The following is a 121,190-nucleotide window of genomic DNA, read 5'->3' as shown; positions in this document are numbered from 1 at the left end:
ATAGAGAAAAAAAAGAATCCTACAAAAAAAAGTTTTGTAGTTTACCTTCTTTAATAAATTGTTTCATTCATCCAAAACTTTTTTCGATCCGAACTAAGCTCCTAAACTCAAAGAGACACGATAAAGGTTAGTAAAGCACCATTAGGAGCCCAACACATGTAGGACTCTATTTGTCTCTAATATTTGTATTTCGAGAAATTTAGACAAAGTTTGTCTTTATATATATGAGATACTTTGGTTTTCATTGGATGCTTTAGAGGCCTAAGAAAATAGAGAAATATGTTCGCATCTATTGCAAGAGATTAGTGGTGAACAAATCCATAACCTATACCTCATGGACTCTTAGATTGATTGTCCATAGTTATCCATAATTCTTGGAGTTTTCTGCATGAGTTCTCTGCAATCATACCGACTCTTCTTTGTTTCATTACATCACTCTACCCCTCCGTTAAAGCTACCAAGTTTTTAATTGTGAATCTTTGAAGTCTCCTAACTTTTTTGTCCCAGTCAAATGATCCTATTGCACTCCTTTCTATCATATAACACCACCATACCAAGTTATCTTCTTTTTCAAAAAAAACTAAGTCACATGAAGAGTTGGCTACTAACATAATAAAAGAAACATCATATTTTGGTGGGACTATAAAATCACATTATAGTTTGTATCAATTTATATACTTGGAGTTGTGGCTTCCTAAGTTTGAAGGTGTATAGTAATACTTTTCAATAAGTTGTCGATAACATGAAGACTACGTGAACATTTCCCACATTACAATTATTGAAAGATTTTCTAGATTGACTGAAAAAACCAGGTCATATAAATAGTTGGAGACTAATATGATACAAAAAGTCTTATGTATTGATAGCACTATAAGACTGCATGGGAAAGTATCTTTTTGTGCATCAAAAGTATCTTTTTGTGATTTGTTTTCTAAAAATACAATAATATCCTAAAGCAAAACAAGGGAGAGCAATGAAAAGAAATTTGAAAGATTTCTTCTCAAATATATAGCACACATAAATGAGAATTATCTGCATTCGCAGATTGAGCAAGCCATGTAAAACAAATAGTGTGGTATTTTTCAGTACAAAGAAAAATCAGTGAACTTGAACAATCTCATGGTTACTTCAAGAGCCATAAGCAAAGTGTTTTATGCCAGATTCCTATGCCAAATCTTGATTGGTTGGCTCATAGAACCTCTTTCTTTTGCAAGGAGAATGTTATATGATTAAGATGCTTGTACCTGGTCGTTTAATTTAACATGTCTATAGGAATGTAAATCAGGTAATATTTTGAGCTTTGAATTGCCTGACAGAGAGAGTGGCCTGCTAGCTACAAAGGGGTTTCTTGATTTTCAGAGGTTAGTTTAAAATAAAAAATAAGGGATGGTTTCTTAATTATCAAATTCATTCATCAAAAATGTCTTGATATATTTATATATTTTTTAAAAAATAATAATAATACAATATATGCGATAACAGTTAAATAAAAAGGCACTCATTGTCAGAACCAAGTGAAAGATCCTCAACCCTGCAATATAATTTCTGATTGATTTTGATATTTTAGAAAATATTGTGATCACTAAGAATGAAGTGATCGATGACCTTCTAGTCCCTTTTGTAATACTTCATCTTGGTGAGATAGGTTTGGTTAAGCACCAATCTATGCCTAGTCCAATCTTTACGCAACAAATGAAGCCCACCTGTAAATCCAAATCCAACCTGACCACAAATTTTTTAATTTGGGTTTTTGTCTTGGTTAGTCGAGGCTATCCCTAGATATTTTACCCCATATGACTACTGAAATTTTTTTAATTTTGATTTTTTTATAAATTCTATTTCTATATTAATTATATTTTTTTATATGTTTTTCTTTTTTATATCTTTATATTTTCTATATTTTATAATAATATTAAATGAAATATATTAAATATATTAAATATAAATAGAATATAAAATTTCTAATCATAACTCTGTTCCATAACTCGATGATAGGTTAGGGTTGTCGGAGAAAAACGGACGATGCCTATTGTAGATCATGTTTGTAGGCTTTGATATACAAATTCTGATCGGGATTAGCACAAAGACTCGGTCTAATTTAAAACCTAGGTGACATTTTCTAGCACATGATAGGTCACATAGTGGCTCAACTCAACCAACAAGTACTAAAACAGGCCAAATATTAGTCAAGATCAGTAACCAAAGCCAATTGGGCTTGGATCCAATAAATTACTAAGTGCTAGAATATGCTTACAAATCTCGTGAGTTCTTGGTCCAACTCTGATCAGATTATCCGGCAATCATGTTGGCATACATACCAACATGATTGTTGCTAATATGCTCAAATACGGCCTGATTGGCACATGCATAGGTTTTTCTTTTTTTCTTTTTTGATGTGCTTGCGTGCGTATCTCTGTATGCACGAGTGCATGCATATGTGCATGAAAGAGAAGGGATGGACGATGACAGTAAGTTGATGAGTGTTTCTTGGCTCTACAAGACAGTAAGGTGGGAAAGGCACTTCAGATCATCAAAAGATGGATTTATTATTAATCGAAAGTAGCAACACTTCGACTTAAGGATATCGAGCATAACACTGGGCAATATGCTGAAATTTGCATGATACATTTTACATGTACAAACTTTAACCCCAATGATGCAAATTGTCGACAACTGGTGGTAATGCAAAAGATAATGTGGCCGAGTTTGTCATTTTCATAGTAATCGGAGCTTTTACCATCCTTCTAAGATGTGGGTAGCTCTTTCTCTTTACTTGTTACACCACCCGAAGAAGGGGGAGAGGAAATTAATGTTTGCACCTTACTGTATGCTGGCCACTGCTATCGAAGCATTTATTTTTAGGTCGGTTTGGTTCAGAGGCATTACTTCCATCCAGTTTGCTTCTGCTTTTGTAGTTGAGATGAAAGATGTTGCCGGAGCTATTGGTTTATGATCGAACTTGTCTAAGAGTAAGACATGAAATTTGGCGCCATTACCATTGGCCCTCTCTTTCTTAAAAGCTTTACACACTAAATTCCAAAATGACCCCATCCGGTTGATGACAGACCCTGTACATATATAAGTAAATACTCTGTACTCTAATATTACCTCATAATTGTGTCTTTGCATTTGATACACTCCAACTAATCTAAGGATAAAGTACCATCAATCTTAAAAATGGTAATAAAAGTCCGACTTGGATTCTTGCTACAAACTTGTTACAAGCTTGTCCTCTCCTATGATTTCCTTCTACTCAGCAGTAATACGCTTGTGCAATGACTTCTCTTAACAGGTAACATGAATCCAAGCTAATGAAAAAAGGGAATTGTATTTCTATCCGTCTATTATGATGTACAAGAGCATTCTTTGTATAGAATTAGGAAGCTGACGAAGTTTGGTAAGGCCGTCTAAATTTGGCGCAATCAATCAAGATAAAATTTGGTAAGACCGATTAAGTTTGACATAATCAATCAATTAATAGATTCTAACACAAGCAATGTTAGCCAAAATTTGGGTTAGCTGCAGTTGCATGCAAACCTCATTCCTTGGCTCGATTGTCCATTTATGGGCACCTCAACTTCACTGAAGCCTGCTGAACTCATTTGCGACCTGCTCCTGTTACGACTAAGGGAGGATCACGATATTTTGTGTTGTTTATTGATGACTACTCACGGTATACATGGCTTTATCTTTTACGTGATCGCTCCGAGTTGCTTGACACTTTTCGTAATTTTCAGCAGATGGTTAAAACCTAGTTTGGTCGACCCATAAAAGTTTTTCGTGGTGACAACGCCATGGAATATACCTCTACCTCATTCATGAAACTACTTAAACAAGATGGAACAATATTCCATCGTTCTTGCCCTTACACCTCTCAGCAGAATGGTCGTGCCGAACGAAAGCATCGACACATCTTGGACACTGTCAGATCCCTTCTTCTTTCTGCTGCCTTACCTGAGTCTTTCTGGGGAGAGGCTGCTCTTACAGCAGTCTATACCATCAATCGGGTACCTTCTTCCACAATCTCAAATAAATCACCATATGAGGTTCTTTATGAGAAGGTTCCTGTTTACTCTTTCCTAAAAGTTTTTGGTTGTGTTTGTTTTGTTTTGCTTCTTTCACATGAACGTACTAAACTTGAACCACACTCACGTCTTTGCTGTTTTCTTGGTTATGGTATTGAACATAAAGGTTATCGTTGTTATGATCCTATTGCCAAGCGACTTCGTATATCCCGACATATTCAATTTTGGGAACACAAAATATTTACTACCATCTCTCCGCTCTCCATAGGTCCTCCTCAATATTCTCATGTCTTCAATAACCCCACTGTTGATCTCTTCCCAGACCCCTTTCTAGTTGCAGGTGATGAGAGCTCATCAGGCAATCTCTCAACGACCGACTCCACTGGGTCTGGACCGTCCACTGATCCGATCATCACAACCGGATCATCCGAGCCTTTTCTCAATACTACTCTTCGCCGCTCTAGTAGGGTAAAATCCATCCCATCTCATCTTAATGATTATCACTGTTTTTATGCTCTTGCTACCCTCTATGAGCTTCGCAATTATCGCGAGGCCAGTTCTAATCCTCTTTGGCAGAAGGCCATGTCTGATGAACTCCAAGCTCTTCATGATACGCATACATGGGACCTGACTGACTTGCCTCCTGAAAAGACTGCAGTAGGATGTAAGTGGGTGTATAAGATCAAGACTCGAGCTGATGGTTCAGTGGAACGCTACAAGGCTCGTCTGGTGGCTCGAGGATTCACACAGGAGTATGGTATTGACTATGAGGAGACTTTTTCTCCAGTCGCACGTCTTACCACTTTTCGTTCCTTACTTGCAGTTTCAGCTGTCAAGCAATGGAAGATGCATCAGATGGATGCTAAGAATGCTTTCCTCAATGGTGATTTAGCCGAGGAAGTGTACATACAGCCTCCTCCAGGTCTCGCTCATCCACAGGGAAAGGTTTGCCGTCTTCGAAAGGCGCTCTATGGGCTCAAGCAATCTCCTCGAGCTTGGTTTTCCAAGTTCAGTTCAGTCCTCACTCAACAAGGTTTCACTCCTAGTGCATATGACTCTGTACTATTTCTTCGCCGATCTGAGGCTGGTATTGTTCTTCTCTTGCTATATGTGGATGATATGGTTATTACTGGAGATGACATGTCAGGGATACATACACTTCAGCAGTTTCTTGGGCAACAGTTTGAGATGAAGGATTTAGGATCCCTCAGCTACTTTCTTGGTCTCGAGGTGACATCCAGCTCAGATGGCTACTATCTTTCACAAGCTAAGTATGCTTCCGAGTTGATATCTCGTGCTGGGTTGACAGATAGTAAGACCGTAGATAGTCCTTTGGAAATGAATGCTAAGCTTCTTCCCACAGATGGTGAATTATTGACAGATGCAACTCTATATCGGCAGTTGGTTGGCAGTCTCATCTACCTGACTGTGACACGCCCTGATATTTCTTATGCAGTCACCTTGGTTAATCAGTTTATGCATGCTCCACGCTCTACACATTATGCAGCAGTCCTACGTATTCTTCGATACGTTAAGGGTACATTGTTTCACGGCCTTCATTTCTCAGCCTACTCCACTTTAGATATACAGGCCTATTCTGATGCTGATTGGGTCATCTCTTATTTCTTGGAAAGGTAAGAAGCAAACTGTTGTCTCTCGCTCCAGTACAGAGGCTGAGTATCGTGCACTGGCAGATACTACCTCTGAGTTCTTATGGCTTCGATGGCTGCTGCATGATATGGGTGTTCCTTTGACTAGCAGTTCTCCTCTTCATTGTGATAATGTAAGTGCCATGCAGATTGCTCGTAACGATGTGTTTCATGAGCGAACGAAGCATATTAAGATAGATTGTCACTTCATTCGGCATCATATCAAGCAAGGTACTCTTCAGTTGATATATGTTGCTTCTGCGGACCAGCTTGCTGATATCTTTACGAAGGCACATCCACCGGAGCGTCATCGTGATTTGGTTCACAAACTCAAGATGGCATCTTCACTCCCATCTTGAGTTTGAGGGAGGATGTTAGCTTAGCTTTAGCTTAGCTGTATATTAGCTTAGCTAGTGACATGATCTGATAATATAGCCGTTGTAATATAGCCGTTGTATCTGTGAGCTGTATACGATAGCCACTTTCTTATAAAAGGTGGGCTATGGTTGGTTTTTACTCAGTAAGAAAAGATCTTCATCTTCTCTTCTCCTCTATCTTAACACTTTCAATTATAGCAACGCAATTGACTTGCTCCTCCATTAAGTTCCTTAAATGAAAGGACTTGGTACGCGAACTAAATCCGACTCTCTTATCTTTTTTTTTTTTGACTTCACTGGGTCAGGGAATGTCAGTGGACTTGGTGGTGCTTCTCAAGCTAAAGCTCTTGGCAGCGAGTGGAGGTGGCGGCGGCCACTACGGTAACAACCCAGAACCTCATCTAAAATGGCTAGCCGGAAGGTATTATTTGGGTTTCTTGATCCTGTATAAGTACCCAAGATCTACCCAGCGAATAACCGATGTGAGACTAAACACACGCCCGCACGGGTCCTCACATACTCCCCCGTTCAAGCTCTGACGTCCTCGTCAGGCTAAGGGTTCAAATCCATTCAAATTTAATCACAAACACCACGATCGGTCCGTGGTCAACCTCAATGGATCTGTGCTGCAGTGTCCCTTAGTCCACATAAGTTATAGGTCGGATCCGCTCTGATACCATTTGTAACAACCCAAGACCTCACCCAAAATGGCTAGCCGGAAGGTATTATTTGGATTCCTTGATCCTGTATAAGTACCCAAGATCTACCCAGCGAATAACCGATGTGGGACTAAACACACGCCCGCACGGGTCCTCACAACTACCATCTCCATGTTGCTCTCTTGTGGTTCTTCTTGCTTAAGCTTCCACTTGTAGTGAGGATGAGGGGATCCTATACTGACATGGTCTTGGCCTTGAGGCTCTTCTTCTTTCCCTGCGGCTCCGGCGCGAAATGGTCACAGATGGCAGAGAGCGCCGAGGCTGTTCCAAGAGAGGGTTGCCGAGGAAGGGTGGTTAAACACACAAACCCACGAAGATAGCCTGCATACCTTCTCCATGCTTGCACTTTAAGCTAAACTTCAGCTGTTAAGACCTATAAGGATTGTGTTGGGTACTGCATCAGTGAAGCAGGTTCATTGTTCGCTTGGTTCATGGAATGGTGTAGTGCTGTCAATTGGAGAAGTGAGAAAAACGACTGTTACATTTTATTACTGAGAAAGAGGAAAACGATTGCAACAGTCCTGTTCTTTTTTTTTTCTTTCTTTCTTTCTTTCTTCTTTTAGTTCTCTGTTTATTTTTTCCCTCTATCCTCTCTTTCTCTCATATATTTCTGGCACTGAGCTCACTAAGCTCTGTTTCTAGAATAATTAATGTTAATTAAGTTTCCAGAAAATTTGTGTTAACTTCTTACTATGATTATTGTCGATCTCTCACAGAAGTTCATCCACCCTGTTTACATCTGTCAAAGGAAAGCAGTACATTGTGATTTTTATTTTGTTCTAATTTTTAGCTAATGGCGGTATATTCACACAAAAGGTCTTCTGCTTAGCCTCAGCTCTTCTCTGTCACATGATTAGTAGAAGAGTAAAATTACCATTACTCATCTCCAATTATGCAAGGACACGAGAAACAAAACTGAATAAGGGCACCATTATGAAATTTTATATTGGGCAGAGTGTATTTTTGAGCGGAAGGCAGAGTGTATTTATTCAGCGAAAATTATATAAAAAGCATTGTTCTAATTCATTCTTATCTTAGACACAGCCGACCTACCATACCAGGGTACGATAGGTAAAAGGTGAAAATATTTTCGGCACAGCTAATTTGTTTCCTCATAAAAATAAATATAACATGCTAATAATTTTCTCAAAATGATGTTTACTACATACAAGCAGGCCTCCACTATTATAATCTTGCATCTGCACGTTCTCTAATTACTAGGGGTGCAAATAGGTCAGATCAGGTCGGATCATGAGTGACCCCGACCCAATCCGATTTTTTGTTCAGATTCTAATTTTGGATCCAAATCCAATCCAATAGAAGATCAGATCGGACCGGGGGTCCATCGCTACAATATTTGACCTAAGGGGTCATTCGGGTTGTGTCGGAGTCTATGTATAACCCGAACCCAACTCAAAAATTCTGGTCCGGTTCGGGTCAACCCATCCATAACTTCAGAACTTGTTTGCACCCCGCAGGTTGCTACTCGCGGGCCCAAATAATTATACAGATTCGAGTTGGGTCAGGTTGTAGGATTGAAAACCCAAAATTATCCAAATTTCAAATTGGTTGGATCGGGTTTGAATTCAGTAAACCCAGATCCGATCCGAAAAATAGAACTAATCCAATTTTAGAATCCGATCTGGCCCCAAGTTCTTCTGAAATGGGTCGGTCGAGTCTAAGCAAGTCAGGTCACGAATCAACCCGACCTATTTGCAGCCTTATCGGTTACTTGAGAGAGAAAGAGAGAGAGAACCAATTTGGCTGTGGGATCTGTTGTCGAGTCCTCATACTCATTAGTTTGGAGCAGACCTGCTCATGGCCAGACCGGAGTGGCTCAATTCAGGCTTTGCCCAAAGATCACCACATTTTTTGCGGTCTAGGACAGGCTTGACCCAACCTTCTGGCCTACCTTTTAGGACAAGCTCAATTCTTACTCAAGCTTCGGGCTCCATGACCAACTTTAATTTTTTCAATGCCTACAATTTGTATAGCCCAAATGTTCTTCGGTAAAAAGACTCATCTTGCTATAACTAAAGCCATCTCATGATTGAGTTAAAATCTTCAGTCACAACCATTCGCAATGGCCATGTTTAAATCAGCTCCATGCCATCTACCACACTTACAAAAAAGTGATGTTAAGATGCAGCGTTACCTATGGAGTTAATTTGCTCTATCCAAGGATAGCATGGATCCAAGGCGTGGCGGGTGTGACCATTCCTTGCTCCGTGACATTTGGGTTATGGCGAGGGATGGATGGGCCTTTCGGGCCAAGCATATTTACCGTGAAGGTAATGCTGCTGCGGATTGGGTAGCTGCGTATGTAGCTTCTCACTCCGGAAGCACCTTATGGAGTGGCGATGGGGAGGTGCCTCTGGCACTCCGAGGTATTTTATTTTCTGACTTTATTGGGTGTATCCGGTCTCGTCAGGTCTGATCCACCCGCATTAGCAAAAAAAAAAAAAGAAAAAAAAAGAAAAAAAAGGATAGCATGGAAGGCATGTTAACGTGAATATGTAAACATATATATTTCTAAATTAGACATTCATGCATTGAAATTGTGGGTCTTCTATCATTCTTGATAATAAAATCAACATCTTGCAAGACTTTTTAAGTATAATTTCCATATCGAATATTTTTCTGACGGGATGGAGGTACAGTAAAGCTGCTATATGGAGGTGGGCTTGTCCTTTCCTTCCTCTTCTTCTTTTTTTTCAAAAAAAAATAGTAAAAAAAAGCACAAAATCATAGGTCATGGTACGGCTAGCTATCCATCCAATTAAAAACTCCCAAATTAATGTGTTAAAATACAAAAGGCTTATGCATAAAAAAGGGTAAAAAATCAAACTCGCAGAATAACTGAATGCGCACATGGGATCCCATCCTATTCCTACCGTGTCTTCTGTTTGCAGGAGAGAAGGTTTTAAACGCCCGATTCGGAAAACGCCTGAGAGGCTTGCGGCGTACGCCCGACGATCTCCGAATAAAAGAGGCGGATCCACCGACAACTGAATTAAAACAAGAGAGGAAAGAAATCCCGCTTCCGCCATGGCGACGGAGTTCCTCCCATGGTATTGGATCGTGGAAACCCTAGCCCAAGTCGAGGAGTTGGATACTTCCATTCTCGAAAGTAAGGAGCCATACAAAACTAGGGTTTTTCTTTCTCTTCTTTTACAAATTTAGGGATTCGTTCTTTTGATTTCTGAGATTAATTTCCAAATCCTTTCCAGCTATCATTTACAGGGTTCCGGATTTCGCTGAGAATGCTCCCGAAACCGTGCAGGAGAGAGTCGCATTGAGATACCTCGAGAAACTCGTGCCATCTTCATCCGCTTGGGATGTTCCTTCAACCTCAGCGTCTATTGATGCGGATGGACCGACCGTGGAAATTCTGAAAAAAGTATAAGATTTGTTTCCTCTTCTTTGTCTTCTGTTATTTGAGTGCTGTTTTGATAATTTTGGTTCTTGATTTTGTCTCCTTGATATTCATTTCGATCAATTTGATCTTCTTGGAGGATGCTTTTGCTTTGTTTCTTATTCAAGTTGTTATCTTGGCTGATTTGATGCTAAATAAAAGATAAGTCAGTGAAAATTGGTTAAAGAAGGAGAACATGCCTTTGGGTGGGGGAGGAAGTGTAGGGGCTGTTGTCTGATGATGATAATATGATGATAAAATCTTGCAGTTTGGTTTGGTGATGGGGGCGAGTGATATATGCATTCTTTCTTTAAAGAAAAAGAGAGATGCGGGTATTGAATTGGGGCCAGTACCCAACTGTGGGTCAAAACATCAAATCTCTTTTAGGTTTCTGCCTAGAGATATGTGCTAGATGTACAAGCACATGCAGAATTTATGCATGTTGGCACGAGGGGAAGCAGATTACCTGGCAGTTTCTGCTTAAAACAAATGCTTGCAATGGATGCCTAGTGGGATATAATGGCTCCCTTGAGGGGAATGAATTTCAACGCCTAGTTATAGCATGAGGGTTGAGGCTTCAAGATCAAGAAACGCTTGCGTATGTGTCTGAATTAGCAATTCACATGGAGCCTGTATAGTCCAAGGGAATGTGCTGTACACATTTCATATAGGTGGACCACATTGACATGCTCATGTGTTTATAAGACATTTTTATGATGTTGAACTTAATTATGTTTATTGGCATAGGGTTATTTTATAAGATGCCGAACTATCAAAAACCACAATGAGATGGTTCACATTTATAATATTGTTATTACCTCACAATAATTATATACTTTTACAGTTTTACTATTATTATGCAAACTCTTGGGGCATGGTGCCATGTAATTACCTTCTTATGCATTTTGTTTCCATTGACTAGGTGTTTAGGTTTTAAAAAGAAGAAATGAATCAATGAGTGAAAAATTGATTCTCTGGCCCACACATATTCTTTTTTCAACCCTATTTATTGAATACTTTGCCCACATGAACTAGAGAAGCCTTCTTTCCTTATTTTTTTAGTTTTCTCATGATGATCTTTTCATTATCTTGACTCTATATTATTTAATTTAGATCTAGTCATATACACACACACACACACATATACATGGATATGTGTGTATGTATTCCTTGATGTATCCTAGCTGCATCGTATCCCAATATTTCAAGATTTGTCCTATCAGCGTATCCATATTGTATTATAACTATATCCTATATCTGTGTCCATGCTTCATAGGATAACATGCAACGAATAGAGATTTCTGTAGGCTCATAGCATGGTGAAATGAGTTTCAATCAAGTTCTTTGTGCATTAATACCCTTACTTGCAAGTTCCTTTCATGTCCTTGTTGTATCTGCTAGGAAAATTTTTAAACACATACAAACATGCATGCATGGATCACTTGTTATATTTGTATGCATATAATCAGATAAGCATTTCAGAATCCCAATACATAAGTCTCAATATATTATCCCTTTTCTGAGATAATGGGTCTTGGTTATGCGGTAAAGTATTTTACTTTGCGCACGCGTGTTCCTATCATGAAAATGGACCTACCAATTGTTCACAGAGTCTGTAGGACAAGCCATTAATCATCTTTTGGATAAGCTATGATTTTAAAAAAAAACTTGTTAGTACATGCTATTGATTTTTACGTCAGTGTCCATTCAAATGATGACATGAGCATCTAAATTTACTCTTTTCTTCTAAGAACACAATACCTTTCATTATTGGTGCATGTATAAAAGGAATTGAAGACATATTAGATGCAAAAGTCAAGCCACGTATAGGTGATGTCTTAATCCTATGGTTAGTTTTCCTTTCTCTTCCAGATGAAGAATATTAAAGCATGCTCTTTCAGGAACAATTTCTTCTAGATCGATTAGATGAGATATACAACACAAGTGATATTTGATATGAAATCTTTCTTAGAACATTGATATTAACACTGGATCAACCATTCAATCTTGAGTCCACATTGTATCTTCAGCTCCTATATACTAAGAGGGCATAAATGCAATTTAGGTTGCAAGATAGTCTTGTAAATTTAGGTTGAGTTCTGTTTCAAATTACAAATTTTTGGAAGCACTGGGACTGGCTGGCAAGACGATACATTCTGGAAACTTGTGCAACCTTTGTTTATGTAGATTGTTCATGGAATTAGGCTTGCAGAAGATCTTCACTACTTAAAGACTATAATTCTTGACTTCCAGATTAGAACAACTAACCTAAGTTCTTGGTTCAAACTTTTGTTCTACAGTCAATTTCTATGCCATCGTGCACTTGTGACATGTCTCACCATGGGCCATTAAGAGGAGGGTTGAACTTATCCATCAACTAGTCAAAGTTGATGTATCCTTGACCCCCCGTCAGGGCCCACTGTATCCAGGATGCATACCAGGAAACTGGTCTGCTGTTGCAAATGAAATGACACTTTATGAACATATGAGTAATATTTGCTGTGAAGATAATGAAGAATAAGTTTGCATTAACAAACTATTTTCTGCAGAATATTGTGAATATGTGTTTTCATTGTTATGCGCCCTTTAGGATATCATAATCTCCAAACATGGTAATAAATTAGTAGCCCATGTATCCATGTATCCTTGACAATAACTGTACAGAAAAGGAATTGTCTTGGACAGAGAGAAATGACTTAAAACAAAAAGCTGGGAGGCACAGACACAGACATGAGATACAAATACAACCGGATATGGATAAGCCGATATGACAAACCTTGAAGAAGTAGGACATGATATGACTAGGATACTTCAAATGAAGATACATGCATCCACACATACATGTATGTGTATAGGATTAAGTTAAAGTTACACTTGGTGTAGCTCTTATGGAGTTACACTTTTTTGGATTGGATGATAGGGGTTCCACATTGATGATCCGAGTCTGTGGACATGATCTACTATACACTAAAAAATATGTGATTTTGAGTCCCTAGCCTATGCATCAAATGATCAAAAATTAGACAGTTTAAGTAACATGAAACGGTGCGTGTTTTTTTGATTACTTGATGCATAGGCTAGGAGTCGTCAAATCAAATATTTTTTGGTGTGCAAGCAGCTTAGAGGTAGTGGATTACATCTAATAGCTTGGATCATCAAGGTGGGATCCATCGTCCAATTCAAAAAAGGTTCAAACTTTAAACTCTCTAAGAGTTACATAAGATGTAATTTGATCGTGATCCATACAGACACACATATGTATGTATATTTGTGTATATATATACGTTCTATACATAGATACATACATAAACATGCACATATATACATATGCACATATATGTACTTGTAAAAAATAATCTAAAAAGTGTAGTAGGCTATTAAAATAATGCAGTTGAATACTTATATGATAACATCAACTTTTATAAGCTCATCATTTGGTCGTCATTTCAAATCCGTACACCCAAAGCTCTACTTCATATTTTAATATTAACATCATAAACTCCAAATTGACCATCCACTATCAAAAGGCTAACATGAAAAAAAGAGACAAAAGTCTTTCCTCTCATTTTTTGAGGTATCAGGTAAGTATCTTAAGTGTGCCCGAGAAGTATCCAATTGTTTTTTTTTTTTAAAATTTTGAAAAGTATGACACTTAACACAAGTATTGGATTTATATATGAGAAATATCCAACAAGTATTTGTATCCAATACAGAAATGGCATGTGATTTGAAGTTTCCATGCTTCCTAAAAAGAAAAAAAGTGATTTAGACAAATCTTGTTTGTCTATAGCCTCGGACCAATCAATCGAGTATTGATTAATACATATGATATAATCAATTGAGACTACTTGAAAACAATTCTTTTGTTCAGAAATAAAATGTTCCAATGTTCTTGGAAATTCTTTATTTGGCTTGTCAATGTTATAATCCACTCATTTGGCTCTATGTTTCAACTTAATGTGATCAAACCATGGTATGCCATATTGTACTGAACCGGGCGGTACAGGACAATACCGTACCATACTGGTTCGGTACTATATGATGGGAGCGTACCGGCACTCAGCATGTCAAACTGTCTTCCATACCGGGCATACCAATATAGTGATAGAGTGGCACTGGTACGAGGCCCGGTACCGAAATGACATACCTTGGTTCAGACATCTTGGCTAGCACCAAATTGGCATCTTTTTTTTGAATTTCTCATCTGCCTTTTCAGTGCCTACTGTAGTGTCATTATCAAATTTGTATAGCATACACCAGCTGACTTGTAAATCATGTATTTTGTTTTGTCAGGTGGCAGCTTTATGCAAACTTGAAAAGGATAAAGACAAGCTGCGTGATCCTGACCTTCTCCGGTTTATTCTCCAAAAGAAGGCTTCCCTACCAAAGTCTTCTCTTCAGTTAGTATGTCAAATCCCCAATTTTGTACTTGACAACTAAATAACATGATTTATATAATGCTTACCTTATATGAATTTATGTTGTCCGCAGCTGTCATCCACTCTGGGGGGTCATAGTCAAGTTCTTTCATCTTTGAAGGAACTTAGTGGCTTGTGCATACATAGTCGAGCAGATTGTCTGCGATGCAGCATTGGTGATGATAATCAAAGAGCAAAGAAGCTTAGGTTAAGCAGAAATGATGCTGAAATCCAGTCACCAAAACAGAGCTCGCCTGTTATTGCGCATGATGGTGTCACAGTGATCTTGCAAGAAAATCATGCTGGATATATGCAGCATGTGAATAAGCTGAATGTTTCAGATGGTGAGAGGATTAATTTTAGTGGTGGTGAAATGGAGCCACTAAAACAAACTTTAGCTGCTCCAGCTCCTGATAGTGGTAAATTCAACTTGCAACAGGATTCTTCTGGACTGGGGCAAGGTGGTGAAATCCAGCCACTAAAACAAACTTCAGGTGCACCAGCTTCTGATTGTAATAATGTAATCTTGCAAAAGGATTCTTCTGGACTTGGACAGTATTTGCCCAAGCAGAACATGCCAAATGCCGGTAGTAGTCATTTACATCAAGACATTGATAGTACTGGTGGTGATACCATTGAATTGTTGAAAGATAACTCGAGTCTCCAAAATGCAACTTCAGATAGAAGTACAAAGAATGTGAATCCAGCATCGGGCAAGACAGAGTTGTTTGCTGGTGTGCCAAGTGTGATATTAGAGGCATCAAGTGATAGTGATGGTGCTTGCGATGTTCCTTCTGACTTTAATCTTTGTGATGATGTCTTTAATAATGAGAAGCACCGCTTATTGAGTTCTCAAGGCCATGCAAATCAGGATTCTGCTACTGGGGATTGGACAAAACAGGGCTTATGTATAAAGTGCGATAATGGTGGTCAGTTGTTAAGTTGTAGTGCCAGTGGATGTTCAATAGGTGTCCATGAAAGCTGTTTGGGACCATTTGTTAAATTTGAGAAGACAGGTCTTTTCTACTGCCCCTTCTGTTCATATAGAAGAGCTACTTTGGCATATTGGAAAGCCAGGAAAAATCTTTCATGGGCCAAGAAAGGCCTCTCAGTTTTTCTCGGTGAGGATCCTATTCCTGGGCATCGAAAGGAACAATCATCTCCAAAAGTTTGTAGAGAAACAAGTCAAGCAGAAGTTGCTGGAAATGCGAGTCATCAATCTGATGCCCATCATGCTGACAAGCTGAATGTGAGTTTTTCAACAGCAAAAGAACAACAGCAGCAAATAGAAGTTGCCAAGGTTTGTGACAAAGGCAAGCTGCACAGTAAACAAATGGAGAATCCATCCAGTGTCGAGAGAGGTGATGTTTCTTATAATCCAGTGGAAAATAATCAAGATAAGATGTTCATGAGAGTTAACTTCCCTGATGCTGAGGACGCTGATACCTTCATCAATATGGAGAATGAATTAGGCAATAACAGTGAACATGTTTCGGTGGCAGAGCACCAGCAACCAATAAAACCTCAAGCAGGAATAGATAATGGTAATTTACCCTGTGAGGATAGGGGTACATCTCATGCTGTACATGCTCATGATGTTTCCAATGCTAAGCAAAACAGTAACATTGATTCAGCTGATGATCATTTACGCACACAGCAATTGAAAAATCAGGGACAGGTAGAAGCTTTTCTTGACCATGATACTGGCCATACAGGACCATCTCCACAAACCAGTGATAAGCACTGCAAGAGTAGAAGACAAGATGCTGCTGTAGGTGAGGCCTGTCATCACCAGGGGACAGTTGGAGACCAGAGCAGGAGCAAGGCTTCACCGGGCAAAAATGGAAAGTACAGATCTCGACCCAAGCGTTAGTAAGTATTCTGAATTTATGATACTTGAGGTGAAACTTTTTCTGTTTATCTCTAATTGCAGATTCTTGTTATTACAGCTAATTGCATTTTATCTCATCGATCACTGCTAGTGCAGATAATTTTTTATTGAATGCTGTATGTAGATAACCTACACCTGTTTTGCATAAATTACTGCATGTAGTGTGAGCATAATGTATGTTTTTCAAAAGAAATCCATCATTACAACAATGGAGCATAGGGAAAAAAAAAGAACAGTGTTTGAGCTACACTAATAGAGGGTTAATGAAGCAAAGATCCTAGCTTTTATTATATTAATGGGGCCTACATTGTAATGAGGCTGTCGTGTTTGTATTTATTTGGTTCTAGCATTTAGCATGATTGCTGCATGTTTGACCTAAGAGCAAAGAGTATTGGATGGATGGCTGATGTGTCCAGTTGTAAGATGGATGGCTGTTGTGCTGTGTAGCTCAAGATTTTTTCCCCCTATTATGTAATTGATAAGTTCTCCAACACTCCTGGTTGGTGTACTTTTCTTTTCATTCTTATAGGGAGAGCAAGAGAGAGATAAAACCAAGAGGTCTGTACTTGCTCCAGGGGTTCTAATATCTAATCTAGGGTTGTTAATATCTAATCTAGGGGATGTGGGAGAGGCAATGAGTTTGGTTTCTTATCTCTGTCCGTCTTTATTATCTTGGATGGGCTAGTCTTATAGACAATACTCCAATGGTTGGATAAGAATGGAGTGGCTAAGGACGTGGAGTCACTCAAGGGTGGAGAAATCCCCATGAGAGTTTGCTTTATTTATGTCGCTGTAGACATTAGAATGTGCTGTTCTTTTTGGCCTTTTAGGCAGTATGATCTGATTGGGCATGGATGCTTCTGTAAAATTATTTTTCTATTTGTAAACATCTGCAAATGTATGGAACTATAAAATTTGAAGTCCGCAAAGTTTTTATGAAGACACCCATGATTATACTCTCTCAAGCCCTGCTAAATGAGTTCTTGCAACTTCGATCAAGTCTCTCTTTGTTTCTCCCAGCAATCACGCAACCACTTAGTGACACTTCTGCACTTCATCCAGGCTTCTTTATTTATATAAATATGCTTCATCTGTTTGTCCCTCCTTCCATATAAACATATGAAAAACTTTTTCTTTTTTCTGTCCTCAGATCTGCTTTTTGGGTCCTTTAGAATCATGAATTCTTGTTATGGATATACTCTTAGTTTTCAGAACCTGGTTCTGTTATTAAGTTCATTTTTTGGAAGCTGGAAAGCAGAAAAGAGTTTTTTCTGTATATATTGGTTAGTGAATATTGAATTTGCTTTTATTCTGTTTTGCAGTTCAAACCCAATAATTCCATCTGGCAGGCGAAGGAAACTTGCTTGGACTGTCGAGGAGGAAGAAGCTCTGAAGGTATACATTCTTTGATCTTGCGTTACTTCTAGTGATGCTGAACATGGTCATGTCTGGGTTGTGACTTTAGTCCTGTTGAAGAATTGCTACTTGTGAAGGATGAGCATTTCAGGCTTGAAATTGCTTTGTTGGTACTCTGAAGCTATCCCCTTTTTTTTGGGTTCTAGGAAATGAATGTTTAGTCGTGACATAGTTGTTTGGTTTTTTTATAGTTTTATTATGGCATCTGCACACATGTTTTCTAACTCTTAAGCATTTGAAACAGCAATGCTTGACCAAAGTAGCTCGATAGCATTTGCCGCACTAAAGAACGATTTTACTAATGCAGGATGTAGTGCCGAAATTTGCTGCAAATGGTGATGGTACTCTTCCATGGACAAAAATTTTGGAATTTGGTCGCCATGTATTTCACAGAACACGTCAGCCTGGTGACCTGAAAGACAAATGGAGGAACATTCAGATCAAAGAGGGTTTAAGAACTAGAAAAACATGATATAACCTAATCAGTGTTGTTGCTTTGTTGGATTCTGTTTTGTTTTTGTATAGGTACGGATCTCTGAAGTGTTTAAGAGTCTGTCAAAGACATGGAGGAACATTAAGATCAAAGAGGGTTGAAGAACTTGAGAAACATGATATAATTTAAGATCGTAGTTTGTTGAAGGTTTTTTTTTTCCTTTAGTGTAACTACTTGTGATGTCATTTTTGTATGTACACACATCTTTTTTGAAGCGCTAAATCGTCCATTTATTGCTTCATGTATTCACGTCTCTAGAAGTGGCTGCAAGGTCCTAACTTTGTTCTAATGATCAATATGGCAGCCTCCCTTTAGTGAACTTAGATATAGATAGCTTACAAGGAGAAATCTCTCAAGGTGGTCGTGTGCTGTCTCAGTTTTTGCCTGGAAAGCTACATTTCTTTCGTATGTCTCATTCCTGATGCCCGAGCCCCGGAAAAAGTTGCAAAAATAAAAAAATATATAAATATATATTTTTTTTCTTTTAATAACATTAGCGGGCTCCAAAGATGCACTGCTATATTCCATAACTGTATCTTAATCCAGTGAAGGGTACGCCACCACCCATTGTTTTACTCCTACGAATATTTCAAGCAGACCATCACGGGCGATCTCCACGAGTCGGCAGTGACTGCGCAAGGGCAAAGAAAGACGGCAACCGGAGCGAAAGACGGAATCCAACACGAAAATAAATAAATTTAATACAATCCTCTCTCTTGACTCTCGAGTCTGTCGTCACTGTGCCGGCTTCCGCCGCTCGCGCGCGCGCGCACGTGCTACATACATGATCATTGTTGCTAGCAGAAGAAAGAGTGGTTATGGAATTAATTACTCCACCAGCTCTCAGAATCCGATCCTCCCTCTATCCACGAAGTGCTCCTCCCCGTCTCCCTCCTTTAAATCTCCTGAAGCCTTCTCTCTCCGTCGACTCTCGCCTCTTCCGATCCCCTCGCAGCCTTCGTCTCTTCAGGTGTCCTCTCTCCCCCGATCCCTGCTGCCATTCCGATCCGATGGGTTCTTTTTCTTGCCCAAAGTAGCAATTACAGAAAGAATTTGAGAGGAGAGCGAATTCTTGATTCGAGCAGTTTTTTGCGTGCAGGAGGTGGAGTTTGGGTCGTGGAGGCGGCGGTTTCGGGATGGACGGAGGGAGGGCCACCGCGGATGCCACATCCGGGCGGATGGTATTCGAGCCCATACTTGAAGAGGGGGTTTTCCGGTTCGATTGCTCGGGGAATGACAGAGATGTGGCGTTTCCGAGCATTTCTTTTGCTGACCCCAAGGCAAGGGAGACGCCGATCATGGTACATAGGGTGCCGGAGTATATCCCTATGTTTGAACGTGTTTATGGACAGCAGATGGTCAAGATTCAGGTTTGCTGTTGTTTCTTTCCGTGATTTTGATCTTTGTAGCTGAAATTATGTAGAGTTTAGCACTTGTTTGAACTTATATATGATGAGATTATCATGATGTGCAGTTTACTGGACAAATTGCTGTACTTAAATTGATTGATAATGTTGATCTTCGTTGACGATCATGGCTCATAAGTTGAAGTTAAGCTTCAGTATTGCCTATACATTTGGCACATCTGGCCATCCGGCACGGCAGCCTCCAAAATTCTAGGCATAGGGACGTGACATTTATCCTCAAAAAACATCTAGACACGAGGACATGACATACATATATGTATGTATAAGTAACTTGATATCCATATATTTATGCATATACCGTTGTTTTGTTGCTTAGCCTGATTTAAGATTACTTATGATGTGTTTAAATACTTACATTAATAGCTAACAATGATAACTTTATAGTAAAATCATAATGATACTTCACTTAGAATATCCATAAAATTGTAATAACTTTATATCAAAAACATGATGGCACTTTGCTTAAAGTGTCTAGCACTTGAAACTGGAGTCTCCTCCATGGCACTCCAAAAAAGTTTCAAGTGCCAGCACTTTTTTTCGTTGTCAACGAGATACTTCAGAGTGGAGTGTCTAGATGTGGCATGATCCATCTTGCAGCATCCCAAGGGTCCAAAAGTAATGACACTTAAGAAAACCAAAAATCGGAGTTTCTACGTAATATAATTAAGATAGGAAGGGTCTATAAGCTTTATAATAATTTGAAATCATACTTCTTTGAAATGAAGGGGAGAGGTGAATGTGCATATATCCACTTCTATTGTTTTTTCTTTTGTGTCTAAACTTATGCTTTGGTCATTCTGCTAATCCATAGAAAGTAGAATATATCTCTGCTATAAATTTTATTTGAAATTAATAATAATTTGCTTACCTCACTTATGTGAAACTTAACTATTTTAGTTATTTCTTTGGAGTTCTTATCTTTATGTTAACTTTTATGATATAAATGTTTTTGATATTATTATATAATATGCACCTTTTGTTGCACAGCTTCGTCCTGGATCATCTTTTTATGGAACTGGAGAAGTAAGTGGGCAGCTTGAGCGGACAGGCAAGCGGGTATGTCATCTATCCAGTTACCTATGGCATCTATGTTGTCCAATTACTTAACCCCCATGCTCATTTCAGATTTTTACATGGAACACGGATGCATGGGGTTTTGGTCCAGGAACCACATCCCTGTATCAGTCGCATCCTTGGGTTCTAGCTCTTCTACCAGATGGAAAGGCATTGGGTGTTCTTGCTGACACAACTCGGCGTTGTGAGGTTGGGCAAGATTCCTTCCTTCTGTAGATGGATCTTCCAGACTCATTCATGTTTTGGTTTCACCTCTAAAGTGATGCCGAATTCTATCAGTCTGGTGATCGAATTCTTTTTTGACAGGTTGACTTACGGGAAGATTCCACGATAAAGTTTATGGCCGCGGATGTTTACCCTGTGATTACATTTGGTCCATTTGAGACACCTACTGATGTCCTGATGTCACTGTCTCATGCAATTGGTTATTTTCTTAAAAGCATTTCCCAATTTTCTAGCTATCATTTAAAACACTCTAATCTATTTCATAGATTTGAATTTACGTGTTGTCTCTATTTGTATTTGTTGTGTACTTAGATTACTACATATCCGATTAAATGACAAGAAAAACTTGAATCCAGCAGGACATTTTTCGTGCTTATTTTTCATGTATAAACATATTTTTAAGGCCAAATGAAGTTTAATTTGTTGAATTAAATTAGTGATTTGATTGCTTTTCAGCATGTGTTTTAAATAGCGTCTTTGATAGCTTCTAGATCATAGAGCTAAATGCTCAAGAAAGTTGATTAGTGAACTTGCTGGTGAATAGAGTTGTGCAATATTATTATTCTAATTGTCCAATGAGAAATTTAACAACACAAGTAGGTTCCTCACACAAACCAGGGTGGTCCTAACTGAACTTTTTTAGGTGATCAACTTGAAATTGAAAATTAATGATCCCCTGTCATGTGGTGAAGACTGTGCAAGTGGGACATCAATAACTATGTCTAGCCAACATTAGATAATTATAATTATTGGAAGGCTTGTCACCAAATTCAGTAACGTGTTAATGGGAGGCCAATATCTGGATTCAACGAAAACTACATGATTTTGTATTGAACTCCACAACAGTGCAGTGGTTCATTGCAAGAACAATGGCTTAACATTAAAAGTTGAATATAATTATGGCCTCTCTCTTATGGCATTTACTGAACATACATAACTCCAATATATTTACATTGGGAGACTTTGGTAAACAAACAACAAAATATTCTATTTTTGTTATCAATTGTTTCTGAAAGTACCTAAATTATACTGGCAATTTTATGCAAAATTATATCTTTTCTTGTTTCCCTTTATGATGTCATTTGCATTGCTTCAGTGGCTTGATGTACATGCATTGCACGTACCATCCTCTAGTAGTTTCTACATTATGACATTCAACTATAACATATATAAGTATCTGAGGCAGCAGTTAGTATAAAAACCGAACATTATCAAATCATATAAGACTTGGCAATTTGCTCATGATAGTTGAAATTTCTCTTGTGATCTATATTGCTTTTACCATTACAATTTGGTTTCCATATCCATTCTTCTCCGTTAAAATTTTAGGAACTGTTTTTATGCCTCCAAAATGGTCACTTGGCTATCATCAATGTCGTTGGAGCTATGACTCTGCTGCAAAAGTTCTTGAGGTACTTTGATATTAATCACTTAACTTGCATATTGCTTCTTTTGTTTGCATTTTAAATCTTTTTTTTTTTTTTTTGGGTTTGCGAACTAGTTTAATTGTTTTCCTTTATGAAATCAGTAGCCCTTGGACCCTGGTATGGCCATAAAATTAAGTTTATTATAATAAATATGTGCTGGCTTTCGCTTCTGATGTTCATACTTTGGCTTTTTCCTGTTACAGATTGCTCGAACATTTCGAGAGAAACGCATACCTTGTGATGTCATATGGATGGACATTGACTATATGGATGGCTTTCGATGTTTTACATTTGACAAAGTATGTTCCTTCATACTAAGCCTGGATACAATATTCAGTCATTATTGTGCATCTCTATAGTCACCATAGGAGGTTTTATTTAGAGGCTTAATTTTTTTTGGTCATTTTAAGATCAGGCTTATGATGTGGCAGATATGAAACGAATAAGCTGCTTGTATCATAGTTCAAGTGGCTAGCAAATGGAGATTAAATACGACTAGACATCTAAATGCAAACAATAATCTCATTCATTATTTAGAAACGTGTTTCGTGTACATCCATGCGATGGATTTTTCATGTTTATGTGCATATGGATACATGTATATCATGCTGATGTTGGAGTTGTTTGTTTTCAAATGATGTTTTTAGTTATCGGATTGTTCTGGTCAGTAAGCTACGTATCATACTGTACCAGCAGGGTAATCAGTACCTGGTAGGGCCCCCTAAACTGAGTTTGGTGCCAAGGAATGTGCTATATTGACACTCGGTACGGGTTGTACCAGTTGGATTCCTGTATGGGCATCAGAATCAGTACTTCAAATTGTTTGTTACATCATGACAATATTGAACCTCATGGAAGATTAACACTTGCAATAATTGATATTTCAAGCAGTCTGATATCATGTATCATGCTGTATTTGATGTATTTTTGGTGTTTCATGTTTCTTGTATGTATGTGAAGGAAGGTGTTTTGGTTTACTGTGGATCACACTTGTGCAAAATAGGGATTTCATGTTGAGACTTCATGTACTAAACTCTTTTCTTGCATTTCTCCAACCAATGCAGCAATCAAACTGATCCCTTGCAGAGATAATCTCCTTGTCCTGGTGTACCAAAATTTTAGCATGAGGCAAAAATAAAACCTCAAGCATGCATTTCATTGACTAATTAGAGAGCAATGGAACATTTTTCAAAATACATGCTATAAATGCTGTAGAATAATTTTCTAGTTGTACTGAGATTTTCAAAATTGTTCTCATGGAATAAATACTAATCAGCCTTTATCCATCTTCTTCTGATTAGTAATCATAGCTGCATGATTGATCACTGATGCATGATGATATGCATGACAGGTGCCAAACTTTGTATTTGGCTATATGAGAAGTTTAGTAATCGTTGCAACCTTCTATTGAGATTTATCAGTTCTTTTCTTTCTTTCTTTCTTTTCTTTATTTCTTTTCTTTTTCTAACCTAACAATCTTTCAGGTATCAAATATTTGATTAAAAATCATAAGAATACCTGTCAAAGCTTGTTCTGACTATTTGGGAGTGGCTTTTTAATATGCATTTTCTGGGTCAAGTAAATACATATTTTTTTTGTAAAAAAAATCTTGAGAGCAGTATCAAGTGGCCATATCATAATTCCTTTTGGTCGGTTAGGTAATTTCTCTTGCTTCAGGAGCTAGTGAGCCCTACAGGGGACTAAAAATATCACTAGACCACTGTAACTCAAAGCTTGCTAATGCATGTTCACAAATTTTCAGGTTTGCTTTTACACCATATGAATGTTCATTGATTCTAGGATTTGTTTACTAGTCATTTATTCTTCCAATTTGAGGCAATTTATGTCTGTTTTTGTATTGCGGGTGCATAAAGAACTTGAGGATCTATTACATTGCCTGCACAAAGGGTGTAAAGAATAAAAGGTCTCATACACTTTTCCATATGAGCATATCTGCTCGCATATAGCTCTTATTTATGCTTAGATATGTTTTATTGTAGAACCTTATTAACTTTCTCATGTATTCTGTAGATTCAGGGTAATTTTCCAAATGCACAGATTTTAGTATTTGTTATTATTGCAGGAACGTTTCCCTGATCCAAAATCCATGGTAAACGACCTTCATGCCATTGGCTTCAGAGCAATCTGGATGCTTGATCCTGGGATTAAACATGAAAAGGGTTACTTTGTCTATGATAGTGGTTCTCAAAGTGATATCTGGATACAAAGAGCAGATGGGAAGCCTTTTGTTGGTAAGGTTTTCATTGAGTTTCGATATAAATTTGAGATTTGATGTTCATTATCCCTTTTCTTTGCTATTTTCAAGGGAAGGTGTGGCCCGGCCCTTGTGTTTTTCCTGATTTCACGCAAGAAAAAGCACGTTTCTGGTGGGCTAATTTAGTGAGGAACTTCATGGCTAATGGAGTCGATGGAATATGGAATGATATGAATGAGCCTGCTGTTTTCAAGGCAAATCTTAGAATAGTTAACTTTATATTTTGCACTTTCTGTTATTGGTGATTAAAACTAACATTCTTGATATGTAGACTGTAACAAAAACAATGCCAGAGAGCAACGTTCACAGAGGAGACATTGAACTTGGTGGTCGCCAAAATCACACTCATTATCACAATGTAAGTCCTCGAGCTAACATTTTTTCTGCTTTTATTGGTTATGCTAACATAAATTGCAGTTAATCATTTTGTTTTCTTGATTTAAAGTAAAACAAGGGGTTTATGAGCTATTAAATTCTTGTTATATGTGTTATGTTCTAATTCATAGTTATAGTTGGAATATCAAGTTCTAATTTTCATCTCCATACAGGTTTATGGCATGCTGATGGCAAGATCAACTTATGAGGGAATGAAAATGGCTAGTGGGACTAAACGACCATTTGTTCTCACCAGAGCCGGTTTCATAGGAAGTCAACGTTATGCTGCAACCTGGACTGGAGATAACCTATCAAACTGGGAGCACCTACATATGAGTATACCTATGGTGCTTCAATTGGTAAGTTGATGCTGCACAAAAAGCTACTGTTTATGCTAATATATGGTAGTATACTTGAAATAGAATTGAATAGCTTCAGCTACTATTAGAGGATTAAAAGTTACTCAGGACTATCTTCAGTCACTGGAGGTGGTTAAAGTATTTAGGTTAGAGACATCCATCCATTTGTTTAGGATCTTGTAAGTAAACGTATGAAACTAATAATACATTTCTGGCAATTGGCCATCTTATTCCAAAGTTTAATAGTATTTGGGAGAATTACATACTGCTATATGCAATTCTGTTGTTGTTTGAGTATCATGTACGAGATTTTGTAGGCGTTCTCTACTTTATATATGTTGTGCTTACATCATGGTGCATAGTAAAACTGCTTTCACTGTTTAACTTCGAAATGCAATCTGATAGTAAACCCATGTTTTAGACTGCCGGTCTGTCTATGAGGGTCTCTGCCATGCTATCATCTGCCTAAGTTCAAACCTTATGTTTGAGGGAGAGAAATAGTAAGTGCACCTTTCAGGATCAGGTTTGAACTTGTCAAATTTCACAAATGATAATAAAAAATCTTTAGTTGTATGGGTATTGCAGCCATCTATAATTCTGTATTACATATCACGTGCATCAGATGTCGTGGATTCGAGATGATGTTACATGGTAAGCGATCGCGTACTCCTTACGTTCCCATTATAAACCCCACTTGCAGTGTGCATTTCATTTTTGGCAGCATCATAACGTTTGATGGTCAAATTTCTTGTATCACGGTCTTCAATGATTTCAACTAATTATATGTTCTGTCACTCCCTCTTTCAAACATACGGTGCATGTTATGCAATAAGGCTAGTTAATACGCTGTAGCTTACTCCCTTTTGTCTTTGGCTTGAGACAAGCTATGATCTACCATGTGCTAGGCTCACAGAGATGACATGATTGACATTGAACATATGCCATTGTCCATATCATGGGTTGATTCTTGCTGTTTATTGAACTTTTATATTAGGTTTCTCTTCTTTTCTGTTTGTTTTCTTATCCTTCTTTATTTATGATGTGCCGATGCTTACAGGATGTCAAAAACAATGTAGATATAGTCTTGCCAGCTAACTTAAGAGTGTGTGTGTGTGTGTGTGTGTTTGTTGAAGTATTGCCTTAAAAAGACCTCAGTATATATACAAATAAAAAAACTTGAATACATCATCTGATTCTGTCCTGGAGCTAGAAATGTTATAATATGCTACCAAAGAGGTCTCCTTGTCATAAGTGCTATATGGCTCAACAAAGTAAACAGTTCTGTTCTCCTACTTGGTTTTTGAAGTAGAGATTTCCTGTCAATCATGAGTGTTTTCTAGTAGTATGAATTTTGAGGTGTGTTACCTCCACTTGTGCTCAAGATTTTGTTTTTGGGACAGGGGCTCAGTGGGCAGCCGTTGTCAGGACCAGATATTGGTGGATTCGCTGGAAATGCAACTCCAAAACTTTTTGGAAGATGGATGGCAGTAGGTGCTTTGTTTCCCTTTTGTCGTGGGCATTCTGAGTCTGGGACCATTGACCACGAACCATGGTCTTTTGGAGAAGAGGTATGTACTCATCCTTCAAATACCTTAAACCATCGGTTATTGTTGTATGATCATTTGGCTAAATAGTGAGATTCTAGAAAGTAAACATCGATCACTCATATTATTTTGAAATTATCGATAAACCGGAGTACATAATGAAAACCTTATCCAAAATGTTGGCTCTAGGATATGTAGAACTTAGATGCTTCTGGTGAAACTGAGAAGATTTGGGAGTTAGATTGCACTGACCTTTTTTTTTTTGTTTTTAATTCGATACTGCAACACTGGGAGCTTTTTGATTCATGTAAAAAGTGCAGTTGACCTACAATGCTGATTTATTAGCTAATATATACTACTAGTAGTAGTCTAATACTGTTGTACTGGTGTCATTATTATTTAGTTCCATTGGATTCTTGGATGCTACTTCTACCTTTTAAATACAAATGCGGGGATGCTGAAAAGAAAATAAGTACATTAATCTTCATACTTTTAGTAAACAGTGGGAGATCACCCCATCTATTGTTTTGTTGCTTTATGAAAATATAGCTCATCCATACCTTACAGCAAGCTTGCACTTTTTGATCACATACCTATCATGTTATTCTCTATGGCTGCATTCTTTTGTGAAATACTGGATCTTGTAGAAGAAATTTATTTGTATCACAGAGTACAAGGCAAATATATCCATTTCCAATTTGTGAAATTGTCTGCTCTATGGGCACCACTGATGTCTGCCCAACCATCATGAAAGGATGGATCGTTTGGCGTAATCAGCATCTGCTTATCAAAAACCCTTAATCTTAGATACTCCAGATATGGCCATTAGTGATAGTTACGGTCATTTATAAATATGAGGGACCTTAATAGTGAAAGCAGATCCAGAATGCTGTCAATATTTAGTTTGAATTGTGACTAGACCCTGGTATTGGTCATGCCAGGCTGAGCCAGAGCTGGGTATCAAGATAAAACCTACTGGCTTGAGCCCATCCTGCCTTGACCTCTCTAGTTTTCTAAGCCTGATTGTGCCCAGCTCAACCTGATAAGACCCTAACTCTAGTTTTGAGCGCAAGGCAGATGGGAGGGTGGATAGAGAGGGATTGGAGTGGAGGGAGGAGGGGGGATGGCTGATGGTGGGGTCAGGCACACTGAGAGTGGTGGTTGTGGGAGCAATATGTGTGTGTGTGTGTGAGAGAGAGAGGATTGATCAGTTAGAATTAAGGCTAATCCAAGAAAAAGTAGAAATACATTGTCCGTGGAATTTCTTTTACCGCTTTAATTAAGATGTAGATTTAATGGCAAAAAACTGGTTTGTTTCTGGGCCAAACATCAGCTCAAACATACAGTTTTATGTTTAACCAAGACTCTGGACTTGGATTTTGAGCTGCACTATCTAAAACCAAACCTGATATTAATTCAATTTACCAGAACCGAGCTTGTTTGGCAAAACTTTTTTAACTTGAAATGTGAAACTGTCATATGCTAAGGAAAAATTCAAATTGGTTCGGTTTTTATTTGATCAACCTGCAGCTGACCTGGTTAACACTGCATATAACATAAAAGAAAGTGATTCTAAATTGGTTTAGTTTTAATTTTGTCAACCCATACCTATCCCAGTTTGGACTCCATGTAGATTCCTATAGTAAGAAACCGATAAATCTGGATGTGGGGACCCGAATCTGACTTGGTTTTAAATTTATATATTTTTGCCAGACCCAGTTCTTAGTTAAAGATTGTATAGTTATATATTTTTTCCCTGGATTGAACCAAGTCAGCCAGGCAGGTCTGGTAAAAATTTGCGAACCCTAAGAATTACTGCTCCAAAAGATACAAAGAGCATTAGGATATTATGCAGTTGCCAGAAGCGCTTCTGCAGCTTCCTGTGAACCTAGATTTACTAATCACCTTAAGGTTGTTTGACATGCTAGCATCCTTGACAGTAAAGTTATTTGTTTATTCAAGGGGAACATAGGTCTTGTCATCTGTTCATTAAATTTCTGCACTCCTTTTTTTGATCATCTTCTTTTTCTGAAATGATTTTTACTCTAGATCTTTTTTGGATAGGTCACAGAGTTCGGACTTGACATTCTTTTTAAGTATATCTTAGCTTCTTTAATTGTATTACTATTTCATTTTATAGTGCGAAGAAGTATGCCGCCTTGCATTGATGAGGCGCTATCGGCTTATACCACACATATATACTCTTTTCTATATGGCTCATACAAAGGGAACTCCCGTTGCAGCTCCCACTTTTTTTGCTGGTATCCTCCTCTTCTTGGAAACCAATTTCTGTAGGCCATGGTTAGTGGAGGTCTTGATGCTCGGTTGGCTTATGCAGATCCACAAGATTCTCGTTTGAGGGCAGTTGAAAATTCCTTTCTGTTGGGACCACTTTTAATTTGTGCCAGGTATTACTTTCTTTGGATCCAAATATGTATTTTCTTCCTTTGGATCCTTAAATATTTTGGAAGAACAAAATGTGTGTTTTATAATGCTATATTCTTAATCATTTTTTTGTGTATACAGTAATAGAGTGCTATACTTTTTTCTAAAATTAGAAAACTTCTTTTCTAATATTTTTCATAATCTTGATGCATGGTCAACAGCACTGTACCTGAGCAATGTTCACATGAACTGTTACATGTGCTGCCAAAGGGAATCTGGTTGCGTTTTGATTTTGGTGATTCACATCCAGTAAGTTCATGTAATCCAAAAGATTTGCTTCGTAGTGGGGAAGAAATTGTTTTACTAACCTTTATTTGTATAAAAATTCAGGATTTGCCAACTTTCTATTTGCAAGGTGGTTCAATTATCCCTGTGGGTCCTCCTCTTCAACATGTCAGCGAGGCAAAACCAGCTGATGAGATATCACTCATTATTGCTTTAGACAAAGATGGTATATTGCTATCATCTGCTTTTGACACGATGTCTTTTGAATCCTAAATTTAGCTATTCCATTTTGAAACTAGGTCCAGCATAACTTTACCCATCCTAACCAGTTAATTCAAACCTGAGTTAAGATACTGTACCCGAACCAAATTGGGGAGGGGTTTGGATCATGTCGTGTTCTGGTTGGTTGCAACTGCATTGCCATGGTCATGATGTTTGGTACATTGATAATTGAATGTAAGAAAATTCAAATGCTGGGGTCTGGTCACTTGACTATAAAGACCAGCATAAACAATGAGCTAGGTGACTGGTATTGTTATAATGTTTCATGTCATAGGACAAGCATGGAGCCAAAAAAATTCATCTCGAATTAGACAAATTGGTGCTCCAGATTGACATTTGTGACCTATCCATATTCTTGGTTATGGAGGATCCTTGAAAGAGTCCACTATCCATCATCTGCAACATCCTTTTACAATGCTTCCTTTGAGTGACATTTTAATATAAATAAGCTGGTTTTGTTTTCCGGTGACTCCTCATTATGCAGGTCTTTATATGGATAATTGTTGAAATAAATATTCATTTGATGGACAGCGTTGCTAGAAGACTAAGAAGAGGAATGATGTTGGAAAATACTCAGTGCTCATCTTATGATATAATGGATAAACTATGGATTCCTTATTCCAAATTATACTTTTCCAGGGTTATATTATTGCTTCTTTTTAAGATTTGCGTGAATCTATTGTTGCTTGCTAGGGGTCCAAGTAATTCTCCTATACCTGGATCTGACCCATCCTTGAAGTATAAACCTGAAGGCAGGGCATGAGTCCTGCATAAACCTCATATTTGATCTGGTTAATTATGGATTTTGAAAAATTAGACCTGATCAGATCTGATAATGCACCCTCATTAGACCTGATTTTTATTAGTTAAAAGGTTTGTGCCTAGCCCCTAAAACTTTGGTGCGACATGGAGCTTATCTGAAAAGAGAACCAATTTGACTTGAATCGCCATTTGAACTTGTCAGATCTGGGTCAAGCTGGACTTAGGGCTATGCTTTATCTGATTGGTAGTTTGTGGTTACTTGGAGTAACAAACATGAATTTGCGAACAGTCACATCTGGATCAATGTGGGGCCAGCTGCTTGTGTCATCATGCAACAGTTCATGGTATCTAAGGTATGAAGCACAATAATGACCAACATATTTGGTGGGACAATGCACAATTGTGCTCATCTAATGATGTTGTTATGACATTCTGTAGCATTTCAGCACCTTGTATGATTATATGTTGGTGCTTCAAACTTTGATTGTGCATGCTAGTTGACCAAAATTGGCTTATTTTTCAGTTTAAGTTCTTTATATTTTCTTTTTCCTTCATGTGAAATCTTTTAAAATATACCATTGCCCCTCGGGCAAGAGGGTGGGGGTTCAATTCCTGCTGGAGTCAGCTCCACGGTAGTGTTAGGCTAGAAAAAGTGGGCCTTACCCCTCCTAGTCTTAAATAAGAAAATCTTGCAAAATATCTTTTCCCCCTTCCTTTTAGGTTCAGTCTTTTTTCCCGTTTACATTGATTGTCATTGCGCTAAAATCCACAAATCAATGAATTTCACAAGACTCATGAGAGAGAGAGAGAGAGAGAGAGAGAGAGAGAGAGAGTTTTCTACCAACTGCGTTTGCCAAACTATCCTGAAAAAGTATTAGGTATCTAGAGTTAAGAAATTATACCCTAATGGATCATAAATTAGATTTTCTTTTTCTGCACCATAACTGCAGTTCTCTTTCCCCAGGGAAAGCTGAAGGTGTTCTCTTCGAAGATGATGGTGATGGATATGAGTACACTCAAGGGAATTATCTCTTAACATATTATGTTGCCGAACTGCATTCTTCAATGCTGAAAGTTAAAGTATCCAAAACTGAAGGATCATGGAAGAGGCCTAAACGTGCTCTCCATGCACAAATACTGCTGGGAGGAGGTGCCATGGTATGTTTTCTATTCAGATGTTAAGTGATTTTAGATATGATAGTGATGTGAAATTTTGAGCTTTTCTTTAATTGTAAAATTCAGATTGATGCACGGGGTGTTGATGGAGAGGAACTACATATTACGATGCCTCCAGAATCGGAAGTGTCTAACTTGGTAGCAGCCAGTGAAAATCAGTACCAAACACTGTTGGGTAATGACTTCTCCATGATGCTGCCATATTTTTCTGTTCATGTTTTGAAGATTTAAAAAAGCATGTTGATGAAGTAGCTACTATCAGAATAAAAATATTAGTGGCTTGATGGCATTTGTTATTGTTATTCTCATAGGCACTCATGGGACTGATGCTGTTGCAGGTCATCAATTGTATGATTATTGTTTTAGTGTTTTGTGAAATCCATGTTCTCGTTGCTTGAAAATCCTCTTCCATCATGCCTAGTAACATTGGCTGCTAGACATCAGGTGCTTGGATTTTACCATGCAAAATTATACAGGATAGGGTTGTGGAGATTGGGGATCCTATGCGGTGATCTTTTGGGTATATACATTTTGCTCCGGTGATTTGCAACTATTTGTGTTTTACATAAGTTTCCCATCGAGTTGATTTGCATGCACTTCTGCTGTTGAAGTTGAAGATTAGCTTGTGATTGTTTAGTCGCCATGCTCATATGGTTAACTGATTGATGCAGAAAGGGCTAGGTGTATCCCAGATGTAGGTAGGTTTTCAGGACAAAAGGGAATTGAGCTCTCGAATACCCCCATTGAGCTAAAGAGTGGTGACTGGGTTCTTAAAGTGGTTCCTTGGATTGGGGGTCGAATTATCTCTATGACGCATCTTCCTTCTGGTAAGTTGTGCACTTACTATCTTTTTCTTCAAGCTAATAATAGTAAAAATATGTTATGGTATTTGCTTGATGTCACACCTGTTCTCCAAAGACTTTTGAATGTGGCGAATTTTTTTCCTCTTTGTTTTTTTCCTCAGGAATACAGTTCTGTTTGATTAGCTTTCAGTCTCTCTGAATGAGATACTTGAATTGCTTTTGAGTAGGGTGTAAAAGGAAACATAAGCAGTAGTGGTACATATGACTTATATGTATAAATGTGTTTTGTATGCATCCACCCAGTAAATTGATAGAAAATTGCTACAAGTGAGGTAACATTAGACCATTAAATTCAACAAAATCTTCACTATTAGTTAAGATAATATGCTTTTGTACATAAAGTTTGATATTAATAGAGATTTGGTCTACTTGCAAAACTTTCATAATTATATGATTAAAGTTTTAACAAATATATTGTCTTTAATGGCACTATACTTTACCATTTTTAATGTTAACTTTCGAAAGTTAGAAGGGTTGTTTTATGCTGTGTGGTATAACATCAGACACCCGAAAACTATTGAAGTACACAAGGTTTTGATAAGGGCTAAGGTTGTGGGTCAGGTATGGGTTGAGTTTACTTTTTTTCCTTTTTTGGTGAAAGGGTCGGGGGTTTTTTCATTCTGAATCAACTCAACCAGTTGCCACATTGCCATACTAAGACACAGAGGGAGATATTGGTACTTATCTATGCAAACTTAATTGGATTTTACTTTCTATAGAATGTTCTTTCTTTTATAGTTTAATTTAAATTTAAGGTTCAAGTTTTGTTTTGCAATTTTAAGGGAATTAGCAATGCATGTCCAAGCACGATTCAGATGCATGATGTTTTTGTAAGCACTAGACATGATTAAATGTTAAGAAATACTTGATTCATTATTTTACAGCAAACCCAGCATAAATTAAATGACTATATTCCTTTATTTATATCTGTACATCTTTAGTGTATGCTTGTTGGTTTCACTCTCTTGCACTTGAGCTTGTCAATACTTGGGGCGCTATGATATGGAATAATACGGTATATCTGCAACTGACATAGAACATGGTATGTTATAATTTAAATTTTTTAGTATGCTGATGCTGTTATACTTGGGCTAATTTATGGATTAAATAGAAAGTAAAAAATTTATAGACATCAAAGTCAATGTACCATTCCAAATTATTTCTAAAATGAAGCCTAATATCACATGTAGAAGATTAGCTTAGTTTATTGCTAATTTCTTTTTTATAATGGTCTCGGATGCACTGGTGCTTATCCCATGTCTTCAAGATACGCTTGTTAGATTTGTAAATGTGTAAACTGGTAGACAGGTTTTACTTAAATTGGAATTTGGTTGTGGTGTCATTAGGACTTACTTTGAAATTAGCTGCTCTGTTTGGATGATTTCTTTTAGGCACCCAATGGCTTCACAGCAGAGTTGAAGTTGATGGATACGAAGAATACAGTGGCACTGAATACCGGTCTGCTGGATGCTCAGAGGAATATACAGTTGTTGAGTAAGGCTATTGATGAACTCATATTTTATTTCTGTTAAGTAATAGCACACTTTGTGGCATTTGGTTCGGGTGGATTTTCGAGATCAATTAGTTGTATTTGCGAGAATTATCGGCATGAGCCTATTACAAAAGCTTTGACAGAAAAATATTTCAAATAACTGCTGCATCTTTGGTTATGATAGATGTTTCCCTTTATAATGAATAAATATAACAAAAAATTGTATTTGTAGGAGAAATCTTGAACAATCAGGAGAAGAGGAATCACTTTGCTTAGAAGGGGATATTGGTGGTGGGTTAATTATCCGGCGCCAGATATCTATTCCAGAAGATGATTCAAAGGTTGTCCGAATTGATTCTAGAATTATAGCCCAAAATGTGGGAGCTGGTTCTGGTGGATTTTCAAGGTTAGCAGTAACCATGTTTACTTATCAGGATTAATACTGTTGTTCCAAAAATCTCTCGAACCTGGTGACTCATTTCTGGAATAATGAGAATGTTCAGAAACTTAGTGCAAGCTATATCATTTTACATGAAGTGTGTTTTGATGCTCTCATTCAATTGTACAGGTTATTTAGTTCTGGAACTTTAGTTCTATAATCTGGGTTACCTAATTGCTGTCTGACAAGCTAGGTCCACAAAACTGTATATTCTTGTCCGCTAATAACTTGTTGAAGTCCTTTTGTTCTGAAGGTTGGTTTGTTTGCGCGTGCACCCAATGTTCACTCTCCTGCACCCGACTGAAGTTTTGGTTGTATTCAATTCCATTGATGGTTCAAAGCATGAAATAGGCCATGAATCTGGAGAGCAATCATTTGAGGGGAATCTCCTCCCAAATGGTAACACTTCTTCATCTTTTGACCTCTATGCTAACAGTGATGGTGTTCTGCAAATATAAGTTGACTTTTTTCTTCTTTCCACTTGCGTTCAGGGGAATGGATGCTGGTTGACAAATGTGCAGGACTGAGTCTGGTCAATCGCTTTGACCTAAGTCAGGTAAACAAATGCATGGTGCACTGGGGAACCGGAACAGCTAATCTAGAGTTGTGGTCTGTAGAGAGGCCAGTGTCTAAAGACAGCCCTTTGAGGATTTGTCATGAATATGAGGTGAAGCAAAATTTGTAACTCTCGATCATTGCTTCTTGTAGATCTGCGAGAAAAGATAGTACGATTTTTAATGGGATGATAAAGAAGGATTGTCTTGCATATGAGGTGAAGCAAAATATTTAACTATCAGTTATTGCTTCTTGTAGATCTGCGAGAAAAAGATGGTATGATTTTTAATGGGATGATAAAGAAGGATTTTTTTCAGTCTTTTAGAACTGTGTGAGTAATGATGGTATTTGAGGCTGCTTTTGGTGGAGGAGATAGGTGGAGAGATATCTTGCTAAACGCTCAAAACGGTTGAAGAATAACCTTATTTACCTAAGTGCAAAAGGTAAGAGAGAAGGGAAGGGATAATTCTTGTTGGGGGAAAAACCCCAAGTTATACTGTTGTGGAGGTGCTCGGCCGAAGGGTACTGGCCGGGAAGGCGCTCGGCCAAAGGGCGCCGACCCGAAGGATGCTCGGCTAGTAAGTGCCGAGCAGAAGGAGCGCCGAACGAAGAGAGCGCCAAGGAAAGGCACCCGACTAAAACGCCCAAGTACGGCTGCTCGGCTAGAAAGAGCCGACCAGAGGATGCCGACCAGAGATAGCGCCAAAGGGAGGCGCTCGGTTAGGAAGCGCTTGCTCAAAAGACGCCGACCAGGGATACAAGGCAACCCCGCCACAGGGCGCCCCATTGGGCGACCAGCTCGGCTCGGCACCTCTGCCGAGCCGATGCCTTAACCAAGCACTCAATCCTCCAAGGGATTTGACAACTCAACTACAACTTGCCGCCTGCCACATCTTTGAGCCATCAAAGCATGAGATCTCTGCAGGCGTTCGGCACGACTCGTCATTAATGCACGAGACCTCTTCAAGTCTCCGATGCACTCAGACATTTAATGAACACGGCTCAAGACGATCTCCGGATCGCTGGACCATTAGAGCGTATGGCCCTTCCTGACCGCCGGTTCATTCAGCAATTAATGCACTTACCATCCACGAACCCCAGGCCCACTAAGGCCGGCGGTTCAGCGACTCCAACAGGTCCGATCGACCGTGACAGCTCCCTGACTCCGGTCCGATCCGGCCTTATTCTCCACTACGCCATTAATGGGCCAAATCATGTCCAATTATTACAAAACAGGACAAACCTCCTGTCACCTCCCAGGTAACCAAAATCCTCCTATAAAAGAAAACCTGGGGGGAAGAGGGAGAGGAAGAACAAAAAACGGAAACAGATCCCCGGGACTGAACCCGCCGGGGAAGCACAGACACAATTGAGGATATCATCCTCTTCGTCTTCTTTATCTTATCCGAATGTTCTTGCTGTCTTCTCCATATACTCTCTTCCCTGCTCTCTCCACATACTTGCCCCCTCTGACTTAGGCATCGGAGGGCCGGCGCCGGGGAGCCCGGCCACCGGTTTTCCTTGCAGGACTTGCACACCCCCCGCGGCGGAGGACGCAGCCAGCCGGCGCACCGCCGCCCGCCTCCTACAGCAGCGGAGCTCCTCCTTCCCCGGCTTCACGGCGGCCCCCGGGTCCAATTTCCAGCAACAGTTGGCGCTAGAGGAAGGGTCCGAGTTCGCTACCATGAAGCTAAGAAGCAAAGGGGCTTCCAACGCCTCTCGACGTCCTCCACCAAGCCCAGAATGTTCCGTTCGGAACTCACCACCCCCGGTTGAGCCAGCACCTCAAGTTCAACCGGAACAATTTGATGCCCTGGTGCAGCAAGTGCAGGCGTTGGCTACCGCCGTCCAAAGCTTGCAACCCAGGGGCATTCCAGCAGCACCGCCTCCCCCGGCTCCAGTTCAACTGGAGCCCCCTACAAGCGGGCTTCCTCTTCGAGGTCAGGACTCTCAAGTCCAGGCCTCCCTCTGGAGAGAGCACCCTGTCAGAGATCACGGAGGCTGGCCACAGCCTTCAGAAGCTGAGTCGGTTCCAGGGCAACCTGCACCCGGAGGAACCGCTGTAGCGATCCTCCAGAATGATGAACTCGACAAGAAGGTCGAAAAGCTGGAGCGCCAAATCCAGGCACTCCACGGGAGAAAATCGGGACATAACGGCGACTTCGAGTTCAATACGAAGTCGCCCTTCTCTCCGGAGATTGAAGATGAACCGGTCCCACCACGGCTCAAGATGCCCCAGGTGGAGCCCTACAACGGCAAGGCTGATCCCCTGGACCACCTGGAGAGTTACCGGGTCTTAATGGCCCTACAAGGAGCCTCGGAGGCCATGATGTGCAAAGCTTTCCCGGCGACACTCCGAGGGCCAGCCCGGCTTTGGTTTACCGGGCTGAAGCCGAGTACTGTCTCTTCCTTTGAGCAGCTCGGCAGACAATTTGCTGGCAATTTTGCCGCCAGCCAGCCCCAGCGGCGGACATCTGACTCCCTCCTTGACATCAAACAAAAGGAGGGAGAATCCTTCAAGGAGTACTTGGACCGGTTCACCGCCGCAACATGGGAGGTCCGGGAGCTTGACCAGTCAATCGCCATGTCAGCATTGAAGACTGGAGCCCGGTCCTACAGATTCCTCTTCTCGATCGAGAAGAATTTCCCCACGGACCTCACCGAAATGTTCGCTCGGGCGCGGAAGTATGCCAAGGCAGAAGAGGCCGTGGCAGTTAGGCGGGGTGGAACCGAGCAGAACTCCAAGAAAAGACGCCGCGAGGAGCGCGGCCGACCCGGAAGCCCGTCTCCACGACGAGCTAAGAATCCGCCCCGCCCGAAGAGTCCACCCCGGTTGAGAGGACCGCCGCAGCAGAGGTCACTCCGCCCGAGGTTCCCACTGCAGGCCCGTGCACCTGAAAGGAGGTATGAAAAGTATACTCCCCTCAATGCTCCTCGGGCTGAAATCCTTATGGAGATTGAGAATCGGGGTTGCATCCGGCTCCCCCCTCCAAAGCCAGACACCAGAATCTGGCGTGATCTCCGGAAGTATTGCCGCTTTCACCGGGATCACGGCCATGATACCGAGGATTGTTATCAGCTCCGAAATGAGATCGAAGCACTCATTCGCCGAGGGGTGCTCGATCGGTTTGTGCAAGGCCGGCGTGAAGGGAAGAAGCCAGCCGAAGGAGCAGCACAGCCTGAAGGTTCCAATGCCAACAGGCCCATCGCCGGCATCATCAACACTATCCGAGGAGGGACCTCGGCTGGGGAAGCCTCAGGGGAAGGAGCCTCTTCGAAGCGCCCGCGCACCTCTGAAACCATCTCCTTCTCAGATGACGATCTAGAAGGAGTCGAAACTCCCCATGATGATGCCATGGTCATCTCCATGATCATAAATAAATTTGATGTAAAACGCGTCCTGGTTGATAATGGAAGCTCGGCGAATGTTTTGTATTTTGATGCTTATTGTAAAATGGGGATGACAAAAGAACAGCTACGGAGGATGAATGCTCCGTTAGTTGGATTCACTGGGGATTCAGTCCCAGTAGAGGGCGAGATCGACCTTCTGGTCACAGCCGGGCTCGCCCCTCGTGAAAGTACCGTGGGTATGAGCTTCCTTGTGATACGCCTGCCCTCGGTTTACAACGCCATCCTTGGAAGGCCAGGACTTAACGCCCTCCGAGCAGCGGTCTCAACTCACCACCTGCTGATGCGATTCCCCACCAGCCAGGGAATCGGTGAAGTCCGAGGAGACCAAATGGTGGCAAGACGATGCTACCTGGCGACCCACGAGGCAACGCGACCCTCCGAAGTGCCTGCCCCAGCGACCGACCAGCCCTCAGCCGAGGTTCTGGAGGCACGGGTCGACCCTCAGAAAGAGCGGGTAGAGCCCGGTGAGTTATTAACTCAGGTTCCTCTACGTGAGAACTCTCCTGAGCTAACCGTGCAGGTCGGCTCCGGCCTTGACGAGCACGCGAGGGGTCGCCTCGTCAACTTCCTGCGAGACAACATGGATGTTTTCGCATGGTCGCCTGCAGACATGCCGGGGATTGATCCAGAGATCATGGTCCAAACGGCTCCAAGTAAAGCCCACCAGCAAGCCCGTGCGGCAGAAGAAACGAGGCGCCGCCCCTGAACGACAGCAAGCAGCAGCCGAGGAGGTCAGCAAACTCCTTGAAGCTGGATTCATCCGAGAGATAGCTTACCCGGAGTGGCTCGCCAATGTGGTCCTCGTCAAGAAGGCCAACGGGAAGTGGCGTATGTACGTGGACTACACCGATCTGAATAAAGCCTGTCCAAAGGACAGTTTCCCACTTCCCAGCATCGACCAGCTCGTGGACTCCACTTCGGGTCACGAGCTACTGGCATTCATGGACGCCTTCTCCGGATACAACCAGATCCGCATGGCGCCAGAAGATGAGGAGAAGACAGCCTTCATCACCAATGGGGGAACCTACTGCTACAAAGTGATGCCATTCGGTCTAAAAAATGCCGGGGCGACTTATCAAAGGCTGGTCAGCCGGATCTTCAAAGACCAAATAGGCCGAAACATGGAGGTCTACGTGGATGACATGCTGGTAAAAAGCAAGGCGGCGCAAGACCACATAGCCGACCTCAACGAAGCATTCTCCACACTCCGAAAGTACCAGATGAAACTCAACCCAGCTAAATGTGCGTTCGGGGTCACCTCCGGCAAATTCCTCGGCTTCATCATTACACAACGAGGAATCGAGGCCAATCCAGAGAAGATCCGAGCCCTCCAAAGGATGACGCCTCCCAGGACGGTCAAGGAGGTACAGCGGCTCACGGGCTGAGTGGCAGCCCTCGGGAGGTTTATCTCCCGCTCAGCCGAGCGCTGCCTTCCATTCTTTGCAGCCCTCAAGAAGCCGAAGAACTTTTTGTGGTCGGACGAGTGCCAGCAATCTTTTGAAGAGCTTAAGCACCTGCTGGCTTTCCCTCCCCTACTCACGAAGCCTCAACAGGGTGAGCTCCTCTACTTGTATTTAGCTATCTCCCCTGTAGCAGTAAGCTCGGTCCTGGTCCGAGAGGAGGGAAAACTTCAGAAACCGGTGTATTACACCAGCCGGGTCTTAAGGGATGCTGAGACCCGATACTCCAAGCTTGAGAAGACCGCCTATGCTTTGGTCATCTCAGCTCGGAGGCTCCGACCCTACTTCCAAGCTCACACAGTGGCTGTGCTGACTGACCAGCCGAATCAAGCAGATCCTGCAGAGATCAGATCGTGCGGGTCGGATCACTAAATGGGCCATTGAGCTCGGGGAATTCGACATTGAATACCGGCCCAGACAGGCGATCAAAGCACAAGCACTCGCAGACTTTATAACCGAGTGCACCATACCAGATGAGGTCGAGCTTGAACCCGAGCCACCGCTGGAGCGGACCCCGAGTTTTACATGGGCTCTACATGTCGATGGCTCTTCAAACTCGGGGGGTAGTGGAGCAGGATTTATTCTTACCAGCCCGGAGGGGGTGGTCGCCGAGCAGGCCCTGCGCCTCGAGTTTCCTGCTTCCAATAACATGGCGGAGTATGAAGCGCTCGTCGCCGGGCTTAAGCTAGCCAAAGAGCTAGGAGTGAAGGACTTGAAGGCCTTCAGTGATTCTCAGCTCGTCGTCAACCAAATTGTGGGCGACTTCGAAGCCAGAGACCCGACCATGCAGAAGTATCTCCAGAAGGTACGGGATCTCGCCTCGACCTTGGACTCTTTCCACATTCAACATATTGCCAGGTCGGAGAATCTCAGGGCCGACCAGCTATCAAAGCTGGCGTCCTCTCGCATGAGCGAGCTTCCCAAAGAGGCAGTCCTGGAATATCTCCAAAAGCCCAGCACAGACGAGCCCGAGCAGACCCTCTGCATCGAGCTCGAGCCAAGCTGGATGGATGGACTCATCAGCTATCTGCAAGACGAAACCCTCCCAGCTGATGTACGAGAGGCTCGCCGAATCAAGCGCCTCGCCACCCGATACATACTATACGAGGGAAAGCTCTATCGGAAATCCTTCACCTCTCCCCTTCTCAGATGCCTTCGCCCAACGGAAGCTAATTATGCCCTGCGCGAAGTCCACGAAGGAATTTGTGGAAACCATCTGGGAGGACGAGCCTTGGCCCATAAAATTCTGCGCCAAGGATACTATTGGCCGACACTCCAGAAGGATGCTATGGATTTCGTCCAAAGATGCGACCGGTGCCAAAGGAACGCCAATGTTCAGCGCCGGCCCTCGGCTCCTTTGACTTCCATCAGCTCCCCTTGGCCTTTTGCCCAGTGGGGAATTGACATCCTCGGGCCATTTCCTCTGGCCACCGGGCAAAGGAAGTTCCTGGTCGTCTCCATCGACTACTTCACTAAGTGGGTGGAAGCTGAGCCCCTCGCCCGGATCACCGAGCAGAAGATGCGGGATTTCGTTTGGAAGTCCATCATTTGCAGATTTGGGCTCCCCCGCATCCTTATCTCTGACAACGGTCGCCAGTTCGACAACATCCATTTCAGAGAGTTCTGCTCCGAGCTTGGCATTGACCACCGCTTCACCTCGGTCGCGCATCCTCAGACAAACGGAGAAACCGAGGTAACAAATCGTACTATTTTGCAGGGTCTCAAAACCAGGCTCGACAAATCCAAAGGACAATGGGTCGAAGACCTATACAATGTCCTGTGGGCTTACCGGACTACGTTCCGCGTCCCCACCGGCGAGACTCCCTTCAACCTGACATATGGGACGGAGGCCGTCATTCCACTAGAGATTGGGCTCCCCTCTCCAAGAGTCGAGCACCACGATGCTAGCTCCAACTCTTCGCAGCTCAGAGGCAACCTCGACCTGATCGAGGAAACAAGAGAGGTCGCCCGAATACGTATGGCGAGGTACCAACAAAAGACAGCTCAGTACTACAACGCCAGGGTCAAAGTCAAATCTTTCAGACCAGGGGACCTTGTCCTAAGAAGAGCTGAAACCTCCCGACCAACTGAGCGAGGGAAGCTGGCCCCGAATTGGGAGGGACCATACCGAGTCACCCGCATTCGCCGACCCGGAGCTTATCAATTGGAGTCTCTAGATGGGACTCCCATTCCGCGGAGCTGGAGCTCTGAAAATCTCCGCGTGTACCACCAGTAGAACCCTAAGGGGTCCCTCATTATTCAACCATTAAATTTCATTCTATGAATTTCACTCTATGAATTTCATTTCACGATAAACTGATGGTTTGCGAACTTATTCCGAGCTCACCAATTTTCTTGATTAACTCATGGCATCAGGTTTATTCTTCCCTAACCACGGTTGGGATGCCCTGATACCTCGGGATGATGGAGTACCTGCGTGGACTCCCTAAAGATGTCCATGAGTTTATGGTGCGCTCTCCATCGACGAGCTCGGCTCATTCTCCTACCCTGGCCACGGTCAGGATGCCCCGAGACGTCGGGATGCCCCGGTTACCGGGAAGCTCGAGGCGTCGAGACATGAGTAGCGGTCCTCTCTGACCGGACGAGCTCGGCTCGTGCTCCATCGTTTATTGAGTAGCGGTCCTCTCTGACCGGACGAGCTCGGCTCGTGCTCCATCGTTTATTGAGTAGCGGTCCTCTCTGACCGGACGAGCTCGGCTCGTGCTCCATCGATTATTGAGTAGCGGTCCTCTCTGACCGGACGAGCTCGGCTCGTGCTCCACCGACTGTTGAATAGCGGTCCTCTGACCGGACGAGCTCGGCTCGTGCTCCTACCCCGACCTCGGCCGGGATGCCTCGAGACGTCGAGATGCCCCGGTTCATCGGGATGCCCCGATACGTTGGGATGTTGTCTTTATTGGCCAAACGAGCTCAGCTCATTCTTTATCGTCTTCAGCCAACGAGCTCAGCCCGCTCTTCTATTTTTGGATTTCTCTGCCGACGTCCCCAAAGAACGGAGTCCGAGCAGAGAAGTGTCTTCAGTCGCCTCGGCGCAAGGACGCACACGGTACAAGGTACCCATTCATTTAATGTCTTTACATTATTTTATTCTTGGACTTTTCTCTGCCGACGTCCCCAAAGAACGGAGTCCGAGCAGAGAAGCGTCTTCAGTCGCCTCGGCGCAAGGACGCACACGGTACAAGGTACCCATTCATTTAATGTCTTTACATTATTTTATTCTTGGACTTTTCTCTGCCGACGTCCCCAAAGAACGGAGTCCGAGCAGAGAAGCGTCTTCAGTCGCCTCGGCGCAATGACGCACACGGTACAAGGTACCCATTCATTTAATGTCTTTACATTCTCATTTATCTTTACTTGGATTCTTCTCTGCCGACGTCCCCAAAGAACGGACTCCGAGCAGAAAAAAGCGTCTTCAGTCGCCTTGGTGTAAGAACGCTCACAGCACCAGGACGATCGATGACTGAACTACTTCCTTCGCCCGAGCCAAAAAGCAGCTCGGACTCGGAAGTCGGGGGGTAGTGTTGGGGGAAAAACCCCAAGTTATACTGTTGTGGAGGTGCTCGGCCGAAGGGTACTGGCCGGGAAGGCGCTCGGCCAAAGGGCGCCGACCCGAAGGATGCTCGGCTAGTAAGTGCCGAGCAGAAGGAGCGCCGACCGAAGAGAGCGCCAAGGAAAGGCACCCGACTAAAACGCCCAAGTACGGCTGCTCGGCTAGAAAGAGCCGACCAGAGGATGCCGACCAGAGATAGCGCCAAAGGGAGGCGCTCGGTTAGGAAGCGCTTGCTCAAAAGACGCCGACCAGGGATACAAGGCAACCCCGCCACAGGGCGCCCCATTGGGCGACCAGCTCGGCTCGGCACCTCTGCCGAGCCGATGCCTTAACCAAGCACTCAATCCTCCAAGGGATTTGACAACTCAACTACAACTTGCCGCCTGCCACATCTTTGAGCCATCAAAGCATGAGATCTCTGCAGGCGTTCGGCACGACTCGTCATTAATGCACGAGACCTCTTCAAGTCTCCGATGCACTCAGACATTTAATGAACACGGCTCAAGACGATCTCCGGATCGCTGGACCATTAGAGCGTATGGCCCTTCCTGACCGCCGGTTCATTCAGCAATTAATGCACTTACCATCCACGAACCCCAGGCCCACTAAGGCCGGCGGTTCAGCGACTCCAACAGGTCCGATCGACCGTGACAGCTCCCTGACTCCGGTCCGATCCGGCCTTATTCTCCACTACGCCATTAATGGGCCAAATCATGTCCAATTATTACAAAACAGGACAAACCTCCTGTCACCTCCCAGGTAACCAAAATCCTCCTATAAAAGAAAACCTGGGGGGAAGAGGGAGAGGAAGAACAAAAAACGGAAACAGATCCCCGGGACTGAACCCGCCGGGGAAGCACAGACACAATTGAGGATATCATCCTCTTCGTCTTCTTTATCTTATCCGAATGTTCTTGCTGTCTTCTCCATATACTCTCTTCCCTGCTCTCTCCACATACTTGCCCCCTCTGACTTAGGCATCGGAGGGCCGGCGCCGGGGAGCCCGGCCACCGGTTTTCCTTGCAGGACTTGCACACCCCCCGCGGCAGAGGACGCAGCCAGCCGGCGCACCGCCGCCCGCCTCCTACAGCAGCGGAGCTCCTCCTTCCCCGGCTTCACGGCGGCCCCCGGGTCCAATTTCCAGCAACAATTCTATTTTGTTATATTGGCAGAACAGAGTTATCTCGTTTGTCCCCTCCTGTTGTTTTGCTTCCATCTACTCTTCAAACATACAGAAAGAAGAGGACAATTTTGTCCTTGTACGAAATTAAAACTAAGCTATTTTAATTTGATGCACTCATTTATTCTGCACTTGTTCTTCCAACCAAATGCTAAAACACTATTTATTTTGTGGAAGTTCTATCTTTTCTAGAGCACAAGAGAGATTCATTTAAAATTTGTCCTCTCTATCAATGCAGCTTTACGCTCGTTGCTGTCTGATAAAAACGTGCTCATGGAACACCTTTTGCTAACCCACACCTTTGACAACCCTTTCCATGTGCATGCACATGTGCTTACGTGCATGTATGCAACATCTTTTGATTTTCTTTGCTCCTAACTTGGCATCACTTTCTTTCTTCTTTTTTTTTTTTATCTCAGAAATAAAAATAAAAAATCTGCTTTATATTTTTTTTCTAAAAATTAAAAATATACATATATTTAATGTAGCTAATTAATTTAAAAACTATGAATATGGCAACGATGGCACCGGTAGTGGTCGGTGGGAAGGTGTAATGGTGGTATGGTGATAGTAGTGACGATGGAGGGATGGTGGTAGGGGATGCAGGTGGTGTCGATGGCAAGGGCGGTGGCCATGTTTGAATGCAGCGGTGACATTGGCGAATATAGTGTGGTGGTACCATGATGGTAGTAAAAATTTAAATTTTTATTTTTTGAAAAATATTAATAGTAAGAATTTCTTTCTTTTTTGAGATTAATGAAAATAATTTTTGAAAAATTAAAAAAAAGTAATAATGATAACATGAATCCCTAACATTTATTATTCATTTTGTATTAGAGCAACAACTATATAAAAGGTTCCGTCCTAACTAAAGGGCTTGCATTTCTTGGGCGCGGTTTCTCTCTCATTTTTTAAATATTGGGCATGTTCTAGTTCCAATGTACTCCGATGTCAACAAAACTATCTTTTTAAGTTATGCATAACACATAAGGCCACGAACTTCAAAATGCAAAGCAAATAGCAATCAAGTATAATGACAACTTTTTGACGGAAAAAAAAAGGTGCATTAGCAACATTTCATTTGCATTGCCGAACGGAGCTAAGCTGCATCCGCATTTCTTCACCCCAAGGTGAGGATTGGGGTGAGTATTTGCTTTTTGAATTAGGCAGACAATATTAATTTATACTAGTATAAACAAGCATACTTCTTAATTTTTGTTTAGAAAACATAGTATTATACTAAGCATGGATGGCAGTTATTCTCTTCATGTGTTTGGGACTGAGGACGGATAAGAAATGCTATTTGGATGTTACTACAGAAATAATAAAATCAAACAAGTTTACCCCTTAAATTCCTGTTATTTTATAATGTAATAAGATATTCTATAATATATTATGCATTAAAGTATTATATTATAATTTAACATCATACATTCTACTATAATATTATAATATAATATTATGACATTACATATTGTTATGTTTTACCATAAGATTGTGATAAAATTTAAATACTATAGAATATCAGATTATAATTATAATATTATATTAATATTAATATTATACTATATTAGAGACCTAAATTCATCATTTTTTTTAATGATTGAGGGGGCAAGGAAACAAGTAATACTCTCATCTATAATGGTCCTTGGAGATATAAAGTGTACTGGTTTAATGGGTAAAGGGTTGCGTTGATTGGATAACTGGGATGACTTATCCCGGTTGATAGCTCAACATGTTCGGCTGTTATTCCAAAGACAAAGGGATAAACCCCATATATACCTAAACCAGACGGTGCCTCAATATAAATTATACCCGATATAAGTGATATCATGAGAGATTGATTGGGTAAATGAGCTAAATCTATTCACCTAACAACATGCTGCCTTCGCCATTTATTTCAGGGATAAAGAGGGATAAACCCCTATATCCCCAATCCAAATGAAGCTACACAAGCCAGATCAAAATAAACTCACCGCATGCTTAGTTATCTTTGAATATCTCCAACAGACAAAAACAGTGGAACTAAACTAACTCTAAAACCTAGAACGCAAATGAACTCAAACCAAGGAGACACCAACAATTTCGGGCCTCTGGACCACCATCTCTTATGGTGCGTTTGGCAAGACGAGAGTTTTAATAGATGTTGGCAGAAGTAGTTATATAAAAAAGTGTGTTTAGATACAACAACTTCAACGCATACAGCTATAGTGGCAGCTACAACAGTCGGTAATATTGTCTTTCCCCTTATATCATGTGTTCGATCCTCCTCTTCCTCGCCACTTTTTTCAGCTCCCAGCGAGATAAATTAATAAGAATAAACACTGAAAAAAATCCCAGGCTATCTTCTCTTCCCACCCCTCTCTTCCGCCTTCTCGCCGACCCTCTTCTTCTTCTTCCTCTCCCTACCACAGTACTCTAATCGGAACCAAACTCTCTCCCTCTCCGCCGGCAAAAGCCTCTCCCCTTCCCATAATAAGCTCACCCCCTTCGTCCTCTCCCTGTTACCCTCCGCATCTCTCCCGTCCCCGCCGCCCTCCCCCTCTCTCGGCGACCTCTCCCATGACTCCGGGAAGCACGGCAGCCACCGCGGCACGTGCCGGAACGGCGGTTCTCGCCCCATCTGCGCGAAGCTCGGCGAAACCCTCGTCCTCACGGATTCGCGCCGGATCGGCCTCGGGAAAGGGATCTCCTCCACCGATCGGACGAACGCCATAAGCTCTCTCAAAATGCTCGATCTCAGAAGCGGTCTCGTCGGATCGGAGGCGCCGGCGAAGCCCAGCGGGAGGCTGAGGTCCTCCATCGCCCAGACGAGGTCGAGGAGGTTGGCGTCGGTCCGACCGTGGGAGGCGGCGACAGAGGCGCCCGACCGGGTCAGGGCCTGGATGAAGCGAGCGGCGACGTCGGCGAGGGCGCGGAGGGCGGCGGGCTCCGCGGCAGCGTACCCGACGGTGAGGCAGATCTGGGCCACGGAGACCCTGGAAACGGTGGCGGCGAAGGGGGGACGAGGGCTCTGATCCTCCTCCTTATGCTTCGACGGCGGTTCCATTCATGGCCGGAGTTAGGAAATTTGTGGGGCTGCCGAAGGTTTGCGAAGGAGAGGAAAGGTTGCTAATCGACGCGACGAAACCCTAATAAAACCCCAGGAGAGGTGGGGTATTGGCTGTATCGTAACAGGTGAGGCGGTGATACCTAGTAGACGCAATTTTTGTTTCGAGTCGGATGCGGTTTAGCTCTCAGAGTTGGCTGGGAGGGTCCAAACGCATGGTAAGGCTGCCGGTCACGTTGCTCGCTGGTCTTTGGCAATTCTTCCGTTTTAGCATGCGCTACTTTAGTGCCTGATATTAGAAGCAGAAAAATATATACATATATTTTAAATTTTTTTATTATAATAAATAAATATATATATACACACACATAGAGAGAGAGAGAGAGAGCTTGAGTTATATTTGAGTAGATCTTTATTTAAATTCGATTAGATCTAGGTTGGATGGTGCTTCATTGATAATTTGAGTTGTGGAATCTACTATTTTTAGACGGTTTCTATACCCAAACTTATATGATTTAAAGATCTTTACCTATAAATTAAATGGTCAAAAATTTAGATAGTTTGAATAATATTAAATTTTATATATATATATATATTGATTATGGATTAGAGATTATCAAATTATACGAATTTTAGTATGCAAGTAGTTTAGAGGTAGCAGATCATATTTAACAACTCGGATTATTGATGTGAGATCTCTATTGTCTGATGTAAATCTAATCAGATTTGAGAGATTCACTCGAGTATAACCAATATATAAATTTTAGTAAAAACTCAAGAGATTCAAGATCAATGTATTATTAGTTATTTTAAAATAACTATTGCTTTGACCATTATTTCTTATATTAAGAGAAAATATGAATGACTCAATTTGGATGATTAGGGTAGAGATAGCTTGGTTTAAGTTGTATCCTTTTCTTTAATCATAAACGCTTTGATCTAGTTCATGTTTAATTCAAGACTTAACCCAGGTGTTCCTTCAAAGACCAACTGAATCCGCATTCTTCAAATGAAAAACAACAACACAAATATTATTGATCTGCTTAACTATAAAATTATCTTTCTTTCAAAAAATAAGTGAAACTTTTGTATCTTACTCTCATTATTCATAATCAACTATTTATGCATGAGAATTTTTATATGCAATTTTTTCTACAAACGACCCAAAGAAAAGATTAAGTAGAACATAAGAACATCTGCAGTCAGACTAGGCTATTCTTATAGGTGAATGTTAACAATTTTAAAAACAATAACATGGACATAATGATGATCATACTACAAGATCCATTGATAATAACAGATGATCCTCCATGTTACCCTGTCCGGTTGTACCACTGTTGTTTGGATTCCAGTAATTATCTGGTGAGAACTCATCATGGCTCTTTGGAACTAAGTGCAGCTTCATGAGCCTCCTCAATGCATCAAGCTCCACAGCCACTTCTTTCATTGTTGGTCTTTCTTCACCTTTCAGTCTCAAACATCTCTTCGCGAGTTGGGCAACCACAAAGAGGTGCCTTTCTCCAGCCTCCTCTGCTACTTGACCATCCACTACTTCCAACAGGCGATTCTCTTCTACCATAACAAAATGTGAAGCTATATTTCTCCCTTCTTCGGTCCTACAGAAAGATATCACTTTTTCTTTGGTCAATAGCTCCACAAGAACCACGCCGAAGCTATACACATCACTCTTTTCTGTTAATTGGCTCGTTTGAAAGTATTCAGGATCCAAGTAGCCTAGTGTCCCTTGCACAAGAGTGGTTATGTGAGTCTGATCATATGGAACCAACCTTGAAGCTCCAAAGTCGGACACTTTCGCCGTGTAATTTTCATCCAGGAGTATATTTGCCGACTTGATATCTCTATGAATAATCGGTATGGAGACAGCAGAGTGTAGATAGGCAAGTGCTCCTGCAGTTTCCACAGCAATTCTCAGACGGTCCTCCCATGACATCGGAGAGGTGGTGCTCTTGTCATGAATATGGTGGGAAAGGGTTCCATTAGATATGAATTCATAAACTAACAATGGAACTTGGGTCTCCAGACAACAACCTAATAGCTTGACGACATTCTTGTGGTTGATTTGAGAAAGAATGACCACCTCATTTATGAATTGCTCGATTTGGGTCTCATCCACGAGTTTCGACTTCTTGATAGCCACAACTCTTCCATCTGCCAGCACACCTTTGTAGACAATACCGTATCCTCCTCGGCCGACCACTTGATTCTGGTCGAAATTGTCAGTAGCCCTTCCAAGCTCTTCGGAGCTAAATATCCTTGCAGTCTCTTGGCGCGAGGCGATACGTTGATGCAATAATAGGCCTCCATTTTGCAAGAAGTACTTCTGTTTGCGCTTTCTGATCCTTCTTTGCTTCAGTCCCCAGTACACCCACAAGCTTACCATGAGAAGGATAACCAAGAAAACGAGCCCCACACCTACATGGACACCGCAAAACTTCGGTCATCAAACAAGACATGGGAGTCCATCAAAGAGTGTTTGAAACAATTAAGAGTCGTTACTTGCTAAGAGAGTAGAACATAATCATATTGCAGAAACTTTAAACTAGCTCTAGCTTATCGCATTCAACACAAATTATGAATGCCAACAATAAAATAAAATAAAGTGAAAAATAAGGAGGGTAGCAGTTGAAATCCAACTTTGTTGGTGGAATTATGACAGTTTGAAAGAGATTACCTAAAGCAATTTCCAGTGGTGGTGCAATCCTCTTGCAGCCACTACCCTTTTTCAAGCCATCGCCGACCATTCCTCTTGGGCATTTGCATTTATAGCTCCCTACAGTGTTGATGCATTCCCGCTCACAAGGATGGTCTGGACCTTCGCACTCGTTGATGTCTAACATGCAATTGAAAAGATATAATGAAGACAACTAATTAAGACATATTTGATAATAAGGATTAGATTACCCAGAAACTTATAACTGTAACCCTTGATTATAAAATTGGAAATAAGCTCAGTAGATGGCAGTGAGTATCTATTTTTCGTTTCTTATAGCTTTTAGGTTAGTTTGTAGCACCTAAAATGAAATTGAAAAAAAAAAAATTACCGATGCTAACTAATGCAGTTGGTAAAATTATTGGACTGCAATCTAATAATTTGATTTAAATCTCATCTACAATCAGGTGACTAGGTTGGACGTATCCCTCTCCCTTTTCTTAAAAAAAAAAAGAGAATGTTTTTCTGAAGACAAATTTCCTACATCATGCCAACCCAATGACCCAATGCCAACAGTTATGGACCATTAAACATGTATCGCTTAGGCAGAAACTAATGATTTCATAAGCCATTAAATTAAAAAAGAGATAAAGATTTCATAGGCCATTCATCTTTTAAATTACAAGTGTTGCTGGGGTCCAAACCGAGAACGATTGGCACAGCGGTGTGAACGGGGTTCCCTTTGAATTGCTTTGGTTGCGCTCCACCTTCCGCCGGGAAACCTGCAAGCAAGCCTCGCACCACCACTGGGGTAGTGGGGGCCCTCCGACGATCAAGTTAGAGGGAATCGAAGGAGAAGGAGAGGTAGCAGGTAAGATGATGCTATGGAGAATCTTGCTTACCCTCCCCCTTCCCCCCCCCAGCCCCATATATATCAGGCTGGGGGGTTTTTCTGGGGATTGGTCATCGTGTGGCACGATGGGGTTGCCACTGACTTGGCCGTTACAGGGCGTCGTGGGGCAGCGCCGGGTACGGCCATGGCAGGGCGTAGTGGAGCTCCGCTTTGTATGGTTGTTACAGGGGATCGTGGGGCAGCGCCGGATTCGGCCGTTGCAGGGAGTAGTGGAGCAGGGGGCCGCGGCGTGCCTCAGGAGAACAGTCTGTTGTTGTCAAGAGATTGCTGACCCGAGGTCGGATTGCTGGATCAAGGGGCAACCGACTCGGGGTCGGACTGCTGGATCAAGGGGCAGCCGACTCGGGGTCGGGCTGTGGAGCCGAAGATATCCGACCCGAGGTCGGATTGCTGGATCAAGGGGCAGCCGACTCGGGGTCGGACTGCGGAGCCGAAGATATCGGACCCGAGGTCGGATTGCTGGATCAAGGGGCAGCCGACTCGGGGTCGGGCTGCGGAGCCGAAGATATCCGACCCGAGGTCGGATTGCTGGATCAAGGGGCAGCCGTAGTCTTCCTGGGCGCGCGTGCCGGTCATGTGGGGCATGGTGGCTAAGTTCCCCCGTAACAGTAGCCCCCCACTTCCGAGCCTGGAACCAGGAGGGGAACGGGTGAAGGGAGTGATGCTTCGAGATTGCCGCCATCCCTCGGAAAGGCGCGCGCGCTCCGAGCTCCCCGCCCTTTTTTTATGGCGTATGGCGGTTGTCGCTGATCTGGCGGTCTGTGGATTTCGGCGGACATCCTTCCTTAATGGCGTCGATTCGCCTTTGGGGCGAGAACGATCCTTCGGTAGCCAGGCGTCCTCTGGCGTCACCGAGGCATCACCCGCCTTTCTGCCTATTTAACCGGGGCCCTCCCCCGTCCGCCTTTCTCTTCACAGGCATCCTCGAGTTTCTCCCTTGTGCTGTTGCTGTTGCCGTCAGACTGTTCGTTCGCTCCCGATCCAGGGGTTCCTCCAAGCTGACCCTCTGTACTTTTTCTTTGTTCTTTTTTTTGTATGTTGGCGTTTTGCCATGTTGTATGGGTCTCGGCCCTGATGCAACGAAAGTTAATGCAAACAAAGTGTTTCCTCATTTCACTTTCGTCCTTCCTCTTTTTAACTCTTGGTAGCGTCTCGCCGACTCCTGACTCTTGAAGTTCCTCCGGCACTAGGCCAGGCATCCGAGGGTTAGGCCTCAGGAAATCCTTCCGGCGCTAGGCCAGGCATCCGAGGGTTAGGCCTCAGGAAATTCTTTCGGCGCTAGGCCAGGCATCTGAGGGTTAGACCTCAGGAAATTCCGCTCATTGGTCGGCCAAGGCTGGCGCAAGCCAAGGCGACCGGTCGGGGCTTCAGGTTAGTCTGCTCCCGGGATGATCATCGGGTTTGCCTGGCATCCGAGGACTGAGCCTTGGGGAATTCCGCTCGTTGGTCGGCCAAGGCTGGCGCAAGCCGAGGCGACCGGTCGGGGCTTCAGGCTAGTCTGCTCCCGGGATGATCATCGGGTTAGCCTGACATCCGAGGACTGAGCCTCGGGGAATTCCGCTCGTTGGTCGGCCAAGGCTGGCGCAAGCCGAGGTGACCGGTCGGGGCTTCAGGCTAGTCTGCTCCCGGGATGATCATCGGGTTAGCCTAGCATCCGAGGGCCGAGCCTCGGGGAATTCCGCTCGTTGGTCGGCCAAGGCTGGCGCAAGCCGAGGTGACCGGTCGGGGCTTCAGGCTAGTCTGCTCCCGGGATGATCATCGGGTTAGCCTGGCATCCGAAGGCCGAGCTTCGGGGAATTCCGCTAGTTGGTCGGCCAAGGCTGGCGCAAGCCGAGGCGACCGGTCGGGGCTTCAGGCTAGTCTGCTCCCGGGATGATCATCGGGTTAGCTTGGCATCCGAGGACTGAGCCTCGGGGAATTCCGCTCGTTGGTCGGCCAAGGCTGGCGCAAGCCGAGGCGACCGGTCGGGGCTTCAGGCTAGTCTGCTCCCGGGATGATCATCGGGTTAGCCTGGCATCCGAGGGCCGAGCCTCGGGGAATTCCGCTCGTTGGTCGGCCAAGGCTGGCGCAAGCCGAGGCGACCGGTCGGGGCTTCAGGCTAGTCTGTTCCCGGGATGATCATCGGGTTAGCCTGGCATCCGAGGGCCGAGCCTCGGGGAATTCCGCTCGTTGGTCGGCCAAGGCTGGCGCAAGCCGAGGCGACCGGTCGGGGCTTCAGGCTAGTCTGCTCCCGGGATGATCATCGGGTTAGCCTGGCATCCGAGGGCCGAGCCTCGGGGAATTCCGCTCGTTGGTCGGCCAAGGCTGGCGCAAGCCGAGGCGACCGGTCGGGGCTTCAGGCTAGTCTGCTCTCGGGATGATCATCGGGTTAGCCTGGCATCCGAGGACTAAGCCTCGGGGAATTCCGCTCGTTGGTCGGCCAAGGCTGGCGCAAGCCGAGGCGACCGGTCGGGGCTTCAGGCTAGTCTGCTCCCGGGATGATCATCCGGTTAGCCTGGCATCCGAGGGCCGAGCCTCGGGGAATTCCGCTCGTTGGTCGGCCAAGGCTGGCGCAAGCCGAGGTGACCGGTCGGGGCTTCAGGCTAGTCTGCTCCCGGGATGATCATCGGGTTAGCCTGGCATCCGAGGACTGAGCCTCGGGGAATTCCGCTCGTTGGTCGGCCAAGGTTGGCGCAAGCCGAGGCGACCGGTCGGGGCTTCAGGCTAGTCTGCTCCCGGGATGATCATCGGGTTAGCCTGGCATCCGAGGGCCGAGCCTCGGGGAATTCCGCTCGTTGGTCGGCCAAGGCTGGCGCAAGCCGAGGCGACCGGTCGGGGCTTCAGGCTAGTCTGCTCCCGGGATGATCATCGGGTTAGCCTGGTATCCGAGGGCCGAGCCTCGGGGAATTCCGCTCGTTGGTCAGCCAAGGCTGGCGCAAGCCGAGGCGACCGGTCGGGGCTTCAGGCTAGTCTGCTCCCGGGATGATCATCGGGTTAGCCTGGCATCCGAGGACGGAGCCTCGGGGAATTCCGCTCGTTGGTCGGCCAAGGCTGGCGCAAGCCGAGGCGACCGGTCGGGGCTTCAGGCTAGTCTGCTCCCGGGATGATCATCGGGTTAGCCTGGCATCCGAGGGCCGAGCCTCGGAGAATTCCGCTCGTTGGTCGGCCAAGGCTGGCGCAAGCCGAGGCAACCGGTCGGGGCTTCAGGCTAGTCTGCTCCCGGGATGATCATCGGGTTAGCCTGGCATCCGAGGACTGAGCCTCGGAGAATTCCGCTCGTTGGTCGCGCGCCTATCACTTGCCGCTCGACGGGGTTTCTCCGTGGCCAGCTGCGATCGTATTTCTCCTCCTCTCGACGCGTCGCCTGGGGAACACCAGAAGGCTATTAAATGCTAATTGAGGCGTTACCTGGGAAATCGGATCAGCCAGTTGCTGCTTGCGAGGAGTGCCAGTTAAGCGGCCGCGATACGCGCGTTCTTCGAGGCGGATGCGGCCTGGGCGCGTGCGGAGATACGTGTGCCGTGGGATACACGCCGCCCGGAGTGTCCTGCATGAAGAATGCAATTAAGGAGAACGACGCTTAGGAGGTCGTGGGAGGATACGCCTCGAGAGCCGGAACGGCTCCGGATTCGATGCGCCCGCATTTATTGGAGCCACCCGCATCGGAACGACCGGGGGGCCACAGTTTGGCTATAAATATAAGTGCAGGTGCGGTGGAGCCTGCCAAGCCGGAGCTGTTCAGGTTGCCATGGATCGTGGACCTCCTCTCCGGTGCGTGGCTGGGAAGCCCCTGCCGGAAGAACGGGAGGTGCGCCCCTCGCGACTTCCGCCAACTAGCCGTTTCATCTGGGATCAACGGGGAGATTCTCCCCGGTGGAACTCCACTCTAGGCGTTTCATCCGGGATCACATCCCCCCTCTTTTCCGTCCCACCTCCCGATTGAGCTCTGCGCCAGACGCTTCATCCGGGATCGCGCCTCCTCGCGCTCTTCTCCCTTGTATTCCTTCCCTCCCCTTCTCTTGGGGAGGGCCGGAATATCCTTTGGAGGTGGCGTTCCTCTAGGAGCAGTGTGAACTCCTTCTTCGTCCGCGCCGGCTCTTCGTCTTTTGCGTGAGGCGTCGATGGCGCCTCCGGGGAGAAGCACCCACGCCCGGTGGGATTGCAGCTGCTTCGGGTGGAGGGTTCGGGATCCCGGATCTTCAACTCTACGGAGTCCCCACCTCTTCCTTACTTTCTTTACTCCCCAATCCCCCTCTGGGAATTCTTTGTAATCACACGAATACGCCATTGTGACCAGGAATTATTGAAATGAAAAGGACTATACATTTTTTGAACTGTCTTTCTGGCTTTGTCTTTCTACTGGTAATACACCCGTAGGTTAGCGAAATTCCAGCTCCTTGGAATTTCTCGACCATCTAGGGCCTCCAACTGGTAGGAGCCAGGTCGGTTTACCCAGCGAACCCTATACGGGCCTTCCCAATTTGGCGCCAGCTTCCCACCTTCCGCGGGTTGAGATGCTTTGGCTCGCCTTAGCACCAGATCTCCGATTCTGAAAAGTTTTGGTCGGACCTTGGAGTTATAATATCGGGCCACCCTCCGCTGATACATCGCCATCCGAACCTGCGCCATTTCCCTCGCTTCTTCCAGGAGGTCCAAGTTTCCTCGGAGTTGCTCCGAATTGGCCTCGGGTCGGTGCGTAGCCACCCGGGGCGAGGGGAGTCCGAGCTCCACGGGGACAACCGCTTCCGTGCCATAGGTTAGGCTGAAAGGCGTCTCCCCGGTAGGGGTCCGATGCGTGGTCCGATACGCCCAAAGGACGTTCTCGAGTTCTTCGACCCAAGCTTGCCCCGTCCGACCGATTCGCGCCTTAATTCCTTGGAGGATTGTCCGGTTTGTCACCTCGGCCTCACCGTTGGTTTGGGGATGCGACACAGATGTGAACCGATGCTCGATCCTGAATTCCTCGCAGAAGTCACGGAAATGCTTGTTGTCGAACTGTCGACCATTATCCGAGATGAGGACCCGGGGTACCCCAAATCGGACAATGATGTTTTTCTTCACGAACTTCCGGACTTGCACCTCCGTGATAGTGGCCAGCGGCTCTGCCTCCACCCACTTGGTGAAGTAGTCGATTGCAACAATCAAGAATTTTCGCTGGGCGGAAGCGACGGGGAATGGTCCGAGGATATCCATTCTCCACTGTGCGAAGGGCCAGGGTGCGGTGATTGGTGCCAAGGGGACAGAAGGGACTCTCTGGACGTTGGCGTGGCGCTGGCAGGCGTCGCATTTCCGTACGTGATCCTTTGAGTCCTCCAACAAGGTAGGCCAATAATAGCCTTGCCTCATGATCTTGTGCGCCAAGGACCTAGCCCCCGAGTGCGATCCGCAGACGCCCTCATGGACTTCGCCGAGGACGTAGGCCGCCTCCGAGGGGCGGAGGCACCTTAAGAGGGGGGCGGTAAACGAGGTCCGATACAGCCTCCCTTCATAGAGTACGTAGTGGGCGGACTTCCTGACAAGTCGCCGAGCTTGATCTTCGTCTTCAGGGAGGATCCCTTCGGCGAGGTAGGCGACGAGCGGGTCCATCCAAGACGGCTCCGGATCAATCGCCATCACCGCTCCAGCCTCGCCGATGCTCGGGGCATCCAGGGTCTCCAGGTAGATTGCCCTCGACAAGTTGTGCGCCTCTGCGCCCACCAAGCGGGACAACCTGTCGGCCCTGGCATTTTCGCTTCTGGGAACCTGCTGGATGTCGACACTGCCGAGGTCGGAAATGAGTGCTTGCACCTTCCGGACGTAGTTCTGCATGGTCGGGCTCCGGGCCTCGAACTCCCCACGGACCTGCCCGACCACCAGCTGGGAGTCGGTGAAGACCTTCAAACGCCGGATGCCGAGCTCCCCGGTGAGTTTGAGTCCTGCGACTAGGGCCTCGTACTCCGCCTCGTTGTTGGTAACTGGAAATCCAAACCTAAAGGCATACTCGGCTATCACTCCATCAGGACTGGTAAGGACCAGCCCGGCCCCTCTACCCTCGGGGTTCGACGACCCATCGATGTGAAGCGTCCAGGTCGGGAGGTCGAGGCTGGGCGTTTCCGGCGGTCTAGGTTCCGCCTCCTGCACCGTGCACTCAGCGAGGAAGTCCGCGAGCACCTGGGCCTTGATGGCGGGTCGAGGCTGGTAGCGGATGTCGAACTCATCGAGTTCTACTGCCCACTTCACCAGCCGTCCCGCATTCTCGGGGTTGCCGAGGATCTGTCGTAACGGTTGATCAGTTAAGAGGGTGACAGAATGGGCCTGGAAATAGGGGCGGAGCCTCCTGGTCGCGGTCAGCAGCGCGAAGGCGATCTTTTCAGCCGTCGTATACCGCGTCTCGGCGTCCCGTAGGACCCGGCTGATGTAGTACACAGGCTTCTGGAGCTTTGCCTCTTCCCGAACAGCACCGCACTGACCGCGGTTGGGGAGATCGCCAGATAGAGGTAGAGCATCTCCCCTTCTTGCGGCTTGGACAGTAGGGGAGGAGACGCCAGGTATTCCTTGAGCTGGTCGAATGCTGCTTGACATTCGGCAGTCCAGAGGAAGTCTTTTGGGCGTTTTAACACCTTGAAGAATGGTTGGCAGCGTTCGGCCGATTTTGCCACAAATCGTCCGAGCGCGGCGACCCTTCCAGCGAGCTCCTGAACTTCCTTTACTTTGGTCGGAGGGGACATACCTTGGATGGCCTTGATTTTGTCCGGGTTGGCTTCGATACCCCGCTGGTTGACAATGAAATCAAGGAACCTCCCGGCCGAAGCGCCAAAGGCGCACTTCGCTGGGTTCAGCTTCATGCGAAACTTCCGTAAGGTGGTGAAAGTCTCCTCCAGATCCACGATGTGCTGGTCTGCCTGGCGGCTCTTCACCAGCGTATCGTCCACGTACACCTCCATGTTCCGGCCGATTTGCTCTTTGAAGATTTTGTTGATGAGGCGCTGGTAAGTGGCGCCAGCGTTCTTCAGACCGAAGGGCATTACCTTGTAGCAGTACAGCCCCCGGTCCGTTATAAAGGCAGTTTTCTCCTCGTCCTGTGGGGCCATCGTTATCTGGTTGTAACCGGAGAAGGCGTCCATGAAAGACAGCAGCTGATATTCGGAAGTCGCGTCGACCAGTTGGTCTATCCGCAGAAGCGAGAAGCTATCCTTAGGGCACGCCTTGTTCAGGTCGGTATAGTCGACGCACATCCTCCACTTTCCGCTCGCCTTCCGGACAAGTACAACATTTGCCAGCCACTCGGGGTAACTCACCTCCCTTATGAATCCTGCTTTCAAGAGTTTGTCTACCTCCTGGTCGACCACCCGGATCCGATCTGGGGCACAGTGTCTCTTCTTCTGCTTCACTGGCCGGTGGGTCGGGTCGACGTTGAGGGCGTGAGAAATGACCTCCGGGTCGATCCCAGGTACATTGGCCGCCGACCAGGCAAATACGTTGGCATTGGCTCGGAGGAATTCCACCAACCGGGCCCGAGCTCCCGGGTCGAGATTGGCGCCGACCCGGACCACCCGGTCCCGGCGGCCTTCCTCGAGGGGAACTTCGACCACACCCTCGGCCGGCTCCCCCTGCCGCAAGGCCACCTCGTCTCTGGCATCAAGGGACTCGACGCTTAGGGCTTCTGCGGGCTTCTTCCCTTTGAGGGTCGCTAGGAAACATTGCCGTGCGGTCGTTTGGTCGCCTCGGACCTCCCCGATCCCGACCGCCGTGGGGAACCGCATGAGCAAGTGGTACGTAGAGACCACCGCGCGAAGGGCGTTCAGTCCGGGTTGTCCGAGGATAGCGTTGTAGGCCGAGGGAACACGGACGACCAAGAACCCGAGTCGCACCGTGGCTTCTGCGGGTGCGACGCCCGCAGTCACAGGCAGCTCAACGACACCTTCCGCCGGGACAGCGTCACCGGTGAATCCTATGAGGGGGGTGGATATTTTGTGCAACAATTGTCTGGACAAGCCCATCTTTTGGAAGGCCTCGTAAAACAAGATATCAGCTGAGCTTCCACTATCCACAAGAACACGCCTTACATCATAGTTTGCCATAGTGAGGGAGATCTCCATGGCGTCATCGTGGGGGGTCTGAACCCCCTTTACATCCTCATCACAAAAGGTGATTACATTGCCGACCCTCTGCCTCTTTGCGACGGCCGCCCCTAACGCTTCCGTCGAGCCCCCTGCTTTCCTCACGGGCCGGGGGCAGCCCCCAGTGATAGTGTGGATTACGCCCGCAACGGGTCGATTCTGCTCCCGAGGCTCCGGAGGGGCCGGGTCGGCCGGACGCGGGTCTGCGGGGGGACGTCGGTCGCTCACATATCGACTGAGACGCCCCCGGCGGATGAGAGCCTCGATCTCGTCCCGAAGCTGGAAGCAGTCCTCCGTGTCGTGGCCGTGGTCTCGGTGGTACTCACAGTACGCCCGGGAGGGCCTCTTCCCAGGGATCCTCCGCATCTGTCTCGGGGCCGGGAGGTCCTCCCGCCCCTTGATCTCCATAAGGATCTGGGCCCGGGGAGTCAGGAGAGGGGTGTACCGGTGAAAACGTCGGGGCGGAGAACGAGGGCGTGGGGCGCCGTGGTTCTTCGCCGGCGACGGGCTTCTGCGCCGACGCTGAGGCGTCGGGCTCCTCCTCTGGCGTGCCTCTTTCCGCCTTTTCTTCCCAAGCTTTTGAGGGATCTCGGCGGCCTCCTTGCTCCGGTGGGCGGCCGCCTCCTCGGCGTCCACATACTGGTTCGCCCGGGACAACAGCTCTGGGAAGCTCCGCGGCAGGCGTTTGTCCAGGGAGAAGGTGAGTCTGCCCTTTCGGAAGCCACACTTCAGGGCTGAAAGAGCTACCTCCTGACTCAGGTTCCGGACCTCCAGCGTAGCCCTGTTGAAGCGGGTAAGATAATCCCGCAGGCTTTCTCCCTCGTTTTGCCGGACATCAAAGAGGGAGTCGGAGACCAGTCGCCGCCGGCTACTGACGGCGAAATGAGTGATGAAGAGGCGAGTGAACTGGTCGAAGGACCGGATTGAGTCAGCCTCCAGCCCGGCGAACCATGCCCTCGCCGGGCCACGGAGGGTTGCCGGAAAAGCCTTGCAGAGAAGGGGATCTGATGCTCCGTGGAGGAGCATAAGGGTCCTGAAACTCTCGACGTGATCCCGCGGATCCGCCGCCCCGTCATAGGGCTCGATCGCCGGCATTTTGAACCCCGGCGGATTCGGGGTCCGCAGGATCCTCGAGGCGAGCGCCGGCTGGGAGGAGATCTCTAAGTCGGCGAAGGGATCTTTGGAATGGCCCTTCAGGACCTGGAGTTGTCGATGGAGATCGTCCACCCGCCGGTCCAGGGAGCGCGACCGGTGGGTGGGAGACAAGGAGCGGCGAGAGGGGGACCGACTGGAGCGCGGGTTCCTCGAGGACTGGGGGGTCTGGGAACGCGCTCGGGCCCGCCTCTCGTACCCCGCGCAGCTCCGGTGGGAAGGTCCCGGCAGAATGGAGCGTGCTCGAGAATCCTCCTCGCGCCGGCGCTCCTCCCCATGGGAGAGGAAGGAGCGCGGGTTGAGGAGGACAGGCGAACGCTCAGGCAGCGGCGGGTCCTGAGCCCGCTGCGGCGCCCGGGACATCGCACCCTGCAGATTCTGCACCGCCTCCGCGAGGGTGCGAACCTGCTGGGTTAGCTGGTCGAACTGGACGGCTTCGACCATCTGAATGGGCGGTGGGGCGGTGGAGTGTTGCTGAGAGCGTGTTGGAGATGCAGCGGCCTCCCGGCCAGTGGCGCGAGAGGCCCCGCGACCGGAAGCATTGGAAGCTCCACGACCACCTCGCCGTGCCATTACGATCGCTCTGAGATCCGGCCCTTCCTCTAGCGCCAACTGTTGCTGGGGGTCCAAACCGAGAATGATTGGCACAGCGGTGTGAACGGGGTTCCCTTTGAATTGCTTTGGTTGCGCTCCACCTTCCGCCGGAAAACCTGCAAGCAAGCCTCGCACCACCACTGGGGTAGTGGGGGCCCTCCGACGATCAAGTTAGAGGGAATCGAAGGAGAAGGAGAGGTAGCAGGTAAGATGATGCTATGGAGAATCTTGCTTACCCTCCCCCTTCCCCCCCCAGCCCCATATATATCAGGCTGGGGGGTTTTTCTGGGGATTGGTCATCGTGTGGCACGATGGGGTTGCCACTGATGTGGCCGTTACAGGGCGTCGTGGGGCAGCGCCGGGTACGGCCATGGCAGGGCGTAGTGGAGCTCCGCTTTGTACGGTTGTTACAGGGGATCGTGGGGCAGCGCCGGATTCGGCCGTTGCAGGGAGTAGTGGAGCAGGGGGCCGCGGCGTGCCTCAGGAGAACAGTCTGTTGTTGTCAAGAGATTGCCGACCCGAGGTCGGATTGCTGGATCAAGGGGCAACCGACTCGGGGTCGGACTGCTGGATCAAGGGGCAGCCGACTCGGGGTCGGGCTGCGGAGCCGAAGATATCCGACCCGAGGTCGGATTGCTGGATCAAGGGGCAGCCGACTTGGGGTCGGACTGCGGAGCCGAAGATATCCGACCCGAGGTCGGATTGCTGGATCAAGGGGCAGCCGACTCGGGGTCGGGCTGCGGAGCCGAAGATATCCGACCCGAGGTCGGATTGCTGGATCAAGGGGCAGCCGTAGTCTTCCTGGGCGCGCGTGCCGGTCACGTGGGGCATGGTGGCTAAGTTCCCCCGTAACAACAAGCTAGCTGACTTTGGAAATTGAAAGAAGTAATCATAATCACAAAATATAAATTAATCTTCAGCTATTGTTGGTGGATGGTCTTTTGGGCTTGGGCAAATTTTGGTTTCAATATGGCTGTTATAAATTACTACCATCCTTGGAAACCAAAAGCCAAATATTTATTACACTCAACTATGATGGTTATAATAAAGGTCCATAAAGCTAATGATTTTTTTTTATCAAGCAAAAGCCAAAGATTTTGAACTCTTAGTAGACTAAAATATTATTATTATTATTTTTATAGTGACCATTTTGCACTTTTGGTATGACAAATGCATTGAATACATAAATCTACTCTATAATTTTGAAATAGTTTTGATACCCAATCATGGCCACGGTGGCCATTACTGTGATGCTGTCATGTCAATAAAAACATCTTACATATATTAATTTGAAATAAAATGTTTTGAGGGAGTAATCCATTGCAAACTCATGATTTGCATGTATTACTCTATAAATTGCTTTTGGTCACCATATTTATAAGCTCAACCTCTATTCAACAATGTTGGGTCAACAAGGGTCTGATTTATTGAACACAGCCAATCTTATAAATTTACCAATATACCCCTATTTGCACTCGAATTATAATTTGAAAAATCTTTCTAGCAAATCTCGAAAAAAGTTGTTTTTAGATATTTTACATCTAAATATTCGCTATTTATTGTTTAATTGCTTAAATTTCATTGTTTAATTGCTTAAAGAAGCAATTGGAACAGACAATCATGTAAATGGTAAGTTTGGAGGGTAGGTGCCTATATGTCAATGGGTGCGCATGCAGAGATCTCAAAATGTTTTAGAAGGTATTATTATTGTCAACGTTATCAAAAACAAAATCTCTAAATTTGCTTATGTGTACATTGCACTAAAGACAATGGGAACACTTTGTCTAAACATGCCCAACTTTAATAAAGTGCAATACACGCACTAACAGTCTAGGCTAAAAAGAAAGGTAGACTTGCTTTAGCAGCAAAAAAAAAAAAAGAAGAAGAAAGGTAGACTTAGACTACCATATCAGTCATCGACTAGCAAACTAACAAGTCAAGCTTCTTAATCTAATCCCCTCACCTACTCTTCTAACTGTGGTTAGGAGAATGAAAATAATAATTTTGCCCTATCATTTTTGCATCTTCGGCTTCATCTTCGCATCGCCCCTTCCTTCTTTATCTTCTAACCAAAAGCCTAATCTTAATAAAAAATTTATAGAACAGAGTTCGTTGTACCAATTGCTACCGATTTGTATGGACCATTCCGTATCGATATTGAATTGGTATATAGTATAGATACTTTACATGCTGAACTAATCTTCCGCCGAGTGTAATGATGTTATAATAAAATAGTACCGATACGGGGTTTAGTACTAGATTAGGAAATATTGGTAGGAAAAAAAAGAAAGAGATGGAATTCCAAAAAAATCTTGGCATAGGCAATGTGAGAGGGGGCGGCGGCGCGGGTCTTTTCGAAGGAGAGGAGGGCCGCGATGTTGCCTACACTATGAAGGAAGAAGAGGGCGGCGACAATAGCGACATATATAGAGGACATAGAGGAAGACGGTGAGGATCTTGTAGGGATTATAGCAGTTGGATAAGTTCAGATTCTTGGTCGACTAGGATTCTTTAATGATTGTTCCTTATATTGCTGAAAAATTGAATTGATATGGAAATAGAATTGGAAGTACTACTACCAGATCTCATGATTTGAAAAGAAATGAAGACGGAAATGGTGATGTTAGATCCTTCAATTCTCTTCAGTCCTTTAAAGCTATTGGATGGTTTTGTTTTGCGTATTTTTCTCATGGGTTGTAGGTGGGATGGGCGAGGGTATGTGGTCGGTGCTGCCGACTTTAGAAGAATTGGACCCTCTGATGTATAGTTGGATTTATCTAATTCAAGGGGTGGTTGTGGGGGTGACTCGGTTTATGGCTTTAAAGGACCATGTTTTGCTTAGAGTGGTGAGGGGTTGGGGAGAAGAGGACATGGTTCGGAGCTGATCGAACAGCCCTTGACGTGGGTGAGGGCGCGGAGGGCGTCCGGGGGAGGGGAGGAGGCGGAGACGACGATCCAGCGGTCGGAGCGGAAGGCGGCGAAGGGGGCCGACACTTCTAATAATTTCTTCGATAGTTCCGAGTTTTTATTGGGCTTGTCTACGGCTGACGCAGTAAAGTCTACCTAATGATTTCTCCAGGTTATCATCATACCTTGGCATCCACCCGGACTGTAGGGGTTCCCGTCGTAGCCCTGATCGCACATGCAGCGGTAGCCGCGGACTCCATCCGGGGAATCTATACAGCGGCTATTGCCCTTGCACGCGTAGTCCGTGGCGTTCCTCCTCGTGACCTCCTTGCACGTCTGGTTCCCGATCGCCCAGTCCAGAAACACGGGCCTGTACTCGTCATCGTGGTACCCCTTTAGATCGTCCTGGGAGAATTTGTACCAGGCGCTGTCCACGATGAACGCCTTGCTGCACGGCAGCGTCTTCGACTCGTTCCTCGACCCGGTGAGTTTTCTTACGCTGTCGAACTCCAACTTGAAACTCTTGAGCCCCGGGGGCACCGGCGCCTGGCAGCACCCCACGCCGGAGCACACACCTCCGATAACGGTCGCTCGGTCCACGCAGAAGGACACGCACCCGCTGCTCGCTCGCTTGTCGTCGCCTCCGGAGCTGCCTGACCCGTAGATTTGGGCCATGGCGTCGCACCCGGTGGCCGTGAATTTGTTCCTCGTGGAGGAGAACGTGTAGGGGGTACCCGTCAGATTGAGGACGTCGTTGGGCTCCAGGCTGTCGCCGGAGGAGTTTCCGTTGCACCGCGATACAAATGCCCGGCCGACGATCCGGACGTAGCCCTCGCGCAGCGATATGTTTAGCAGCTGGTAGTGGAAACTCCCGAGCTTCAGCATGGGCCCGCTTCCCTGACTGGCGTCGCATTCGATCTCGAAACCGGGGAGGGGAGTAAGGCCGACGCTGCCGTTGCCTGTCACGGCGAATGGGTATTGGATAAAGGTCGAGTTGTAGCACTGGGGCGCGTTTCCTTCAAGCACCGAGGGATCCAGCATATTGGAGGATGAAGGTGGTACAAGCCATAGAAGCTTCAGCATGAATAGAAGCAGAAGAACCATGCCTCCCCTCAAGTTTTCTCCTTTTTTTTTCCTCCTCGCGAGAAGGGAACTGTACAGAGCAGGGGCTGGCCTATGAAGGGTAGAGGGTTCTTCCGATATCTTGACCTCAACAGGCTCAACCACAAATAATTGAGCTTGATTGCCGTCACCACCAGGTTATTTTGACTAGGTTTTATTTTTCTCTGCGTTTTCTTTTTTGTAATGTGCTCCTCTCTATATAACCCAAGCCAAGATTCGTGTAACCCAGGAAAGTGAGTGGCTGCTGCAAAGTAATCGAGGTCCAATAAGACCATAGAAGGTCATCACTTACATTTGTCGCTTACGATGAAGTTTCCACAGTATTGTAAGCCAATCTTGACCGCTTCTCCATCCAAACCAAATTAGGGACTAATAAAATATTTTAAGTCAAGACAGAGAAGATGTCGATTTCCGTCTACGTACAAGGAGTCTACCTCTGGAATGCAAGTAGATCTTACTGTTGCAGCAAATTTATAGTTACATGATAACAAACAGGTTCTATAGATTCGCTAAAACAAATGGCCGGGATCTATAGTTTCAGTGGGCTCGTTGCCTGTTGTGTCGCACCTATCACGCCCTGCGACAGGGTTTTTAGATCGCAAAAGATTTCAGGCTGCAAATTGTGACCCAGGACAACCAAGACATTGTACCGTCGTCTCATCTTAAAAAGCTACTAGACTTTTTTCCAAATATATATATATATATATATATATATATATATATATATATATATATATATATTTGTCAAGACAAATCCGATGCTTAATGTTAAACATAAATAGAGCACTCAGATGAATGATTTCTAGCAAGGGGTGCCCCCTTCCCTTGGCCTGTTGAGGGCCAATTTTGACGGCACCTTCAGCAACAAATTGGGTGGGGTTGAGGTACATCATTAGAGATCATCAAAGCCATGTCATGTTTGTCACTTTTGGACTAACTCTGCTATTACAACTGAGTTGAGAGCCGCATGGGAGGAGTTTTCTGGAGAACAATTCTAGAACCATTACTTTTTGGAATAACGACCAATCTATCTCTTCGACAGCCTTTTTTTTTTTTTTTTTGGCAAGAATCAAGCATTTTTTTTCATCTTCAAAAATCTTCAAGGGAGTCTATGTGCATAGAGAAGCAAACTCTGCTGCAGATTGGTTAGCTCATCTTCTTCTTCTGATGCAGTTTTCCACACCTCAAAGCACTCGCCAGCGGAATTGGCCTAGCTGGTTTTAGAGAGACTTCATAGTCTTCTCCCCTATCGGCGAGGCAGCTAGGGTTCATCCTATGACTCAAAGATCAAAGATTTCTGTCAAATGAATAAAGTTTATCTTTTATTTGGACAATCAATTCTAACTACCTACAGTTTATGAATTATTTCAGGGATAACTACTGTGAGCATCAAACCACCTCTAAATACGAAATTTAGATTTCTAACATTGACCTATCTCACCACCAAGTATTTTCGCGATCAGAAGGTATCATCTATTGTCGCTTGGCCGGCGTGCACGTTCGAGATCTGTTACCGTCTGCTCTCAACGAGTAGGGAAGTATGGGATGGAGAAGGTAGGGATTAGTCTAGTCCTGGAAATTGACTCCCCTCGGCACCTTGTGAATTGTGCTTGAGTAGAGGCATTCTAGCAGTTGAATTTTCTCCCATTGATTTGGCCCCCCAGGAACCTCTAGAGTTGCATAAAGTCCGGTTACCATTCATGACCCATGAATCCGGTCATATTTTTGCCCGTGTTTGGTTCACGAACAACTATTGTGAACGGAAAAGTAATAAGATATTTTTTATTTGGTTGGAGTTTTCAAAGAAAAGAGACAGAAAAGTTGTATTTTCAGAAAAATATGATTCTCACGTTTCATGAAAAAAAATTTCGATTAGAAACATGAAAAAATTATTTTTTCATGAGCCGAAAAAGATCCTTCGGTATTGAAAAGATATTAAAAGCCTAATTTTTATTAAGAATATAATAAAAATTATATATAATATTTTCAGAAAAGTGAATGGTCAACCAAATATAAACACTCTAAAAATCTGTCACTTTTTCATGATCAACCAAACATGCCAAAGTATTTTTCCAGACATTCTCTTCCTATGAATCTGTTTTCTAGAAATAATATTCCTAGAAAAAAAATGCTTCTCGTGAACCAAACGAGCCCTGCAAATTTTATCAATAAATAACTTTTTTCCCTTCATAAATGTGTTAGTGCATTTCATAAATTACAACGTCCCTGTGCAACAAAACAGAATGGGTCTCACAGGTCCAACACATATATTAACCCAAACAAAAGGAAATCTGGCTATGACCAAACATAATCAAGCTCTTGAAAAAAAGTGTGTTAAAAACAAAACGAAACTAATTTTGAGCATAGGACCCGACAACTAGAAGCTACGCTCAGCAACTTTCAAAACTTCTGGAGCGAAAAGGCATATATAATATAAAAGAAGACCCAACTAAAACCTTGAACGATGAAGTAAGGATTGACCGGTATGGATGTGGTCAGACAAATCACTCCATCATGCTACCAGCATTATCATTTTCCTCCTCTTGATCAATCAGAATAAGATCAGCAAGCAGCTCCTCCAAGGGCCCGGAAGGAACATCATCCCCGCAAGCCGTTGAAGCCACCTCCGATGGCTGATAACCTTTGTTGCGGTACAAAGAGAGATTAAATCTCAGCTCAGGGTTCTCCCTCAAGTCCCTTAAGAACTCCTCATACTCGGTATTCCTCTTCTCTTCGTCAGCTCTGCTCTTCAGTTTCCAAGGTCGAGGCTTTCCACTTCTGCTGCGGCGCTTCTCCTCGTAGCTCTTCTTTATCAGAACCGCATCTGGCAGGATGAGGCCTTTATACCTGTCGATCTCGAGATCGTTGCTATTGGCCCCATAGAGGTCATAACCTAGTGCATAATCGCCGGGATTCAAGAGGTGGCCGAGATGGGTTCGGACTGTGAAGATGGTGTCGTTCTTTCCGAAATCAGACACCCGGGCCACCTGGGCATAAGCCAGGGAGTACCTCGACCCGCCGACGGTGACCTCCGAGGACTCCACCTCGACGTCGAGCACGATGTACTCCACGAGCTGGCGGCTGGAGAGCAGGGCCCTGAAGGGGGCCCTCCAGTACTGGCTGGCATCGAGAAAGGCGGAGCGGAGGGTGAAGGGGTCGAGGAGGGTAACGGAGTTGGATATCTTGGTGCAAATGACGAGGGGGCCGAGGTTGCCGAGGGCCTGGGCGGCCTTGGGAGGGAGACAGATGAGGTCCTCGCGGCAGATGGGGCAGATCTCGACGGAGAAGGTGTGCTTGTAGTTGTAGATGTTGCTCTTGGGGTCGTGGGAGACGAGCTGCTTATCGGAGCCGGAGCTGGAGCGGACGGGGACGACGCCGCAGATGAACTCGACGAACTTGACGGCGTGGGAGCGGCTGCCGAAGAAGAAGTCCAGACCACGGTCGGCCTTGGCGATGCGGACGGCGTGGGCGGCGGCGCCGTGGCGGAGGATGAGCAACTCGAGGAAGAAGAAGGTGCGGCGGTGGGCGACATGCTGGCGGAGCTGGACGGCGGCGGACCACTGATCGGGGTTGGCCTGGGCGCGGGAGCAGTCAGGGCAGAGATGGTCGTGGACGGTGAACTCGACGAGGTGGGACTGCTCGAGGATGGCGCCGTGGAGGGCCTCGCGCTGGACGCGGAGCTTGAGGCGGAGGCGCTTGGAGTGGGGCTCGGTCCAGACGAACTCGGCGTGGACGAAGCGGACGAGACGGGTAAGGGACTCGAGGCGTTGGAGGCAGAAGGCGAGGAGCTCCTTGGACTCGAGATCGGCGCGGACCCAGGTGCCCGCGTGCTTGAGGTAGCTTCGGCACTCGGGGCAGTGGACGACGGTGGCGTGGCGGGTGAGGCCCTCGGTGATGTCGACGCGGGAGCAGAGGCAGCGCACGCACATGTTGGCCGGGTTGGGAGCCATCGGCACGCCGCAGATGCAGCACAGCACCGTCCCCAACGTCTGCGCCGGCACGAACATCCCCGACGCCCCCAGCTCCATCGATGACCGCGTCGTCTTCTCTCCTCCTCTCCTGCTAGGGTTAGGGTTAGGGTTAGGGTTAGGGTTAGGAAAACCTGATGGAGATCGAATGGGGGGTCAGATAGATCTGGGTCCGGATGAGAGGAAAAACAAGGGTTCTCGGGGTTTATAAAGCCTTGAGGGGAAAGGTTGGTTTGGTTGGTCTGGCCGAGCGGTTCGAACCAACGTTCGGGCTCGACGGAGAACGGGAGTTTGGGCTGAGCGAAGCCAGCTCGTATATGCCAATAAACGAGGGTGGCCGGAAATTTGCGATTATAGTGTTTTTGGCTCCATTTTTTTTCCCGTTCCTCCTCCTCTTCGATGGCCATGGCGACCTCGTCCGGTTACGGTCAGCTCTCAACGAGTAGGGAAATATGGGATGGAAAAGGTAGGGATTAGTCTAGTCCTGGAAATTGACGACTCTCGTGACCTTGTAAATTGTGCTTGACTTAGAGGCATACTAGCAGTTGAAGTTTCTCCCCTTGATTTGGCCTCCCTGGAACCTCTAGAGTTAGATAAAGACCTGATACTATTCATGACCTATGAATCCAGTCATATTCTTGCCTGGCTACACGTACCACGTTCCCTCCCGTGGCTGCTGACCATTCACACGTCATGTTCTTGCATGTGGCTGGCTATTCACTTCCCACGTCCCTATCCATGGTTGGCTTACGTACCACATTCCTAGCTGTGGCTAGTGTTTACACCATATCCATACCAATAGTCATGATACCAAAATTGATCAATAATAGGCTCCAAAAGACCATCTAGTGCAATGATAGATTTTCAAAAAGGATATCTTTTGTAGGCCGAATAAGAAGTTCTAGGAGGATGTTAACCTTCGATCAAATACCAAGGTACATATTAAGAATATAATCAGTAGGCTGAATTACTCGGCTAGTAGGCCAAAATATATGGCTTGTAGGCTAAGTTATACTCGATTAACATGCTAAAGTACTTGGATAGCAGGATGAAGTACACAATTATTAGGATAATTACTACAAGAAAGATGCCAACTTTAGACTAAGTATTAGAAAAATAGGTTAAAATATTAAAAGTGTATGTTAATACACCAAGGATACAGGCTAGTGTGTTAAGGGTGCAGGCCGATGTGTCTATCAACCTGGGTGCAGGCTGATACACCAAGAGTGCAGATCAATACACCAAGGATGCATGTTGGTATGCCAATGGTGCAAACCCGTACGCCAATTTTTCAGACCAAGTAATTAGGATATATACCTAGAGGACAAAAATTATTAGCTGAGGATAAGACCTTGATGGGGCATAATTTTAGAATCCTGGCTAGCCAACTATTATTACTACCTATAATATGGAAAAAGGGGTCACATTACCTACCATTGATGAAAATAGTAGTCCATGTAGCATACAATAAAAAGGACTAGGATCCAAAATACTCATCTTTCTACTGTCCATGATGTGAGAGAGTAACACTACCCACCAAGTGGGACAAAAGTGGCCCATGTAGCACACCATAGTAAAAATAAGTATCCAAAATGAGTAGTGGTGTTCCTATATTTTTATCAAAATGCCCCATATGGCGCACAATAGTAAGGACAAGTATCGAAAGCTAAGTATTAGCATTTAGCACCCATCCTACTAGTTAAGAGCACTTATAAATATCAGGTTGTAACTATGAAGAGGACATTTTTTCCAGTACAATGAAATCTCTTTTATCTTATCATCTTTATATTGCTTTGGTTTTTACAATAGTTTTACGGTAAATTTAGGTAGTATTTTATTATCCTAAAAAGTCTTTGAAGATTCAAGGCATCCATACTCGATCTTATTTTCTTCAAGTTCCAACCACAGGCCAGTGGTACACTGTGCAAGCCTCCCAGCTCCACCATTTGCTTGGTATCTAGGTTTCGGTCTAAAACCAAGATAAGTGGCTGTCAACAACCAACGTTACTAGTTCGATACTGCTTTTTAATTAATCTTTATCTCATGCTAGATTTTAATCTAACAATGATGCCATCAAAACATGATTATATCATAATGCATGCAAACTCAAACGCATTTAAAATATTTAACATGAAATGTACTCCCTCTCTCTCTCTCTCTCACAAACACACACACACATGCACATATATATATATATATATATATATATATATATATATATATATATATATATATACATAATTTCAGCTAATAGAAGAATATGAAAGAGAAATTATTATGTAATCCTCCTACCAAGCCTAAAATGTCTATAAGAGCGGGTAAAACCTACAAAATTCCAATAAACCCCGATATTAATAAATATCATAATTTAGAATGTCTAATAATGCCCAATTTGAAATTTACCATAAATTCTAAGTATCTAAATTCTCATTAAATTAGATCAATATATCAAAAATCAAATGAGTAGTCCTTAAAATTTACTGAAATCAAAGATCCTAGTAGATCCACGCTAGATCATCTCCTACCCAGATGCTTGATGACCTAACAAATTAATATCGCTAAAATTAATGATAAAGCCAACGAGGACAAGACTAGCAGGCACCTTAAACTGGTCAGATTGGAGTAGAATCGATGGAAGCAGTCTGATCCTAGTGAAGATCATATCATGGGCTAGGCCATTGGTGGCCCCAACAATCGGAGTCGGATAGGATTAGCAATCAAGTGGGCAGTGTGAGGTCCCGGAAGGAGAGAGTATCAGATGGAAGCATGGCGAGAAAGTGGTCGGAATCACTCTTTTCTATGACCTAAGGTATGCCAAGGTCCACCCCAATGGCGTAGGTGCCCGAGATGGATTGAGACCGCCGGGCAAGAGGCGGATATGAGAAGGAACAGGGCAAGAAGGGCATCTGTTAACGGCAAATGAGCAGGAGGCATCCACGCGAGGGGTCTGGTTGGTGGTTGACCGACCCAAGGAATACAGGGCAGGGGGTGGGGAGAGAGAGAGAGATCAAGCTGCTGTCTAGCGGACAATGAGGCTGGTGAGCCAAGCGAGCGGTGGTCGGGGAAGAGAGGATCCAAGAAACAGGGTATCTATGGCTGGTTTCACGATGACAAGGCTATCCTTTCTCAAAACATGGCCGCCATGTTGGTGCTCGGAATCGTCCAACAATGGCGGCGGCAACCGGCAAGCAGCTGGCTACCGCAGGCATCACGCCGGGGTGGGGGGGCGAGGACGAGAAAAAAGGGAGGTGTGCGTACCTCAAAACAGGGGATCCGGGAGGCTTTTCGTCGACCTATACTTTCCGGCGAAGACGAAAAGAAATTTACTCAAAAACAAAAAAAATTCAGCCCCATTATTTGGTAAATCTTACATACTTTATAACCATTACACACAAAAGATATGACCAGCATGCGTTATGCCATATCCTAACTAGCTAGTCTCTGCTTTAGATGACACAAAATTAATCATACGGGAGGATCCATGCGTGATAGCAAGTGGCACTCCATACTGTCTTGTCTTGCGGTTTCAAAGTTGTTCACATTTAAAGGCTTCTCCACCGGGGACCGTTGTTCTAATTGCTGCTTCATCATGAGCCTTCTCAGTGCACCAAGCTCCACAGATACTTCTTTCATCGTCGGTCTTTCTTTACCTTTCAGACTCAAGCATCTCATGGCGAGCTGTGCGACCGCGGACAGGTGCCGCACACCAGCCTCCTCCACCAACCTACGGTCCACCTCTTCGAGGAGGCGATTCTCTTCCAGCAGCATAACAAAATGTGATGCTAAATTCCTCTCCATTTCCGACCTGCAAAAAGATACAGGTTTCTCTGTCGTCAAGAGCTCCGCAAGAACTACTCCGAAACTATAGACATCACTCTTTTCTGTCAGCACGCTGGTGTGGAAGTACTCGGGGTCCAAGTAGCCTAGTGTCCCTTGAACGAGAGTGGTCACATGACTTCGATCAAATGGAACCAACCTCGAAGCTCCAAAATCCGAGACTTTTGCAGTATAGTTTTCATCCAAGAGTATGTTGGGAGACTTGATATCTCTATGAATGATTGGTATGGGGGCTTTGAAGTGTAAATAGGCAAGTGCTCCTGCAGTTTCCGTAGCGATCCTTAGACGAATCTCCCATGACATTGGAGAAGAGGAGCGACCGTTGTGAATGTGATGGAAGAGAGTTCCATTGGGTATGAATTCATAAACTAGCATGGGCACTTGAGACTCTAAGCAACAGCCCAGGAGCTTGACTACATTCTCATGTTTGATCTTGGAAAGAACAACCACCTCGTTAATGAATTGCTCGATTTGGCTCTCATCCACCAGCTTCGACTTCTTAATGGCCACAACACTCTCATCCGACAAAATTCCTTTATAAACGGTGCCGTATCCACCTCGCCCCACAACCCGATTCTCGTCAAAGCCATCGGTTGCCCTTTCTAGTTCTGCTATACTGAAGATCCTAGGACTGACTTCACGAGTAGAGATGTGTTGTCGCAACAAAAAGCCACCATTTCTCAGAAAGTACTCTTGTTTGAGTTTAGCAATCTTCCTCTCCTTCAATACCCGGTATGCCCACATGCTTCCAACGGCTAGTATAATTAATAGACCTAGCCCCGCACCTGCAAGAAATTCCAAAATTTAAATACTAAAATTTAAAAAGAAAAAAAGAATTTTTTTCACAAAGAAATTCTAAAACATGAGAATTTATTTGAAAGGGTGCACACTGTAATCCCTTCTGCTTCACCCTTCTTACACCTGTAGCAGCATGCGAGCATGGCTCCAACTAATGTGCAATATCTAATTTTAAGCATCCAAACATCCTGAAGTTTCATTCGCATTAGTTGGAGCGACATGTTCCACAAGCTAGCGAGCACAGGGACTTGTGAAAGAAATCCAAATGATTGAATTCGGCATCAAGATTAATAATTGTTTGGGGCTCGTCCGTACAGATAAGCCTTTTTTTTTTGCTCCGATGGTTTCAATCGTTCATTTGGTTGGAGCATGCAGTTCAATAATTTTTTGGGTATTGACTGACGACGACAACGTTGACGAGAACAATAACGACTGCCACTATAAATGCATGGTTTCATATTAATTACACGTAAGGGCCAATGAAATTACCTAGACCAATCACGAGAGGAGTGGTCCTTTTGCAGCCGGTGCCCGTCTTTTTGCCGTCACCACTAGTTCCTGGCGGGCAGTGGCAGTGGAACCCACCAGCCTTGTTGGTGCACTTCCAGATACATGGGCTGCCGGCCGGGTCACTGCATTCGTCAACGTCTGAAAAGTCATTGAATCCATGTAAAACATTCAGGCCATCGTTGCAAAGCTTTTCCATTAAAAAAAAAAGAAAAAAAAGAAAAAGAGAAGCCCATCCGTCGAAAACTGAACTCCTGATCAGTAAAGCAGATTAGGTGATAGTTGCAAGGATTTTTTTTTTATTAAAAGAGAGAGAGAAAGAGATAGAGAAGAGAGAAGCCCATCTAGGCCACTTGCCTTGACATCCGCCTGGAGAATAAGGATTCCGGCCGGCATAGCCCTCTTTGCACTTGCAGCGATAACCAGTAAGACCGGGCACGTTGTCGCACTCGCTGTTCTCCGGGCATGCGGCGTCCGTGACGTACCTTGTGCGGACCACGTCGCAAGTCTCGTTGCCAATCACCCAGTCGAGGACCACGGACCGCGCCGTGTCCGCTTCGCTCGAGTCAAGGTCCTTCTTGATCTCCCCCCCCGAGAAGTTGAACTGCTCCTGCTCCAGCACGAAGGCCTTGCTGCACTGCTCGGAGATGTTTTCTCCAGCTGGCAACCGCGAGTGGTCGTAGGTCCGCGAACCTGTTGAGCTCCTTGCTGCACTCTGCGTCAGGTTCCTGATGCTCAAGAACTGCAGCTGGAACCTCTTGAGCCCTCTGGGAATGGAGGCCTGGCAGCACCCCACCCCCGAGCACGACCCGTCGATCACGCTCTCCGGCGTGAGGCAGAATGACACGCAACCGGTCTTGTGTTTGGCGGAGACATTGAGCACGGCCATGGCATCGCACCCGATCACCGTGAACTTATTCCTCGATTCGGAGAAGGTGAACGGAGTTCCTTCCAGGTCGAGCACTTTTTGGTCGTCCCCGGTGGCACCACGGCCGCAGCGCCAGATGGCCCCCTTGAGCTCCACGCGGAGGTAGCCTCCGTCCAACGAGAAGCCGAGAACTCTGAGCTTGGTGGTGCCCAGAGGAAGCATGATGGAGCCATTCTCCTTGGGGTCGCAGGTGAGCTCGAAACCTGGTAGGAAAGGAGAGAGGCCCTCGACGCCGAAAGGGTAGGGGATTTCGTCGCAACCGCCGTCGGCCTGTAGCACGGATGGACCAAGGAATTCGGATGAGGAGGGCGGTGCCAGCCATAGGAGTTGGAGCAAGATTAGCACAGGCAGAGCCATAGCAGCCGCCTCCTGCTGCTCTTTGGAAGAAATTAAAACTGAGAGACGACTCGGAGTCTAGCCTATACCAGGATGCTGGTCACCCACTCTTGTCCCGTTTTCTTTCCGTTCCAAACCGTAGCAATCGATGGCTTTCGTCCCTTTGTTTTTTTTTTCTCTGGGGACCATGACCAAAACTTTCGATCGTCGGAATTCCAACGCGGTGATTCTTTTGACTTTGACGTTCCAACGTATCAAGGCCTTAATTTAAAAGTCTTAAGAGCCATGTTATAGTACGTGATAATTGAAAGGTCCATCTAAACTAACTTGGAAAGCAAAAAAGGCCTATTTATGACTCCAAGCGACTGAAAATACTTTGTGATAAATTGATATGGCATCGACCAACATCTCAAAATATACCAATTTATAAACATGTTCATTGCTAACAAAATATAGCAATGCTGAAGCAATGAACAACTCCCATAATATATATACCTACACACATATACTTAAGCGATCTGACCAGATTTATCCTATTTTACAAAAAGGCGTAGCTTCAAACCCAACAGCTGTCAAAAAGAGTAGTCTATGCATAAAAAAAAAAGAGGAATTATTATTACAATAAAGATATGAGAATTCAAATTATACACACTGGCATTTGAGCAGAACCTGTGGGCAAAGTGAAAGACGAACATAATCTACAGCGAAAAAATAGATAATTTGCCATTGCGCAATGAATGGATTAATGAAGAATTAAAAAAAATGGTTAACTTCCTTCAGTTCAGGCCATTCAATCGCCATTTAGACGGTGTATGCCTGTACAACAATAAAAAAATAGCATTATCAAGGAATTCTGCGGTCAGCTATCCGTGCTTCCCTAACAGATTACCCATGAACTGTCAAAATTACTCTCCATACTAAAGGCTGCCAAAGGAATAATATAAGCCATGTAGAAGCCCACAAGTCCAACTGCTAAATCTTCAATAAAAAATGCAGATGTTGGGTAAGCCAACATACATGAAAAAACCAATAATTTGATCAAGTGTGATCAGCCTTCAGGCATGATGGAGCACTAAGGATGGAGTAAAATAACTATCCCATTCTAGGTAGTAACTGATGAGTCTCTTAGTTTCTTCGACATCAGAACAGCCAGGCGCAAGGCATTCTGTTGGCAAAGTTTAAAAGGATTCCTCAATAGTGTAATACTTGCCTTTTTCGGACCTAAAAGAACCACATGAGCAATGCTGAATGAATCACCCTGGTCTACTGCAAATTGCCACTCCCTCATTGATATTGGGAACCAGTCTTTACTTGCAGACTTTGTAGCTTTAACCTCAACGTATTCCCTGTTTTCTTCATTCTCCCCAGTAATCAGATCATAGGGTAAGCCAGTCTCATTTTCTTCATTGACCCATTTAACACTCCCAGAACCTAGTTTCTCAATGAAATATTTATAAGCTATCAGCTCCCCAAGTCTGCCAGTTTTGCGTGACTGGTTCTCATCAGGAGGCTGCAAAAAGAGTCTGTCCTTATCCCGTGAAGTGGACAAATTGCTCAAATCTGTATCTGCAACAGGGACGATTGCTGAATCAGATACTTTACTTTTGGGTTCTGAACTAAAACTGATTTGCTTGTCAAAAGAGTCAAACGATTCAACTGAATGAGGTTGATCTGTCATCTGCACTGAATCCTGCAGCACCATTGTACTTGTTGATGCCAAGCCCTCTTCTATGATCCAATCACCATCAATCTCAACGGGAACTGCAACATCTTTGTGCATGACATTTTCAGGAGGTTTCCTGGATTCTATCTGTGAGCTATCATATGGTGTTACACCTGGCCTTGTCTGGAGTTGTCTTCTATGATAACTAAAATCTGGGGCATTTTTCCAGTCTGTAGGTGGCCAATTAGAAATAATTCCTGGTTTCCTTTTAGATGTTGGGAAGCTCTGTTCAACATTCATTAGGGGCGCACAGATTGGCTGGGAAATTTCATCCTGATGCAGTTCCATCAAAGAAGAAAGTGACCAAACAAGCTCTTCATCAGGTAGTTTGGGAATCCTTTGACTGTTTACAATAAAAAATTCAATTTGCTCAATGGTGGAGCCAGAGTCTGCCATAGTTGTGACCATATGGAGAAAATTTGCCAGGTGTAGCTCAGTAGATCCACTAAAGAAAAAACGTGAAAGCTCCAAGAATATAGTGTGTGAATCCGAGGTCTGAGTTGCATATAAAACATTTCCCTGCATGGTAGGTCAAAGCTTTGTGATTCACAAATACCAAATTCAGTGGCTGAAATTCAATTACCGATGTTAAAAGATGATTATCAACACTCACATTATGAAGATCGTGAGGACCAGTTCATAAATGGTAATCAACAATAGGATAGTAGTTAGATGTTAGATAAAAGCACTAACAGTTTTCATAGATCCCTCCTCCTTTTTTTCAGAGTAAAAGATGCTAGTGAATACATCAACTTAATTTTACTTAAGCCATCCATCTTCAATGACATACCAAATATTCTTTACTGGCACGCGACATTATCAGATAGTGTAGAATAAAGCAGAGAAAATTTAAAAACAGTAGAATAAGCAGTGACAGTAGTTAGTCACAAATCCCTTCTGCTGTATATGAGAACACAAAAAAAAATATGCCCATCAAGTCATAGTGTGTCCTGGAAACAATTGTAAGCCTCGTCATCTCACTAAGTGTGCAAATAAGCTATTTGACATAATGACAATTAAGGCCTGCTATAAAGATCACAATTCTTCTATAAGGGTCATTAGTTTCAATAAAATTTCTGAGTTTTTCATTTCATTTGAATTTAAAAATTCCATAAGGAGTAGAAAAAAAATAACATGCGCTTCTAATCTTTGGAGCATACCTTCTCTATTTGATGTTAAAGAAGAATCTTTCTAATATCAATAGTAGTTCAACTAATCCTCCTTTCCTTAATAAGCACTAGAAATTTACAACTTGGTAAAGGAGAATGTGCTCTATATTTCTAAGCTCAGGAGATCACATTTGCATAGGAAATGGTCTTTACTTCTTCATTACTGTTTATCATCCCTGACATTTTATTGGGGGGTTTAACTGTGGGGACAGAGCCCCAACAGAAAGGAAAACAAGAGAAGTAAAATGCAAACTTACATCCTGGGAAAAGAACAGTTGGGTGCATTGGCAGCCAAGAGTCCGGCGAGCTGACTGGGGAGAGGATATTTGAGGATGATAATGTTATTTCGATGATTAACATAACCATTGAGGGAATATCAAATTGATAATACGGTTTAATGTGATACATCACTAATGAATACGACACCCTCGATACATTCAAAATATATTAAGAGAATGAGATAAAATTTGTAGTAGAAAAGGGATAGAGAACTCTTAATTCTAATTCAACCAAGTTTCAAGTAAAATATACTCTTAATAGCAAAACAGTGATTTTCACTGTTAAGGGTATGTAGCTCTATCGTGGCATACACTCAAAATTTACTTGAAATATGTCTCATTGTTTATATGAATTAGTCTAACCTTAAGATGCAGGAAAGTGTGGATTGAGTCGACCCCAAGCTAAGTGGAGTCGACCCTGGCACCATGGAACCATCTGGCACATCCCTGCAAAAATGGCACAGATAAACAGTAAGTGGAGTCGACCCCATTTACCCTTGAGCCGACCCCAGGTGAGGAGCCGACCCCAAATAATCTTGAGCTGACCCCAGCTTGAAACTTCAAGAAAACAACTCTCTAGAATTCACTGAGAGAGCCGACCCCAAGATTCCTTGAGCCGACCCCAGCTGGAGCCGACCCCAGGAACACTTGAGTCGACCCCAATGGAGCCGACCCCATCTAAACATGAGTCGACCCCAAGATTATGTTGTTCAAAACTGTCTCTAGAATCCCTGAGAGGGTCGACCTTAATAGAACTTGAGTCGACCCCACTGTAGCTTGGGTCGACCCCAAGAAAGGTTGAGTCGACCCCAGTGAAAACAGCTGAAAATGTAAGTTTCTATGGTTCTTGAGAAGGCCGACCCCACTGTAGCAGGGGTCGACCCCAGTGAAGGTTGGGTCGACTCCAGAGGAAGTTGAGTCGACCCCAAGTCCAATGAACAGTAAGTTGAGTCGACCCCAGTAAAGTTTGGGTCGACCTCAGCACGGGCAAGGGCATAACGGCTAGTTCTGTAGAAGTACTTTTTGACCTCCCAACGGCTAGTTTTTCAAATCTAACCAATGGGGAGTGACCAATAGATGTGGAAAAGTATTTAAAGTGACACTATTCATCAGAGAAAGTATCTTTTGAAAAGACATCAATAGTTCATTCAAGCCAAAAGCAAGCCCTAGCACTCTTCATCAAGGTTCTTCATTCAAGTTTCGAAAAGGAGGTGGTTGAGCAATCTAAGGGTGTATTCAACAGCTCCACCAACCCATTGTGAAGAGAAGGAACCTTGGCAAAGAAGAAAAGAGCAAGCTACAAAGCGATAATTATTTTCTACTCTCTTCTTTTTGCGCATATTTGTTATATTTGCTCATTTAGGAGCTTTAAACTTCTTTTCTATTATTCTTTGTAAGGTTTGTTGGTGAGCCCGTAAAACCAACATAGGTTTTTGGTGATCCCGGAAAACCAAAGTATAGAGATTTTTGGATTGTGAGCCCGAAAAACAATCCAACTGTAATCCGCGGGATTATAGTGAATTCCCAAGGGGACGCTTGGGGAGTGGACGTAGATGCTTAGGAGAACACCGAACCACTATACTTCTTGTGTGTTTGTATTACATTTTTACTTAACTCCACTACACGCATTTAATTAATATTAGCTTAACCACTCACTCATCAACTTAATTAAGGGATTGAACATTTTGATAAACCAATTCACCCCCCTCCCTCTTGGCTTGTCACCTTGGGCAACAAGTGGTATCAGAGCGAGGTGCTCTCATAGTATTTGTTGATCTCACGATCAAGAGTCAAAGATCATGACAACCCAAGTAGGATGTTCTATGAGCGAGGGGCAATCCACAAATAGACCTCCTTTGTTTAATGACACTAACTACACATATTGGAAAGCTAGGATGAGAATATTCATACAAGCTCTAGATTATGACTTGTGGAGTATCATAACTAGAGGACCACACACACCCATAATTAATTTAGAGGGCACAATCATTCCCAAACCTGAAATGGATTGGAATGATAATGATAGAAAACTAACACAATTGAATGCCAAAGCAATTAATGTACTTTACTGCTCACTGGATGTAAATGAATTCAATAGAATATCAACATGTACATCCGCCAAAAAAATTTAGGATAATTTAGAGGTCACACATGAAGGAACCAATCAAGTTAAAGAATCCAAGATAAATATGCTAGTACATAGATATGAACTGTTTAAAATGAAGTCCACAGAATCTATAACTGAAATGTTCACTAGATTCACGGAAATCATAAATGGATTAAAGAGTTTAGGAAAATCTTATACTAACTCTGAATTGGTGCGAAAAAGTCTCAAGTCTGTACCAAGAGTTTGGGAGGCCAAGGTAACCGCAATTCAAGAAGCAAAGGACCTCAACACACTACAATTGGAGGAGCTTCTAGGATCACTCATGACCCATGAGTTGACCATGAAGCAAAATTCAGAAGAAGAGGTCAAGAAGAAAAAAACCATTGCCTTGAAGTGTACGACTCCAAAACAAGATCTTGAATCAGAGGAATCTGATGATAAGGAGAAATATGATGAAGAAGGAATGGCCATACTTGCAAGGAAATTCAGAAAATTCATGAGAGGCAAGAAGAGACTCCACAAAAAGAAGCCCTTCCTCAAAGGCAGCTCAAGCAAGAAAAAGGGAAAAGATAAAGAAAAAGAAAAAGAGGTGTCAACTTGCTATGAGTGTAACAAGCCCGGGCACTTCAAGATAGATTGCCCGGAATTAAAATGGATGGCAAGAAAACTTAAGAAGAAGATTCTCATGGCTGAATGGAGTGAAAGTGAGGAATCAAGCTCGGAAGAGAAAGATCAACAAGAAATGGCCCAAATTTGCTACATGGCTAATGATGATGAGGTAGATTCTGAACTTGAATGTGATTTTATAGTAGAAGAATTACATGATGCATTTTTAGATCTTATGGATGAGCATAAGAAGCTAATCAGTAAAAATAAAAATCTAAAAGATGAAAACCAATCCCTTGTGAAAGAAAAGCTGAAAATATCTAATGACTATAAAACACTAAGTAGGAAGTTTACCAATGAAACTAAAGATCTAATTACTGAAATTCTCAAGCTAAAAGAAGATGCAAAAAAATATAAATTCTTAGTGGACAAATTCACACTTAGCTCAACCAAACTAAATATGATTCTTGATAGTCAAAAAGCTGTATATGATAAAGCAGGATTATGATACAAAACGAATAGAAAGTAAAAATACTTAAAGAACATATTTGTTAAAGCCAAAAATGAAAATACAATCTGTTATTGCTGCAATAAAATAGGACATAAAGCATATGAATGCAAATTTAGGAAATTCAGTTATAACAAATTAAATGATAAAGGCAAGCTAAAATACAAGAAAATTTGGGTTTTAAAAGGAACATTAAAGACTAACCCTAAAGGACCCAACATAGTTTGGGTACCTAAAGTATATCCTTGACTTTGATTGCAGGTGTCTTACAGCCAATAGAAGGGATAGACGATAGTATCTAGATAGCGGCTGTTCAAGACACATGACAGGTGACATAAAGCAATTCGTCACTTTGGAATCTAAGGAGGGTGGAGTGGTAACCTATGGAGACAATGAAAAAGAATTTATCATTGGAAAGGGTAAAATTCGTATCACTCAATCCACTTCTATAGAAAATGTTTTATTAGTTAATGGTTTGAAACATAACTTACTTAGCATAAGTCAATTTTGTAATAAAGATCTTAAGGTCACATTTGAAGTCTTAGTATGCATAATCACTAATCCTAAAGACAATAGTATTGTACTTATGGGACATAGGCATGGAAACATTTATATGGTAGATCTTCATGACTTAACCAAGAAAAATGGATTATGTTTAATTACTAATGAAGAAAAGAGAAATGAAACAAGTTGGCTTTGGCATCGTAGACTAGGACACGCTAGTATGAATCTAATATCAAAACTAGTCAAAAAGGACTTGATAAAAGATGTGCCAAAATTGATCTTTGAAAAGGACAAAATGTGTGGACCATGCACATTAGGAAAGCAAACAAAATCATCCTTCAAATCCAAAAATGTAGTATCAACCACTAGGCCTTCTGAACTCATTCACATGGATCTATTTGGACCTACTAGAACTACAAGCCTAGGAGGGAAGAAATATGGACTAGTTATAGTAGATGATTTCTCAAAATATACATAGGTTTCATTTCTTGCACATAAAAATAAAGCATTTTCAGTATTCCTGAAATATTATAAAAATATCATAACTGAAAAGAAGCTCACCTTAGTTGCAATTCGAAGTGATCATGGAACTGAATTTGAAAATCAACCCTTTGAAGAATTTTGTAGTGAAAATGGTATTTCACATCAATTTTCAGCACCTAGAACGCCTCAACAAAATGGGGTTGTTGAAAGAAAAAATAGAACCTTGGCAGAAATGGCACGCACAATGTTGTGTGAGTCAAATCTTCCAAAGTACTTTTGGGTTGAAGTTATAAATACTGCTTGCCATGTTTTAAATCGTGTCTTAATACGTCCTATAACAAAGAAAACTCCTTATGAACTTTGGAAAAATAAGAAACCAACTGCTAAATATTTTAGAGTATTTGGGTGTAGATGTTTTATCTTAAACAAAGGCAAGGAGGATCTAAGCAAGTTTGATGCCAAGTCAGATGAGGATATCTTCTTAGGATACTCCACATCTGTAAATGTTATTTTTGATAAGTCTGATAGTGAGTCTGCTAGGAGAAAGTTTTTTTGATAATGATGCAGGAATTATTGAGTTTGAAAAGCTGAATCTCAATGACGTGCCAAATCAAGAAAAGGTGGATGAAAAAGAAAAGGAGGATGATCGTGTGCCACCACAATCTTAAGACCTGCCAAAGGAATGGAAGTATGCACATGGACACCCCAAAGATTTAATTATTGGAGATCCATCTCAAGGGGTAAGAACTCGATCTTCTCTTAGAAACTTGAATGACTATCTTGCTTTTGTTTCACAAATAGAGCCTAAAACTTATGAAGAAGCTGAGCATGACATAAATTGGATTAATGCTATACAAGAAGGACTAAATCAATTTAAAAGAAGCAATGTATGGACATTGATTGAAAGACCAAAGCATAACTCAGTAATTGGAACAAAATGGGTCTTTAGAAATAAGTTAGATGAAAATGGGGTAGTTATAAGGAATAAAGCTAGACTTGTAGCTAAGGGATACAATCAAGAAGAAGGGATAGATTTTGAAGAAACATTTGCTCCCGTGGCTAGATTAGAAGCTATAAGATTACTTCTAGCTTTTACATGCTTTATGGATTTCAAATTATATCAAATGGATGTAAAAAGTGCCTTCTTAAATGGTTATATTGAAGAAGAAGTATATGTAGAGCAACCTCCTGGTTTTGAGAATTATGAGTTCCCTGATCATGTATTTAAATTACATAAGGCATTATACGGATTGAAACAAGCACCTAAGGCATGGTATGATCGATTAAACAAATTTTTGTTAAATAATGATTTCAGTAGAGGAAACGTAGACAAGACACTCTTCCTTAAGAGAAAAGATAAAAATTTGCTAGTGGTACAAATATATGCAGATGACATCATATTCGATGCCACTAATGATAATCTCTGTAAAGAATTTGCTAATTTAATGCAAGGAGAATTTGAGATGAGTATGATGGGAGAACTAAATTTCTTTCTTGGATTACAAATCAAGCAAACTAAAGAATTTTCATTCATCAAACTAAGTATACAAAGGAAATACTAAAGAAGTTTGGAAATGAAAATTACAAAGAAATAGGCACTCCCATGAACCCCACTAGCAAGCTAGACAAAGATGAAAAAGAAAAAAGTGTAGATATAAAACTCTACAGAGGTTTAATTGGATCTTTGCTTTATCTTACTGCTAGTAGGCCTGACATAGTATTTAGTGTAGGAATATGTGCTAGATATCAATCAAACCCTAAGGAATCACATTTGAGTGCTGTCAAAAGAATTCTTAGATATCTAAGAGGAACCACAAACATAGAATTATGGTACTCTAGAGACTCTTGTCTAGATTTGCTTGCATATTCTGATGCAGGCTTTGCTGGATGAAAATTAGATAGGAAGAGCACTAGTGGAATATGTCAATTCTTGGAAAATAACTTAGTATCATGGTTTAGCAAAAAGCAGAATTCAGTAGCACTGTCAACAGCTGAGGCCGAATACATAGCTGCCGGAAGCTGTTGTGCTCAGGTACTGTGGCTCAAGCAACAACTAGAGGACTATGGAATCAAACTACACAATATTCCTATAAAATGTGATAACACTAGTGCCATTAACCTTACCAAAAATCCGGTTCAGCACTCCAAGGCTAAGCATATTGAAATAAGGTATCATTTCATTAGAGATCATGTACAAAATGGGAATGTATGTATTGAGCATGTGTGAACCGAGAAACAACTAGCTGACATATTCACAAAACCTTTAAGTGAAGATAGATTTTGCATGCTTAGGAGGAAATTAGGCATATGTGATCCCTTTGATTGAAAACAAATAAAAAGAACAAGTTGTCTCATGATACTCTCCTCCCATTTTGAAAAACCCATGAAACATTAGTCAAATTAGTTATTTATAGACTCCTTACTCATATATCAATGTCCCATAAAGATTTGGTAAGGATTGGAAGAAAGGAAGAATTCAAAAAAAAAAAATTAAAGCCTGAACTGGGGCCCCCGAGCCAGAATGGGGTCGACCCCACCTTGAGTCGACCCAAGAAAAATCTGGGGTCGACCCAACGGCGGGATCCTGTTTTTAAAAAGGGACCCGAGAGCCATTTTAGGGCACTATTTTCCTTTGTCCTCTTCCTAAAATCCTATTTTACACTTTCCAATCTCTTTCAATCACCTCCAAACAGTAGAAGATTGCTTCCCCAAGCCGTTGGATCAAGACCTAAGGAAGCATTTGGTGAAAATGGGACACAAGCGAGCCGTTGCTAAGTGATCCGGGAGTCTCACGGCTAACCATTGTAGATAGACATGCTAGAGATTCTTCTACAGTGCCCCCACAAGATGAGACACATGTAGAGCCTCCTCCACCTCCTTCCCCTTCAGTTCAACTTGCAAAATATGCGGAGAGACCGGTAACCACGGGGAGAAGGATCCACTCCGAATTTTTGGATCAAGAGGGGTTCCGTTTGAAGGATTGGATCCGAAGGCAAGGATGGGAGTATCTTTGCTCCCTAGATTTGGTGACCTACTCGGGCTTGGTTCGTGAGTTCTATGTCTTCTTAAAAGTTGGACCGGGAGGGCTTCTGTCTGAGGTCCGAGGAGTAAGGGTTAGGGTTTCAGAAGCAAGTTTGAGTGAGTTGCTTCATCTTCCCTGCGAAAGTGCTACACTAGAAAGACCAGAAAACAAGTTGAGAGCTCTACAGCTGATTCTTGAAAGTGATGATTTTGATTATTCAGAAAACCTTGTAGCTAGCTCTTTATCAGCTGAGATGAGGTTATTGCATAACTTCATAGGTCGGATATTGTTTTCGAAAAGTGAAAGATTCGATCACATATCTGAGCGAGACATGGTCATTATGGAGCATGTCATTCAGGGATTCCCCTGAATCTTCCAGCTATGATGATCAGGCAGATGCAAGAGGCTATATGCAAATCGAGAGTTTCTTTGCCCTATGGTATGATACTCATCCTGATATTCAGGCAGCATGACATATCTGTGGAGGGAGAGATATCCAGGAATCTGCTATTTACTGACACCTACACTGCACGGTCCCTAGTTCGCATGGGTTATGAGAAGGTGGACCGGCAGTGGGTGCGTGGAGGAGCAGAGATACATGCATCGGAGGGTGATGCACCAGAGATTGGAGACTCTATCCCTGAGGCTGAGGTACCTGCGGATTATCCTACAGCACCTTCAGAGGCTGGACCTTTGTCATGCACACCTACGGGATGTACAAAGGAGTTTTGGAGTAGGATGACTGAGCTTGTGTCAGCTCAGGTGAGGACCCTCTCTGATGATATGATGCGCAGGATGGACAGTATGACTGCTGAGATTAGAGGCCTTAGAGACTAGGTGACAGCATTAGAGAGAGAGAGGGGCTCATGGTCCATCTGTGCCCCGAGCAGCTGAGTCAGAGGTTTCGGCACAGAGTCACCCAGCTCATCGAGGTCCACGACAGACTCAGTTCCATCAGGCTAGACCTTCCCTCGCCACCTATGCTAGGAGGATGAGGACTAGATCACAGCCATTAGATTTTTCCTAGGCCCGATGTTAGCACCACAGGAGACCATTATGATTAGTGCCTAGGATTTATCTAGTTCTCATATGCATTTTGCTTTGTTGATGTACTGTGTACCTTAATTGAAGAACACTGTAATTTTGGCATTAGTAAACTACAATGCCTCATTTTGATCAATGAAGTTTGAATTTTATCGTTTATTGTCTCTATTGCTATACACTCTTTTGATGATAACAAAAAGGGGAAGAAGTAAGAAAAGAAAGAAGTTGCGATATAGGAGAAATAAGTTTGCAAATTATAGGAAGAGAGATGATATTTACTTAAGGGGAGCAATATGTAACAATAAAAATTTTCAAAACAAGAAAATTTGAATTTTCTATCAAAATTTCTGAATTTGGCACATACTTCTCATGCCTCGATACATAACTCGAAACTCTTGCTTTATCTCAAATTTTTGAAGTTTCATCTTTAATAAAATACAAAAGAAAGGGGAGAAAAATCAAAAGGTCAAATTGGCAATATTTGGATGAAAGAGGGGGAGCCTTCACCTTCGAATTTGAAAAGCTAAAATTCAGCAACTTAAGCTCCTTATAAAACAAAAACCCCTTATCTTAATATAAGTGTCAATCTACTCATCCTCAATGTTTTGTAATCATCAAAAAGGGGAAGATTGAGGATGATAATGTTATTTCGATGATTAACACAACCATTGAGGAAATATCAAATTGATAATACGGTTTAATGTGATACATCACTCATGAATACGACACCCTCGATACATTCAAAATATATTAAGAGAATGAGATAAAATTTGTAGTAGAAAAGGGATAGAGAACTCTTAATTCTAATTCAACCAAGTTTCAAGTAAAATATACTCTTAATAGCAAAACAGTGATTTTCACTGTTAAGGGTATGTAGCTCTATCGTGGCATACACTCAAAATTTACTTGAAATATGTCTCATTATTTATATGAATTAGTCTAACCTTAAGATGCAGGAAAGTGTGGATTGAGTCGACCCCAAGCTAAGTGGAGTCGACCCTGGCACACCATGGAACCATCTGGCACACCCCTGCAAAAATGGCATAGATAAACAGTAAGTGGAGTCGACCCCATTTACCCTTGAGCCGACCCCAGGTGAGGAGCCGACCCCAAATAATCTTGAGCTGACCCCAGCTTGAAGCTTCAAGAAAACAACTCTCTAGAATTCACTGAGAGAGCCGACCCCAAAATTCCTTGAGCCGACCCCAGCTGGAGCCAACCCCAGGAACACTTGAGCCGACCCCAATGGAGCCGACCCCAACTAAACATGAGTCGACCCAAAGGTTATGTTGTTCAAAACTGTCTCTGGAATCCCTAAGAGGGTCGACCTCAATGGAACTTGAGTCGACCCCACTGTAGCTTGGGTTGACCGCAAGAAAGGTTGAGTCGACCCCAGTGAAAACAGCTGAAAATGTAAGTTTCTGTGATTCCTGAGAAGGCCGACCCCACTGTAGCAGGGGTCGCCCCAGTGAAGGTTGGGTCGACCCCAGAGGAAGTTGAGTCGACCCCAAGTCCAATGAACAGTAAGTTGAGTCGACCCCAGTAAAGTTTGGGTCGACCCCAGCACGGGCAAGGGCATAACGACTAGTTCTGCAGAAGTACTTTTTGACCTCCCAACGGCTAGTAACGGCTAGTTTTTCAAATCTAACCAATGGGAAGTGACCAATAGACGTGGAAAAGTATTTAAAGTGACACTATTCATCAGAGGAAGTATCTTTTGAAAAGACATCAATAGTTCATTCAAGCCAAAAGCAAGCCCTAGCACTCTTCATCAAGGTTCTTCATTCAAGTTTCGAAGAGGAGGTGGTTGAGCAATCTAAGGGTATATTCAACAGCTCCACCAACCCATTGTGAAGAGAAGGAACCTTGGCAAAGAAGAGAATAGCAAGCTACAAAGCGATAATTATTTTCTACTCTCTTCTTTTTGTGCATATTTGTTATATTTGCTCATTTAGGAGCTTTAAACTTCTTTTCTATTATTCTTTGTAAGGTTTGTTGGCGAGCCCGTAAAACCAACGGTGAAGGTTTGTTGGTGAGCCCGTAAAACCAACATATGTTTTTGGTGATCCCGGAAAACCAAAGTGTAGAGATTTTTGGATTGTGAGCTCGAAAAACAATCCAACTGTAATCCGCGGAATTATAGTGAATTCCCAAAGGGACGCTTGGGGAGTGGACGTAGGTGCTTAGGAGAGCACCGAATCACTATACTTCTTGTGTATCTGTATTGCGTTTTTACTTAACTCCACTACACGCATTCAATTAATATTAGCTTAACCACTCACTCATCAACTAACTTAATTAAGAAATTGAAAATTTTGATAAACCAATTCACCCCCCCTCTTGGTTTGTCACCTTGGGCAACAACATTGCCAGCAGAGAATGCAACGCCACCACTGGAGCCAGTATTTACCAGCCAGTCAGCTAACTGTATCATCCCCTACAATTTAAGAAAATTGTTTTCCAACAAATGAAATTGACCAAAAAGGGGTCATAATTTTGCAATAATCCACCTTATCTCATTAGTAGTCAAGTCAATGGGTCACAATATGACTCAATTAAGGTGAGAGGATTAAGTCAACTGTACAACTAGACATCCCTCCAAAGTGGCATGTCACAGCCTAAAATCTATTGTTATAACAATTTCAAGGGTCAGCTAGAAGTCCCCTAAAAGCAATGTGTTGTAACGATGATTAATTAAGATGACCGAGGACAAAAGTTACAATAATACTGAAATGAAGCAAGGAAGTTAAAGAAGCTACTCCTAAAAAATAAAAAAATTGGATTCGTCAATTGATTTGTTAATTGTAATATAGGGACTTTTAAGGCAAAAGGTTTGGATTGATCCTTTACTGTACTTTAGTCTTCATCTAAGCTAGAACTTTTAAGGTGAAAACTGATCAATACATCTCCATTCACAACTAGGGCAAAAAACCCACCAGAACTCCCCTTTACCAAATCCATATCATAAACAGTCATTCAAGGAAGTGAAATAATATTTCTGATAGCTTCAAAAAGAAACCACTAGGAAACCGTCATATACTTTTGAGGACATTATAAAAGCACAAACAAGTTATGTGCTTTGATATCCAGAATGCAAATACCCATGAGCTATGATGGACCCATCTAATAGTTTTCTTCCTTTCAGGACATCCTATAGTATGTTAACATCTATTTAGTGATCTCGTAAGCTTGCAGGCAACATCTTTCCAGTCAACTTGTAACTGCTGTTCAAGAGACTAAAAGAAAAGAAAAGTTCAAAAAAGAACTGCTATATTAATATTTGAAACTACAGGCAATTAGGCAGGGTTAAAGCTTCTGTATATAAGGTAATCAAATTCACTAAACACAACCATAACACCAGCATTTATGTAATCCTAGAATGTCCAGACAAAAAATTACAGATATCCTACACAGCTTCAGAACTTTCTCACTCCATGTTCATAGTAGTTTGGTTCACCCCATCCATATAAAGCAAACTCAACACATTTGTCTAGCTTTTTTCCATTCAGGATCCTCCTATGCCAGGTTAGCATCTGTCTTACAGAACACCTCCAGCAAGCAATGTTGAAAAACATTGGACAATGGTTTGGGAGCAGATCAAATTAAAATTTTAGAAAAGGTGCCATGATAAAAAAGAAAAGAATCGTGTATGGCAAGCTCCTACTTGAACATTGGAAGTCCATCGCAAGTAAGATAACAAGGGCATAGCTAGTTAGCAATGAAATGAAATGAAATAACATGAGATGATAGGTAATAACATTGATGGATTATGGTATCTTGAATAGGAAAATTAATGCAATATCACCTAGTGCAAACCAAAATATATTTAAAAAATACAACAGAAACAACCAAAAAGAACATTCGACTCTCATTCTTCCCTAAGAAAGTACTTTAGTATTTTTTTTAAATATTTTCAAATATGGAGATTCTCGACATTAATAAATAATGAAGACAAGTTATAACTATCAAATATTTTCATATGGAAAATGCTTCTTCTCCCCCCCAAACTCCCCGAAACTCGTTCAACTCATGGTTTTTTTTTGGAACTGTCAGGGGTAAAGTTGGCATTACAACACCAATAAACCACCAACCTGCCATGTTTGGCTCAAAGAAACCAGATCACACCCATTCCGGGGAGATTATTGGGCAAATATAGCAGCATCCTAACCATACTCCAACCACACAATCATGAGTAATAACTTAATATAAGCATATAAAATGAGAAAAGGAAGTCAGATTCAGATTAAGATTCCAAACCTGCAAAAGACAGGTACACTCAAACCGTTTCTTAGAAGTACTGTCACGTCCTTTTAGAGTGTACTTGTAAAATAACTTGTCCACTACTGCAACTTGCAACAGACTAAGCTTTTCAAATTCAACCTGCTTCAGGTTGCGATATATGTCCAGATGCAACTTATAGATATAGCGCTGTGCATAAGGAAGAACCCAATTTATTAAAGAAACTTTTTCTCTGTTGTCCTCTGTGCCATAGAATATTGCTTCACGCGACACAACCTACTAAGCAAGCAGCAGTATATAAGAAATCATGAAAATGTAAAACCACCTAGATCAAAAGGATAGGCATAAATCATGAAAACGTAAAAGTACCTAGATCAAAAGGATAGGCATTCATACCTCTGAAAGAGAAGGAATACCTATAGATTTCATCAATATCGCAACCCTTCCAGAAAGCATATCCTTTTCTTCATTACTAAGTTCACCAAACTGTAAGAAGTCAACACCATCTGAGGGCTTAAAGTGCTGCTTCAATTTTTCATCATCAGACCAACATATGAGACCAAAAGAAGGGTGCAGGGAAACCCATTTATCCTGCAAGGTTGGAAGCACTGTGTTTTCTAATTTACAGAGATTCTCTTTCAAGTCATAAATTTCATCATCCTTCACTACTCCAGATTTGAGTTCATCAGCCCACCTCAGGAAAACTCGAAAAACCTAAAATATAATGAAAGAAAACACAACTGAACAGCCTGTATCATTCAATAAATTTTTTAAAGAAAATGATAGTAACACCTTCTTGATAGCCATTATAAACGGCAACTTGCATTTTGGATCTAAGAGCACTTACAGAATAAGCTGCCTGTGAAGGCAATGCAACAGCTGATAACTGCAGTAGTATCTGAGGGTAGCTATGAAATGGAGGAATTTCACACACACCACAAACATTCACAAAAAAATCATGAAGACTTGGATAGATCGTTGACAATGCTTTACATGGAAGGCAATTGGTTGTCTTCATTGAAATGCGTTGAAGGAACACTTCCTTTGTCTTATCAAAACATCCAGCCGGATCATGCCAATACACATCTTTGGGTGAAAAAAATGTACCAGAAACAACGTCATTGTACATAGAAGTACTGACATATGGAATGAATATGAAAGAACTTGATAGAAGCTCGTCATTCATTTTCAATTTTGAAGTAGCAACACCATCAGAGATGAAGGCGAAAAATTTTGACATTTCAATGGTGCTGGCATAAAAAAAAAGCATCCTTAGTTTACATGATTATAATGAAGAATGAGGCAATAGACAACTCTTTCAATTTAAGTAGCTAATAACAATTATTTTGTTTTAGAAGGGTTCATAATAGAACTGAGACCAGCTTCCAAACATGAAATGAAGGTTATTAAAAAAAATATCAAAATTTTAAGGATAAAGTGCCATTCATCACAAGATTCTAGATGTTAAACAATAAGGACCTGAATGGTTGAACATCTGTTCCTTGTTTTCTGTATTTAGAAACAGAAAAATATAGAAGGATCACAAATTATCCTTTATAACTTCTCTGTTGAGTCACAAACTACTTGACAGTCCTTATTCCTCCTTTATAAACTCCATGCATTATCCACCATAAGATTGATGCGTGGTTTTAACATGTAAATAAGTTTATGTATGTCATGTATTTCCACATATCACTATCTTATATAGTTTGGTGGCACACTTACCAACTCACTGCTCACACCATCTACGCTCCGTAAGTGAACAGGGTTATTATACCAACCAGAATACAATCTCATGTTTATGCCTGCTTATCCCAACAGTTGTGAAATATTATGTACAACGTTTTAGATTGGTACAACTTTAAATCATTTAATAGTCACATTCTTACTCAACCCTTCCAAGTATTACCATGAACTTTTGCACTATTACTACATGGCTAATCATTATGTATTTGAATTATCCTTATTTCCTGACAAAATGACTTACACAACACTACCATCCATATTGTTTTCGAGTGATACTTTTCCCATCCTATCAGAGGTGATGATATCATTGCATCAAATTAAAAAAAAAAAAAAAAAATCCTTTGCTTCATCCACAAATGCCATTTTGAAGCCTCTAAAGAAGTCAGCAGATGATTCATTTATAAGAAGTATAAAGGGTTATTGCTACCTCCAGCCCAACTAAAAGCTCACCATTCTTCAGGCAATTGCTTTCTTCACCTAATTACTCCCTCAGCATATCTTTCAAAAAGTACACCTTTCTGGGAACCTCAAAAAGTTACCTCTAAGATGCTACATCACATGTATCTGATTCCTGAATCAATAAATACAGTTGGTATATTCATTCTGTCTATTCACTATCTCTCTTCATAAATACCTTAGGATGATTATAGACTCATGAATAAACCTTCTTTCTACAAGAAAAATAGGTTCTTAATTGCTTGTATCACTATTTCACGTCTTTTTCTTTATTCCAATTACCATCTCCTGCAACCTCCTATCGTAAGTCGTCAGTTTGATTCCGTGGAGTTGGTGAATCTTTACTAACCTTTACTTTTATTTATGAGACAAGTTTTTCTATCATTTATCACAAATTGCGAACACCTAAAGGAAGAATGTACAGGTCATAAGAGCAATACAGTACATCTGGATGCAGGAAGAATGAACTCTTTTTCTGAAAGAAGATACCTTGCCGTAAAAGGTGCCTTGGACATTCTCCATGAGTGAAGAAGTGTTATGGCATCACTAAATGATACTTGAGTCTTGAATCCAATCTCTTCCAAAAGCAATTTGCTAGTCACCTGTGTAATGATAATACAAGATATTAATGGGAAAAAGACAAGTCAAATGACACCATCTAGATCCTAAGCTTTCTCCGATGCATGCACCAAGGAGAGAGGTGATAAATAGGAGACCAAGTCCCACCAGAAAAAATAAATGTATATGAATGAGGACAACAGCTGGTCACAGTAACCAGGAAATAGTGAAATCAATGTTCGCATACCCCTTGTATTGAACATATTGTACCATGCTGGTACAGAACCAATACTAAGGGTGGTGGGCGCATACCCAATGTCAGTATGCCGAATTGACTTGTACTGACACTGTACCAATATGATACTGGTATGGGAACCGAAACCAGTATTGCTAACCTTAGATAAAATGATTACAAACATCAATTTTTGAATCATAAAAATATATAGAAAAAATGAAATACTCACCTGGAATTTGAAAGCAATAAATTATACATAATTAATAAACAATTTGTTGCAAATATTGATTAAAAAAAGCGGCCACAAGTCTCATACAATACAACTCTTCCGAATTTGAGGGGAAGGACTGACCTGTGGAACAGCATATGGTGCCATGCTTCCCAAAATAGAACGCACTTCTTCACAATTGTAAAATAGATCTTTCGAATAGTGAAGTTCCTGATCCATACTCGATGCTACCCATTTGATCTTCTGAATACTTTTTATTAATGAAAACTTAATAGGCCTCTTGTCTTCGGTAGATTTAGAACTGATGTAATTTCTAGCTTTTACACTATAACAATCATCCCACAATTTATCAAGTACTTCCAGAAGATAGATACACTTTTCCCTACATTTCTTGGAGTAAAAATTAGATAACATACTAACCAACTCAGATGACTCCCAGTCATTGATAAATGGTGCTGCAACAATGAGTTCTTCATCGCAAATCATACCCCCGGAAGTAGTACATGGATATTCTGGCACATGTTTTCCGACACGAGTAACTTGCACAAAATCAGTAACACCTAATTCCTGGAAAAACTCCCTCCACTTCTTCGTTACAAACAATAGTGATTGCATACTAGGATGCTTCAAATAAGCAGCATCAAGTTCGATCCATTTAATGTCTATTGTGTCAATTAGTTTGTGTATATCAACAGGGTTTCCATATTCCTTACCAAAGTGAATTGGTTCATCATCTGGGCACTTGAAACCATGGTTTGTCAAACATACAGGTTTTTTCCTTAATTCTAAGATTATGCTTGTCTTCTCAGACTGACAACTGGCACAAGAATATTGAAGATGAAGCATAACAAATGACAAGTATTCAATCATCATGTTTCTATCTTTCCTAACCTGTTTATCATCAGATAAAGCAACTAAAACATGACTTTTTATAACTTCATGTGCAGATAATTGTTGCACGCCCATTTTATGTAGCATCTGTATAAGGTTGTCTACTCTTGTCTCTTCTGTGTTGTACGTACTTCTAGATGCTGCAGAGAAAAGAAGAGGATTGACCGTTCGAAGTTTGACATATAGGTTGGGAAAATCCTTCGGGCTATGTTTGCCTTCAAATCCAACACTTATAATATCACATGGTAACCATATTGGACCATCAGACACTGAGCTGTATGATCCATCTGAAAGTGGAATGAATGGAATATTTCTCAGATGATTGATTACATCACATTCCAATCCAGCATTTAGAGAAGAAAACCCAGAAGACTGGTCTGACAATGTTGAATAAAGTGTCATAAGCCAAGAAGATAGCCATTCTAGGCCCAACAACTTAATTTCATCACTGGTGCGACATATAGATGATATGATCTCAGTTAAAACTTTGGGTCCATAATCCTGGACACCAAGAGCCTTTGATAATGCATCAGACAGTATAATATCCCTGTTCATATAACCAACGCCAAGATGCTTATGAAGTAAGTTATCAGATAATAGCATGCGAGCCTGCTCGTTCCAATGTCTTAATACTCTGCATGGAAGAACCCATTTCAGCTCAGGACCATCCAAAAGCAAGCAGTTTGACATACGCAATTTAGATATGATCATGTGAGAAAGATGAGAGAAGAACCCATGAACCTCCCCAACAAGTGGTATAAAACTCATATAAGCTGTCACAGCTTTCCCTGGATTTTTCTGAAAGCAAGGAAGGGAACAAAAGGATTGTTTTGCACTAAAAAATAAAGCAGGAAACTCTGACAACAACCACTGGTTCCAGGCACTATCTCCATCTACTTCTTCTCTTGAAGAGGGTAAAACAAAATCTCCTTGAAGAATAAATTTCAAACCGTAGTTCCTTAGAGGAAGAAAAGCAAAAACTGGCTGTTGACTTAGATGAGGCTTGTATTCTCCATTTTCAGACTCCTGCAGTGTGAAGGCCATGGCAATTTCTGTAGTTTGTACATCATGACGAATAAACTGAGCTTCCAGCTTTTTACTTATTACTAACCAACTCATTGTCTCTTTACCATGAGAAACCCTTACAATGCCATCACCTAGAGTCTCTCTCCTCATAACAAGAAGCTCATCATTAAGCATATTCTTAAACTTTATACACCGAAGCCGGTGCAGGAATAGTAACAAAGATGGATGAAGATCTGAAAACAAGGATACGAGGGAGTTTATACCTGTCCCTTCTCGAATTTTAGCCCTGAAGGGAAGCAGAATACAGGTGTTCCATGAATTACTATCAGTTTGATATTCCTCATCAGATACAAGCCTTCTAAACATATCAATATCACAAGGAGAAATCACATTTGGCAGAACAAAACCAATTTGACCTTCAGTGATATCAAACTTCACATGAAAACCATTTGAATGGATCTCGGGGGCATCAGTAACCTGATGTGCAATTTCAGTCATACATTCAGAAGAGCAGAATACAAAATATATCTTCAAAATAAAAAAAAAATGGATATTATTTTTAGCATGTTACGAATAAGAAAGATGAAGGCTCCTGAGCACGCTAACAAATGAAGGGCAAGGAAAGGGTACCAAAAGATAGAAGTAAATGATCCAATGACACAAGATATCATTGAGCAATTAACTAGCATTCAACAATTATGTAGCAATAAGCTGTCAACTCATTTATCTCCAATAACTCAACCAAACACATAGTAATATTTTATCATAAAATTAAATTATCACTTAAAAATATTTTACTAGGAATCATCATTCGAATAATCTTTTGACAAACCCTAGTCCGTATATATCATTGTCATCAAGTGAGCCTTCTAGGTGATAAATTCCAATCAAGGACTATATCCTCCATCAACAAGCTTCACAAATCAATTATTGCAGAGCTTTTGGATCTCCCTCCTCACCTCAGATGCTTCAGTACATTTCTACAAAAGTCTCCTTAGCGAAAGCTCCTCTAACCTTTGCTGCACAAGATGATGCTATTTCAGTCACCTGTCTAGGACTTTTATCTTCTATCTGGAACACCTAAGCTTCCTTTTATATACTCTTTTCACCTTATTTTTCCATGATTCCCCACAAATCCAATCAACCTTCTTGCCCATCTCAACTCTATAATCCTTACCTCATACATGTTGACTCCTGATTGCCAATCACTTTATCACATGCAATACTTAAAATCATGATTTAGGTATAACTTGTCTATGAAACTCATCAACATACCTCACACAACACTTCAAGACATGGTCTGCCGTACCGATCCGTACCGGCCGGTACGGGCCGGTACCAGATCAGCGTGGAATCCGGTACTGGTAGCTTATCGTTGGAGAACCGGTACAGAACCGATATAGGACCGGTACGTACCGGTCCGGGCCGCCACCGGTACGTACCGGTTCGGGCCGCCACCGGTACGCCGACCAGTACCGGTACGGCGGACCTTACTTCAAGAACATAACTCCACTCCATTTGTCGCACAGCATATCTAAATGGTAAGTCTAAATCATTCTCCATACATCATATAGAAAGATAATCAATCACTCAACATGCTTTATTGGTTGATATGATCTTTTAGAGCGTGCACAGAGTGCATTTTCACAAATACAGAGTGATACTAAAATATAGACAAATAATGGGGAAGAAGTCATCAAGGTGAAAGAATTGAAAAGAAAATCTCATACAGTTAACAAACAACTGACGCTTAAGCATATTAGCATTCGAATCGGTTATTCTCATGGTGTCAAATACTGGCAGTAACTCCGAAACAAAAAACTGAAACTTCTCAATTTGGTTCAGAACATGAAACTGACTTACAAGACCACATTGTATATATGAGCAATTATGTGTTTTTTGGTCATTTAATCATTCATTTCGCATTTGCATGCTTGTGATGATTAGAAGCATTTGGCTTGGTGGTTGAGAAAAAGATCAAGAGATAGTCAAATCTTTTAAATATCTAGTCCAGTGGTTTAGGAGAATTTAGGACATTTTGTAAGATTTGTGAAGGAAAAGGAAGAAGAGAATTTTTCAAGTAGATAGAACCCCTAGAATAGTGGAATTCCCAAATTTGAACTTTAATCATCCTTATGCCCAGAACTTTTTGATCCATCTTCAAATTTTTCAGAATTTCAATGAGTGTAACTCTAGGTAAAAAATTACGGATTTATTATCTCTCATTCCTTTAGATTGTCATTAGACAATTAAGTGCTATTGTACACCCAAAAAGTGGCGTAAAAATGCATCTTAACAGTTTTTTATCTCTAAGTTTTCATAATTCTATCAATAGCTATAACTCAAAAAGATTGAAAGTTGTTCCAACTATGGTTCATCTTCAATAACTCTTGTTCAGTTGTTTTCCTTAATGGGATAACAGAACAGAAAAGCTTAATAAACAGTGGACCATAAAAAAAGAAAGGACATAAATATTTGTTTTTTTTCCATATAAGGATAGGAATAATTGATACAAGGGCAATAAGATACTAATCCATGTTGACTGAGATACATGAATATGAGAGAGATTTGATTAGATTCTTTCTAAATGAAGCCTATGAAACCAACAAATATTAAGATTTGGCAGGTATTAGCAAATGAGTAAATAGTATTTTTATCCAAAAAGTACACATATGAAATCTATAGGAGAATATTCCAACATTGAAGACTGTCTCTTTGAAATATAGTATAGATTGGGTCAAAGGCTGGTGCTTGTTATGACGAAGCAAGTCTTCTTTCATAAATAAACTTGATTCAATCATTGATAAACAATGGTTATTTATGTACTGAATACTTTATCTTTCCTACCTTCAATATTTTTCTCAAGTCAGTAGGCACCCATCACTTGCATTTTTGACACTATACATCTCTGCATCGGGTGGAATGAAAATAAGAAGCCTGTCAAGATTTTGAGTGCAAATTTTAAGACATATTATGGCAAGTTTTGATTCAGTTGTCCCAAGAATTGAGAAGTTGATGCCACAATGATAGTGCATCTACTAAAAGTAGATCATTGTAACCTAATCCATCACATCTCCTGCCCTTATCAATGGAGAAGAAGCCTTTTCCAATCATTAATTTTATCTTAAGCTCTCACAAAGGATATGCTAAAAGTTGACAGAGATGATTAAATTACATAGCATCATGATGAAAACATGAAAAAGATCATGTCATGGACGATAGTTAGCTACCTAATTAATGATGAACATATCATAGATGTTCCAATAGGAGCACTAAAATCAAAAATAAAAGAGAGGAGAAAATCCATGCTGTATGGAAGAATAATTATCTAAGAAAAATTTCTCAAGTGAAAAATTAGCAACATCAAGATAATATGGTGAGCCTGACCTAGCCTTGACATAAAATTGTGATGGATCCTTTCCTTAAAAACCATAGATTACAGTTGTGCAGCAAAACAACACTCACAAGCAAAATGATGCCTTATTTGATGAAGATCGCGTTAGCACATACAAGCAATAGATACATAGCAACTGTCAACTATATGGGGAATAATAACAAGGAATTTAGCCTCTTAAGCAGAAGTTTTATGCCGCAAGACAACAATTTTTTGTAGCTGAGACAAGGTTTTTCTTGGAAACATGTCATCTCAAGCAGCACAAAATGTTTGTTCCTGTGCCAGTGGTCGTGAAACTTAAAAAAGTGAGCAACTTTCAATAGTTTAGATAACCACTGGACATATGCAATGGATGTATCCTTCCTACGTAACCACCCATAACATCAACAAAGTGACCTCTCAAAATTTTTAGAATAAGTCACTTTCCACAGAACAGCTACCAACCCACTTTAAAACAATCTCCTCACTCACTTCAGCCAACCTCTCCGTTCCAACAAGAAAATGCATACAAAATGATCAAAGTGTAGTTCAATTCATCAACATGAGAAAAGCAAAAAAAATTACCCAAAAGAACCCACATCCATTAGTCATTGCAATTACACTAAAATAAACAAATCTGAAATGTAACCAATGTAAATTTCACTTTTCAAACATCTCTACCATTTCCCAAAATCTAGGACATACCTTTCGGATTCATTGGAAAAAGGTTATTTTTTGTTGGCATCATGCCAACATCTCCCTTCTACTATTCCCCTCCCTGCCTTCTTAGACTCTCACAACACTCCTCCAGCTACTACCCCCTACCTTGTAAATGGATCCTAAGCAGGCCCAAAGAAAGGAGTACTAGGACTCAGGCTAGGCTCCATCATGCCAGGCCAAGACCGACCAAACAGGGCCCATCAATAAACGTCCCCAGCATTGGCCCCACAAAGGTGCAGCCAAGTTTGCCAAACACTGGTGCAGTTTGTTTAAACTCTAGGATTATCTTAATGCCCTCCATGTAAAACCCTATAACTCATCTCACCATCTCCAACTTTCCCAAACATTGCTTCTCTCTCTTCTCCCTTCCTCTACTTCCCCACCTCAAGTACGTCATTTTCCAACTTTCTGTCCTTCCAGCTATATCTGTAATCAATGTCAGAATGCATAGCATGTGAATACAATACAAGCAATAGGCAACGTGAAAGGGGGAAAAAACAAATAAACAATAACAAAGAAGATGACATGACAGAGTATGATGGTGCTGGATAAAGCAGCTTCTTCAGGCCTACCCGAAATACTGATTTGAATCCAATGCCCTTATGCCCAATATATCCTGCACCTGATCCTTTCTTTGTTGATTTTCCAATATCACAAAGCGCTCTGATGTTCTGAGCAGAGAACCCCTGTTCATTGTTTAAAATAACAATACCAGTATCTTGCAGAATGAAAACTATTGTTGGATCCACATGCTCCGGGTAAATGTTGTCATCTGCATTTTGCACCTGGTGTACAACAGAACAATGTCAGAAAGTTATTGTCTTCATAGATAGATATGATAGCCTAGGTGAATAACAGCAGAACAATTCAAAATCTATCAAGAGATAATAATGAACATATTAACCAGAAAGAACAAAATGTAAATACCATCTCACAAGCTAACTTCTTCTTTCTATGGGAAGGACATAAATAATAAATAGATAACAACATCCAAGGAATGCCCATGTTAATCTAGAGAAAACACAGACCTAATAATCGAATAAAAGGCATCTCAAATATCAATTATGAAGTCCAACTACAAGGGAATCATGAAGCATAAAGTCATGCATCATTTTTTTTCTTTCATAGTACAGCAAAATATTCTTAACAGGAAAAATGGCATATTTTCATAACGATGTTTGCCCACAATCAAGGTAAAAACTAGATTACAAAGGAATAAAAGTGCAAGGCATTAAAACCCACTAAAAGGATCAAACTAAGCAATCTCCAAAGCACTGTCTGCCGAACCAGGCCGAACCACCTGGTTCCGCCTATAACGAGCTGACCCAGTGGGGGACTAGGTCGGTTCACCTCTTTTTTTCGGAACGAGCTCCGAACCGGCCGGAACCGGTTCCGAACCGGCCGGAATCAGTCGCGAACCGATAGGAACCGGCCGGAACCGGTCGCGAACCGCCCGGACTCAGTCCAAACTGGCCGGTTCCATGCGGAACTAGTGTGAACCGTCTGGTTCGCACAAAGTCGGACCGGTTCCGAACCGGCCCCCTTCCTCTCTCTTCCATTTGTTTTAAAGGATGATTGGGAAAGCCCAAGAAGTTTCTCAAGCCTTCCCAACCTACTCGAATACTCCTCTCCCCTTCTCCACGGCGAAAAATATGTTGATTCAGCACAATTGAAGGAGGATCCAACCCTAAATAAGATATGCTTCCTCTTCCTTATTTCATTTTCTCTTTTTTTTTGGACACCAAAAAATACCTTGAAAATTGGTGTTGGCTTTGATTTTATGATATATTGTAGATATATGGATATCTATACGATGATGTGCCTCCTGACTATGCTAATGACCCGGATATCTACGAGAGGCAACGCTACTTGACGAGATTTTAGATATCGGTATATATATTATACTTTAAATATATATAACTGATTGTATTATTTTATATTTTCCACCTTACTAGTTGATTTTAGAATATTTCATGTGGATACTTATAGCATGCAACATCTCACTAATCATTTTATGTTTTGTATCACTTTAAAACAACAAGATGCATCATTTAGGTTGTACCGGGATCAAGAAACATCAAAAAATATCAAATTATACTTAAAATTATTGAAAAAGTTAAAAAAAATGGTTGCCAATTAATCAAACTTGACAAACTTAAAAAAAATGGGCATGCTCGTTCGATACCGGCACGCCCAAACATACTATGTATCAGTACGATACTGAACTGGTATCGTACCGACTCGCCCGCTGACCAGTATAGGTTCCGGTACCGGTTCGGCAGACTTTGCTCTAAAAGTAAATTGCCAGAATGATAAAGATGATTTCAGGCTATACTTTCATCATATACTGAAAATCAGAATAACTAAGCATAAGAATATCACCAATCAGACATCCATACCCCCTCAAGCTATTCATATCCTTGACTCCATGGGCCATAATAATGCAAGTACATTTTTCTTTATCATTATAAGAAAATGTGGTCACTACTACAAGTTCAAGAGGATGTGTTTCGTAACATTAATTTCAATAACTAGTATCATGCAAAGCCATTTTTTCCATAGCATTCAGTAAGAAAAATGTCACAGATTCTTACAAGCTCAAGAAGAAGATGTGAATCCTGTGAATATAGTTCTTGTGAAAGACAATGAAGTGCTCTTCCAAGGCGAGCATGCTGCTTCTTTAGCAAGCAACTTTCAGTGTAACTGAGATTTGGGTTCAGACCAAATTCTTCACATCGAATGGATTCAATAATAAGGTTTGCATCTTGAACTTCTTTATTTTCTGAGACGCCCAAATTCTCACTAGTTACCTCAGCAAGAACTTCCCTTTCGCAGGTATGAACAAATTCTTTATGGTGTCCACCTGCTACATGAGCATTTTTCTTTCCTCTAACTTGCCCATAGGTTTCATTACTCTCATTGGACAGAGCAGCATCAGTCACAGCACTGACTAACATCTCATGAGTGTCAGTGGCAGGTTTCTCTGATATATCTGGTGCTTGTTTCCACTCCATGCCTGAAGCAGAAGATAGGGTACAAGAAGTTTCACGGACAATCCAAGAGCCACTAGCTGCTGCAGAATGGAATGCATGGTAATCTTCAATCCATTCTGTTATTCCAAGTGACAATCCAATGTCATGAAGCATGAGACGTTGATCAGTTTTATTACATCCATCCAAGATGACCAAAGGAGCATTTTTGGTAAAGCATTGAAGTCCTGAAACCAATACATCGGCTGCAAAACTCCAGATTTCTGAAGGCAAATGGCCAAGACATTCAACAATAAAGCTTGCTACAAAAGTGATTGTTTTATTAGTTCTAGATAAGCTTTTGCACAGTGTAGTCCCTCGATAAATGGCTTCAGAAGTTCCTTGAGGATTACCTGAAAGAAGATCACCATTAGAGACCTTATCAAATGGGGCTAGACCATGCAGTGGACTCTTAGGCATCAAACTCCCAGCAGTTGTGTTTTCTTCTGTCACATCACTAGAATTTCTTATTATGACATCAATTGCACGCTGCGTATAGCACTTTAGAAGGGATACAGGAGCCTTGCATGTACCTCCATATAAAGACAACAAGGATAACAATTTAACTGCTGCTTGTAATGAAGAACATTGAATCAAAGCCTCTAAATATTCATCAACAGTAGCTGAAGGATCAACCCTGATTATTTTTCCATCCACTGTGACTATACACAATAATTCATTATTGTGGACTTCATTTAACAGCCACTCTACAAGGTGGCCAAGCGAGGGTCCATATACAAGATCCCATTGTGACCAAGACCGTAGATCTGATAACATTGGAGCCTTAAGTAAGCATTCAATGGCATCTTTGGAAGAAACAGTTCCAAAAGGAAAAGAATTTTGACCTGCCTCATTTATTAACCCTGCATATTCTAATGAAGATTTCTTACTGCATTCCAACAAGTTTCCAGTCCATCGTTTCCCCAACAATGTGGTTGAGAAAAGAATACAATTTGAATTATCACTTTCCTTCTGCCTTTTAATAAGATCTACAAAGCATTTCTCGGGTTCGCTTCCAACAATTTGGAAGCTGATCGTCGGAAATTGTTTCTTAAGAAGCATGGAAACATCATGCTTGGTTATAACACCATTGTCAATCCAGTTACTCTCAGTTTGACATAGCAGAACTCCTAGCTGTTGCTGAAGCATAGAGACCTCCAAGCAAGGTGGATCACAGAATCCCCCACTTAAGAAACTATGTAATTCATTGGGAAGGGCAGAAGCATATTTCTCTAAAAACTCAAAGAAATCACCATAACCGAGGGAACTGAACTCCTTAACAGAAAATTGATTTGTCAACCAGATATCACAATCATGAAACTTCTTCAACGATGAAAGCTTTCTCTCTGAAGGCAAATCTTCTACTCTTGGCATGAGTTCATCAAACTTGAAATAATCACCAACCTTCTTAATGATATCATCTACAGTGACACCTGCAAGATGTGTTGGAAACATGAGGGTTCAAGAAAAATTACAATTGTGACATGAATGCATACAAGGTCAATTTAGAAGGGAATATTCACAGCAAGGTTTCAAGTGTGGCCCATGCCAGGTCAGTACCATCACCTGTCACAGTTTAGCATGACACTTATTTTGCATTTCATTAGCATATTTTAAATTTTAATTCTAAAATTTTGGTCTGATGAGGTACATGTGCCAGAACAGTGCATGCACCCACTGGAACTTGCACTTGAATCCTTGATTTACGCTATCTCATAGTTCAGAAATTTGATTATCTTGTATACAGAATAAGAAATGCAGTAAATACAATTCACAATATCGATCGAAATATGCATTGCGGTCAGAGCATCACCAAAGGACACACAAACCTAAAAATGAAATGCTAGAGAAAATCTCAGTTAATGTTCTTACATACTTCATCCAAACTTTCCTAAGTCAACATGTATCAGAAAGAATAATACATAGAGTAATTCTGTCATCTGAACAAAAAAGTGAAGAATAAGGGCAAAGGAGGCCAACAGACCAATTTTCTGCAAAATGGAACTTGTAATAATATCTTATTCTTGCTCTTTGAGGAAAGCCGATAAAGATTTACTACATGGGAGACACCGAGAGGAAGATAAAAAAAATTACTTACTGTAACCAAGTTCACCAGCACCCCCTTTAGTACTAGATATGGTATTTTCTTTAATTGAAGGCCCAGTTTCTATTATCTCAATAGAGGGGGCAGAATCTGGGCCAGTGAATCCACATTCAGCAATAGCTTGGAAGGCATCATAAAAGCTATCGAGCATTCCACACTTAATAGATGTCACCTGCATTTATCACAAACCAATCAACAATTACAAATCTATATAGTTGTGTATGTTTTCCAAGTTCTGGCTAAGCAAGTATGAGTGTGAACAAATGATGAATAGATGAAAACTGAAATTAAAAAAAAAAAAGGAAAAAAAGGAGGAGAAAAAATCCCACATCATGTAAAAGAGCATTACTAGATTTCTCAAATATATAAAACACAGGAATTACCACGGCACAACAAGCCCAGGAATCATTATGCATAATAGAGAGCCAACAAAAAATTTGCAGGTTGACATATAATTTTCTGTGGCTATGAGAATAGATGACGATAAATGAAGCAATGCGCAATATTGTTTGCCCAGTACATGAGACTGCAAATGGAGATTTACTTTCAATAAATGACACCAAGACATTTGCTTGACAATTAGAAAATAATTTGTTTACTTGCACAAGATTATCATATCACTTCATGGCGAGAATAAGATAAAAGAAGGCTTGTGACGCAAACAAAAGCCTGGTTTACACCAGGCCCCCAAATCACGAAACTTTGCAAGCTAATTTCACAATCCCAAGTTCGTCTTCAGACCCAAACACAGTTAGACTTACGCCCCCCCCCCCCCCCCCCCCCACCAAATTAAATTCAGCTATATATTGTAAGATTTTTTTTGGGGGGAAGAGGAAGAGGGTGGTACCAATCATCAAGAAAAACATTGCAAGAACAGATTCTTTTTTAATTTTTTTTGCAATTTTTATTAAAGCAAATTTTTTGCTTACAAGACCAGATGCATTCTCCATCTTGAACATGTTATGTAAATTGCAATTCTTTGAGAAGAGGAGCTTCACCAGTTGCCAAGGCTTCCAAGAACTTCATAAATTGCCTTCTCCACCAGAAAAATATGTTTGATTAATTAACTAATCAAAACACAAACACGAGCCAAAATCAACTATCTGCTTTCAAACTTATTTCAGTTGGCGAAATCTCAAAGGGGTATCACAACAACATCAGGTTTCACCTTAAAAGACTTGAAACTGAAAGCATCGTAGGAAATGAGTTCAATTTCATGTAAACACCGTTTGTCACATTGTCTGTTGTGCAGAGAAAAGGAGAGTGGCTAGATTTCCCTGACTTGAAGTAAAAAAGGGCCATTTTGAACCAAATCAAATACAGATTTTCCTCGACTTCACAACAAGCAAACCCAACATTTCATTTCGTAAAAAATATTGAAATAGTCATGAAGCGATCTTCATTAATCTTGTTGGTAATTACTAGTCTTGCATGACTAAAATTAAGTTTCCTGTCTAACTCCTTTTTTTCTCTTTCGGGTGGGGGTGGGAGGCGGGGGGGTGTTCGGTTTGGGTGGCTCAAAACCAAGGATTCAAGTACTAGGAGGACGTCCCTCAGGACATAGGGATGCGGCACCATTCCAAGTATTGGAAAGAATGTCCCATCATCACCTAATGTCCCAAGACATCCCCTGACCCAAGAGTCAGGGCAGGGTGGAATGGTGATGCGTATTGCTCCACATAAAAACCGAAACGGCCCCGTCCCACAAGACCAGTCTTACTCAAAACCTATGAAAAATACTATTCATAACATTACCTTGGTAACTGAAGCAACTCAGAAAGGAAATCACGAATACATACATCTAGTAGGAGTTCACCAGGGCAGCTAACCAGTCAGCAGGCTAATTTTCTTCTCCCTGAACCCGTGACATGGAGTCCCAGTTAAATATTTGAAGGCAAGGTGGGAACAGAAGGATTTCAGCAATCCAGTTTACCATGACACATAAGTGGAGAAGTCTCGCTGCAACAAAATATGGGTTAAGTTCCAAATCAAGCTTAAGCACTAGAGCGACAAAATTCTTTACTTGACATTAAATTCATTTTGTGACCATCGGTTTCTTCTGCTCCTGAATCTAACAAGTAACCTCAGTAACCTTCCCCTATCCTGCCTTCTTACCCCAACCCCTTCAGCTCCATTATGCGAGATACTGTATCAAGCCCATCAAATTACAAGTCCACCACAAGAAAACATATAAATCATATTACCTGCTTAGGATTAAAATTAACATAGCTCCAGCGAATCGGAGTTCAACTAAAGAATTATGATCTCACATTGGTTGCATAGTGATTTTCTTTTCAACAAAATGAAAGCACCAAATATCATGGGAGAGAAAGTTGGTTAACAAAAGGAGATTGAGGGATTTTGATGGAGTGTGAGCAACGTAGGATGCCTACAGATATGCAATCAATTGACCAAAATGTGAAAGATAATGCATGTTTCAGAATAGATCAACTCAGTATCATCATTACAAATAAAGATCGCTAGGTTTCATTTCCATGTTAACAGATACGCAATCAATTGACCAAAATGTGAAAGATAAATGCATGTTTCAGAATTGATCAACTCGGTATCATCATTACAAATAAAGATCGCTAAGTTGCATTTCCATGTTGACATGCTTAAATCATGCAATGCCCACCAGAAAACGCAAGTCAGAATACCAGGTCCCTATAGCAAGACAAAAGGACTCAAACTAGCAGAAACAAGAAAGGCTGGAAAAAATCATAGTTCATCTTTGAAACAAAGGCAGCAAAAATCCACTAATTGTAAAACAAAAAATGTGAAGTTCCCTAAAGAGTAAATTTTCCTCCATGATTTAGAAAAGACAAATGCTGAAAATGTACACAAGGACAATTGTTAACATGTCAAGGAAGAGAAACTCACAGCAACATTTAATAACCCAATGCCAGGGTATGATAAGAAAATCTTCCTTATCCTTTTCTTCTGTTTAATTGTTGCTGCATAGAAGTTCACCATCATGTCAAGGACCTGCATAATATTTTAAACAACAAAGACAGATTTAGGACCAGACTAAATGCTCAACAGAACAATTCCAGAAGAAGAAGAAGAGGAGGAGGAGGAGGAGGAGGAAGCAGAACTCAAAGGGCATGGCAAAACATGAGAAGTTCAAACTGCTGGCATGACCAACAACAATGCCAAATATGTACTGAGACACATGCCACATGTTTAAAAGATAGCACTTGCTTATCCAAACAAGAATAGAGAACAAAAGAAATGTAATTGGTTGGTCATCCTATAATAATTTCCGCCAATCTACACTCCTTCAGATCACATAACATCTGAAATCATGAATTTCAAAATAAAGTAGGCTTACCTTTTCAATAGAATGTTCCCGGCAAGCCTCTTTCCATGTTGTAATGAACTTCTCCATGTTGTCACCAGTGAAAGTAAGATCGTGTGAATTTTTCTGATCTTCCAAGTTAATGAATTGTTCTTTTTTGGATAGTTTGCATGAAGAACTACCATCACCAGTTTTTCCCTCAAATTTCCGTTTCTTGCCAGAAGACTTTTTACTTCCATTCTCCATTAATTTTCCATTACCAGGAGAGACTCTGTCACCTGCTTCAAATTTCAGCCCAAGCCGTACCATCTCTTCGGTAGTGGATGGATATGGACAGCTACTCACACGCTTGCCGCTGTCCTTATTGTGCGTAGAATTTTGATGTTGGCATTTACTCAAATCATCTTGACCATCATCGTCACTGTCGTTCTTGTCTTCATCAGAGGAATCAAAGTGAATATGCTTACCAGCAAAATCATCCCATGTAGAGGAGAATGATTTGATACGCTTAGATATATGATCAAACCTCTTATCAAGCACCTGTTTCTCAAAGAGCATGCCAGGAGGCTGTGATAAATCTCTTTCTCTGATTTTATCCGCATTATGTTTGATTAACTCCAATGATTTGTCATGGATGATGGCCTTTTCTGCTTTCCTGGCTTCATGGATGTAGGATATATGCAACCTATGGACAAACAATCTAGTTAGTGAAAGAATGAATTGGCCTATAATCAAAATTGCCCAATAATCTATTTACATAGAGAACTGCAATAAGACCCTGGATGACAAGCATACCACCCTCAAAAAAGAAAATGAGAGCAACCTCTGATGTTGTATACACTAACCCCAACCAGAGATCAACACAACCAACAACAAAAAACCAACTTAAGTAGGACTTCAATTCCTAGGTAATGAATTTATAATTTCCATTAGAACAACATAATGAATATTGGAACAAAAATAAAGTTTTGGATAGTAAAAAAATTATACAAGATGTACTTTTGTTGGTGAGCTACTATATAAAATTATACAGAACATAAATTGGCCACTAGTGCCCAGCTTTAACCTATTAACACACTAAGCATTGAGCCACTAACTAAGGAATTTCCCTATTCATGTTATTATATGTGAGAGCCTGTGCGGCTGCATGAGTCCCATATTGATTGCATGCTGAGCCAGGAACCCAAATAATACCTTCCCACTAGTATTTTTGGATGAGAACTTGGGTTGTTACGAAAATAGTATCAAAGCAGACCTAGCCCATTACCCATATGTGACTAAGGGACATTAGAGTTGACCACAGGCTAATCACGATGATCACATGTCCCACATCGATTTTGCATTGGGAAGATTATAAGTTTTTATACAAAACTAAGAGCCCAAATAATACCTTCCAGCTAACCTTTTTAGATGAAAACCTAGGTTGTCATGAGAGGACTTGACCTATCGCACTTGTGTAACTAGGGGTTATTGGGGTTGACCACAGGGCAATCATGGTGATTGTGATTGGATTTGGAGCCTTGGTCCTGCAAGGATGCCAAAGCTTAAACAGAAAGGTATACAAGATTTCGTGCGAGTGTGTACTTCGTCCATTAGTTATCCACCGGAAAGATCTTGGATACTTATACATGATTGAGGAACCCAAATATTACTTTCTAGCTAGCCTTTTAGGAAAAAGTCCTATATTGTTACAATATGCTAGGACCCATATAGGCATATGTTTAGTCCCACATAGATTGTACGCTAAGGAGATGTTTTGTACTTATACATGACCAAATAATCCAATTAATACCTTTTAACTAGCCTTTTTTGTTGAGATCCTGAATCGTTACAAATGATATCAGAGTGCACCTTCCCCATAGGCTAGACTAAAAGACACTTTAGCACAAGCTCTTCTGGGCTGACTATTGATCATGGTATTTGTGAATGAATTTGATTGAATTGGAACCCTTAGCTTGAGGAGGAAATCAAGGCTTAAAAAAAGGGAGAATATGAGAGCCTATGCAAGCATGTTTTCAGTCCAATATTGGCTATGCACTGAGAAGATCCTGAATACTTATATAGGACCAAGGGATATAATACTTTCCAACTAGCCTTTTTGGATGAGATCATAGGTAATTATCAATGATATAAAGTGGACCTGGTCTATGGCCCATGTATGACTAAGAGATTGTACTGCGAGGCATTAGGGTTGTGCAGGTTGATCATGGTGTTTATGATTAGATTTGATTTGACTTCGGATCCTTAGCCCAGCGAAGACAAAGGCTTAAATAAGAGGAGTATGTGATAGCCCATGCGGGTATATATTTAGTCCCACATCCATTATGCTTGGATACCCATATAAGGCCAAGAAATTCTACTAATTTCTTCTAGCTAGCCTTTTTGGATAAGGTCCTAGGTCGTTATATAGAAAAATAACAATATATAAAAACGAGTTTTGAGAAATAGAAAGATGAACAATTACAATTTCAGCGCATGACAGTGTGGATATGTGGGTACTGTACATAGAATGATGGTTTGGATTTGTTGGCACGCACACAAGGGCAGGAGTACATGGAATGATGGTTTGGATTTGTTGGCATGCACACAAGGGCAGGAGTACATGGAATGATGGTTTGGATTTGTTGGCATGCACACAAGGGCACGAACCAAGAGGCTCTCCAAAGAAAAGCAAATGCCTATAAAATCTAGAAGGTCTCCTACTACTCTAGGATTTGCAAAATAGCAAGAACTCCAAGAAGGTTCTTGATCAACCAAGAATACTTCAGATATTTTGGTTCTCATGGATGTTATATATTAAAAATTGACTAGAGTTATGTAGGGTTTTTAAATCACTTGACCAATGTTTGCCACTCTCCAAGCAATCTTCAAGGTGTAAACCAGGATAGGAGGTATATATAGGACCCTCAATATCCTGAAGATCCCCATAAGTAATCTATAATCCAATTGCTAAAGAAGCTTGGCACTCACGTCTATGCCACTAGGTGTCGTAATTAGGCCTAGGTATGATTATCACACAATGTAGCAAAAGGGATTCTACTCCAAGCCAATAATAAAGGTATCAGCATAGCTAACTAGTGCAAAAGTGGGATCACACAATGTTGCACAATTCTTTAGCACATGATGCCTAAGCACTTATGTATCATAAAATCAATAACTTAGATGCAACTAATTTCATGAACATGACATGCATGTTTCGAGCATATCATTATAAAAACTTGCCATGCTACTGCTCTGCATGTCTGTCTGTAAATTTTCAAGTTGTTAAAGAAGTTACTTGTTTCCAGGTCGTAGAACCTAATAATTGTGTGGTAAAATACACGCAAAGGTCATGTGCAATGCACATCAGTAAAAGAAAAGGAAGCAATTATCATAACATGGGTCAGGACTTTGGACATGGGGATTCTAAAAGAGAGAAGTTCTCTCATTTTAAGCTCATACAACATAATATTAGCGTAAATTAATTTTCCATCCTCTCGATGATTGTGGGATAATATAACATAATATTAAATTATTTAACATAACATATTAATGTATTATAATACAATATTATATTATATTATATTTATAGTATAATACACTAATAAAGGTATAAAATATTATAATTATATCATATAATACATTTTGTGTAATTATTCTATTTTATTATGGGTATTTTGGTCCAAAAAGAAAAATATTATAACTCAAAATAGCTTTCCGACAATTCCTAAAAGTGCTTTTTTAGAAAAGCTCCAAAATGGAGCTTCTCCCAAAAAGCTATTTTAGCTTTCTAGAAAAGCTAAAACAGCTTTCCGAAAATTTTACTAAACAACCTTATTTTATCTAAAAGTGCTTTTGGAGGGCCAGAAAGTGCTTTCGAGCCATGAAGATTCTAAAAGAGAGAAGTTCTCTCATTTCAAGCTCATAGGATTCATTTTTTCTAATTTTTTTTCCTTCTAAAATTCAAAACTGATAAGGATCTCAAGAGCTCTTTTTCAACTATAGGCGGAGTCTAGCTGGGAAGGCTTTTGTCGCAGTATAATTCAATGGCATTAATGTAACTTCTCAAAGTAAAGGGGATTGAATTGAAGCTACATAATTTGAGGTTTACATCACAATTACATGGAATGATCTTATGTCTAGATGTTGTAAAAAATTTCTCTATTAACTATAACAAATTAAATGACAGTCAAGCATCACAATTATATAATACCACTATTTGGCACGTTTAACACATCTGGTATAAAAACGGATGGTTATGATCCACCGACTAAACAGTATAATATGAAGAGTGGGAAATGCGTGTATTAGGAAAATCTTTTTTCGGCAAGTGAATCCTTTATTAACCCTGGAGGGGACTTATTTCTTCTATTAACGGGGACAAGCACTGCTTGAATACGACATACAGGCTGGCGCGTGGAAGGCTGGTTGACACCATCGACTGACTCCAGCATCTGACGTGCTCATGGGACCAGTGTATTGCTTTGCCCAAGATGCCGGAATCTCGAAGACTTCAACAGGACTAGGGGCCTTGTAAATGGCCATCCCCGTATTGGGGTCCCCCATGCTTAACGGCGCTTGGATTCCGCGCACTCTCGTTCCGTCTCACAAGATCTAAGACCAAGTGTTGGCACCCTCCAACTGAGACAATTCTAATCTGACAATCGTGTCGTGATCAGTCTTTCGATCATGGGCAACCTTAAATAGGAAAGATAACCACCCGACTTGAAGTATTTCCCAAGACTAAACAGAGAGATTTTGCTTCCTCTTTTCATTATCCCATCAATAATTAAAGTTATCTTGCTTGATTCCATATCCTCAAAAAAGGTAAAAGAAGAAAAGCCCTCGAGCATAACATGATACTTTTTTTTGGTTAACCTTGTTAACAATTTGTTTCTTCTCACTCCTTCTCCAACCAAGAAAGGGAGATTGGACAACTTCATTAAAACTATCAAAAGCATCGTCCACCTCAAGTCCCATTATGTGAATAGTTTACATATAAGTACATTATAAGATACCTTTATTCAAAAGGAATACATGTACAATGAAAACAAATCAAATATTTCCCAGATCTTAAAACTATTACAGAACATATCTTCCTATTTCAAAGCATTTCCATTTGTTTGAGATGTTGGTCCACCACAATAGCTTCTCAAAGTTCAGTTAGGTCACAACTCAAACAGATCAAGTCACCCATTGCCACTTTTATTGCTCTTACCTTGCCTTCTCACATAATTAGGATCTTGAATGACTAATCAATCCATCAAAAGAGAATCTTATCTCAGTCGGTTATCACTAGTTATGAAGAGTGAAAAGAAAAACAAATTATGCATATATAATGCCAGATAAATAAAATCCCCAATCCAAGTCCCATCTACAAGCCCATTTACACCACTTTGCTTTAAGTACATAGTAGCAAGTTGCATTTTTGGTCATATTTTCATGACAACAATGCTGGTATTGGAATTATGAGGGCCAATGTTGCTGGAAGTAAAAATCTGAAGTAGTCTGGTATAGCAGTTTCCCAATGCAGATTTAACCAAATTGAGTTTTTACGAAGGCATTTTGGTAGCATAACCTGATATAGTATTTACCCCAGAGGATATTATCTGACTAACATGTGTTATAAAACTGAGAAAACAAAAGCAAAAACCAATTGACACTCAAAAAGATCCAAATGTACAGCTCAAAAGAAAAGTAGCAAACTGCCTAAGGAGGTGTCACTGGATAGTAGGTAAATTCATCTTCGACTTTCACAAAAAGAACAGTGTTAGTTGTATGACAACTCAGATATCTCAAAGGAGCTCTTCCCACAAGAAGGTCCCAACATAAGAAACTTGGTTGCTACCTAGTAGAGACATAACCAGAATCATATTAGTATATCTTTCCAGTTAAAAGAGGGCCTGCCAATTGTTGCACCTAACTTGTGTCATGGAAGGGTCGAACCAATTGCTCTGCATGTTCTAGTGTTTGGAAATAGTGGAGGACCTCATAAGCTAAAGAGACTCGCTACACACTATTTTAACTAAAACAAACATTCTAGGTAAGTAATTATGCTAAACCTTATGTAAGAAGTAATGAGAATACCATGAGGAGACTAATTTGAAGCCAATAGTTCTTTTGTTCAAGTCAAAGACAGACTTATTAGATCAAGTTTCAAATTCAAACAGGTAAGAGTTGTTAAAGATCTCAAACAATTCGTTTAAGTTTCTTCTCCTTCTCTGAACTTGAATGCTTAAATAATTAATGTTGCAGCCAGAGGAATATCAAAAATTTGATGATTAATTCATCAGTTCTGGTCATAATAAATGTTATAGTTGTTATACAATTGAAGAAAACTTTCTTTGTATGGATGTTGAAGTTTGTGAGTTTTCTATGTTGGTTGTTTTGTGTTAAAAAAAATGACAGCAATTAAAATTTGACCTAGTCTGCAGTGAAAAAAAAATTCACAAGTAACTACTCATCTGCAAAGTGAGAATATGACAAAATTATGTAAACAATAATCATTTCAAATCTTGTGGTGCAGAGCATGAAAAATTTTAGCTTTGCAGGAGATATACATACCCCAAGCTTTGAACCCGCACTCCAAGCTTCTCTTTGACCGGGACAGAATTCTGCTCAGCAAGAAATTTCAAAAATTCTTCTGCTGTAATTGTCTTCTTGCATTTATCTAAGAATTTTTGCAGTAAACTAATAATTTCCTCGCTTGTAATTTTAAACACCTCCGTTACATCTGAAGGAATTGAGAAATAATGCTCAGCAAGTGGGTGGCGAGACAGAGGTCCCAGCCCAAGCTCTTCAAATCGTTCAACACCCTCACTCTTGCAAATTGCAACCTCCAAATCATACAATGACGTAATTCTCCGTGCACCAACAAAGCAGTGTATAAATGCATTTACCTGATAAATATGAAATTTATACTAAACAACATAAAATGCATAAAAAAAGGACAAGTAACTGCTATAAGATACAAAGATACTGCTAAGTTTCCTCGTAATTTCTGACTTAATGGTTCTTTCTTTTCATATCATTAACCACTTTATGAGGCTATTGGAAGGTCCGGATTCGAACCATTAACGAGTTTTCTGGAGAAATTCATGCTAGTAGGAGATGCAATGACCAGTAGATTTAAATCAACAAGATCAAATACAAATTATTTCATTAAAAAAAATGACTGTTTTCCCTAATGCTTTTGCGCTGAGAGAAAGAAAAGACCCACCTTTCCTTCTGTAACGATTAGGCGGTGGAGAGACGGGACGTCCTGGAGCTGAAACCCTAGCGAGCTCCAAGAATCGGCCTTTAGAGAGATGAGAGCGGACTGGGATACCTTCCATGCCGAGACACTCTCTCCGGCCGTGACGAGGTCCCTGTGAGCTTTCACCACGGCGGCCTCCACCCTCTCGAGAATCGCCTGGGGGCTCGGGGAGGGGTCAGACAGAGAGACGGTAGGGTTTTGGAGATAGGGATTGCAGTGTTGGGAAAAGTTAGGGTTCTGGATGGGGAATTGGAGAACACCGGGCGGGTAGGGGAGATTGCCGGGGAAGGAGAAAGGAAAGTTAGGGTTCTGGGAGGTATAGTTCGGAGGCGGAAAGCCGCCACCAACGCCACCGACTCCGGCGCCGCCGTGGGTGCGGACATATCGCGGCGGCGGTCGATACATGAGAGAAAGAGGGGTTTAGAAGCTGGGAGAAGGGCGGCACAACGGAGGGGCTGCAGGAAAGAATAATTTATATGAGGGACGGAGGAGTTACGGTCGCCGCAAGTGATAAGGCGGCAAATAGAAGGCTGTTTGTCTTGAAATATATATATATATATATATATATATATATATATACACACACATATACATACATACATACATACATATATATGTATGTATGTATGTATGTATGTATGTATGTATGTATGTATGTATGTATGTATGTATGTGGGGTCTTTTTTTTTTTGGCATGGATACCTCCTCAATATTAAATTTTGCATGAATATCCTTTTAAAATTGTCACATATACCTGCTCAAATACTTATTTTGCTATTCTACTCTTTTTTTATCCTTATTTTTGCATATATACATGCGCCATCTAACACCATTAAAAAATTAACAGTTTCAAATTAAAATAACTAAAATACTTTTAATGAGTAGATGTACAAAAAGAAATATTGATAAGCCAATCGCGATGGATGTCAAAAAAGTAATTTCAAAATTTCATATTATTTTTAATTAAAATAATATGGTTTTTATTAACAGTGTTAGAAAAATCGTTATATTAAAGGTATTTATGCAAAAACAGTATTTTACGAAGGTGCAGAAATAAATATAAATTTGAAGAGGATATTCATGCAAATTTGAATTTTTAGAAGAATTCATGCAAAAAAAAAACCCTATATATATTTATTATCTAGATCACATCAATATCAGCCATTAGTCAAAATTTATACCAAGCATTTAACATTTTCCTTGCAAATAATTGGTAACCAGCCGCGAGAAAAAGGAGGTTAGAAAGTGCATATTCGTATACTTTAAACAGATTCATGTCGAAAGAGGTAAAGAACTACTCAAATACCAAATCGAGTTTTATATATTTAAGACAAATTCATCAGATTCTCGGAGCAAAACAGCTTTGAAACCCTCGAATATTGGATGGGAATTTGTTGCCATGGGTATTGTGATGAAAACCTCCTCAAGGTTAGGAAGAGATTACCATGGTGCTGCTGTGGGAGAGGAGAGCATACCCTCTAGAGAGTGCAAGCATTGTGGGTGGGTAGAGGGCTATTGCTATGGGTCGGTTAGGCCTGTTGGATCTGGACTATCCTCCAATTTAAGCATGTTGAGGATTTTCTTAGTTTGACCGCACCTCAAATATTGAAGGTGGGTTTATATTTATGGGCATGGCACTACACTTATAAAGGAATGGTGCGAGGGTTCATGCAGCCATGTATTTAGTTCCATATCAACTATATAATTGCTAGATTCTGAATATTTATCTAGAATCAATTAATTCAAATAATTTTTTTTAGCTAGTCTTTTTGATTAAGATCCTAAATTATTATAAATAGTATCTGAGCGGATCTGGCTCATGGCACATGTAGACTATTTGTGGTATTTGAAATTAGATTTGAATGATTTTAGATCCTTAGTCTGACATCCTCAAACAAAAGAGTATGTAAGGACTTATGCAGGCATGTGTTTAGTCTCACACTAACTTTTGACATTGAATTTGAATGAATTTAGACACTTAACATGGCATCCTCAAATGAAAAAGTACATGAGAATTTGTGCATGCATACATTTAGTCTCGCATCGACTATGCAATAAGTAGATCTTAGATATTTTTACAAGACCGAGAAACCTGAATACTGCCTTTTTAGCTATTCCTTTTGGATGAGGTTCTGGATTGTTACACGTGAACTAAAATATTATTTGATGTATCATGTGAGATTCACATTTGTTGATAACGCCCTCTTGCACCAAACAACCGAGGAAAAAGATAATATTAGTATGCCTCCATCATGGCACATGTATAATACAAGATTCTAGAAATATTTTTTCTTTTTTTTTCTTATTTTTATGTATAAGACTTAGGCAATGTTGACTAGACAAATGATTATGATGATTCCGATGAGTACCTCTCAACCGTCCATATATCATGCCATGATCCTCATTATATAGCATGTAGCTTCGTTTAACATTTTGTCCCATGTACCTTATAGGAGCCCCATGGTCCATGCACGAACAACTACTAACCCTTATCCTACTCCACTCAGAGCTGCCCAGAGTATTTTCTCCTGATAAAGCCATTTAATTTCTAATGAATTGTATGGTCGCCTTTTTCATTAATTCATTTAAAAAATACTCCTAATAAAATCCTTTGTTTAAAAAAAAATGTTAAATAGATACACTCGTTTAAGCAAAACTTAGGACTAGGGGGTGCTTTTTTTTTTTTTTTTTTTTTTTTTTTGCTGAAACGGGTGCTTCATACAAACCGTGTGTGAACACACCCAATAAAGTCAAAATACAATATCTCTCGGAGTGCCAGTGGCAACTCCCCCTCCCCTGACCAAAGGGCGTAACCCGAATGGTGGGCCGCATAGGCGGCCACCCAATCAGCCGCCCCATTGGCCTCCCGGAATACATGCTTGGCCTGGATGGCCCCCCCATCTCTCATCATCCTGACTATATCACGGATTAAGGGGTGGTCTGAGCTCGCACCCCTCAACCCCTTCTGAATCCATCCAATAACAGTAGCTGAGTCGCCCTCCAAAATAATCGGACTGGTCCGCGTCATCATCCGTGCATGTCGCAGCCCCGCCCAGGCAGCGCGCAGCTCTGCTCCCGGGACTGATGTAGCAAACAGCTGGCAACCACCTGCGGCCACAACCCTGGAATGCATGTCCCGTATAACAAAACCTGCACCCCCTCGCGAGCCGCCATCCAACACAGACCCATCAAAGTTGACCTTGAGGAAACTCGGGGGTGGGGGCTCCCAGGTGAAGAACACCATCCGAGGAGCTGCCGGAGCAAACTAGGGGGTGCTTTTTGCAGCCCCCTATTCATCCCACCGTACGCGAGTTGGAGCTCGGGTTCGTAGGCAAACCGAGCCACCACTCGGCCCAAACCATCGGCAAAAGTCCTGGACTCCATTGGCAGATGCTTCCCACAAATCCATATAGGATTTTATTTTTAATTTTAATTTTAAGGTCGGGGAGGCTTGGCTACCCCATCCTAACCTTAACCCTTCCTCAGTAGACAAAATCCAGCCTCCAAAATATCCACTTGAAAAATACACTAGGATTGAATTAGATTTTCTATAGAAATTGGGCATGTTAGCATGCTCAATCTATTTTCTTCTAAAAACCCATCTTAATTTTAGCCTAAATCTCATCACAAGCTTATTATATCGCAGAATGAAGAAAAGATATATGAAGGACTTTTTTTTTTCCGCCCATAAGATTTGGGCTGAAAATAGATTGAGTTGATATGGATCTTACTTAAATAAACTGCATAATCAATGATCTTATGGAAATTGAGTGCAATCCTACTGAATTTTTCGAACAAATCCTAAGTAGACCAAGACTTCTGCTGAAATAACCAAACTCCAAACAATGATCGGTTTTTAGAAAAATTAAGATGAATTACACTACTTAGATTCAAATCCTAAGGGTTGACACTACTTAGATTCAAATTTTCATCGTCAATCTTCAGAGGCAAGAGCTGATACCATCTCAATTGACACTTGGAGTGGCTCGGTGGTCGCAATGATGCTTATAACGTGTTCCGAGCATGATAGGAAAGTAAAATTGCCCCTAAGATGAATCTGTAGCAGAAATAAAGTTTCCAGTACAATAACAGACCCAACAGGCCATGTCCAACACCATGAGTCAAGCAAGCAGGAGGATGGTATCCAAGGCTCTAGATCTAAATATTGAAGTTCAACACAAATTCAGAAACAGAAGTGTTCAGCTTTGCATTCATGTTTCACATAACAAACTTCGACCAAAAAAAGAATATTGATGAAGATCCTTGTGGTGAGTCCATTGAGACAGTAGTTCAGCAGGAGCAAGGTTAGGACTGAGTCTTCTTTTGAAGGAGAAGACTTCCCTAACCTTGCTCCCGCCGAACTACTGTCTCATATGAATCGGCTTCCATAGGAGCCTCAGGACTAGCACCCATCAGATAGATCCAGCATCTGTTGAAATCACCATTTGTCCCAAAAGCTTAAGCTGATAGGATGAGGTAGATTTATTTATATATTTTATATTTTCTTACACTCCCCCTTATATGTGGGCCGGACTTTCCTTTAATGGGCGAGCCCAACATGTGAAATTTTTAATAATGGGATTAAAAAGTGTGGCTCTGCTCTGATACCATGTTGAAATCACCATTTGTCCCAAAAGCTTAAGCTGATAGGATGAGGTAGATTTATTTATATATTTTATATTTTCTTACAGCATCAACTTCTTGATCAGGGTTGATGATTAATTCTACTTCCTTGGATCCAAGGCGAAACTACTACCTTCTGCATTCAGTATTTC

General features: G+C 42.2%; 5 protein-coding genes and 1 pseudogene across 20 annotated transcripts; 2 read left to right on the top strand and 4 right to left on the bottom strand.

Annotated features, from left to right (window-relative positions):
• Positions 1-9,622: 9,622 nt before the first annotated feature.
• On the top strand, positions 9,623-18,644 carry LOC103695626 (uncharacterized). Its single transcript, XM_039118234.2, has 6 exons — positions 9,623-9,900; positions 10,001-10,170; positions 14,479-14,589; positions 14,677-16,475; positions 17,817-17,889; positions 18,218-18,644. Exons 1-6 carry the CDS (start codon positions 9,819-9,821, stop codon positions 18,380-18,382), a joined length of 2,400 nt encoding a protein of 799 aa, XP_038974162.2. The 5' UTR covers positions 9,623-9,818; the 3' UTR covers positions 18,383-18,644.
• Positions 18,645-19,126: 482 nt separating this feature from the next.
• HGL1 (heteroglycan glucosidase 1) lies at positions 19,127-35,664 on the top strand. 11 transcript variants are annotated; one of them, XR_015976647.1, is made up of 26 exons: positions 19,134-19,373; positions 19,503-19,773; positions 20,818-20,886; positions 20,956-21,093; positions 21,211-21,328; positions 22,459-22,541; positions 22,760-22,855; positions 24,640-24,808; positions 24,883-25,025; positions 25,103-25,189; positions 25,380-25,565; positions 26,966-27,133; positions 29,250-29,370; positions 29,448-29,517; positions 29,716-29,803; positions 29,885-30,005; positions 31,788-31,981; positions 32,066-32,174; positions 32,311-32,347; positions 32,437-32,519; positions 32,671-32,826; positions 32,964-33,057; positions 34,254-34,356; positions 34,587-34,760; positions 35,047-35,192; positions 35,285-35,664. XR_015976647.1 is itself a non-coding variant. In XM_088718976.1 (25 exons), exons 1-25 carry the CDS (start codon positions 19,222-19,224, stop codon positions 35,476-35,478), a joined length of 3,276 nt encoding a protein of 1,091 aa, XP_088575102.1. In that variant the 5' UTR covers positions 19,134-19,221; the 3' UTR covers positions 35,479-35,664. The 11 variants fall into 11 exon arrangements, 7 of the variants coding, with proteins under 7 accessions (XP_026656392.3, XP_088575102.1, XP_088575104.1 ...); XR_015976648.1 differs by lacking the exon at positions 32,964-33,057 and having other exon boundaries at positions 34,227-34,356; XM_088718976.1 differs by lacking the exon at positions 32,964-33,057.
• An 11,440-nt stretch (positions 35,665-47,104) lies between these two features.
• Positions 47,105-48,145, bottom strand: LOC103695623 (transcription initiation factor TFIID subunit 8-like). The gene has a single exon (XM_008776988.5). It carries the CDS (start codon positions 48,017-48,019, stop codon positions 47,312-47,314), a length of 708 nt encoding a protein of 235 aa, XP_008775210.2. The 5' UTR covers positions 48,020-48,145; the 3' UTR covers positions 47,105-47,311.
• Positions 48,146-49,201: 1,056 nt separating this feature from the next.
• On the bottom strand, positions 49,202-75,954 carry LOC103695625 (uncharacterized). Its single transcript, XM_088719357.2, has 6 exons — positions 74,924-75,954; positions 74,549-74,707; positions 72,896-74,046; positions 64,520-65,537; positions 50,712-50,870; positions 49,202-50,452 (listed from the first exon to the last, which is right to left on the bottom strand). Exons 1-6 carry the CDS (start codon positions 75,849-75,851, stop codon positions 49,290-49,292), a joined length of 4,578 nt encoding a protein of 1,525 aa, XP_088575483.1. The 5' UTR covers positions 75,852-75,954; the 3' UTR covers positions 49,202-49,289.
• On the bottom strand, positions 67,727-69,649 carry LOC103695621 (uncharacterized; annotated as a pseudogene). The gene has a single exon (XR_015976646.1). The product of XR_015976646.1 is annotated as an uncharacterized LOC103695621 (transcript).
• A 446-nt stretch (positions 75,955-76,400) lies between the features above and the next one.
• Positions 76,401-116,895, bottom strand: LOC103695617 (protein NO VEIN-like). Of its 5 annotated transcripts, XM_088718974.1 has the most exons (14): positions 116,380-116,860; positions 115,725-116,059; positions 109,708-109,866; positions 109,215-109,615; positions 108,764-108,868; positions 105,875-106,052; positions 103,342-105,209; positions 101,320-101,532; positions 94,861-97,131; positions 94,205-94,317; positions 92,361-92,763; positions 91,910-92,227; positions 91,532-91,789; positions 76,401-78,072 (listed from the first exon to the last, which is right to left on the bottom strand). In XM_088718974.1, the coding sequence occupies exons 3-14, from the start codon at positions 109,781-109,783 to the stop codon at positions 76,933-76,935; spliced, it is 7,344 nt and encodes a 2,447-aa protein (XP_088575100.1). In that variant the 5' UTR covers positions 109,784-109,866; positions 115,725-116,059; positions 116,380-116,860; the 3' UTR covers positions 76,401-76,932. The 5 variants fall into 5 exon arrangements, with proteins under 5 accessions (XP_088575100.1, XP_008775208.4, XP_088575099.1 ...); XM_008776986.5 differs by having other exon boundaries at positions 109,215-109,866; positions 116,380-116,893; XM_088718973.2 differs by having other exon boundaries at positions 109,215-109,866; positions 115,725-115,774; positions 116,380-116,893.
• Between the last annotated feature and the right edge of the window lie 4,295 nt (positions 116,896-121,190).

This window comes from Phoenix dactylifera, chromosome 3 (genome assembly GCF_051530095.1).
Source record: "Phoenix dactylifera cultivar Ajwa chromosome 3, Ajwa_hap1_PhDact_Kaust_v1.1, whole genome shotgun sequence".
Classification (NCBI taxonomy): Eukaryota; Viridiplantae; Streptophyta; class Magnoliopsida; order Arecales; family Arecaceae; genus Phoenix; species Phoenix dactylifera.
Note: the sequence above shows the minus strand (reverse complement) of the source record. Positions and strands in the feature narration are given on the sequence as shown.

Bases quoted from the DNA above. Each gene is read 5' to 3' on its own strand.
- LOC103695626 (XM_039118234.2), top strand. From the start codon at position 9,819: ATGGCGACGGAGTTCCTCCCATGGTATTGGATCGTGGAAACCCTAGCC. The intron at 9,901-10,000 runs GTAAGGAGCCAT...AATCCTTTCCAG, and splicing joins GGATACTTCCATTCTCGAAA to CTATCATTTACAGGGTTCCG. The intron at 14,590-14,676 runs GTATGTCAAATC...TGTTGTCCGCAG, and splicing joins CAAAGTCTTCTCTTCAGTTA to CTGTCATCCACTCTGGGGGG.
- LOC103695625 (XM_088719357.2), bottom strand. From the start codon at position 75,851: ATGGCTCTGCCTGTGCTAATCTTGCTCCAACTCCTATGGCTGGCACCG. The intron at 50,871-64,519 runs GTATGATGATAA...ATTGCATGTTAG, and splicing joins CAGTCCGGGTGGATGCCAAG to ACATCAACGAGTGCGAAGGT. The intron at 50,453-50,711 runs GTAATCTCTTTC...GTGTCCATGTAG, and splicing joins ACCACTGGAAATTGCTTTAG to GTGTGGGGCTCGTTTTCTTG.
- LOC103695623 (XM_008776988.5), bottom strand. From the start codon at position 48,019: ATGGAACCGCCGTCGAAGCATAAGGAGGAGGATCAGAGCCCTCGTCCC.
- HGL1 (XM_088718976.1), top strand. From the start codon at position 19,222: ATGGAATTAATTACTCCACCAGCTCTCAGAATCCGATCCTCCCTCTAT. The intron at 32,175-32,310 runs GTAATGACTTCT...TTATTCTCATAG, and splicing joins TCAGTACCAAACACTGTTGG to GCACTCATGGGACTGATGCT. The intron at 34,761-35,046 runs GTTAGCAGTAAC...TTTGTTCTGAAG, and splicing joins GGTTCTGGTGGATTTTCAAG to GTTGGTTTGTTTGCGCGTGC.
- LOC103695617 (XM_008776986.5), bottom strand. From the start codon at position 116,820: ATGTATCGACCGCCGCCGCGATATGTCCGCACCCACGGCGGCGCCGGA. The intron at 116,060-116,379 runs GTGGGTCTTTTC...CATATTTATCAG, and splicing joins TAATCGTTACAGAAGGAAAG to GTAAATGCATTTATACACTG. The intron at 105,210-105,874 runs GTAAGTAATTTT...CACATCTTGCAG, and splicing joins TGCTGGTGAACTTGGTTACA to GTGTCACTGTAGATGATATC.